We start from the raw sequence: 111,665 nt of genomic DNA on the forward strand, positions 1-111,665 counted from the left end.
ATATTTGTGTATAAATATGCATATTCATAAATTTTCAGTTCTCTTGGTTATATGCTCAGGAATAATATTGCTGGAGCATATCATAAATCTGCTTTAGCTTAAGAAAATGCCAAACTGTTTTTCATAGCAGCTACATATCAGCAATATATGAGGATTTCAGTTTCTCTGATCCTCTCTGACACTTGTTACTGTTCATCTTTTTTATTACAGCCATCTTAGTACATATGAAGTAGTATCTCATTGTGGTTTGATCACATTCCCCTAATGATTAGTGATTTTGAGAATCTTTTCATGTGCTATTGATATTTGTATATCTTCTTTGGAGAAGCATCTATTCAAGTCTTTTGCCCAATTTTTAATTGGGTTATTTGTCTTTTTTTTTTTTGGAGGGGGGGGTTGTAAGAATCCTTCCTGTATCCTGGATATAAGTCCCTTGTCAGGTATACAGTTTGGAGATATTTTCTTCAATTTTTGTGTTATCTTTTTAGTTTCTTTTTTTTTTTTCAAGAGGGTATTAAATCTTTTATTGATTACACATGATAATGGATGATACACAAGCTTCATTCCCATCTATAACTTTATCTGGTACCATAATTCAATTTAGATATATTGCATAGGATGTACCAATAATCATTAATAACCAAAAAAATTTAAAAACTCCATGACTTTGCATGGTGACCCTTTTAATGGTGAACTCTAGGTCACAACACAGTAACTGTCAGTTCAACTACACCAAGGTTCTGAAGACAACAGCTTCTCCACCAAGCAGGTTGTAAATAAATTTCAAATGGAACCTGGCATCACCCTGAAGGAATTCTAACTTCACACTGTTGGGGTAGTTTACCAAAATGGCTTCAGGAAGACTAACTTTACACAGCACATTAAAAAAATAAAAAGACATTTATTCAGCGTCATGATCAGACTATTACATTTAGCAATCAACAGCATGGGTACAAAAAAAAAATCTACATTAAAACCCTTTGTTGGAATGCTTTACACTTTCCACAGAACAGAAACTAAAATAACCTGTTATACAATTAGTCACAAGTACAGTCCTTGAGTTTTTTGCCCATACACATGAGTATTGTCTAAAACATGTCTTCTCTGTAGCAGCTAGGCCCTGCCACCACTGTGCTTGGCTGAGTTCACAAATCTGTTGTAACCTGTAGCTTCCCCGTCACTTCTCTGGCTCTCCTCTCCTGCTAAGCTTTGTTTCCTGGCAGTAATTAAAACCTTCTCCCACTGCCATAACTACTGATGCTGCTGGAGCCACCATAGCCACCTTGGTTTCGTGGTTTGGCAAAGTATTGGCCTCCACCACCACAGGGGCCAGAACTTCTGCCTCCAAAGTTTCCTCCTTTCATGGGTCCAAAATTTGAAGATTGACTGTTGTAATTGCCAAAATCATTGTAGCTTCCGCCACCTCCAAAATTGCTTCCGTCATTACGAAATCCATTATATCCATCCCCACTGCCACCATATCCGCCACCACCATGGCTGACACCAAAGCCACCTCGACCACTGAAGTTTCCTCCACGACCAAAGTTGTCATTCCCACCAAAAACCCTCCACCACCGCCACCAAAGTTTCCAGAACCGCTTCGACCTCTCTGGCTGGATGAAGCACTAGCCATCTCTTGCTTAGACAGGGCTTTTCTCACTTCACAGTTGTGGCCATTCACAGTGTGGTATTTCTGAATGACAATCTTGTCTACGGAGTCATGGTCATCAAAGGTTACAAAAGCAAAGCCTCTCTTTTTGCCACTGCCTCGGTCAGTCATGATTTCAATTACTTTAATTTTCCCATACTGTTCAAAATAATCTCTCAGGTGATGTTCTTCAGTGTCTTCTTTAATGCCACCAACAAAAATCTTTTTCACAGTTAAGTGGGCACCAGGTCTTTGAGAATCTTCTCTTGAGACGGCCCTCTTTGGTTCCGCAACTCTTCCGTCCACCTTGTGTGGCCTTGCATTCATGGCCGCATCCACCTCCTCCACCGTGGCGTATGTGACAAACCCGAAGCCTCTGGAGCGCTTGGTGTTTGGATCCCTCATTACCACACAGTCTGTGAGCGTTCCCCATTGCTCAAAATGGCTCCTCAGACTCTCATCGGTTGTTTCAAAGCTCAATCCTCCGATGAAGAGCTTCCGCAGCTGTCCGGGCTCTTTGGGAGACTCTGATTTAGACATGACGGCAGTGGAGGCGGGGAAGACTTCAACGATGCTTTCTCGGCGGCGTCCATGGGCAGAAAGGAGTAACCCCACGAACGTATCTGCCTCTTTTTAGTTTCTTGATAGCATTCTTCGAAGCACAAAAGTTTTAAATTTTGATGAAGTTTAATTTATCTAATTTTTTCTGTTGCTTATGCTTTTAGTGTCATTTTTAAGAAACTATTGCTTAATCCATGGTTATGAAAATTTGCTCCTAATTTTCTTCTAAGACTTTTATGGTTTTAGCTCTTAAATTTATGTCTTTGATACATTTTCAGTTAACTTTTATATATGATGTGAGGAAAAGGTACAACTTCATTCTTTTACATGTGGATATCCAGTTCTCTCAGTATCATTTGTTGAAGAGATGATTCTTTCCCTGTTGAATACTCTTGACACCCTTATTGAAAATGTGTGGGTTTCTTTCAGAACGCTTTATTCTTTTTTTTTTTTTTCCAGGACTCTCAATTCTATTTGACTGGTCTACATGTCTATCCATATGCTGGGACCACACTGTTTTGATGACTGTAGCTTTGTGGTAAGTTTTGAAATCAGGAAATGTGGATCCTCCAACTTTGTTTTGTTTTTTTTTTTTTCCAAGAGAAAAGAGGAGGACTCTGTACACTGCAGGATCAATGATTGATTTTACTGGGAATATTCTTGCCACCCAGTTAAATCTTTTGAACTCCAGTGCAATAATTCCCTCTGATTCATCCTAGACAAAGAACATCCCTTCTCTGCTTGAAAGCCTCTAATGATGGGGAACTTACCTCCTAGGAAAGAGGACAGTAGCAGGCTTGGGTGTGAACTTGAAAGGTTCCAAGTAATCATTTGACTATACCTCAAAATATAGTCATATGCTTCTTCTTTACCTAAGACAGAACCAGCTCAAACCATTTTAAATGAGAGACTTATTAGAAAGCTATTAAGTTTGTAAAAGAATTGAAGGGAGATCCACAGGGATTAGGACAGCTCAGAAATCCTGCCAATTGGATGTGAGAGACCAGTCCGTGCTGGCACCCACATCACCTTTCCTGCTTCCCTGGCATCCCCTCATGGCAGAGGATATGGCCACCACCAGCTTGGGGATAACTTCCTTGCCACTGCAATTAGAAAAATCCTAGGGAAGGTCTCTGATTGGCCTGTCCTGGGTCATGTGCAATCTCTGGAACAGTCACTGTGGTCAGGGAACTTCTCTCAGTGAACCTGCCTAGGTTACAGAGCTCTCCCCATTGCCAGGATCAAGAGACTATGAAGGAATAGAAAAGGAGCTGCTCCCAGAGGCAAAATCAATTATTAGCAGGAAGATGGCAAGAGGTGTGCTGAACTAATACCTACATTACCTCACTGCCGGTCTCTTTTAGGGGTTATGCATTAAAGATTCATGTTTAAGTTTAGATACATTATTGAGGGAAATTTGAGGGGCTCCACCACCTCCATGGGGCTTCCCAGGTGCTGCAGTGGTAAAGAATCTGCCTGCCAGTGCGGGAGACAGAGAAGACACGAGTTCATTGCCTGGGTTGGGAAAGTCCCCTGGAGTAGGAAATGGCAGCCCACTCCAGTATTCTTGCCTGGAAAATTCTATGGACAGAGGAGCCTTGTGGGCTGCAGTCCAGGAGATCACAAAGAGTTGGACATGACTGAGCAGCTGAGTGCATACATCACCTCCATTGAAACGTTATCACAGGTTAATTTATCAAGGTACTGAACCATAACACAGAGAAGTCTTAAAGGACAGAACAGGTACTAGTCTGCTAGGGCTGCCGTAACAGAGTATCACAGACTGGGTAGCTTAAACAGATATTTACTTTATCACAGTTCTGGAGGCTGGAAGTCCAAGATGCAGGTGTGGGCAGGGCTGGTTTGTTCTGAGGCTTCCCTCCTTGATTCCTGACGGCTGGCTTCTCACTGTTCCCTACCATGGTTTTTACTCCGTGTGTGTACGTATCCCTGGTGTCTCTCTGACTGTCCTAATCTCCACTGTTTATAAGACACCAGTCGGATTGAATTAGGGCCCACTGTAATTAGGGCTTTTAACCTAATTGCCTCTTTAAAGACACTCTCTCCAAACATAGTCATATTCTGAAGTACTGAAGGTTAGGGCTTCAATACAGGAATTTGGGGAAATTCAATCTATAAGAGGAAGTTAGAAGGTATTTGGCAGGCTATGGATCATTCAGGGTTGTGTGCATGTGTGTATATGTATCTTCTGCTGCCCCCTTCTCCTTTGGCCTTCAATTTTTCCTGGCACCAAAGTCTTTTCCAATTAGTCAGCTCCTCCAATACTGCCAAAGTATTGGAACTTCAGCATCAGTCCTTCCAATAAATATTCAGAGTTGATTTCCTTTAGGATTGACTCGTTTGATCTCCTTGCAGGCCAAGGGACTCTCAAGAGTCTTCTCCAGCACCACAATGTGAAAGCATCAGTTCTTTGGTGGTCAGCCTTCTTGATGGTCCAACTCTCACATCTGTACATGACTACTGGAAAAACCATAGCTGTGATTAGATGGACCTTTGTCAGCAAAGTGATGTCTCTGCTTTTTAATATGTTCTCTAGGTTTGTCATAGCTTTTCTTCCAAGGAGCAAGTGTCTTTCAATTTCATGGCTGCAGTCACTGTCCACAGTGATTTTGGAGCCCAAGAAAATAAAATCTGTCACTGCTTCCATTTTTCCCACTTCTGTCTGCTGTTGGACAGATGCCATGATCTTAGTTTTTTGAACGTTGAATTTCAAGTCAGCTTTTTCATTCTCCTCTTTCACGCTCATCAAGAGGTTCTTTAGTTCCTCTTCACTTTCTGTCATTAGAGTGGTATATCATCTTCATATCTGAGGTTGTTGATATTTCTCCCAACAATCTTGATTCCAGCTTGTGATTCACCCAGCCCATTTCACATGATGTACTCTGCATATAAGTTAAATAAGCAGGGTGACAGTATACAGCCTTGTCATACTCCTTTCCCAATTTTGAACCAGTCAGTTGTTCCATGTCCAGCTCTAACTGCTGCTTCTTGACACACATACAGGTTTCTCAGGAGACAGGTAAGGTGGTCTAATACTCCCAGAGGTAGCAGAGGATGAGATAGTTAGATAGCGTCACTGACTCAGTGGACATGAATTTAAGCAAACCACAAGAGATAGTGTAGAACAGAGGAGCCTGGTGTGCTGCAGTCCATGGAGTCACAAAGAGTCAGACATGATTCAGTGACTGAACAACCTGTCTGTGTATACATAAAATTATGTATATAGTTATATAAACCTCATGGTAAAATCTATAATAGATTTATAGAACCAAAAATAGATTTATAAAAGCAATTTATTATAAATGAATATATTATAGATTTATAAAAACCAAAAATCTATAATAGATACAAACACAAAAAGAGAAAGAAATCCAAACATAACACTAAAGGTAGTCATCAGATCACAAGGGAAGAGAACAAAAGAAGAGAGAAACAAAAAAGAACTACAAAACAACCCAATACAGGTTTTAAAATGACAATAAATATGTTCCTAGCAATAGTTACTTTATGTAAATGGACTACATGTTCCAATCAAAAGACATAGAGTGGGTGAATGGAAACAAAAAAAGACTCATAAATATGTTGCCTGTAATAGACTCACTTCAGATCTAAAAGACACACAGACTGAAAGGGGATGGCAAAAGATATTCATTATTTACAATAACCATGATAAGGATGCAACCACAGTGCCCATCAATAGATGAATGCATGAAGAAGATGTGATAGCCCCACACTCAGCCATAAAGAAGAATGACGCCTTGCCATTTGTGACAGTATGGACGGACCTAGAGGCTGTTATGCTAAAGTGAGTCAAATCAAGCAGAAAAAGACAAACACTGTATGATTTCACTTTTACATGGAACCTAAACAACAAAACAAATGCAAACATAACTAAGCAGAAACTAAGAGTCATAGATAACCGAGAACAAGCAGGTGGTTGCCGGGGGGAGGGAGATAGGAGGAGGAGAGAAATAGGTGAGGGAGATTTAAGAGGTACAGACTTCCAGTTACAAAATAAATGAGTCATGGAATATAGTCAGTCGTTACACAATATCTTTGTATGGCGACAGAAGGTAAATAGGCTTATCTTGATGCTCATTTCGAAAGGTACAGAAATACCAAATCGCTGTGTTGTGCTAACAGAGAGTTGTAGGTCAACTGTGCTTCACAAACAGACAAACAAAGCCGCAGACAAAGAGATCAGATTTTTGGTTACCAGAGGCACAGTGTGTTTGGGGTAGGGGAAGAATCGGAAGAAGGTAGTAAAAACCTGCTAACTTGCAGTTAAAAGATAAATAAGTACTAGGGATGTTAATGTACAACACGGTAACTATAATGAACACTGCTGTGTGTTATATGTAAAACTGTTGAGAGTAAATGCTGAGTCTCATCACAAGGGCAAAAAGTTTTTTTCTATTTCTTTAATTTTGTATCTGTATGAGATGACAGATGTTCACTAAACTTAATTGTGATAATCATTTCAGTCAGACCATTGTCCTGTATACCTTCGACTTATATAGTGTTGTATGTCCGTTACATCTCAATAAAACTAAAGGTAGTCAAAAACAGAACCAAATGTTTACCATGCTAAGCCACTGAGATTTCAGTTCATGTTCTACAGGTGTAACTGATACAGTAGCTAAAACAGTGGGAGCAGAATTGTCAGGACTGGCTTCCCTTGAAGGGGAGCTGGGTTTTCATCTGGACATGTCTTCCTCACTATGGAGTCCAATGAAATAATTTGTATTATCAGAAAAGCACTTTGTTTTGCTCAAAATCAGATGTGGTTGAACCACCAAGCTTCTGTTTCTGTGATTTCTTTGAGGGCCTTGCACTGTTAGTTCAAATCTACTTTGTCAAAGTCCCTTTTCTCTTTCTGATACTGATCGAGACCTGAGTTGGTGAATTATTCACTGTTCAGCCAGGGAAACATAACTTTTGAAATATTGCAAAACACCTTAGAGTCTGTGGAGAGATCGAGTTGACACGGTGTATCCCAAAGCTTGGAGAGGGGGGCGGTTCTGGAGGAAATCCAGATCCCAGACCTTCAAGCTCCCCCCACATCTTGGATTTCAGTTTCCCCATCCCTAAACTGGGCCAGATTCTGATGCTCCTGAGGGCTGGTGGGAAGAAAAGTGCCTTGTCGGGTGCTTCAGAATCTCTTGGAGATTCCCTCCCTGTGCCTGCTCGCTTCCCAGGAATCTGATTTGTACACCTTCATCCCATGCCATGGGTTCAGAACCTGAGCCTGTCACTGGCTGAAGTGAATGATCATCTGACAGAGGGGAAATCCCTTCCTGATCAGAATTGCTGGGATTTCAAGGGCTATGTTTAGAACTCTGGGGCTTTCCAACCAGATCACTGTGGATAATACACAGGACTTCCTTGAGCTGGCATGCTTAGCTGGGCCTAACCTGGAGTGTTGAGGTCTGTTCAGTAGATTTGATGATCTCTTTGGTCTTATCTTGATTCATGGACCTGACACTCCAGGTTCCTATGCAATATTGCTCTTTACAGCATTGGACCTTGCTCTATCACCAGTCACATCCACAACTGGGTATTCTTTTTGCTTTGGCTCCATCCCTTCATTCTTTCTGGAGTTATTTCTCCACTGATCTCCAGCAGCATATTGGGCACCTACTGACCTGGGGAATTCCTCTTTCAGTATCCTAGCATTTTGCCTTTTCATACTGTTCATGGGGTTCCCAAGGCAAGAATACTGAAGTGGTTTGCCGTTCCCTTCTCCAGTGGACCACATGAATCAAGGCAAATTGGAAGTGGTCAAACAAGAGATGGCAAGAGTGAACGTCGACATTCTAGGAATCAGCGAACTAAAATGGACTGGAATGGGTGAATTTAACCATTATATCTACTACTGCGGACAGGAATCCCTCAGAAGAAATAGAGTAGCCATCGTGGTCAACAAGAGTTTGAAATGCAGTACTTGGATGCAATCTCAAAAACGACAGAATGATCTCTATTCGTTTCCAAGGCAAACCATTCAATATCACAGTAATCCAAGTCTATGCCCCAACCAGTAACGCTGAAGAAGCTGAAGTTGAACGGTTCTATGAAGACCTACAAGACCTTTTAGAACTAACACCCAAAAAAGATGTACTTTTCATTATAGAGACTGGAATGCAAAAGTAGGAAGTCAAGAAACACCTGAAGTAACAGGCAAATTTGGCCTTGGAATACGGAATGAAGCAGGGCAAAGACTAATAGAGTTTTTCCAAGAAAATGCACTGGTCAGAGCAAACACCCTCTTCCAACAACACAAGAGAAGACTCTACACATGGACATCACCAGAAGATCAACACCAAAATCAGCCAAAGATGGAGAAGCTCTATACAGTCAACAAAAACAAGACCAGGAGCTGACTGTGGCTCACATCATGAACTCCTTATTGCCAAATTCAGACTTAAATTGAAGAAAGTAGGGAAAACCACTAGACCATTCAGGTATGACCTAAATCAAATCCCTTATGATTATACAGTGGAAGTGAGAAATAGATTTAAGGGACTAGATCTGATAGATAGAGTGCCTGATGAACTATGGAATGAGGTTCGTGACATTGTACAGGAGACAGGAATCAAGATCATCCTCATGGAAAAGAAATGCAAAAAAGCAAAATGGCTGTCTGGGGAGGCCTTACAAATAGTTGTGAAAAGAAGAGAAGCAAAAAGCAAAGGAGAAAAGGAAAGTTATAAGCATCTGAATGCAGAGTTCCAAAGAATAGCAAGAAGAGACAAGAAAGCCTTCCTCAGCGATCAATGCAAAGAAATAGAGGAAAACAACAGAATGGGAAAGACTAGAGATCTCTTCAAGAAAATTAGAGATACCAAGGGAACATTTCATGCAAAGATGGGCTCGATAAAGGGCAGAAATGGTATGGACCTAACAGAAGAAGATATTAAGAAGAGGTGGCAAGAATACACAGAAGAACTGTGTATTTTGTACAGAAAAACTGTACAAAAAAGATCTTCATGACCCAGATAATCACGATGGTGTGATCACTGACCGAGAGCCAGACATCCTGGAATGTGAAGTCAAGTGGGCCTTAGAAAGCATCACTAAGAACAAAGCTAGTGAAGGTGATGGAATTCCAGTTGAGCTATTCCAAATCCTGAAAGATGATGCTGTGAAAGTGCTGTACTCAATATACCAGCAAATTTGGAAAACTCAGCAGTGGCCACAGGACTGGAAAAGGTCCATTTTCATTCCAATCCCAAAGAAAGGCAATGCCAAAGAATGCTCAAACTACTGCACAATTGCACTCATCTCACATGCTAGTAAAGTAATGCTCAAAATTCTCCAAGCCAGGCTTCAGCAATACATGAACCGTGAACTTCCAGTTGTTCAAGCTGGTTTTAGAAAAGGCAGAGGAACCAGAGACCAAATTGCCCACATCTGCTGGATCATCAAAAAAGCAAGAGAGTTCCAGAAAAACATCTATTTCTGCTTTATTGACTATGCCAAAGCCTTTGACTGTGTGGATCACAATAAACTCTGGAAAATTCTGAAAGAGATGGGAATACCAGACCACCTGACCTGCCTCTTGAGAAATATGTATGCAGGTCAGGAAGCAACAGTTAGAACTGGACATGGAACAACAGACTGGTTCCAAATAGGAAAAGGAGTACATCAAGGCTGTATATTGTCACCCTGCTAATTTAACTTCTATGCAGAGTACATCATGAGAAATGCTGGGCTGGAAGAAGCACAAGCTGGAATCAAGATTGCAGGGAGAAATATCAATAACTTCAGATATGCAGATGACACCACCCTTATGGCAGAAAGTGAAGAGGAACTAAAAAGCCTCTTGATGAAGGTGAAAGAGGAGAGTGAAAAAGTTGGCTTAAAGCTCAACATTCAGAAAACGAAGATCATGGCATCTGGTCCCATCACTTCATGGGAAATAGATGGGGAAACAGTGGAAACAGTGTCAGACTTTATTTTTCTGGGCTCCAAAATCACTGCAGATGCTGACTGCAGCCATGAAATTAGAAGACACTTACTCCTTGGAAGAAAAGTTATAACCAACCTAGATAGCATATTGAAAAGCAGAGACATTACTTTGCCAACAAAGGTCCGTCTAGTCCAGGCTATGGTTTTTCCTGTGGTCATATATGGATGTGAGAGTTGGACTGTGAAGAAAGCTGAGCGCCGAAGAATTGATGCTTTTGAACTGTGGTGTTGGAGAAGACTCTTGAGAGTCCCTTGGACTGCAAGGAGATCCAACCAGTCCATTCTGAAGGAGATCAGCCCTGGGATTTCTTTGGAAGGAATGATGCTAAAGCTGAAACTCCAGTACTTTGGCCACCTGATGCGAAGAGTTGACTCATTGGAAAAGACTCTGATGCTGGGAGGGATTGTGGGCAGGAGGAGAAGGGGACGACAGAGGATGAGATGGCTGGATGGCATCACTGACTCGATGAACGTGAGTCTGAGTGAACTCCGGGGGTTGGTGATGGACAAGGAGGCCTGGCGTGCTCTGATTCATGGGGTCGCAAAGAGTTGGACACGATGGAGCGACTGAATTGAACTTGGTCTTATCTTACGGCTCCGCCATGGGCAGAGGAGGGAGATAGAAAAGGATAGCTCTGTGCCGTGTTGATCATCTCCTGGTTTCCTGTCTGCATAATTCATATCCATTAGGATCGCATTTGGTTGCACATAACAGAGACTAACAACACTGTCTATCTCAGACATGACTTTCATGGGTGGGAACCGCAGGTCAGATAGAAGGGGACAGGTAGTCTATGGGGGAAAGTTGATGCAGGGGGTGATGACTTGCTTCTACTTTCACAAGCGTTTCATACCTCTAGCAGCTCAGTTTTATAAACTGACTCTCACTTGACTCTGTTTGCCTTCATGTCGCTTATCACCATCTGACATCATATGCTGTGTTTACCACTTGCCTGTCTGTCTTGGCTGCCACTGTACTCCTTGGTCTCTAAACTAATGCCTAGTGTGTCGTTATTGTTGTTCAGTGCTAAGTTGTGTCCGACTCTCTGCGTCCCTGTGGACTGCAGCACACCAGGCTCCTCTGTCCTCTACTACCTCCTGGAGTTTGCTCCAATTCATGTCCGTTGAGTCGGTAATGCCATCCAACCATCTCATCCTCTGCCGCTCCCTTCTTCTTTTGCCTTTAATCTTTCCCAGCATCAAGGTTTTTTCTAATAAGTCAGCTCTACGTATCAAGGTGTCAAAGTATTGGAGCTTCAGCAACAGTCCTTCCAATGAAGATTCATGGTTGATTTCCTTTAGGATTGACCAGTTTGATCTCCTTGCAGCCAAGGGACTCTCAAGAGCCTTCTCCAACCCCACAATTAGAAAGCATCAGTTTTTCAGCGCTCAGCCTTCTTTATGATCCAATTCTTTCTGGTCCATCGTACACGGCTACTGGAAAAGCCAGAGCTTTGACTATATGCACTTTTGTCAGCAAAGTGATGTCTTTGCTTTTTAATAGCTGTCTAGGTTTCTCATAGCTTTCCTTCCATGGAGCAAGTGTAAGTGACCATCTGCCATGATTTTGAAGCCCAAGAAAATAAAATTTGTTACTGCTTCCACTTTTTCCCTTCCTATTTACTATGAAGTGATGGGACCAGATGCCATGATCTTAGTTTTTTAAATGTTGAGTTGTAAGCCAGCTTTTTCACTCTCCTCTTTCACCCTTATCAAGAGATTCTTTAGCTCCTCTTCACTTTATGCCATTAGAGTGGTATCGTCTTCATATCTGAGGTTGTTAATATTTCTCCTGGCAATTTGATTCCAGCTTGTGATTTATCTAGTCTGGCATTTCACCTGATGTCCTCTGCATATACATTAAATAAGCAGGGTGACAGTATACAGCCTCATAATACTCCTTTTCCAGTTTTGAACCAGTCAGTTGTTCCATGTCCAGTTTTAACTCTTGCTTCTTGACCCACATACCAGTTTCTCAGGAGACAGGTAAGGTGTCTGGTACTTCCATCTCTTTAAGAATTTTCCACAGCTTGTTGTGATCCACACAGACAAAGCCTTAAGCATAGTTAATGAAGCAGAAGTACATGTTTTTCTGGAACTCCCTTGCTTTCTCCATGATCCAGTGAATGTTGGCAATTTGATCTCTGGTTCCTCTGCTTCTTTGAAACCCAGCTTGTACATCTGGAATTTCTTGGTTCAAGTACTGCTAAAGCCTAGCTTGAAGGATTTTGACTATAAACTTCTAGCATGTGAAATGAGCACAATTGTACGGTAGTTTAAACATTCTTTGACATTGCCCTTCTTTGAGATTGGAATGAAAACTGACCTCTTTCAGTCCTGTGGCCACTGCTGAGTTTTCCAAATTTGCTGACATATTGAGTGCAGAATTTTAACATCAACAAATCTTTACAAATCTTTTAGGATTTTACAACAAATTTAGAAAATTTACTTTACAAATCTTACAAGAAATTTTAGCAAATCTTTTAGGATTTTAAATAGCTTAGCTGGAATTCTGTCACCTCCACTAGCTTTGTTCATAGAAATTCTTCCAAAAGCCCACTTGACTTCACATTCCAGGATGTCCACCTCTGGGTGAGTGACCACATCATCATGGTTATCCAGGTCATTAACTTTTTTGTATACTTCTGTATATTCTCGCCACCTCTTCTTAATCTCTTCTGCCTCTGTTAGGTCCACACCATTTCTGTCCTTTCTCATGCCCATCCTTGCTTGAAATAGTCCCTTGATATCTCCAATTTTCTTGAAGAAATCTTTGGTGTTTCTCATTCTGTTGTTTTCCTCTATTTCTTTGCATTTCTCAGTTAAGAGGGCCTTCTTATCTCTCCTCACTACTCTCAGGAATTCTGTATTCAGTTGGGTATATCTTTCCCTTTCTCCTTTGCCTTTCATTCTTCTTCTTTTCTCAGCTATTCTCCTCAGACAACCACTTTGCTTCCTTGCATTTCTTTTTCTTTTGGATGATTTTGGTCACTGCCTCCTGTACAATGTTTTAAACCTCCGTCCATAGTTCTTCAGGCCCTCTGTCTATCAGATCTGCTCCCTTAAATCTATTTATCACTTCCATTGTATAATCATAAGGGATTTGATTTAGGTCATACCTGAATGGCCTAGGGGTTTTCCCTACTTTCTTCAATTTAAGCCTGAATTCTGCCATGAAGAGCTCATGATGTAAGCCATGATCAGCTCCAGGTCTTGTTTTTGCTGACTGTATAGAGTGTTTCCGTCTTTGGCTGCAAAGAATATAATCAATCTGATTTTGGTATTGACCATCTGGTGATGTTCACTTGTAGAGTTGTCTCTTGGGTTGTTGGAAAAGGGTGTTTTCTGTGACCAGCATGTTCTCTTGACAAAACTGTTAGCCTTTGCCCTGCTTCCTTTTGTACTCCAAGGCCAAATTTGCCTGTTATTTTAGGTATCCCATGACTTCCTACTTTTGCATTCTAATCCCCTACGATGAAAGGGACATCTTTTTTTTTTTTTTTGGTGTTAGTTCTAGAAGATGTTGTGGGTCTTCATAGAACCAATCAGCTTCAGCTTCTTCAGCATCAGTGATTGGGGCATAGACTTGGGTTACTGTGATGTTGAATGGTTTGGCCTTGGAAATGAACCAGGATCATTCCATCATTTTTGAGCTTGCACCCAAGTACTGCATTTCAGACTCTTGTTGACTCTGAGGGCTACTCCATGTCTTCTAAGGGATTCTTGCCCACAGTGGTAGATATAATGGTTGGCTGAATCAAGTTCGCCCACTCTTATCCATGGTGGCTCAGAGGTTAAAGCATCTGCCCGCAATGCGGGAGACCTGGGTTCGATCTCTGGATTGGGAAGATCCTCTGGAGAAGGAAATGGCAACCCACTCCAGTATTCTTGCCTGGAGAATCCCATGGACAGAGGAGCCTGGTGGGCTACAGTCCACGGGGTTGCATAGCGTTGGACACGACTGAGCGACTTCACTTCACTTAGTTCACTGATTCCTATGATGTCGATATGCAATCTTGCCATCTCCTGCTTGATCATGTCCAATTTACCTTGATTCATGGACCTAACATTCCAGGGTCCTACGCAATATTGTTCTTTACAGCATCGGATTTTGCTTTCACCACCAGACACATCCACAACTGGGTGTCGTTCCTGCTTTGTCCTGACTGCTTCATTCTTTCTGGAGCTGTTAGTAATTGCCCTCCGCTCTTCCCCAGCAGTATACTGGACACTTTCCGACCTTGGGGGGCTCATCTCCCCTGGGCGTGTCATATCTTTTTGCCTTTTCATGCTGTTCATGGGGTTCCAGCGGCAAGAATACTGGAGTGGTTTGCCACTCCCTTCTCCAGTGGACCACGTTTTGTCAGAACTCTTCACTGTGACCCATCTGTCTTGGGTGGACCTGCACTGCATCGCTCAGAGCTTCACTGAGTTATGAAGCCCCTTCACCGGTAAAAGGCTATGATCCATGAAGGGGTAGTATATATCATGGGTGCTTAGTAAACAGTTGTTAAGTAAATAAATGATTTCATTTGAAGGTCTCAACAAAATGCGGCCAGTAGAGCAGACAATGCTGTTACTTATTCTACAGATATGGAAACTTAGGCTCAGATGCTTGACTTCACTAAAGTCACCAGGGAACTGAGGGAGCTCAGTCCTTTCGATTCCTAATCAGCGGCTGAGGGTGTGGATAGAAGGTAGGGAGGCTTGTGCCCCAGAGAGGACTCATCTGGGCCTCTGCTCAGCAAGTTGGTGACCTACTCAGAGATAAGGTGATAAGAAAAGGAGTTAAGTTATTCCCAAGAAAGAGCCTGGGAAGCTAGGAATTGCAAAAACCATTGCCGGGCTGGTTGGGAAAGGAGAAGTGAAATCCTTGAACAGGTAGCTTTTTGGTGCCTGCAGTTCCACCCTCCCTCCTGCTACTAACTCTGCCCCGAGAGGTAGTGAGCGCCTCATCACTGGAAGTGTTCAAGCAGGGGCTGGATGTCTCCTTACAGAGCATGCCTGAGTTGGAGAGTTACATACATCTTGGTAGGAGAAGGCAGGCCTTCTGTCTCAGAACAGACACTCTGCAGATTAGTGACCCAAACACCAACACAAGAGGCTTTGCGCCACCTGGTGGACAAGGGTTTAAACTGCAGGCCCTTCCAGGGAGAGAAGCCTGCAGCCTGAGTGTCCCTGGAATCCTAAACAGTGAAGCGAGTTTCCAACCATTTCAGAACCACAGTGAGAGCTCGGAAAGGTTAGCACTGGGCCAGGCACTGGCATGTATCAGAGAGGTCACTGTTACAGGGAGGACTTATTAACAGGACTCAGGAGTTCTGAGCACATGCCTGGATTTGAAGGGACCACCTCTTTCCCAAACTTTATTCCAGATTCCTGGGATGACAAACTGGGAAGCTACTTGGGGAAAGCGGGAGTGGGGGCGGCGGCATGGAGATGGGGTGTTGGGGAGGTGAGGAGGAGGCTTATTTGTTCATTCTGCCCATCTTTGTGTTTGGGAGTGACCCTGAATTATCTCTGCCTAGAAGTAAAATTCCCCAATTCAGTTCTGCATGAGCCTCCACGAAACCACCCATAAAACCCCATCCCCCTCATAAAAAACAAACAAAACAATCCCTCTATAGTTTTGCTCCATGGGTATCAGATTCTGACAGATTTTGTCTACCAAGGTGCATATCTATTATCTTACTGTATCATTTATTATCAGTCAAAGGCCTCTGCTGTAGGTGGGAGGAGCTATGATGAGCTTCGTGCCTTGCCTTACCACAGAGAGTTCATTTAAGGTGAGCAAAAGTGAAACATCTGAGAGCGCAGTGGGTCGGTGCAGCCCCATCTGAGGTGAGGCTCATCCTGCTCATCCCCTCCTAAAAACCTGAAACAGGCCCCAGCTCCGGCCCCGGGCTCTGCTCTGGGTGGTGAACCACAGAGAACGAGCCCCCATCTTGGGCCGGCTGCTCTTCTCACCATTTCTCCTTCTGGTTTCACTCATTCCTGAGGAAAGAGCACAGGTTTAATCAGCAGGTCACCCCAAGCCTGGATCTGGCTGTCAGAGGCCAGACAGGATCCTGTGATGGGGTGCAGGGGAGCCCCCAGCACAGGACCTGGGACTGCACCTCTCAGGAAAGTCTGTATTCTCAGAGCATCACTTACCGCATGAAATAGGTTATGTGCAGGTTTTGCTCTTGGGAGTTTCCCCCTGCGTTCCTCATTGGTCAGACCCAGAACCAGTGAGAAAGAGACCACCCTCTCCCTAAGGCCTCTGTCCTCACCTTCTCAGGGTCTCAGGCCCAGTCCTGATCTGCTTCCCTGAGTGAGCCAGGCTGACCCCAGCACGAGCTTCAGGGACCCCTTTGCCAGGGATGGGCCTCTGCAGCCTGCCCTGCACCCCACATTGTCCCTGACCCCTCAGACCAGAAGGCCCCCCTCCCCACTGCACCTCCAGACCTCACCCTTCTCTCCCCACTTGCCACCCCCAAATGTAAGCTTTTCTTTGGAGCTGTGTTTGCTGGGATAACTTTTATTGAAATGGTGATGATGTTAAAAATCAGAAGAGACATGCCTTTCTGTTTTAGCAACACTCCCCAAGGCTTGGGCATTTTGTTGTTGTTAAGAAGTGTCCAGTGAGTCAACTTTTATTTAGATGATGATAATATTGGGGGTCATTGCGGGGAGCAAGCTCCGCCCGTGGCAAAGGTCATGAGGAAGGAGGCTTGGATACGCAAAGGCAGGATCAAGCCTCAGGAGTCTCCCTGGAAATTCTCGAGCATCTACCCCCAAAACCAGAGTCTGCCTACTTTCTGCTTTGTGCTTTCACCTACACCTCTGACTTTACAGGGGGCTGTCCCCCACTACCTCTCTCTGAAAAAAGAGTTAGCCTACAGCTCCAGTTAATAATTCCTGGGTGTGACAGTGTTTAACCTACAAACTCCTTTGGAAATCCTCTAGCCAGCCTGAATAGGTTTTTCCGGCCACATGTGGTTGTTCAGAGCCTCCCAACTGTGAGAGGCAGGAGATGTTCTAAACTGTCTAAACACAGATTCCTTTGAGTAGTTAAAAGATTGATTAGAAATTGTATTGGTGAAGGGTTTTTCACTTATTGGGCCAATGTTTGCTACTAAGTCTCCATACTCCTTACCTACTGTGTCCTTGGCAGTGTATTGATTGATATAATGGGTGTATAGAAATGTAAGTAGTAGCCTCAGTGTTTGTAACCTTGGACCCTTGAGTTAATTCTTTTCTTGATTGAGCCCACCTCACCTTTGCCCTGTAGGAATGCAGCTTTGTCCAATGCTTTGGAGGCTGGTGCCTGACTTTGGAATAATCACCTTTAGAGAAAGATAAGTTTCTTATAATGTTAACAGGCCTCCTGGCCAGAAGATGATGTAATTCACCTGAACTTTTGCATATGATAAGTTTGAAAGCCTGGCTTCGATTAGGACCAGGAACTGCTGTCCTTGCATGACTCCACCCCTTCCCCCATTATCCTCTATGCACAACTTAAGGTATAAAAACTACTTTGGAAAATAAAGTGCAGGCCTTGTTCACTGAAACTTCCTCCCCATGTCGCACTCTCTCTCCCAAATTCTGGCTGAGTCTCCATCTGGAGCGTGGAACCCGCCATGCTTGCTAATTATGCCTGGGCTTCTAAGATCCGACTGGGGAGGCCTCAGTGTCTCCTCTCCTTTGGGAGAACGGAAGGACGCCTGCGGCCTACGTAAGTGGTGCAAACTTCTTGTCTTGAAGTTTTATTGGTCTCCCGCGTAAACCAAGCTACTCAGCCTCTTTTCTCCACTGAATTTTCCTACTGAGCTATCCTCATCCTATTACTCTTTATATCTTTGATAAAATATTTAAATAAATAGGTCGCCGACGCCGTCCCCGCTTCGAATACCCTGGATCAGCCGGGGCTGGTCCCCGGCAGGTCATAAAAAAATGTAAGAAATTAAAGGATAGTGACGACTTGGTGGCCAGAGGTTTCTCTTCTCCACTTGCCACAGACAATGCCGTAGCATTCAGGCGTCTTCTCCAGCATGGGCATGAGTTTTTACATAAATGGAGCCTTTCTCAGAGCTACTTCTGGCAGAAATTTTATAACCACCATCTCTCTCTGCAAGTGGCCACTCGTGAGAATAACAATGGCTTTGTTATACAGACCACATCTTTAACACAGAATTGAGTTTTAAGGGGGTTTTTATCTAGGCCTCAGCAATGGAATCATCCTGCCTGGAGAGCACAGAAGACTTAGTGAATTACAATATTCTGCCCTTAGCTCTGCTGCCTGATGATGCTGTTGATCACCAGCAGCAGGGCTTTCTGACTTGAACATCAACCTCAAGTTCCATTTTGGACACAGAGATGAGTGGGCGTGGGGGGAGAGGGAGATTGGAGATGACAGAGTTGGCCTCAAGCAGATGAGTAACTAAATTAGTAACTGGTTGTGTTCGTTTTTGGTTTTTTGGCCAGGCCTTACGGCTTGCCGGAGAAGGCGATGGCACCCCACTCCAGTACTCTTGCCTGGAAAATCCCATGGGCAGAGGAGCCTGGTAGGCTGCAGTCCATGGGGTCGCTAAGAGTCGGACACCACTGAGCGACTTCACTTTCACTTTTCACTTTCATGCACTGGAGAAGGAAATGGCAACCCACTCCAGTGTTATTGCCTGGAGAACCCCAGGGACGGGAAGCCTGTTGGGCTGCCGTCTATGGGGTCGCACAGAGTCGGACACGACTGAAGCGACTTAGCAGCAGCAGCAGCATGGCCTGCAGGATCTTAGTTCCCTGACTAGGGATTGAACCCAGGCCCACAGCAGTCAAAGCACTGAGTCCCAACCACTGGATGTCAGAGAATTCCCTAGTAACTTTTTTTTTTTAATTGGAGGAAAATTGCTTTACAATGTGTGGTCTAGTAACTAGTTTTTAAAGGTATAATGAATTTCTTCTCTAACTCCGTTTATTATCGGCAGGTGGGTAAAGTGCTGCTTTTCCTCCCATCAGGCTGTGTGTGTCTCTCAGAGCTGATTGTAATTCCTGTAAGATGCATTCAGTTTAAGTCCACTCATTTGCCTGTCTTTCCTTCCAGGTAGCTATAGAGTCTCCTGCGTTGAACGGGGACCCCAGGAACAGCTGTTCTCCACACTACATCCACCACTAGCAGCCCATCGAGTACCTGAAGGCCTTGGTGGCTGCGGGGGAGATTTGCCAGGACTCTGCCAGGTATAAGACTCCCCATCTCTGTGGGTTCCCATGGCCCCTGGATGACCCTGGGTGGAAGAAGGGAAATTGAGTCATGCTAAGGCTAAGGAGGGGGCAGAATGAAGCCTACGTGTTATCATCTCTGCATCGAGAGGAACTGAGTTCATGCCAAGCTCACACTGAGCACCAAAAACAATCCTTGCTCAGTTTGCTTCTCCTCCTTGACTGGCAGGACCACTGGATCGTGGTTTTGGTTTCCCTTCTGTGAAGTTTCAGTTTGTGCCTTGCAATGCAAAGTCTGGTTCCGTGGACCAGCAGCATAACCCAGGAACTTAGAACGTCAAGCCCCACTTGAGAATCTGAATCGGCATCAGCCTTGTAACATGATCCCCAGGAAGTCTGGTGATTCGTGTGTGCTCTGGAGTGTGAGAAGCACCAGTTCAGCGGGCACTATTAACCCTTCTGTCGTGGGTGCTGTTCAGTGGCAGAGGAAAGCCGTGAAGGGAGGTGAAGTGCCCTGTCACACAGCCAGAGGCAGGATTTGAACCCAGATGCAGCTCCTTCCACACCGTTAGCTCATAATTGTGGGGTTCACTGGCTTCAAAGTGAAAGTGAAAGTCACTCAGTCATGTCCAATTCTTTGGGACCCCATAGACTGTATAGTCCAGGAGTTCTCCAGGCCAGAATACTGGAGTGGGCAGCCTTTCCCTTCTCCAGGGGCTCTTCCCAACCCAGGGATCGAGCCCAGGTCTCCTGCACTGCAGGCAGATTCTTTACCAGCTGAGCCACAAGGGAAGCCCTTGGTAACTTGAGCTATTGATAACTTTAGCGAGGGTCTGTCTGACCATGTGCACATGTATGTGTCCACGCCAGTGTGTGTGTGTTGGTATGTGTGTATATAGCAAGCACAATTTTGAGATCAGATGAGATCAGATTGGTGTTATATATTTATTTTAACTAGGTGACATCTACGGAGAAGGCAATGGCACCCCACTCCAGTACTCTTGCCTGGAAAATCCCATGGACGGAGGAGCCTGGTAGGCTGCAGTCCATGGGGTCGATAGAGTCGGACACGACTGAGCGACTTCACTTTCACTTTTCACTTTCATGCATTGGAGAAGGAAATGGCAACCCACTCCAGTGTTCTTGCCTAGAGAATCCCAGGGATGGGGGAGCCTGGTGGGCTGCCGTCTATGGGGTCGCACAGAGTCGGACACGACTGAAGCGACTTAGCAGCAGCAGGTGACAACTATTGGCCTTTACCATGAAGACCTTTACCCTGTAAGAAATAATTTATATAAATTCCATTAAACTGAATTTATTCTGCCTTTCCAGTATTTCCACATTGAGGTGACACTGCTCACATGTTTGATTGATCCAGGAGGCTCTTTGAAGTAGAACCAGTATAAATATAAACATGGGTAGATCTCAGTTGACTGCCTGGTGTGATGGTAAAACAGGGCTAGTTAGTAATGAGTAGCAACTAACTGACTTGTTAAACTAGGAAAACAAAGTGACTCCAGTTTCAGAGAGATTTCATGGGATAGCTGATTTCTGTTCGTCCTCATAATTGGTGATAACTATATTAAAAATCTGGCACCATAGGGAGTGACACAGCCTACTGACCAGCAAATGCAGAGAAACCGAAAGACAGGCAATAGGAAAGTTTCCATCAGCGTCCTTCCTATTGGCAAGTCTGGATTCAGCTTGGTCATCGCCAGTAACTCAAGTGGGTGTGAGGCCAGTTGAGGGCAAATGAACAGGCCCAGTCAAATCAGACAGCTCCCAACACTAGGCCCCTGCCCTGCTGACATTCCCCCTCTTCGTGTTTGGAATAGAGGGCAATAATAGCCTGTTTTCTCTTTTAGCCGTGCCAAGGGGCTTATGAGATCTTAGTTCCCTGACCCGGGACTGAACCCACACCCCTGGCAGTGAAAGCAGTGTCCTAACCACTGGACTGCCAGGGAATTCCCGATGATAGCATTTAAATTTTATCTTGTTGAAGTGACACTTGTGTTATTGTCTGTGAGGACAACTTGAATCTCAGCTCTGATTCCCTCAGGTGCCAATTCAGGGAGGATTCTTAGAGAGGCTCATGTCACATGGCGATTTCTACCAAGGAGGGAAAAGATGGACAGATTGCGTCCCCACTGTCAGAAACTCCTCCAGATGTCCCCAAGGCACCAACACAGCGATCCTCTCCCGGGGTCTCTGTTCCTCTGGCCCGTGTGCTTCTCTTTGTGCCGTTTCTAGGGTGTGGTTTCTATAACGTCGCAATGTGGTTTCAAGTCAATGCGTGAGTTTCCTCCAGCTGCTGTTCTCCTTTCCCAAGATCCTCTTGGCTGTTTAGGGTCCTTTATGGTTCCGTGCAAATGTCAGGATTGTTTACGCAGCTTCTGTCAAAAAATCCCTTGGAATTTTGATGGGAATTGTATTGAATGTGCATACTGTTTTGGGTAGAAAGGACATTTTAGCATTACTAATTCTTCCCGTTCATGAGCTCAGAATATCTTTCCATTTATTTGCGTCTTCAAATTTCTTCATCGATGTCTTAAGGTTTTCAATGTGCCCCTCTTTCACGTCTTGGGTTAAATTTCTTCCTAGGTAGTTGGTTCTTTTGATGTTTTTGTAAACGGGATTGTTTTCTGGATTTCTGTCTCGGATAGCTCATCGTTAGTGTGTAGAAACACTGCAAGTGATTTCTGTATACTGATGTTGTCTCCTGCAGCTACACTGAGCTCATATATTGGTCCTAACAGACGTTTTTGGTGATTTGATGCGGAAAGCTGGAATTAGAAATCCCACTGTTTCTGCCACATCCCGGTCATCCACAACACCCAAGACACAGTGACTACTAATATAATCTTCCCACAGCGCCCTTTTAAAATATGTGAAATCATATAAAGGTGAATTGCATTGTCATTTTGGGTGAGCAGGATCTGGGCGGGCCTTGGCCTCTATAGCAAAGCTTGTTGTTTTCTGTCCTTTTATTGACACGAGTGTTTTGAAAAGTAACTTATTTACCAGTAATTTCAAATGTACAGGAACTCTTCAGTGGTGGTACAAAGTACTGACTCTCGCCGCTGCTCACAAAACACGCCAATGTGCCTTGCCCAGAATGATGACAGTCTTCCAGGGAACGAGCACGAGACCTTCACATAAGGAAATCATTGTGGTTTCCACATTGTCATCCAATCCGCAGGCCCACTCCAACTTTCACCAGCTGCCCTGGCTCTCGGGAAATGCCTCTCTTCATTCTGATCCTGTTTGTTCTTCTGGAACCATGAGGATACTTTTCCTCATTATCGCAACCTTGATGGATTATTAGTAAGATCTGGGTGGCCTTTTCTGTATTGTAACATGTATTAGTACTTCATTTTTTATTGTGATTAAATGTACTAACATTTACCATTTAAACCACTTTATGTACACACTTCCCTGGCATTAACCACATTCACACTGTTGTACAAATTTCCTCACCATCCATGTTCAGATCTTTTGCATTTTCACCAATGAAACTCTGTAGCCATTAGATACGAATTCCCCTCAGCCCCTGGCAACTGCATTCTACTTTCTGTCTTTGAATTTGACTTCTCTGGATACCTTGTTTAAGTGGAATCATATCATTTTTCATATATGTTGTAGCTTGTGTCTGAATTTCCTTTGTTTTTAAGGCTGAATTTTCAGTGCTTTTTGTGTATACCACATTTATTGATTGATGGACACTTGGATCACTTCCATCTTTTGCTATTGTAATTAATATTGCTATGAAGATGGATGTACCATATCATTTCCTACTTTCAATCTTTTAGGTATATACCCTCATGTGGAGTTAGTTGATGGATCATATGTTAATTCTATGTTGAAGTTTTTGAGGAACTGCCGTACTATTTTCGACTGAGGTGGTGTCATTTCCCTTGATTCTTTTTCTGGCAGAATAATATGGCTCAGCCATCGTATCGCTTATCCATTTACCCATTGGTGGACATTAGTGTTGTTGATCTCTCTTGGCTATTGCGAACACTGCGGCTTTCAATAGATGTGTACATCTGTTTTCAATTCTTTGGGTTCTGTATCCAGGGGTGGAGTTGTTGGGCCATATGGCAGTTGCATATTCATAGGGTAAACACAGGTTGCCTCATTTTCCAATTTCCACAATAAGGTTTAAAAGTTCCAGTGTCTCTGCATTGTTGCCAACATATGTTATTTTTAATTTTCTTGATTATACTCACTTAAACGTGGGTGAAGGAGTTATTGCATTGTGATTATAAGTTGCATTTCCATCATATCTTTTCATCTGCTTGTTGACCATTTGCATGTCTTGTGTGGAGAAGAGTCTATTTAAGTCCTTTGTCCATTTTTAAAACTGGGCTGTCTTCGCTGATGAGTTGTAAAAGTCCTTGATACACACTGGATAAAGACTCATCAGATATATAATGTGGAATTATTTTCCTCCATTCTGTGAGCTGTCATTCCAGTTTCTAAATTGCATTTTTTGATGCAAAAAAGGTTTTTGATTTTGAGGAAAGCTGTTTTCCTTTGGTTGCTGGTGTTTTGCTGTCAGATTGAAGAAACCATTGCTAAATCCAAGATTCTGAAGATTTATCCCCATGTCTTATTGGAGATTTTACACAGTTTTCCTTCAGCATCCATGAGGGATTGGTTCCAGGACACCCTGCAGATACCAAAATCTATAGATGCTCAAATCTCTTATATAAAATAATCGAGTTTTGCAAATAACCTAGGCACATCTTCCTGTATACTTTGAATCATTCCTAGATTATGTTTAAGAACTAATGCAATATAAATGTTATACAAATGTTGTAAAACAAGTAAATGCTATGAAATAGTTGCTGGCATGTGATAAATTTAACTTTTTCTTTTTGAAACTTTTTTGATTTTTTTTTAAAAATATTTTTTGATCTGGCATTAGTTGACTCCATTGACGTGGAACCCGTGGATACAAGGGACTAAGTGAAATTTTACTTTTTACGTTTAAGGCTTCTGTGTGTTTTGAGATACTTTTTGTGTGTGGTATGAAGTAAGAGTCCAGTTTCATTCCTCTGCTTGTGGATAGCCAATCACTTGGGACCATTTGTGGAAAATACCATTTCCCCCATTTTTTTTCTTTTTCTTTTTTTTTGGCTGTGTGGCATGCAGGATCTTAGTTCCCTGACCAGGGGTCAGACTCATGCCCCTACAGTGGAAGTGCAGAGTTTTTACCACTGGACAGCCAGGGAAGTCCCCCACTTCCCCCCATCTTTATTGCTGTTGACTGTAGTCTGACATCCATTCATCGAAGACAAATGGGTTTATTGCTGGGACCTCTATCCCATTCCGTTCATCTATATGTGTATCTTCATGCCAGTATCACAGTGTCTTGTTCAGTATTTCTGTGTGCTAACATCAGATGTTGGTAAGTGTGAACCTCCAACATGGATTTTCTTTTTAAAAAATGGTTTAGCTCTCTTTAGGTTCTCTTGAAATCCCGTATTTCAGGTGTCGTATTCTGCTCTCCTTCACATGGAGGAACCCCAATTTGCTTATGCATTATCTCCTGAAGACATCCTGATTGCTGTAAGGTTCAGACATGAGAAGAGGTTCTGTGCGTAATAGCATCCTTGTTTTTGTTTGGATACAGCTTTTCCAAGCAGTTGTACGATTACTGGATGCATGAAAGGTGGCTCTCAAGGTGTGAGACCTGTTTGGCTTTGGAAGATACTGCCAGCCCGTGTCTCAGGAGGCCGGATGCAAGTCCCATCCGCAGTGAAGGAGGGCTGCTGCTGTTCCTCCTCCTCCGGTTAGCGGTGTTGCCATTTTGGGAGGAGGTTAGCAGCCCTAGGAGGGGTGGGCTGTCTTGTTGTTTTTAAGATTGTTGTGTCTTTTTGTGCTGTGCTGGGTCTTCATGGCTACGTGGGCTTTTCTCTATTTGCAGCAAGCAGGGGTGTCTATGGGGTCGCACAGAGTCAGACATGACTGAAGCGACTTAGCAGCAGCAGCAGGGGCTACTCTCTAGCTGTGGTGTGTGGGCTTCTCATTGCAGCGGCTCCTCTCGTTGTGGGGCACAGACTTAGTTGCTCTACAGCCTGTGCGATCGTCCCAGACCAGGGCTTGAACCCATATCCCCAGCATTGGCAGGCAGATTCTTTACCACTGAGCCACCAGGGAAGCCCCTGTCTTCTTGTTTTAATTTGTCATTCTCTAACGGTATATACAATGCTGATCATATTTTGTCCACTTATTTATTGTCTGTATATCTTCTTTGGCCAGGTGTCTGTTCAAATCTTTACTCATTTGTAATGAAGGTGTTTGCTTTATAGTTGTACCAATTCTTTATCAGATATGCATTTTGCAAATTTTTTTTTCTCCCAATTTATGACTTGTCTTTCGGTTTTCTGAATGTTTCATAAAGTTTTAAATTTTTAAAGTCTGTATTCAAAACTTTATTTCTTTTGTGAATAGGCTGTTGAGGTTTTGTGTTAAAATTCACCAAGCCCAAGTTTATGTAGATTTTCTTCTGTGTTTTCATCTAACAGTTTTTATCCTTTTGCTTTTTAAATGTGTTTGTGAACAATTTCTAGTGAGTTTTGGTGTAAATTGTAAAGTTTGTGTCTACAGTCTTTTGATTGCATGTGGTTTCCAATTAATTATTCTATAGCTATTTTTTGGAGAAGTCATGGGTTATTTGGCTCCATTTCAGTTTGATTTTCCAAATGTAATGGCTTCTGCAGGCTTGCCAACTGGGAGCACAGACTCCACTTAACTGGGAGGTCGCAGCCTGCGTTTCCCGATCAGCCAGCAGCAGCCCTGCCTCTCTGACCCTTGAGATGCATTTGTGTTTCCTTCCAACCTGTCACAGCCCCGGGTCTGGGCGTCTGCCCTTCCTGTCCCCTCCACAGCCCGTTGCCTCTCAGCAATGTTGAAGGTGACCTGAAGGTCTAGAAATCTCCCCACCCTCTGTGTCTGAGAAATGGCTTCCTGTGAAGAACCTTCCCCACAACGATTCTGCTGGAACTCAGGATATCCCCTTCCTTTTTTGCTTTTTGCACACCCCACCCTCACCCCACACAGAATGTGGGGTCTTAGTTCCCCGCCCAGGGACTGAACCCAAGTGAGAGTGAGTCCAACCATTGGACTGCCAGGATCCACCCTTTCCTGACTAGGCCACACAGTCCCAGACCCGCCCTGGGCTTATCAGCCCAGAGCTGACCCGCTTCCCAGGATCAGTCAGAAAAGGCCTGACCCCATGTGTTCCCCACCCCCCCAGCGGGAACTGCAGCCACTGCCCTCCCCCTCGGCAGAAGGCCCCTCAGGGCATCTCCTGAGTTGGCCTCTGATCCTCAGTCAGGCCACCTTTCATGCCAGCCCTAGCCCGGGCCTTTGTACTTGTGTTTACATGTCTCCATGGAGAAATCTCCTTTGCTCCAGCTATCCAAATGTTTGCAGACCTTGTCTGTCTTCTTCCAGCATTTCAGCCTCAGAGTTACCTGTCACCACTCACAGTCCCTGCAGAGGCCAGAGATTTCTCCTGGAAGGAAAGACTCAAGAGAAATCACAGGGATAAAGGCAGAGTGCAGCCAAGCCTTGCCTGTGCTGATGCCCAAGAGGGTGAAGAGGGTGAATGATTTCTGGTGAGAATTTTAAAGTCCCCCAAGTAATAGATCATCTGCGAGCATACTGTGTCTTCCTGCTCATTCTAAATGCATGTCATTCCAGAACTTTAATGGGGGAATTTCTTTATCTCCTAAATATGCCAAGTGGGGCTTATGTTTAAAAAACAGTATCGCGGTACCTCCGAGGGTTTCCATACACAGAAAGGATGCCGTTTGTTCAGACACTGGCCGAGAGCTTGCCAACAGAAGCCTTGGCCACGACCCTCCTCCCACAGGTGAACCTCATCAGGTGCCCAACCCCGTCGCAGAATCCTAGATTGGTCAAGGGCCTAGCAGGCAGCTGGCTAGAGATGCAGACAAGAGAAAACCGCCCAACAGCCAGGGGCCACCCTGGAGCGTGGCCTCAGAAGCCTGGTCCAGCCAACAGCAACTCCATGCCAGGAGCCATACACCACGCCTGGAGCTCTGCTAGGTGGGAATGTGCCAGCAAACCGTGAGTTAGAAGGAGAGGTGATGGCGGGCGCAGCGAGAGAAGCTTTGCAGTGAAAACAGTTTCTGTTCCCACCCCTGCCACCGGCTTGGTGTTTGGTCTCCAACAGGCCCCTCCCTCGTTGGCCTGGGCTTTCTCACCGGTGCAGAAGTGAATTGGATGCCAGCTTATTGAGTTTTCTCTGAGTTTGAGGTGCCTCTTCCAGCCCCATGGGCACCTCCCTCCCACTTAGGCACCTAGTCGTTTGGGGTCCTCAGCTGATGCTGGTTAGATTTCTGTCGTTCCTTCCCTAAGGGAAAGGTGGGAAGGAGGGTGTGGTTTGTTGCAGAGATGGATCTCCCTGCACCTGAGAAGGCAGGACACGCCGGTCCCCTTCAGCTCCTCTGATAGCCCTCCACTGCCATCAGCAGGTGAGAGTGTGGCTTCTTCCCAATCACGGGGCAAAATGCAGAATTTCTCGCAAAGAAATTTGACTTTAATGAGAGGGTAGATCATAGGAGATAATAATTAGACAGTATACACATGCCAGGTTAATTTTAAATCAAAGCTTTTAGGTCAAGTTATCTTAGTTACTCCATTAACTGTTTTCAGCTAGCGGTTTCAAAAATTGTATTATCAAAATACCTGGCAGTGTAATTGCTTTCTGCATCCTGTTCTCATTGTGACCTCAGAGTCAGTGCCTGGGCTGGTGTGAGTGTGTGTGTGTGTGTGTGTCAGAGAGAGGATATGAATATGAGAGTGTGTGCACACACACTGGGGGGAAGGGGCTTCCTCCTGTTTTTTCCTACAGTAGTACCTTATGTTTATTTATTATGTATAATAATTCATATCTCCTAATCCCAAACTCCTAATTTATCCCTCCCTCCTTTCCCCTTGGCTCACCTTAAGTTTGTTCTCTATGTCTATGAGTTTGTTTCTTTTTATTTAAATAAGTTTGTTGTGTCATATTTTAGATTCTATATGTAAGTCATACCATATGACGTTTGTCTTTCTCTGATTTACTTCACTTAGTATGATAAACTCTAGGTCCACCCATTGGTGCAAATGGCGTTCTTTTGTTCTTTTTTCATGGCCGAGTAATATTCCATATTAGTTATATACCATATCTTCTTTATCCATTCATCTGTCAACGGATATTTAGGTTACTTTCATGTCCTGGCCATTGTAACTAGTGCTGGTATGAACACTGGGGTACACGTATCTTTTCGAATGAGAGTTTTCCCTGGATATATGCCCAGGAGTATCACTGCCGGATCCCATGGCAACTCTATTTTTAGTTTTGGGGGCATCTCCATTCTCTTCTCCATAGTGACTGACTGATTTAAAGCCAGCTTATGTGATTTCAGGGGATGCTGATTGATTTAAAGCTGACTCACTGACTTAAAGTAGTGGGGTGGGCTAGGGAGGGGCAAGTGACCTGGGAGGCTTTGAGAGAGAAATACCCCCCACTGCAGGTCACTTCTTTGTGCTTGGAGGGAGAGGAGGAAGCAATGAGGCAGCAGTTCGCCCAGGGCTGAGGAGGGAGGGAGGGGGAAGGGCTGAGAGCGGGCCTTAGAGCAGATGGCCACTGGAGGGCGCCAGAGCACCGGCAGAGCCCACCCGCAGCTCTCGGGCTGGCCCTCCAGGCTGGGAAAGAAGCTGGAGCCCGGGCTGGTGGAATCCCAGGGACGTGCCCAGAGAGGAGGGGTTGGGTACCCGGAGCTTCTACCCCGGCCCAAACTGCCTCGCCTCACAGAGGGCCCAGAGGTCTACCGTCAGCACCCGACGCGGACACTTCCAGCTTGGTCGGCTGGCGCAGTGGTTGGACAGCCTGAGAGGAAGTCTGCGGTGTGACTGCCCTTTGTTTCCCTAGAGGCGGGGCTCGGCCCAGAAATGCTGGGCTTGACTCCTGGGCTTGCAGTTTCTAAGCTATAGGCCTGCATGCGTGTTGACATCTGGAAAACGCGGCTGTGGTCGTGAACATGGAGCAGGCAAAAGCGGTAGTATTCTGGTGGGCGTCTGGTGGGCGCTGTGCCCTTTCTCTCAAGAGTTCTCCCCAGACTTTCTTCTTCCCTTCCCATCTGAGCCTCTTCCTCTTCCCTCTTCCCTTCCCCCGCCCCTTTCTAGGTTGATCTGACCTAAAGCCAGGTCATGTGACTTAAGGGTGTATGACTGATTTAAAGCCAGATCATATGACTTAAAAGGTATGACTTCGTTTCTTCCGATTTTTAAAAGAAATTGGGCGATTTTCATGGGCCCCTAAGAGTATGGAGGCCCTCGCACTGTGCCTGCGATGCTTCTCTCCAGAGCTCTTCATCACTTCCTGCCCCCAGCTGCGTGAGAGTGGAAGGTGCTCAGGGCTCATCAGGTCCAGCCTGACGGGTAAGAAAACCGAAGCAGAGGAGAGAAACGACTGTCTGAGGCCACCCCTTGACAATGACAAGGACTAAGCCAACCTCTGACCACCCGGTCCCAAAACAACACAAAAGAGAGAACTAGTTTTCGTGTTTGGGAAAAAAGAGATATGCATCATGCATTCCTTCATTTATTCCAGCTCCAGCCACGTGCCAGGCACCATGCTGCTGCTTGGGAGAGGGCACAGAGTGAAGCTGGCAGGAGGGACCCCAGGAACCAATGACTGTCTCGTGACAGTCCCGACCAGCGACACAGACGAAAAGTGCGCTGTGCTACAAACAGAAGGCGGAGCAACAAAACCCAGCATGGGAGGAAGAAGAGGCGTCCGTTCTTTATTTGGAGACCTAAGAAAGAAGAAGAAATGTCTGAATTGACCCAAAAATTTTTTAAGGGGAAAAAAAAGGCATAGAAGTGAGAGTTGGCCTTTGTGGACAAAACCACATAATCAGGATCTGATGGTACTAACCAAAGATTGACAAGTATCCCTGGAAAAGAAGAGGGAGCCCTATGTGTGTGTGTAACATTAATTTAGTGGGAAAGGTTAGCCAATTTGAGGTAAGATAAAACCACAACTGGCTCTCTATCTGGAAAAATCTGTATTTGGACCCTCACCTCCCACCCGTCACAAAAATCAGTTCCAGATGGATTAAGGCCTAATGAACTGAACAATAAATAGCAACCCTAACAGAAGTGGAAATAGAAAACCATATGCACTGAACAAGGGTAGCAGAGACTCAGCCGGGACAGGAAACTCAGAGACTGTAATAAAAAGTGAAGCACATATTTGGCTGCATTAATTTTTATGTGTCAAAAGATACCATAAACAAAATGAAAAGAGGATGGATTTGGGGGAATTCCAAAATTCCCTGTTGCAATGCAGATGGCAGATGAAATGCCTGCAGGCTTCCCTGGGTGGCTCAGTGGTAAAGAGTCTGCCTGCCAACCCAGGGAGACACGGGTTTGATCCCCAATTCCTGGGAAGATCCCGCATGCCGCGGGGCAACTAGGCCCATGTGCCACAGCTACTGAGCTTGTGCTCTGGAGCGGGGGGCCCGCAGCTACTGAGCACACGTGCCACGACCACTGGAACCTGTGCTCCCTAGAGCCCGGACTCTGCAGCAAGAGAAGCCACTGCAATGAGAAGCCCATGTGCCGCAACTTGAGAGAAGGCCCAGCACGGACAGATAAATTATTTTTAAAAATAAAATGCCTGTGACAGGTCAAGAGCATCTCTAAATTGATTTTTTTTTAAGACGAAGAACCTTCCCAGCAGTCCTCAGCGCAGCCGGGTTTATCAGCCTCGGCACTGTAGACACTTCGGGTCTGACAGCCCCTTGCTGTGGGCGCTTTATAAGATACATAGCAGCATCCCCAGTGCCTACCCACTAGATGCCAGCCTCACCCCTCCCCAACTCACGAGTTGTGATAACCAAAAATGTCTGCAGACATTGCCACATGTCCCTGGGGAGGGAGAGAAAAACTACTCAGTTGAGAAGCTCTGCAGTAGAGCAGATCCACTAATAAACATGTGGCAGGATGCCTCAGTAGCCAGGGACAGGCAGAGAGCAGAGTGAGATGTCATTTTAATGATAACACCTATACCTAGCATGAATGCAAGGAAAAGGCTGTGTGGAGAATAGCAGGAGGACTTTAGAGTCTCCAAGGGAGATCTCTGATAATGCAGAAGGGAGACACAAAAAGTTACCTGCTGGGGCTTCCCTGATGGTCCAGTGGTTAAGAATCTGCCTTGCAGTGCAAGGGACACAGGTTTGATCCCTGGTCTGGGAAGACCCCACATGCCATGGAGCCACTAAGCCCATGCTCCACAACTACTAAGCCAATGCTCTTGAGCCCAAGAGCAGCAACTACTGAGCCCACGAGCCCTGGAGCGCATGCTTTGCCACAAGAGAAGCCATTGCAACAGGAAGTGTGTGCACTGCAACCAAGAGCAGCCCCCGCTCACCACAACCAGAGAAAGCCTGTGTGTGGCAATGAAGACCCACCACAGCCAAAAAATAAAATAATTAATTTTTCAAAAGCTGTATGGTGTACAGCTCAGAGGCTGTGTGCCGGTGTCATGCAGGTGTTGGGGCAGGCCTGCACAGGCAGCCAGGACTTCCAGGAACTCTAGGGACCAACTGCCAATTGCATTTTGAATGTGCTTCTCTATTCTGTGATATTTGAGACCTACAGCCCACAAATTCAAAACTACGATACCTGAGTCAGAGGGGTCTGTTTTCCTGTGTTTGGCTGGAGGGTGGGAAAGAATTCCACTCCTTTCTGGCTGTTCTGCCTCCATGAAAACAGGAAAACTATGCTGAGAGGGAAACCCCTGAATTTTTCAGACATTATCAACCACAGATGGGGTCCTCCCAGGTCCAGACAGATGGGCAGGAATTTCCCTTGCGGTCTCTGAAGGACCTAAGGTCACACACAACCCCCAGTAGCACCTGAAACTTTGAAGCCTGTCATCTTCCTGGAATGTAATTTGTTTTTTATTTCATTTCCACATGCTGACTCCTACCCTCACTTTTCATTCTCTTGCAGTCAGCACCTCCAGTCCAGTGATAAGTAAAAGGGACTTTTTTCAGTCTACAAATAATAAGTGCTGGAGAGGGCGTGGAGAAAAGGGAACCATCCTACACTGTTGGTGAGAATGTAAATTGGCAAAGCCACTGTGGAAAACAGTATGGAGGTTCCTCAAAAAACTTCAAAAAACTAAAAATAGAATTGCCATATGATCCAGCAATCCCACTCTTGGGCACATACCCAGACAAAACTCTAATTCAAAAAGATGTGTGCACCGCTATGTTCACAGGAGCATTATTTACAACAGCCAAGACACGGAAGCAACAGGTATGTATATATATAAACTGAATGTTAAATGTTCCTCAGCCATTAAAAAGTATGAAATAATACCATTTGCAGCAACATGGATGAACCTAGAGATTATCATACTAAGTGCAGTGAGAAAGACAAATACCATATGATATCACGTACGTGTGGAATGTAAAATATGACACGAATGAGCCTACCTACAAAACAGAAACAGAGACACAGAGAACAGACTTGTGCTTGCCGAGAGGGAGGGGATTTTGAGGAGGGAAGGATTAGGAGGTTGAGATTAGCAATAGATGCAAACTATTATATATAGATGGATAAACAACAAAGTCCTGCTCTACAGCACTGATAACTGTATTCAATATCCTGCGATAAGCTATAATGGAAAAGAATATCAAAGAATATATATATGTATAACTGAGTCACTTTGTATACAGCAGACATTAAACACGACATTGTAAATCAAGAACAAAAAGAATTTTAAAGGGACTTTTCTGTTCCTCACGTGTTCAAAGAATATTAGGTGAAAAGGTTTTTCCTACAGGACTTGTGGCCCAGGTTCTAAGCACGAGGTCAGCCAGCAGAATCTGCATCAAGCCCTGAGGTGGGGAAGGGGCGGAGGGCGGGCGGCCCTGTGCACTGCCGCGTGGTTCAGCCATCAGGCTCTCACCTGCACTGCATGCGGTGAGGGAGCCGCCGGTTGTCCCTCATGAAGCTCCAGGGGCTGCGGCTGCTGGGCCCTAGCCAGCACTCCTAGGCCCTCCTTCCCCAAACCCCAAACTTGACCTCCAAACTGGAAAGCCTGATGGGATGGAATCTCAAATAGAGCCAGGTGGTGTGTGCTGGGGTTCGCTGAGCGGGTGCACGGGGCGCTCTGGTAATTGGTATCCTCCTGGGAAATGAAAGAGCGGGATCCGGCTTCCACTCCCCCCAATGTCGGCTTCGGGGAGGCAGGGGGCTGGCCCTTGTGGGAGCAGAGTCCCAGAGTGCCCGAGAGCTCACTGGCTGGGAGACACAGGTCTTGCTCGCACCTCTTTCGCAGATGGGCAGCACTCCTTGTGGGGGCAGAGGTTGTATTCTGCGAGACCTGCAGAGCCAAGGGAATCCCTGGTCCTGGTCTCGCAGCAGCAACACACCAACTTCATGTTCATCTCTGCAGATGCGGGGCGGGGGGTGCTGGGGGGGGGGGCCCTCCCGTGCTGTCCATCCAGACCAGGCGCTTCTCCCCTTAAGGGTGAGTGGCCTTTACACCTCCGACCCCACCACGGCCTCCCCTTTGGCCCTAATGCCACCGTTAGAGAGGCTGTGATGCTCTTCTGACCTAGACCCAGGTACTTAGTGGATCTCAGCTGCCACCTTTTCACAGCCCCTGGCTGCTCCAGGTGTGGTGCCCACCTGCCCATCACCCGTGTGTACCTGCTTCAGCTCCCTCTCCCTTGAGGGGAAGCCGAGGGAGATTGTAACCACTAGAGCAAACCAATGCACGTGGAAGAAAAGGAGGCAAGAAGCCTTAATAACCTGCCCAAAAGCCAAAGGTGGGACTTCCGTGGCAGTCCAGCGGTTAAGATTCCACACTTCCAATGCAAGGGGTGCAGGTTTGATCCTTGTTTGAGGAACTAAGATCCCACATGCCTTGAAGCCAAATACATAAATTTTTAAAAAAAGAAAATACTTAAAAAAAAAAAAAAGCCAAGGTGTAGACGCTATTGGCTTAGCGTTGATAAATCATAAGCACCTAGAAACCAGTAAGAACAAGACCAGAGACCCAATAGAAGAATGAGCAAAGGACATGTGTAGACCATCCACATTTAAACAAAATGCCAAATAGCTTCTGAACATAGAAGATGCCCAGATTCTCCCATTGTAAAAGATGTACAAATTAACATTATTCTGAGATAATCATTTTTAACCTGCTAATTTGGAAAAAAATTTAAAAGTTTCATAACAATCTGCTGGAGAGGCTGAGGGGAACAGAGAACTGAGGACATGTAAGGTGGTGCAGCCCCGCGGAAGGCAGGATGGCAGGATCAGCAAAGCTGCAAATGTATAGCCTTCACCTAGCAATCCCAGCTGGAAGTGTATTCAATAGATACTTAGTCGTGTCGGACTCTTTTGCCACCCCACGGACTGTAGCCTGCCAGGCTCCTCTGTCCATGGGATTTCCCAGGCAAGCACACTGGAGTGGGTTGCCATTTCCTTCTCCAATGCATGAAACTGAAAAGTGAAAGCTAAGTCACTCAGTCGTGTCTGACCTTCAGCGACCCCGTGGACTGCAGCCTTCCAGGCTCCTCCGTCCATGGGATTTTCCAGGCAAGAGTACTGGAGTGGGGTGCCATTGCCTTCTCTGTATACAAAAGGTACATGGTTATTTATTTCAGCACGGCTTACAGTACCGAGTGATTAGAAACAACTCAGGCATCCATAAAGAGAGGGCTGATGAAATAAATGATGCTGCATCCATTTAACAGAATCCTGTGCGTCATCCGACAGGCTCTCAGTGGACCGTGGCCAGCTCTCCTAGAGTCAGTACAGCAGAGTGGGTAAGTCCCTGGACTCTGAGGATAACCGCTGGCTTGGAAACCCAACTATGTCACTTACTGGCTATGTGCCCTTGAGCAATTTAGTTACCTTCTGTACTGCCTCTCTCTGCAAAATACTGCCTTTGTTTCCTTAATAGTAAAAATATAGTGTGTCCCTTACATATGAACTTTCAAAGATGCGAATGTGCATCTTATTCCAGCAAGGAACTAGAACTTGTGCCATCAGCGTCAGGTGTGAGTGAAAGTGCAGTTTGCTGTCCATCTCTTATGGCTGACGATCCTTCAGCTCTACCATCTACCATGTTCCCTCCTTCCTCCAGTCAGTAACTCTTGTTGCCTAGTCCCTCGATGACAGGCCCTGTATGCTAGCTGTTGTACTGTACTACTGGACTTTTTAAAAAATATATTTATTTATTTGGCTGTGTTGGGTCTTAGTTGAAGCACACAGGATCTTTAATTGAAGTATATGAGATCTTTTTAATTGGCGGCATATGGGATCTAGCTGTTCCTCCATCAGGGAAGTCCCCATACTTTTCAAAGTACTGTTTTGTAAGATTTTAAATGTTTTATTTTTGTATTTGTTTTCATGCATTATTTGTGTGAAAAATGTTATAAACCTATTACAGTACTATATAACCAATCATATGGCCGAAAGCAAAAAAGAACTTAAGAGCCTCTTGATGAAAGTGAACGAGTTGGCTTAAAACTCAACATTCAAAAAACTAAGATCATGGCATCCAGTCCCATCACTTCATGGCAAATAGATGGGGAAACAGTGGAAACAGTTAGAGACTTTATTTGGGGGGGCTTCAAAATCACTGGAGATGGTGACTGCAGCCATGAAATTAAAAGATGCTTGCTCCTTGGAAGAAAAGCTATGACGAACCTAGACAGTGTATTAAAAAGCAGAGACATTACTTTGCTGACGAAGGTCCCTCTAGTCAAAGCTATAATTTTTCCAGTAGTCATGTATGGATATGAGAGTTGGACTATAAAGAAAGCTAAGTGCCAAAGAATTGATGCTTTTGAACTGTGGTGTTGGAGAAGACTCTTGAGAGTCCCTTGGGCTACAAGGAGATCCAACTGGTAGTTCTAAAGGAAAAGTGAAAGTCGCTCAGTTGTGTCCAACTCTTTGCGACCCCATGGACTATACAGTCCAAGGAATTCTCCAGGCCAGAATACTGGAATGGGTAGCCTTTCCCTTCTCCAGGGGATTTTCCCAACCCAGGGATCAACCCCAGGTCTCCTGCATTGCAGGTGAATTCTTTAGGAGCTGAACCACAAGGGAAGCAGCCCTGAATATTCATTAGAACTGATGCTGAAGCGGAAGCTCCAATGCTTTGGCTACCTGATACAAAGGGCTGACTCACTGGAAAAGACCCTGACTCAGGCAACGATTGAAAGCAGCAGGAGAAGGGGACGGCAGAGGATGAGATGGTTGGATGGCATCGCCGACTCGATGGACATGGGTTTGAGCAAGCTTGGGGAATTGGTGATGGACAGGGAAGCCTGGAGTGCTGCAGTCCATGGGGTCACAAAGAATCCCACACAACTGAGTGACTGAACTGAACTGATGGCCAGTCATGTTAGTTGAGTACCTAGGCTAACTTTGTTGGACTACGAACAAATTGGACCTAGGAACACACTCTCCAAATGGAACTCATTTTGGATGTAGGGGACTTACCATAGAGCTAATAATAATAATACCTATCCTCTAATGTTATTATGAACAGTAAATAAGTTAACATTTGTAAGACCAGGAGTACCTGACCACCATGCTATCAAGGTACAGAATAGTGTCTGTTAATTATGTGAAGTCGCTCAGTCATGTCCAACTCTTTGCAACCCCACGGACTGTAGTCTGCCAGGCTCCTCCATCCATGGGATTTCCCAGGCAAGAATACTGGAGTGGGTTGCCATTTCCTTCTCCAGGGAATCTTCTTGACCCAGGGATGAAACCCAGGTCTCCCACATTTCAGGCAGACTCTTTACCATCTAAGCCACCAGAGAATTACATGCTACCTTTTGTGTGTGAATATATATTGTTGTTGTTCAGTCGTTCAGTCGTGTCCAACTCTTTGAAACCCCATGGACTGCAGCACACCAGCCTTTCCTGTCCACTATCTCCCGGAGTTTGGTCAAACTCATGTCCATTGAGTCAATGATGCCATCCAACCACCTCATCCTCTGTCATCCCCTTCTCATGCCCTCAATCTTTCCCAAATTAGGGTCTTTTCCAATGAGTCATCTCTTCTCATCAGGTGGCTAAAGTATTAGAGCTTCAGCATCAGACTTTCCAATGAATATTCAGGGTTGATTTCCTCTAGGATTGACTGATTTGATCTCCTTGCTGTCCAAGGGACTCTAAAGAGTCTTTTCCAACACCACAGTTCGAAAAGCATCAGTTCTTCAGTGCTCAGCCTACTTTATGGTCCAACTCTCACATCTGTACATGACTACTGGAAAAAACCAAAGCTTTGACTGTACGGACCTAGGTTTGTTATAGCTTTTCTTCCAGGCAGGTATTTGTACAAAGAAACTCTGGAAGGGTATGTAACAAACTTATAACTAGAATTCAGGAAAGTAAATAAGAGCAAGTGTTTTCATTGTAAATGTTCTTATATGGTTTTGATTTTTTAAACATATAAGTGAATAAATACATACTCAAAAGAGTTAAAAAATAAAGAAGATATTTTAGGGAAGCCAAAACATAGGTGATGATAGGCATTGCCTGAAACACTTAAAAAGATGGGAACATTTCCCTTTGGAAGGACAAAGACGACACTGTGTATGATCAAACTACAAAATTATGAACTCGTATGAGCAGGAACAAGGGGAATCCCTCTTTCACAAAAGAAATATGCACAGGTGTTTCATGCTCAATAAAATAACCATATTTATTTCATTTTTAATTACTAACTTTCTAAAATAACACTTTTCCTACAAAGAACTCAAAACAGAACTTGCAGTTTATAACAACAAACTTGCTTAACACTCGCCATGCTTCTCAGAGGGCGGAGGGAGGGAATATGAGGTAGACAGAGCGGTAAAAAGAAGCAGGGGTCGCTGCAGATCTGGACACAGGCAACAAGAGTGAGGAAGCACCCATTTCTGTGACCTCTGGTTTGGGAATGAGGTTCAGTGGCACTCATGGGAGGTTCCCTTCCAAGGCTTCCTTATAAGGAGCACTGGGGCTATCCACAGTGCTGGTGTTTCCTAAGCAGTGAGGCCTCCTGGGCTTCTAAGTTCCTTGGGCTCCACCATGAGACCGTCACAGACGTCTCATCGCTGGCTGACCAATAAACAGACAAATGGCCAGTGGGTCCGCAGTTCTTCAACAAACCAGACAAAAGCAACCGCGATGGGTAACAAGGAGAGGAGGAGTAGAAGGGTCTTCTTTGCATCTGCCCCGGTGGGATTCATGTTTTCTCAGAGGGTAGAAGGAAAGCAGAGCCTGCCGCTTACGTTCCTTCTACATCAAATGGTTGTTCCAGAGAAAGCGCAGCAGCATGTGAACTCCTCCAAAGAAAACGAAGACGTAGTGAGCCAGGATAGCTCTGCCTTCTTGCTGAAAGTTCTGTTTAAAAAGAGAGCAAGAAAGGGAGGGTGAGTTTTCTAAAAAGGCGATAAAATAATCCAAAGTTAGAAATTCAGTATTAGTATTAATTCAGTCAGTGCTACAGACTCGCTTCTCGGGCTGCTCCGTGAAGTGTCTGAGTGGGAGAATATCTTGGTCTGTTCGTGATGTCCGTGCCATCCACACAACCTGGGGAAGTTTTCCTCTGGACATTTTTTCCATCTTCACCATCAGCAAATTGGGCACTCTTTTCCAGGTTGATTAACCTGTTCCTCTGGCTTCCCACGGAGAAGGCAATGGCACCCCACTCCAGTACTCTTGCCTGGAAAATCCCATGGATGGAGGAGCCTGGTAGGCTGCAGTCCATGGGGTCGCTAAGAGTCGGACACAACTGAGCGACTTCACTTTGACTTTTCACTTTCATGCATTGGAGAAGGAAATGGCAACCCACTCCAGTGTTCTTGCCTGGAGAATCCCAGGGACGGGGAAGCCTGGTGGGCTGCCATCTATGGGGTCACACAGAGTCGGACACGACTAAAGTGACTTAGCTTAGCTTAGCTGGCTTCCCAGAGCACTTTCTTAGTTCTCCCAAAGAACCAAGGGAGTCTGCTTTGGGGTTGAAGAATGGACTTTAGATAGTGAAGAGGGGGTGAGTGTGAGCACGGTTGGAAGCAAAGACCTCAGCAGGTTTCTGGTGCGTGCTCAGTCGCTTCAGTTGTGTCTGACTCTTGCAGCCCCGTGGACTGTAGCCCACTGGCTCCTCTGTCTGTGGGATTTTCCTGACAAGAATACTGGAGTGGGTTGCCATATCCCCTCCTCCAGGGGATCTTCCTGACCTAGGGATCAAACCTGCATCTCCTGCATTTCCTACGTTGCAGGCAGATTCTTTACTGCTGAGCCACCAGGGAAGCCCATAAGTAAATACCACTGTAACTGGAAACCATGAAAGAACTTGTTTTTCCCTTTTATAATTGATATCAATTTAAAAATTTGAGCGACTTTGACAGTGGTCCAGTGGTTCAGTGATTAAGACTCTGTGCTTCCACTGCAGGGGGCGCAGGTTCAATCCCTACTCAGGGAACTAAGATCCCACATGCCACGTGGCATGGCCAAAAAATTTTAAAAATTTTAATTAAAAAAAGAAAAATTGAATTTCTTTCCAGCAAAGCAGATAAGAAAATGTATAGAGCACTGAGTCAGATGCGCATATATTTAAATTCCAGTTTTGCCACTTAATTGCTGAGTAACCTTGGATAGGTTATCTAATCTTGCTGAACCCCAAATGCTTCTCCTGAAATACCGATTCCACTAATTCATAGAGTTATTTGGAAAATTAAATGAAACAAATAAGAGTATCTCAGAGTGCCTGAAAGAAAATGTTTAGTAAATGTTCATTTCCCACCTGTCCTTCTAACAATCTTAAGAAATTTCTTATACATTACTGTCAGGGTCCCAGAGAAAACAGATAACACTCAAATTAGGATAATACAGGGTCGGATGAAGACACTTTACAAAAGTGGGGGGAGGAGGCATAAGGGTGGTGTAACAGCAGAGGCATTGCCACTCCTCGGCCTGTAGGGACAGGGAGGGGGCAGCTTCTAGGACCCAGGATAGAGTCTATGGAGAAAAATTTCAAAGGCACTTTAAGATCCTAAAAGCATAGAAAGACTGTTTTAATACATACTTTATAGCTAGGAAAATTACATGCCCCAGATTAGAAAAAAACAGGTCCTTGAAACAAAACCCCTCAAAACTAGATGGCAAAATAGGTTGAGAATCAAGGCCTATTTGAAAACACCAAACACTTGCTTAAGTGAAAATAATAAGAAGTCAAGCTATGTGATAGCTTGAGGACAATCAATTCAGCAGATAAAAATGCACCTTGGTGAGCTCCTTGCCAGGGAGTTCCAAGAGCAAGAATCAAAGTTTCTTTAAATACATCAAAAGCAGGAAGGCATCTGGAGAATCAATGAGACCACTTGATTAAACAAAGTACAAAATGTGAATAAATGATTGCATATGAAAGAAATATACCATGCCAGATTCAAAATTTTGTTGAAGTTACTTGAGTTAAGCCTGGAAGCAGCAGAGTAAAGCCTTTTAGCATTTTAGAGTCAAACTGAAGAGGAATTTTTAAAATTATTTAAAAAATATTCTATGCTCTATTTGAAGTGCTCTAAAAGACAATTTTGCAATACAAGAAAGACTACTTTAAAAGTGTAGGTCAAAGACAGCTTTGTAAAACATTGCAAGAAAAGCTAGGGCAGGTATAAGTATAGACATAGATCAATGGAATAGAATTGAGAGTTCAGAAATAAACCCCCAATTTATAGTCAGTTGATTTTGGACAAGGGTGCCAAGGCAATTCAGTAGGAAAAGAGTACTCTGTTCAACAGATGTGCTATGACAACTTAATACCCATATGTAAAAGAATGAAGATGAACTTATAACTCATACCATATATAAAAATTAGCTCCAAATGAGTCAAAGACCTAAATTTAAGAGCTAAAAGTCTAAAGCTCTTGAAAGAAAACATAGGCATAAATCTTCATGATGATTTCTTAGATATGACCCAAAAGCACTAGCAACAAAAGAAAAATAGCTAAGCTGAAATTCAGCAAATTTAAAACTTTTGCACTTCAAAGAACACTGTCAAGATGAAAGACAACCTTCAGAATGGGAGAAAATATTTGCAAATAACATATCTGATAAGGGACTTATATTCAGCATATATAGAGAACTGTGCTGCTGCGCTGTGCTAAGTCGCTTCAGTCACGACTGAAGCCTCTGTGACCCTATGGGCCATAGGACTCCAGGCCCCTCTGTCCATGGGATTCTCAGCAAGAACACTGGAGTGGGTTGCCATGACCTCCTCCAGGGCATCTTCCTGACCCAGAGATCAAACCCACGTCTCTGACGTCTCCTGCATTGGCAAGTGGGTTCTTTACCATTAGCGCCACTTGGTAGGCCCATATAAAGAGCTCCTGCAACTCAGTAATTAAAAGACAACCGAATTTTAAAATGAAGAACCTGAATAGACATTTCTCCAGAGATTTATACAAATAACCAATAAGCACCTGAAAAGATGCACAACATTAACTATCAGATCAGATCAGATCACTCAGTCGTGTCCGACTCTTTTCGACCCCATGAATCGCAGCACGCCAGGCCTCCCTGTCCATCACCAACTCCCGGAGTTCACTGAGACTCACGTCCATCGAGTCAATGATGCCATCCAGCCATCTCATCCTCTGTTGTCCCCTTCTCCTCCTGCCCCCAATCCCTCCCACCATCAGAGTCTTTTCCAATGAGTCAACTCTTCACATGAGATGGCCAAAGTACTGGAGTTTCAGCTTCAGCATCATTCCTTCCAAAGAAATCCCAGGGCTGATCTCCTTCACAATGGACTGGTTGGATCTCCTTGCAGTCCAAGGGACTCTCAAGAGTCTTCTCCAACACCACAGTTCAAAAGCAGCAATTCTTCAGCGCTTAGCCTTCTTCACAGTCCAACTCTCACATCCATACATGACCACAGGAAAAACCATAGCCTTGACTAGATGGACCTTTGTTGGCAAAGTAATGTCTCTGCTTTTGAATATGCTATCTAGGTTGGTCATAACTTTCCTTCCAAGGAGTAAGCGTCTTTTAATTTCATGGCTGCAATCACCATCTGTAGTGATTTGGGAGCCCAGAAAAATAAAGTCTGACACTGTTTCCACTGTTTCCCCATCTATTTCCCATGAAGTGGTGGGACGGGATGCCATGATCTTCGTTTTCTGAATGTTGAGCTTTAAGCCAACTTTTTCACTCTCCACTTTCACTTTCATCAAGAGGCTTTTGAGTTCCTCTTCACTTTCTGCCATGGGAATACCAGACCACCTGATCTGCCTCTTGAGAAATTTGTACGCAGGTCAGGAAGCAACAGTTAGTACTGGACATGGAACAACAGACTGGTTCCAAATAGGAAAAGGAGTTCATCAAGGCTGTATATTGTCACCCTGTTTATTTAACTTCTATGCAGAGTACATCATGAGAAACGCTGGACTGGAAGAAACACAAACTGGAATCAAGATTGCAGGGAGAAATATCAGTAACCTCAGATATGCGGATGACATTAAGTTTCAGGGAAGTGCAAATCAAACTCACAATATGACTCTTCTTCACACCTGCTGGGCTGGCTATAATCAAAGAGATAGTTAACTCATTTTTGACAAGAATGTGGAAAAACAGGATCCCTCATACCTTGCTGGTGGGTCACAATGTAAAATAGTACAGCCACTTTGGAAAACAGTCTGGAAGTTTCTCAAAAAGTTAAAGTTGTCATATGACTCAGCAATTCCACTCCTGTGCATGTTCTCAAAAAAACTGAAAACACTCATCTACACAAAGACTCCCACACAGATGTCCGTAGCATCATTATTTATAACAGTCAAAAAGTGGAAACAACCCCAACGTTCATCAGCTGATGAATAAACAAAGTGATATATATACATACAATGGAATATTATTCATCAATAAAATGAAGCATTGATTCATGCTACAACATGGATGAACCTTGAAAAAAACATTGTGTTAAGTGAGAAGGGGACGACAGAGGATGAGATGGTTGGATGGCATCACTGCCTCAATGGATGTGAGTTTGAGCAAGCTCCGGGAGTTGTGGCCTGGCCTGCTGCAGTTCATGGTCGAAAAGAGTCGGACATGACTGAGCGACTGAACTGAACTGACGTGAAAGAAGTCAGACATAAAGACCACATACTATATTAGTCCCCTTATATGAAATTTCAGAATAGGCAAATCCAGAGAAACAGAACGTAGATTGGTGGGGCTGGAAGGAAAATGGGAGGAGATAAGAAGGGACTACTATTGGGTTTGGAGTGTCTTACTGGGGTGATGAAACTGTTCTAAAATTGATTGTGATGATGGCTGTACAACTCTGTGAATAAACATAAAGCCACTTATACTGTTTAAATGGATGAATTGTATGATGTGAATTTTCTCAATAAAGTTTTTTTTTAAAGAAAAGTTAATTTATTAAGTTGCAGAGGTAAATTTAAGACATAAGTAAATTACAGCTTAAAAGGTAAGGGGAAAAAATCATTACCAAAAAAAAAAAAAAAAAGGTAAGGGAAAGGAAGAAAAGGAAAATGGAAGTGGAGGTGACATAGAGAAGTGACTCCCTGATTGGGTTGAGATAAATGTAGAAAATAGGTGGTTGTGATTTTTCCTACTCTGCTCTCTCCAGAGAAAACATTAGAAGGAAGCAGGAGTATTCAGAGTGCTAGCTGATAAAGAAGCAGGAAAGTTGAACTAAGGACTTGCCTGTAATTCATAAAGCACAGTCATCAGTGAAAACTGCAGAGGGAACTGAAGCATTGGAGGAAGAGCACTCTGTAATACATGATACGCGGCCAAGAAGTGTTCAACCCAAATAAGGCCAAAAACAAAATAAGTTGTTGGCTTTGATAACATGTACTGATCATTTTCCATCAAATTATCTCACTCAGTGTTCAGAACAGTCTACTGGCTTCATTCTAAATATAAATCAGAACATGGCACTTTTCTACTCTCCCTCTGAAGAAGTTTCTCTTATAAACACTTAGGGTAAAACCCAAAAACCTTTTACCACCACTCCTAAGACAGAGGCCAGCCCCTGGACCTCAACACCCACCCCGCTCAGCCATTCTGGCCTCCTTGCTGTTCCTTACGCCTGCTTCTATGCCAGGGGCTTGGCACTCCCAGTTCCCTCTGTCTGGAACACTCTCTCCCCAGGTATTCCCCTGGCTCACTTCCAGTCTCTGCTCAAACATCACCTCCTCAGAGAAGCCTTTCCTGACGGCCCATGCAGGGTCATCTCCATCACTCAGTACCCACAGTAGTCTAGTCATGACTTCAGTTTGTCCCGCTCCTATGAGCCCTATGAGAGTAGGCTCATCTTCTGCCCTGCTCTCTGCCTGGAACTGAGTCTGGCATATGGGAAGCACTCAATAAATACTTGTTTGAGTGAACTTGGTCTGTCAATACCTGGGACTGGCACATAGTAGGTACTCAATAAATATTTGCATAATCGGTCTATCAGTATTTTATGTGATTGTTTCCTTCTCACTTTTAGTAACGTTATTGTTGGGACCTTCTGTTCTTGTTTTGTCTCCAGGAATGTCTTATTTGAGGGGATGGCTGAGTACTGCCACATTTGAACCAGAGCATAGAAAGGGGCCTGGCACTCCCTGAGGTCAGCATGATGGCAGCAGCAGGGATAAACAAGAAATCGCTGCAGGTACTTGTCCTGTGATGAATTTAAGGGCAAGAAGTTGGGCTCTAAGGGTCAGCCACCTGTCCTAGCACAGAGCCCCACATGGTTATTCTCCTTCTGCTGCCAGTTACAGGTTGTTCTGGAGGAAAACTAAGTTGGCTGTGGATTTCATCGTGCCTAAGATTTGGGCTTCCCTGGTGACCCAGCTGGTAAAGAATCTTCCTGCAGTGCAGGAGACTGGGGTTTGATCCCTGGGTCAGGGAGATCCCCTCGAGAAGGGAACAGCTACCCACTCCAGTATTCTTACCTAGAGAATTCCATGGACGGAGGAACCTGGCTAACTACAGTCCATGGGATCACAAAGAGTCGGACATGACTGAGCGACTAACACGTTCACAGAATTTAAAAGAGTAATCTTTATGTTTTCCCTTATTACTTCTTATAATAATCAGGAGAAACAAAGAAACCAGGGAGAGCTGGGCTTAGAGCAGAACCTGGGTTGGTTCAAGGAGGATAACCACAATCTAAGTCAAAGGTTCTCCTCCACGATGGAGCATTACATTCACTTGGACTCATCTCTCAAGGTAGGGCCCAGCATCTATACTTCCTAAAACTCCACAGGTGATTCTCACATGCATCCTAGTTTGAGAGTGTGAAGCAAAGTTTCTCACATTTATAACTCAGATCCCCAAGGGTGTGTGCAAAATGGTAAATTCTGATGCCAGAGCTGTGGGCTGGGGTTCAAGATTTTGCACATCTGGTCAGCTGCCAAATAATGCGGATGCCGCTGGTCCGTGGACCAGTTTTTCGTGAGGCAAATGTGAGATCAAATACTGGCATTGGCTCAGGTTCTCAATTTTCAGATCTAATGCTTGGTAATCTGGACATTATTAACCCATGTGTTCTGCTAATTCCTGGGCATTCCAGCTACTTGGCAGCCATTGTTCTGTTTGCTCTTTCCAGCTAGGCCTTTGCTGGGGAAATTTAAGTCTCACCTCTTGCACCATTCTCTGCTCAATGCTGTCCCCAATGTTTCTCAGCCGCACGGCCAACTTGTGACGTATTTCCTCCTGGTGATGGTTCTGGCCAATACTATCCTCCTTGGGCTGAGAAGGTGGATTGTGATCTACATTGATAGAAAAGAGTTCAAAGAGATAATTGCATTAACTATCACTCACCACTAGTCACTTAAAACTGGCTTAGACAACGAGAGGAATGAAATCCCATCATCATAGTGATTATTGAAAGCAAAGCCTTGCACTGGAATAAATAGCTCTGTCCAGTAGAAATATAATTCAAGCTATATATAAATTTTAATTTTTCTAGTGGTAAAATCAAGTAAAAAATAATTTTAGTAATGTATTTTACTTAAGACAGTATATCCAAAGTTCAGTTCAGGTCAGTCGCTCAGTCATGTCCGACTCTTTGCAATCCCATGAACTGCAACACACCAGGCCTCCCCCTCCATCACCAACTCCCGGAGTCCACCCAAACCCATGTCCATTGAGTCAGTGATGCCATCCAACCATCTCATCCTCTGTCGTCCCCTTCTCCTCCTGCCCTCAATCTTTCCCAGCATCAGGGTCTCTTCAAATGAGTCAGCTCTTCGCATGAGGTGGCCAAAGTATTGGAGTTGCAGCTTCAACATCAGTCCTTCCAATGAACACCCAGGACTGATCTCCTTTAGGATGGACTGGTTGGATCTCCTTGCAGTCCAAGGGACTCTCAAGAGTCTTCTCCAACACCACAGTTCAAAAGCATCAATTCTTCAGTGCTCAGCTTTCTTTATAGTCCAACTCTCACATCCAAAGTATCATAACATATAATCAATATAAAATTATTAGTGGTATGTTTTGTACTTTTTTATTTAAGCTTTCAAACTCCAGTGTTTATTTTATACTTACAACACATCTCAATCCAGATATTAACTAATTTCATTGGAAAACCTTGTATTTTATTTCATGAAGTGTTGATTTGTATTTAGATTTCATGAAGTTTACAATTAAAATTTATATATCCAAGTTGTTCCACACATACCTAAAACTTTTCCAACAACTAAATCAAGTATCAGTTTTTAAAACTTAATTAAAATTAAATAAAACTTAAAATTCAGTTCCTCGATTGCACTGGCCACATTTCAAGTGCTCTATTATATTCCAATACTGAATTTTTAATATCCAAAAGGAAAAATTATCTCACTTTATGCTGAAAATTGTGTGGATATATACATATCCACATAGAATTCTAAAAATAAAACTGTCATCTAAATGACCTAGTGGGGAATTTGGAAAAATCTCATTGTTAATCTTTTCAAAAGAATAACTCCTTCATAAAGTAGATAACAAGCCTCAATGTATTGTGACTTTAAAAAAATGTTGTATCAACATACAAAAGTTTCTTTCCGTTGCACTTAGGAAAACTTTTAAACGAATAGGACTTTAAGGTTTTGTAAGTGCTTTTCCACTGCCAGCTATAATGTGAATATTTTATTGTCTCAGACGGTGATCATCTTTTTATAATCTTGATTTTATTTGATAAAAAAGAGATATCTAAGGCCTTCTGATTTAAGACTGAGCACAAGCATTGACCTTTCCGTTTCTCCTAGTCCCTCCCAAGACCTCACCAAAATGAAAGTATAAAAAAGAGTAAAACTGCCACAGTGAAAAGAATGGGAAGCAGAGTCAACAGCAGATGAGAGATCTATACATGTTTGTAGAAGGCAGAAAGAAGAGAAGACAAGATATAGACAAGTGAGCCAGAAAGAGAAAGTGCCAAGAACCCATGATAGGAAGCCCCTTCACTCACCAGGACCCGGAAGCTGGGAAAGGGGAACATGCCGTTGACTAGAATTCTGAGGAGGATCTACTGTCCCACTTGGTACCCTTGGCAACCCCAGCCCACTGGACCCATCAGATTTCAGGTGAAAAATCCAGACCAGTCTTCCCTAACACGAGAACAAATCTTGTGGAGAGAGCTAAAACTTCTTTATGAATGTTGGTGCCTCAGGTCAAAGGTCTCCTTGTTCTGGCATTTGAGGGATCTGGGGCCAAAACGTCAGCTCCCCTAACTCACCGCCCTAAAACTCTCCCAGTTCAGACCCCCTATTTGAGTCCCCATTCAGTGAGGAGCCCTGGGAAGCAGTGAGGCATCGTGCTAAGATTCCGAAGCCAAATCATTTGGGTTCAAATGTAAAATTTATAGATAAAACTGTGTAACCTGGGAAAGTTATTTAATTTCTCTATGCCTTCATTTCTTCAATTGTAAAATGGGAATGGTAATATATTATTTTATCAATTCTAAGATTTTATAATGCCTCCAAAAGAGAATGTGTTTTATAGTCTATGGCATGTCATATTCCAACAGATTGTTTATTTTCTTAGTAGGAAACAAAATTATAGTACATTTTACAATTGATGGAATATTAAACTTAATGAGCAGAGAAGGAAATGGCAACCCACTCCAGCATTCCTGCCTGGAGAATTCCATGGACAGAGGAGCCTGGTGGGATACGGTCCATAGGGTCGCAGAGTCAGATAGGACTGAGCACACAGCACAAACTTAATAAGATACTATAGTAACTACCTTGTAGAGGGGTTGTTGAAATGATTAAGTGAATTAATACATTTAACCTGTGCAGGACCACACCTGGAACATGGATAAATGCTATATGAGTGAGTGAAAGTTGCTCAGTCATGTCCAATACAGACCCCATGAACTGTAGCCTGAGAGGCTCCTCTGTCCATGGAATTCTCCAGGCCAGAATACTGGAGTGGGTAACCTTTCCCTTCTCCAGGGGGATCTTCCCAACCCAGAGATTGAACCCAGGTCTCCCACATTACAGGCGGATTCTTTACCAGCTGAGCCACCTGGGAAGCCCAAGAATACTGGAGTAGGTAGCTTATCCCTTCTCCAGCGGATCTTCCCAACCAAGGAATAGAACAGGGGTCTCTGGCATTGCAGGCAGATTCTTTACCAGCTGAGCTATCAGAGAAGCCCAAATACTATGTAAGTGTTAGCTACTGCCACCAACTGGGAAAACAGTCCTCACATAACAGCAGAAAAAACCCACACGAGTTAACCGGTCAGTATTTTTTTTTTAATAACAGAAGATCACCAGGCAACTGAGAAGAACAATCATTGAAAGAGAAATACCAGATAAACAAACAAAATAGTGATCCTGAAGAAAACAGGTGTAATTCAGGAAACAGAAGAGAATGTTTGCAAGTTCTAATGTATATCTTTAGAGTGATTTAAGAAAATATTACATTTAGCGACTTCCCTGGCAATCCAGTGATTAGGATTCACCTTCCCCAGGGGTTGTGGGTTTGATCCCTGGTCAGGGAACTAGGATCCCACAGGCCTGTGGCCAAAAAAACAAAACATAAAAACAGAAGCAATATTGTAACAAATTCAATAAAGACTTAAAAAAAAAATGGTCCACATCAACAAAAATCTTTATTAAAAAAAAGAAAGAAAATATTACATTTAGGAAACAAAAGAAAATGCTGTGAAAAAAGATTAAACCTACAACAAAATCTTTCAGTTTTTAAAAATATGACTGCTAAAATTAAAAATACAATTGACCGTCTGAGAAAAGAAAATCTCTCAGAAAAAAAAATCAGAATTTTTAAATAGGCGAGATAAGATAGGTGATATACAGAACCAATCTGGAAAGACCAGCACCGGATTAGTAAGAGTCACAGAAACAGAGGAGGAAAATTGTTAAACAGCATATGACAGCTTCCCAGTACAAACTTCAGATTAGAACATCTCACCAAGAAAAAAGCCCCACCAAATTCTCAGGACAACAAAAGGGGAAATAAAATCCTCCCCTCTGGACCATACTGACATTTCAAAAGATGGCATTTTGGCTAAAGATGCTAAAGATCTCCAAAGAGAAACATGGGTTAGTTTGATGACTGACTTCCCATCAGTAATGGATTCTAGAATATAGTAGAATTAATACCCTCAAGAATTTTTTTTTTTTTTTTGGTCATGCCACGTGCTTTGCAAGATCTTAGTTCCCCAACCAGAGAGGTTAAACCCTGGCCCTTGGCAGTGAAAGCATCAAGTCCTAACCACAACCACCAGGGAATTCCCACCCTCGAGGATTTTATTAAAAATTCTTTTCAACCTAGAAGTTTCTGCCTACCTAATTCTCGATAATTTGTGAGAGGTGAATAAAGACATTTGCAGACATGCAAGGACTCAGGAAGTTGTTCTCCCATAAACAATTTCTTAGGAAGCCTCTTGAGGAGGTTTTCCAGTGAAACAGAGTATGACTAAATCAAGGGGAAAAAAAAAAATCAGCAAAAGGTGGATCCAACGCTGGGAAGGGAAGTCCCAGGATGACAGGCCCAGATAGTGATGAGATTGGAACAAGAGAACAACTCTAGAAGGGAAGTCCCCAAGGAAAGGGAGATTTGATTGAAAACATAGCATGATTGAAAATTTGGGAAACTTGAAGATATCATAATTACAAATCGTGTGAGCAGCGGAGGAGAGGCAGTGAGAAAGTCCAGAAAACAAAGGTAATACAGAAAGTTTATGGTATAAATAAGAAGCCAATTAAGATGTGGCTTAAGTTTAAAGCTTTCCTTTAAAGCTTTAAGCTTTCCTGATAGCTCAGTTGGCAAAGAATCTGCCTGCAATGCTGCTGCTGCTGCTAAGTCACTTCAGTCGTGTCCGATTCTGTGTGACCCCATAGATGGCAGCCCACCAGACTCCCCTGTCTCTGGGATTCTCCAGGCAAGAACACTGGAGTGGGTTGCCATTTCCTTCTCCAATGCATGAAAGTGAAAAGTGAAAGGGAAGTCGCTCAGTCATGTCCGACTCTCAGCGACCCCATGGACTGCAGCCTACTAGGCTCCTCCATCCATGGGATTTGCCAGGCCAGAGTACTGGAGTGGGGTGCCATCGCAATGCAGGAGACCCCAGTTCGATTCCTGGGTCAGGAAGATCCGCTGGAAGGAATAGGGTCGAAAAGAGTTGGATTCGACTGAGCAACTTTCACTTTCATGACCCATTACTTGCAGATCTGGATTATGTAAACTGTCAACAATCCATCATTTAATGTACAGCATAATGTCTCAAAAACATATGTAACTGTGCTTTGACCTTTAATGGACAGAACAGTTCTCAGAGTTTTCTGAGAGGCTATTCCGGGGTTATAATCTTCAATTTGGCTCAAAATAAAATTTCCATTTCTTTCTTAGGCCAACTGATCAACTTTTTTTGATGGCACTCAGCCTGATTTAAGCAATCACAGCTTTAATCCACTATTTCATTACTTGGAGATGTTTATTCTCAGGGAAAATCACTTCAGTACCTACGAACTTGATTGGTGGTAGTGACCGCTCCTGAATCCCAGAGCCTTAAGAGAATGTGAAGGGTATTTGCATAACCTTTTACCTTTGTAACATAACATGTGGAGAGGAGAAAGGGCAACTGAGTGGGGAGACCTTCAAAATGAGTATCATCAACTTCAAAATGGGTTTAGGGCCAGCCCTACCTGTGCCAATCAAAAGCATGATGATTTGCAACTATCATTTTAACTGACTGTCACCTGGGAAGTACAAAATCCAGTATCTGCAGTATGAAGACGGAATACAAGTTGGGTAAGTTCCAGTAATGGACATTGGGAGACATGGAGCTATAAGAATGCTAATAAATGGAGAAGGAAATGGCAATCCACTCCAGCACTCTTGCCTGAAAAATCCCATGGACGGAGGACCCTGATAGGCTACGGTCCATGGGGTCGCAGAGTTGGACACGACTGAGCGACTTAAAAAAAAAGAAAAAGAAAAGGATGCTAATAAGCCTTGGGTATTTCAGCTGGGTAGACAAAGGGGCAGAGAAGGAAGGACCTAGAGATAGGACACAACAGAAGATTGTGCTCAAAGCAAGAAGTGTGTTTTGTATTCTGGAACTCAGCATAACAACTATTTGTATTTCGTGCATGTCTGAACAATTACTGGTGAAACACTTGCAGCATGGCAAATGCGTGTGTGCTCAGTCATGTCCAACTCTTTTGACCCCATGGACTGTAACCTGCTAGGCTCCTCTGTCCATGGGATTTTCCAGGTGTGGATACTGGAGTGGGTTGCCATTTCTTCCTCCAGGGGATCTTCCTGACCCAGGGATCAAACCCACGTCTCTTGAGTCTCCTGCATTGGCAGGTGTGTTCTTTACCACTAGCGCCATCTGGGAAGCCCGAAATAACAGAGATGATACTGCATATTAGATGTGTATCAGCATTCTTACCTATTGGATACACATTGTCTATATCAGTAATTATGGGTTACCGTTACTCCCTAAGAACTTAGAATTAAAAGAAAAAAGTATTTTCTGAGAACTTTGAGGCAAGATCAGTGTATGTTTAGTGGAAATGGGTGAGATGAGCAGTCATCGGAAGGGGAGAGGCTACTAGCTCTCCCTTGCCCAAGCCATTCCCTCTGCCTGCAACTTGCACCCTCCTTAACCCGCTCAGGTCTCAGTCCAGGGTTACATCTCCAGGGAAGCCTTCTCTAACCTCCCTCCTAGGTCGAAGCCCCATTATAGCATCTGGACCTCTTAGCACCCTATCACATTACATTTAACATTGGTACATGTGATTGACTGCTGTCTGCCTTCTTTACCTGACCATCAGTGCCAGGAAGGAAGGGGCTGTTGCTGTTTTTGTTCACCATTGTCAGCTGAGTATGTAATACAGTGCCTAAAATAGTATTTTTTTTTAATGAATAAAAAAAGTCAATGTGTCCATCTAGAGGAGGAAAGAGACAGATGGTGAGCCTTAGGAGCACCAAAAAAAAAAAAAAAAGCAAAAATGAGCATCCAAGGGACTTTCCTGGTGGTCCAGTGGTTAAGAATATGTCTGCCAGTGCAGGGGTCGAGGGTTGATCCCTACTCTGGGAACGAAGATCTGACATGCCATGGAGCAACTAAACCCATGCACCACAACTACTGAGCCCTTGTGCCCTGGAGCCCATGCTTGGCAACAAGAAGCAGGCACTGCAACCAGAAACCCATGCACCACAACTAGAGAGTTAAAAAAAAATATATATATATATATATAATGAACACCCAAGTGGTGCAGGAAGGGGGACCCTGGAGGGCCCCCCTTTCTGTAATACAAGCAATCTTAGAAGCAGAAAGAAGCTGAAAACTGGACCCTCTTCTGACTTCTACAATTAATATATCCCATTTACACCTACCTATGTATCTATGAGTGTCTCTGTGTTAGTTGCTCAGTTGTGTCCGACTCTTTGTAACCCAATGGACTTTAGATCGCCAGGTTCTTCTGTCCATGGTATTCTCCAGGCAAGAATACTGAAGTGGGTTGCCATTCCCTTCTCTGGAGAATCTTCCTGACCCAGGGGTTGAACCTGGGTCTCTTTCATTGCTGACAGATTCTTTTTCGGCTACACCCCACACCTTGTGAGATCTCAGTTCTCCGACCAGGGATTGAACCCAGGCTTCTTGCATTGGAAAGTGCAGAGTCCTGTACAGAAGTGCAGAGTCCAGATGCCAGGAAATTTTTGTGTGTGTGTGTATATATATGTCTGCCCTTTCCTATCAATAGAGAAGGAAATGGCAACCCACTCCAGTATTCTTGCCTGGAAAATCCCATGGACAGGGGAGCCCGGCCAGCTGTAGTCCACAGGTCACAAAGAGTTGGACATGACTGAGCACACACACTTTTCCTAGCAATACTTTTTACATTTTTAGAGGTGGACAGGGCTTCTTTCCACTTTTAATCATTTTTGTTTTCCCAAGAGTGTCTAATTTATCTTAAACGACATATCAGGACGGTTGCTCTGGACTTCTCCAAATCCTACCCACCTCCTCAACTTTTCTAAGTGTCTTTTAGTTCTACATGGGCTTCCTAGGTGGTGCTAGTGATAAAGAATCCTGACAATGCAGGAGACCCAAGAGATTCAGGTTCAATCCCTAGGCTGGGAAGATCCCCTAGAGGAGGAAATGGCAACCTACCTATTCCAGTATTATTGCCTGGGAAAACCCCATGGACAGAGGAGCATGGTGGGCTATAGTCGGGGTTGCAAAGAGTTGGACACAACTGAGCACAGGTGTATGTGTGCGCACACACACACACACACATTCTCCATACAAATACTATGGGTTCCCCCCGACCCCAGCACCAAACAGATATGTTCATATGGCTAGTGTTCAGTTCAACTGCTCAGTCGTGTCTAGCTCTTTGCGACCCCATGGACTGCAGCATGGCCAGGCTTCCCTGTCCATCACCAACTCCTGGAGCTTGCCCAAACTCATGTCCATCTAGTTGATGTTGCCATCCAACCATCGCATCCTCTCTCGTCCCCTTCTCCTCCTGCCTGCAATCTTTCCCAGCATCAGGGTCTTTTCCAAGGAGTCAGTTCTTTGCATCAGGTGGCCAAAGTATTGGAGTTGCAGCATCAGTCCTTCCAATGACTCTTCAGGGCTGATTTCCTTTAGGATTGACTGGTTTGATCTCCTTGCAATCCAAGGGACTCTCAAGAGTCTTCCCCAACACCACAGTTCAAAAGCATTAAATCTTCGGTGCTCAGCTTTCTTTATAGTCCAACTCTCACATCCATACTGTAGCTTTGACTAGACAGACCTTTGTCAGAAAAATAATGTCTCTGCTTTTTGATATGCTGTCTAGGTTGGTCATAGCTTTTCTTCCAAGGAGCAAGCGTCTTTTACTTTCATAGCTGCAGTCACCATCTGCAGTGATTTTGGAGCCCCCCCAAATAAAGTTTCTCACTGTTTCCATTGTTTCCCCATCTATTTGCCAGGAAGTAATGGGACCAGATGCGATGATCTTAGTTTTCTGAATGTTGAGTTTTAAGCCAGCCTTTTCACTCTCCTCTTTCACTTTCATCAAGAGAATAGCCCCAAAGTAACAGAGATAAGTTTGGGCTTCAACCAGTTATTTTCCAGCCAACAATGGCTTGTGATTTTCATTTTCAGTCTGTGTTGCAACCTGGGACAAAAGCACTAAGAGGAGAAAGGGATCTTCTCAATCAGCTTCTTCATTAACAGTTCGCTGTATCTAATTTATCTAACCTATCTAATCTATCTCTGTCATCCGTCCATCCATCCAATCAAGTTCCCAGCAGGAGAGCTTCCCTCCACGCGACCAACCACACCTGGATGACTGCGCGTTCAGGGTTCTCCTCAGACGCGCTGCCCAGACCCGGTCGGAGGCCGGAAAAACCCTTGGGGCGGGGCTGGCAGTAGAGGTCACGTGATCGGCTGTAACCAATGGGAAGTGCACATGGCGCGCTGTGCCCAGAGGCGGTCTCTGGCGCAGGGGGTGGCGCTCGTTGTTCGCTACTACTACTAAGTCACGTCAGTCGTGTCCGACTCTGTGCGACCCCATAGACGGCAGCCCATCAGGCTCCCCCGTCCCTGGGATTCTCCAGGCAAGAACACTGGAGTGGGTTGCCATTTCCTTCTCCAATGCGTGAAAGTGAAGTCGCTCAGTCGTGTCCGACTCTTAGCGACCCCATGGACTGCAGCCTACCAGGCTCCTCCGTCCATGGGATTTTCCAGGCGAACTTGTTCGCTACCTGCTTCAAATCCGATTGCGAGGGAGGGAGAACAGGTATCCGGGGTACACCACCAGGCCCCTCCAGTGACCCTGGCTTTAGCGTTCTCGACGTCATAAATAACTCAGTGTCCCTCACACTGCCCCCTTCAGTCTGCGCATCCCCATTCCTTCAGCGATAAAAGGGGAGAAACACGATGCTTCTTGCTGAGCCTGTGAGGGAAGGAAATGGGAGTGGGGGTGGGGCGCGGCTTCTGGCCGCTACCGCCTCTGACTGAGCGGTAACCCGCGGCCGTGGCATGCACTATTGGCGCACCAGACAAAAATTGCCAGACACAAAGATTTTACACATGCAGTAAAATGAGAACTCTATGCAAAAAAAAAAAAAAAAATGCAGATTAGGCTGTTGGCTGTCACTGTTAGTAGCATTAGTAATTCTTCACCCTTCTGCTTTTTTTGAGGTGAAACTAATTAGGAAAGCTTTTGGGGTAAATGTGGCAACCGCCCACAGTGCACCTCAGTTTCATAAGGATCGGTGAGGATTAAGTAATATCAGTTCAGTTCAGTCGCTCAGTCGTGTCCGACTCTTTGCGACCCCATAGTGAGTGTGAAAACACTGGAAAAGATTTGCAGTAAAATACAAGTTCTAGAATAGTGCACAGCTTTGTAAATATACTAAAAGCTTCTGAATTGTGTGCTTTAGAAGTGTGAACTTTATGGTACGAGTTACATCTCAACTTAGAAAAATGAAATGTATGTTCTATAAGGTAATAATAGGTGACACAGTCTCAGGTTTGGAGATACCATTGTTGACACCTGTCCAGATGAAAATTCAAAATTTTGGTCAACTGAGTTCTTTTTAGAAAATGAATACCATATTTGATATGGCGGCCAGAGTCTCATTGCTGCTGCTAAGTCGCTTCAGTCATGTCCGACTCTGTGCGACCCCAGAGATGACAGCCCACCAGGCTCCCCCGTCCCTGGGATTCTCCAGGCAAGAACACTGGAGTGGGTTGCCATTTCCCTCTCCAATGCGTGAAAGTGAAGTCGCTCAGTCGGGTCGGACTCCTAGCGACCCCATGGACTGCAGCCTACCAGGCTCCTCGGTCCATGGGATTTTCCAGGCAAGAGTACTGGAGTGGGGTGCCATTGCCTTCTCCAAGAGTCTCATTAGGATGCTTGAAATGTCTGCTTTCTTAGTGGCACGTAATTCTTTTAAAGTGGAAAATAGTTTGAGATTAATTTAAATCCTTTCAGGTGTCTAGCATGTTTTTAATCTAAAAGTCTAAAACCGCATGCATTTAACTCTAACATTCTTTAATGCTTTTCCAAACACAGCACTTTAATTTTCCAACATTTTGGGACATTTAGGAATCATACATTTTTTAAAAACAAAATTTCAAGTTTATCTTTCCCTCATGTTCTTTCCTATATTGACAATATCAAGAAGGAACCTACACTGAATTTTCCCTACCTTAACAATGCAGATATTTTCAGGTCAAGTTTAAAGGTATATTTTTATTAAAAGATGAATTTGATTTATTTTAGTGAATTTGGGATCATCTTAATTAGTTGTCACATCAGTGATTCAGAGCTCATAGAAACTAGGAGATTTATACCATGAAGCAAAGTCAGTTTTAGATTTTTACTATGTAAGAACTTCGATGAATAGGTTTACACTACTTCTTTTTTTTTTTTACACTACTTCTTAATGTTTAAATACTCCAGTGCCCAATTTTATATCTTCAGTACCAGTAAAAATACAAGCTAAATAGAATATTTAACTTAGCTTAATACAAATAATATCTTACCTGGTTTCCTTGACATGGCTGAAACTGGCTGGGAGCTGACAAGTTGGGTCATGTAAGCACTCTGAAAACTGTATTTCACCCACAGTGATTTGCAACAATTTGTTACATTGGGAGAGGGATTCAGAAGTTCTTTAGGTTCATAAACAATGGCATCGTGTTTTTTCTTCTTCATGTTTTTTTCCTGTTAAAAATATTTTCAGAGGATTTCTCCCATTTCTCAGTATATATTTGGTATGATAAATGAATACTGATATTTTAACACAAACAGCCTTTATACCATATATTAAAAGATTTTGCATTTGGGTGGAAGATGGAACAGGGTGATCTGTAAGTTCTTTTTTTAACTGAAGTAAACATCTATGTTGTTTACTCTTTAGATCTGATACATCACCCTGTATCCTCATCTCCCAGCAGTTTCTCATCATAATAGTTACATTCCATCCAGGGAACAGTGTTAAATTAGTACACATAGAAGAGAGACAAATTATTAATAGTATAGCCAAAAGAAAAATAGATTTAAAAAACCTAGACAGGTGGGGAAGACTGGAGATGGAATATATTCTTCGACCTACTGCAGGGTGTGTGTGTGTGGATGTGGGTGTGTGTATTTCCTCCCCAGAATGGCTCCTGTATTCCCTCTTTAATACTCCATATACACACAGTCCATCTCTGCAGATGCCAATGAAGGCTATTCTGTGCACACTGCTCCCTTTTCTTCCAATATTAAAGCACCAGTCGGAGAAGGCAATGGCACCCCACTCCAGTACTCTTGCCTGGAGAATCCTAGGGACGGGGGAGCCTGGTGGGCTGCCATCTATGGGGTTGCACAGAGTCGGACACGACTGAAGCGACTTAGCAGCAGCAGCAGCAGTAAAGCACCAATCGAGTAAGTTGAAGAATTGATGATTTTCATTGTCTATCAGTATACTTACTTATCTTATTTTAAAGGTTGGCCACAGAATTTGACTTGCTATTTTACCTTCTAAATCTAAGCAGTTAATAAAAAATCAAAGAATGACTGAGAGGTCAAACCATAAAAAACAACTGAAAGTTAGCAGAGGAGGCCTTCTGAAGCATTGCATCAGTACTGTCCAATAAAAATATGTGAGACACATATGTAACATTAAGTTTTCTAGTAGATACATTAAAAACTGAAAGGGAATAGGTAAAATGAATTTTAATGATATGTTTTATTTAACCAAACGTATCCCTAAATAAATTTCAGTGTTATCATTTCCACAGGTAGTCAATATAAAACTTATTAATGAAATATTTTATATTCTCATTAGTGTAAGTCTTCAAAACCTGGTATATATTTTACAGCGCATCTCAGTCCAAATTAGCCACAAATGTAGTTCAAATGTAGCCACTTTGGGTGCTCAGTAGCTACATTTGGCCAGTGGCTACTGTATTGGATAATAAATATGATAAAGCTGTATTGCAGCTTTAGAGGAAGAAGCAAGAACTGAAAAGAAATGGCTTTGAGAGAACGACAGTAAGCAGCAATCTCAGCTAGAAAAACTAAGTTGGGGGATATCATCAGGTAAAATTCTCATTTTTTTAAATTAGAGGATAATTGCTTTACAATGTTGTGTTGGTTTCTGCCATACAACAATGCCATCAGGTAAAATTCTAATCTCATCATTATTCAAATGTATGACATTTTCCAGTGTAGGATGCTATTATAAATTTTGATTATTGTAATTTGGGCCAGATTTGGGGGGTGTGGGAGCTGTGGGATGAAGTGTAGTGTGTGCCTGGTCATTTTTGATGCCTTAGGCTGCCTGACATTTTAACTGTTCTCATCAGGCAATCTTCTAACCTTTATTTGATTTCTCAAGTTAACTTTCCATTGGGAAAAGGACATCCTCTCCAGCTAATGCCTCAGAGCTAGATCAGACCTGGGTACAATTATTAAATTACTAAATGAGCAAAATTGACAATCAAGATACAGTTTTGGGGTGAGAGTCTTGTCTGAAAGAGCCAGCTGACAGCATTACCCACCAGCTCATTGTGAAACTGTCATTTTGTACTGGTTGTTCACATGACATTGCTAGATAATTGAGAATAAAGTATCTAATTATGGCCTGTTTAAGTAAATAATTGAGCATATTAGACTTCATTTTCCCCAAATAGGTTTTTATTATAATTATTCCCAAGTAATTCTGCAGGATGTTATGAGATATTTATTGAAACATGATCAGTGCTAATTATACAGCCATCTTTTGGTATCCATGGAGGATTGATTCTAGGATCCCCTTTGGATATTACATCCACAGATATTCAAGTACCTTATATAACATGGCATAGTATTTGCATATAACCTATGCACATCCTCCCATATACTTTAAACTATCTCTGAAATGAAGTGTTAGTTGCTCAGTCGTGTCTGACTCTTTGCAACACCATGGAGTGTAGCCCGCCAGGCTCCTCTGTCCCTGGAATTCTTCAGGCAAGAATACAGGAGTGGGTTGCTATGCCCCCATCTCTAGACTACTTATAATACCTAACACAATGTAAATGCCATGTAAATAATTGTAAATATAATGTAAATACTATGTAAATAATTGCTGGCCCACAACAAATTCCAAGTTTTTTTCTTTTTGAAACTTTCTGGAATTTTCTTTTCTGAATATTTTCTATCTAGTGGTGGTGGTGGTTTAGTTGCTAAGTCGTGTCCGACTCTTGTGACCCCATGGACTGTAGTCTGCCAGGCTCCTCTGTCCATGGGATTCTCCAGGCAAGCATACTGGAGTGGGTTGCCATTTCCTTCTCCAGGAAATCTTCCTGACCCAAGAATTGAACCCAGGTCTCCTGCATTACAGCAGATTCTTTACAACTGAGCTCCAAGGATGCAGAACTGGTGACTACAGAGCACCAGCTATATTTTTCATCTAAAATTTATTTTTAAATATATTTAAGAAAAACACTAAACTCTTGTTAGTAACAACTATACTAACATGGTTGTTAGTATAATTGTCTTTACAAAATGCTGTGACTACCTGAAACCTTGAAGAAATCCAAGGATTCTCAAAAGCATAGTCATGGGAGGTATATGGAAGTCTAAGTAATTGTTGAGCTGATATATGTTGTCTATTTAATAATCATTGGTTTATATTAGGTATCTTATTTCGAGGCATAGTAATGATATTTTTTCATTTAAATTATTTATCTATTTTGGAGGTTGTTCTAATTTAATGTTTTAAATGTATGTGAGTCAGGTTTTTATCATTTCCTGCAGCAACTAATTCATCTGTGGGTTCATATTTTGTTGTCTCTGTGTGGTAGGCCTCGAAGATGTCCACATCTTAATTCCCAGAACCAGTGAACATTTTCCTTTCTACAGCAAAATGGACTTTATAGATGTGGTTAAAGCTATTGAAAAGCAGAAATTATTCTGGGTTATGTGAACCTGAACTAATCATATGGGTCTTTTGTAAGGAGGCAAGAAAGTCAGAGAAGGAGATGTAACAGTGGACGCAGAGGTCAGAGTGATATGCGAAGGAATGCAGGCAGCCTCTAGAAGCTGAAAAAGGTGGGGAAACTGATTCCCTCCTAGAGCCTCCAGAAGGAATGCAGCCTTGCCAACCCATTTTAGATTTTCTACCTCCAAAACCATGAAATAATAAATTTGTGTTGTTTTAGGCCATCCAATCTGTGATCATTTGAAACAGTAGGAATAGAAAACCTATACAGTGTGCTGACTTGCGGGCATATTTCATTACTGCCAGTACACGATTTGTCTGTGTTAGTCACTCAGTTGTGTCTGACTCTTTTCAATCCCATGGAATGTATTCTTCAGGCAAAACATGTATTTTTACCTGAAGAATTCCATGGACAGAGGAGCCTGGCCTTGGCCTCGCCCTCTCCAGGCTCCTCTGTCCGTGGAATTCTTCAGGCAAAAATACTGGAGTGGGTCACCATTCACTTCTCCAGAGACTCTTCCCAACCCAAGGATCGAACCCAGGTATCCCACACTGCAGGCAGATTCTTTACCATCTGACCCACCAGGGAAGCCCACATGATAATTTAAAAAGTGTTCATTGTACAATAAACCCAAGAGTCCATATTATGGTGTTTTCATATTAATAGCTAGACAATTATAATAATGAGGATTGTTGAATTAAAAATAACTACTTATTGGTAGCAGCAACTGTAAATTAAGCTACAAATCTTTATAATGAGCAATATATGTTATCAACGGTAAGAAAAACATACTGATCCCCTACTGAATGCTAAGCATTACACTAGACATTAGCAGTCAACAAGATAGAAATGTTCCCTTCCCTTGTGGAGGTTAGCAGAGGAGTTAGGCATGTACATTAATTACAGTCATGGCAGGTGTTATGTAAATCTACTATAGGGAGTGTACTTAACCTAGTCTGGATGGCTGGGCAGGATTCATCTATGAATGATGTTTACCTGGGACCTAAAAGATGACTTGGAATTGGCCAGGAGAGAAGATGAGGGAGAGAAAAAGAATATCTCAGAGAGCTGGAATACCAAATGTAAAAGCCCAGCAGCGGTAAAGAATTCAAGGCATTTGAAGAACTAAAAATAAGTGAAGAGTTTTCAATTCAAGGTAGTGAGACCTTCCCCATACCACTTCTCTCAAAAATAAAAAGGAGAGAAAAAAAAAAACCCACAAATTTCATCTTTATTTAGACTTGATAATCACTCTAACCTACGGCACATGAAAATGGAAAACTGATGGAGGGCGGCAAAGGACTTAGAAGACCCAAGGAAGGTCAAATCTCAGTGGTGAAGAAGGAGAAACCACGGAGAAACAAGGCATGTCACCAGGAGGAACCCTGAAAAGACTCCAGAATTGGAAGCAGGTAAAACACAGAAGGAAGTTAGAGGAGTGGAGATGAAAAGACTGCAGCACTGGAAAGAGAGATTTGTTTGAAAATATGTTTAAAAAGTGATCAGATCCCCAGGTCCTGACTCCACCTGATATAATCAGACTACTGCTTTTACCATCATGTGAAACAAGAAATGTCACCTCTGGAACAAGTAAACCAAAGGAGTTCTAATATGGCAACACCAGGCATAGATTAGAGTGCGAGTGAGACATCTTAATGAAAAGAGAGGAGCTGAGTCTGAATTTGAATATGAGATACCAGATCTCTTCTTATTCTCATAAAGAACATCACAGCCACGTTCTTATCTCTAGCAGAAAATAAAGGGTGCGTCTCAGGAAAAAATAACCATGCCAGAAAAAAGAACCACAGATACTGACAATTAAGGGACCCAGAGGAACAGCCTACAGTGAATCCCTTCAACTGACAAGACTCAAACACACACTTGTGGCCCCTGATCAGCTTTGGGGCCTTTTCTCTTAAAATATAAGTGGACAACAATCCCTCCAGCGGGGACAACTGTAGCCCGCCAGGCTTCTCTGTCCATGGAATTCTCCATGGCAAGAATACTGGAGTGGGTTGCCATTCCTTCTCCAGAGGAACTTCCCAACCCAGGGATCGAACCCTAGTCTCCTGTATCCACAGATTCTTTACCTTTTGAGCTACAGGGAAGTCTGTAAATACTGGATTTATATTGAAGGTTAACTTCAACATAAGATAATTTAAAATCTCCAATACGTAAGAATCAGGGGAGAAAAGAATTGCAAGAAACAGAGACAAATCGAGGAGCATAAAAATACTTCCAAAAAAAATCATAGTATATCATCAGAAAAGCATTACATCCATGAAACAAGAACAGGATGCTAGAAGAAGAAATAATCTAACAGCAGCTGGAAATTACAAATACCTTAAATAATTAAAATTCAGTAAAAAATTATGTACTGAAAGAGACAAAGAAATCCTCAAAGTAGAATGGCCTTGGAAATTGTTACAAGTCTGAAAGAGTCATGAGAACATTCTGCAAGCTAACTGGCTGATCTCTTTTTAAAAAGTGGTATTATGGGAGATAAAATGGTGGGCAGATGGGGAGCATCGCCCTAGATTAGAAGATGCTAAAGAAGGAAAACAACTAGATGCTGTGTGTGAACTTTGGATCCTGGTTTTAAAAAGGAAAAAAAAAAAACCCTGCTATAAAAACTATTCTGATACAGTCAAATGCATTCTTTGTGGAGGTCAAAGTAATTAGAGAAGCAAGAGATGAGGAAGGGGCTTAGGTGTTCATTGGAAGGTAGTTTTGCTTATTAATTGCTAGTTAAGGGTGTGAAAAGCCAGGCTTCTTTGTTATGGGACTTACTTTGGCCTTTAATATGCCAAATAAAATTTGGGGTCTGAAAATGGAAATTATACTACATTACACTAACTTATCTGACTCTAGGATAGAATCATCTTAACATCTCCTGAGATGTTCATGTTTAGCAGCACATTTTTGTGTGTGCAGCTTCCTCCAGAATAGAGACACTGTCACAATCGTCATTTAGCATATGGTGTTTAGGGGCTCAATGAATGGTTATTGGATTGAAATGAATTATGAATTAGAGGCTTTTTAAAGCATTTGTCAGAGCCTAACAATTACACAGGCTTTTATTTTGTACTGGAAAAAGCATGGATGTTCCATGTGAGTGATTTATTTAGGGACTTTGGGAAGGTAGCCTTGTAACTTGAACTTCCTGGGACTTTGCTGAGTAGTGTCATAATTATTTCAAAGCCAGAATAATAAAGTATTATCTGAATATGAAAAAAAAAAAAAAAAGTGTTCTAGAGAATTCCCTGGTGGTCCAGTGGTTAGGACTCTGCACTTCCACTGTAGAGGGCACAAGTTTGATCCCTGGTCAGAGAACTAAGATCCTGCAAGCTGCATGATGCAGCCAAACAACAGCAACAACAAAAACAAAAAGGCTTGTGGAGGAGAGCTGACTGTATAACTTGTATAAATTTAAATTTGCTGTACTTAGAGAGTTATACCTTTTATATGATATAAAATTAAATGTATGTAATTATTGGTCTTGTTTCTTTACCCTGCATCCTACATCTCTGCCATGACTTCATGAGACAGAGGCAGGACTGACAGTGGGTTAGTTCCTAGGCCTGAAGAGGCCTGGTGTGTTTCTGCTTGTCCTTTTGCACCTTTGCCATCCCCACGGAAGAGTTTTCCCTGGGGAACTGCTGCCCTTCAGACTAAACATCAGAAAGAATGCAACACAAAAGGCAGCAAAATGTCAACAGGCTAGAATTAGACTCTCTTTTTACCCTGCCTTTCTCCCAGAGGAAAAAAATTAGAGCTTTATCATCCAAATCTTCTGAAGAAGCATAAATTACATTCATTCTCGGTGGGGGCGGGGTGGGGGGGAGTACTAAAGAAATGAAATAATGAACTCTGTGCAATAGAGTAATTCATATTTGTTTCTCCCAAGAAATGACTATATCAGAGTGCCTTGCACACAGTGAATGGGCAATAAATATTTGTAGAATGAAAAAAGGAACTCAACTCAGCTCTCCTGGCTTCTGCTGCAATTCTTTGTTCTTAGTCTTTCCTTCCCTTCTGAGACGAGCTTCCTTCCTCTCCACTCCCAGCCCCTCTGCCTCTCTGATTCCTCCTTCTCCTTCCCTACCTCTTTGTCATTCTCTCTTTTCCTTCTCCCCAACTCTTTTTCTTCCTATATTTCTCTCCTCTTCTTTCTTCTTTCTCTTTTTCCTTTTTAGTTTGATATTGCCTCCACCTTTCCTTCTTTCTGCTCCCCTTCTATTCCCTTGGGATTTCTCCCTCTTAGCTAAACATACTAAATAGTTATCTGTTTGTTTTTCATTGTAAAGTTTCTCAGAGAGCAAAGGGACCAGGACGCATGCTTTGGTAAACAAATTTTGTCCTTTTTTCATTTACTGAATGTTTGGGGAAAAGGAGAAAGTGTGATCTGAGCAAAGTAAAAGAACCTCAAGGTTTTATGTGGTGGCTCAGTGGGTGGCTGGAATCTATTCTGTGAGCCTAAATGTCACTGGTTCAAATCCTAGCTGAAGAATGTGTATTTGGGGACTTGCCTTTTTGTTTTCTTTTCAAAATGCAGTTTATTTAAAACCCATATAAGGTTAAAAAAAAAAACTTCCCAGCATCTTCAGTATTGAGCTCAAGAATGAGACTTGTTTGTTGGTAAACAGGGGCAGTGGTCAGAGCTGGTGGGTGGGATTGGAAGGTCTGAGTCTGTAAACTGGTAAAAAGGGTAATGAGAGATAAACATATCAGTGGTTTACACACAACCGCTGCTGAAGCCTGGGCTAACGTGTATCTACATTTTTTGACTCTCCAGTCTGACTCCCCACAGAACTTCTGTTTAAGAGGATTGTTTGATTCTTGACTCTCAAGCTGAGCATTCTATTCTCTGTACTTTTAAAAAGTCATAGAATTCTGAGATGAAATTATCTTCCCATGTAGGATAGGAAAGGGAGGGAATTCTTGCCCTCAACAAAATCTCAATGGGAAGTGTTAATAGATTACTCCCCTGACCTTTATTGGAATTTAACCATTAAGCATCAAGAAATTGTTCTAGTCTCCTTATGTTTTCTCATTTTACCCCTTTAACCCTCAAAATACACTCCTACCTACTTGTCCATTATCTTTAAAAATGGACAGTATCTAAATAAAATTCCCAAATTGTAATTCAACATGGAATATCTTTCAAAAGTTTTCTAAAAAGCATTTATTTTTCTTTTTAAAGTAATTTAACCTTAAAGGTCAGTTTTCATTCCAATCCCAAAGAAAGACAATGCCAAAGAATGCTCAAACTACCCCACAATTGCACTCATCTCACACGTTAGTAAAGTAATGCTCAAAATTCTCCAAGCCAGGCTTCAGCAATATGTGAACCGTGAACTTCCTGATGTTCAAGCTGGTTTTAGAAAAGGCAGAGGAACCAGAGATCAAATTGCCAACATCCGCTGGATCATGGAAAAAGCAAGAGAGTTCCAGAAAAACATCTATTTCTGCTTTATTGACTATGCCAAAGCCTTTGACTGTGTGGATCACAATAAACTGTGGAAAATTCTGAAAGAGATGGGAATACCAGACCACTTGACCTGCCTCTTGAGTCTGAGTGAACTCCGGGGGTTGGTGATGGACAGGGAGGCCTGGCCTGCTGCGATTCATGGGGTCGCAAAGAGTCGGACACGACTGAGTGACTGAACTGAACTGAACTGAACTGAACCTTAATATTTTCCCAGGAAACCAAGTGGATACATTTGCAAATGGCTCATTGTGAAGAAAATATTATTTCTGCTCTTGGGTAGGACTAGCCTCTAGTTCCAAAGCTTTTCTCTTAAAAAATTTTTTTATTATAAAATAAAACACAGAAACCAAAGACAAGACAAAGAAAATGTTCACCTTAATCAGTAATTCTAAGGCAAACACTATTTCAAATCCTGAAAGATGATGCTGTGAAAGTGCTATACTCAATATGCCAGCAAATTTGGAAAACTCAGAAGTGGCCACAGGACTGGAAAAGGTCAGTTTTCATTCCATTCCCAAAGAAAGGCAGTGCCAAAGAATGCTCAAACTACCACACAATTGCACTCATCTCACACGCTAGTAAAGTAATACTTAAAATTCTCCAAGCCAGGCTTCAGCAATATGTGAACCATGAACTTCCTGATGTTCAAGCTGGTTTTAGAAAAGGCAGAGGAACCAGAGATCAAATTGCCAACATCCGCTGGATCATGGAAAAAGCAAGAGAGTTCCAGAAAAACATCTATTTCTGCTTTATTGACTATGCCAAAGCCTTTGACTGTGTGGATCACAAGAAACTGTGGAAAATTCTGAAAGAGATGGGAATACCAGACCACTTGACCTGCCTCTTGAGAAACCTGTATGCAGGTCAGGAAGCAACAGTTAGAACTGGACATGGAACAACAGACTGGTTCCAAATAGGAAAAGGAGTACATCAAGGCTGTATATTGTCACTCTGCTTATTTAATTTATATGCAGAGTACATCATGAGAAACTCTGGGCTGGAGGAAGCACAGGCTGGAATCAAGATTGTGGGGAGAAATATCAATAACCTCAGATATGCAGATGACACCACCCTTATGGCAGAAAGTGAAGAAGAAATAAAGAGCCTCTTGACAAAAGTGAAAGAGGAGATTGAAAAAGTTGGCTTAAAGCTCAACATTCAGAAAACAAAGATCATGGCATCTGGTCCCATCACTTCATGGCAAATAGATGGGGAAACAGTGGAAACAGTGGCTGACTTTATTTTTCTGGGCTCCAAAATCACTGCAGATGGTGATTGCAGCCATGAAATCAAAAGACGCTTACTTCTTGGAAGGAAAGTTATGACCAACCTAGACAGCGTATTGAAAAGCAGAGACATTACTTTGTCAACAAAGGTCCATCTCATCAAGGCTATGGTTTTTCCAGTGGTCATGTATGGATGTGAGAGTTGGACTATAAAGAAAGCTGAGCACTGAAGAATTGATGCTTTTGAACTGTGGTGTTGGAGAAGACTCTTGAGAGTCCCTTGGACTGCAAGGAGATCCAACCAGTCCATCCTAAAGCAAATTAGTCCTGAATATTCATTGGAAGGACTGATGCTGAAGCTGAAATTGCAATACTTTGGCCACCTGATGCGAAGAGCTGACTCATTTGAAAAGACCCGGAGGCTGGGAAAGATTGAGGGCAGGAGGAGAAGAGGACAACAGAGGATGAGATGGTTGGATGGCATCACTGACTCAATGGACATAGGTTTGGATGAACTCCGGGAGTTGGTGATGGACAGGGAGGCCTGGCATGCTGTGGTTCTTGGGGTCGCAAAGAGTCAGACACGACTGAGCGACTGAACTGGAACTGGAAGGCAAATACTTTTGTAATCACCATTGAGTTAAGAAACAGAACTTCAATACCTATTAGGAGTCCCTTCTGTCTATTGCTTCCCAATCACAACCGTTTCACCACCAACAAACAAGTAACCATTACAGTAACCACTTTCACTTCCTTTTTAAAAATGGTTTGACCACACAAGTGTTCTCCCCTAGACAGTATAGGTTTTCCCCTACACACATACATGCACGTTTGAAAAAATTGAACTTTTAAGTCTTTTTTTTTTTTTAACTTTACAAGTTTTCTCTTGAAGAAATGAGGCCTTTTGACCTGTAGTCCTCTGTGGTCAGGACTTCACAGATTGTGTGATTCACGGTGCAGTTCAACATGTCCCTCTGTTCTCTGTTTCCTTTAAATTGGCAACTATATCTCAAGTCTAGACCCACTTTAGGTTCCATCCGTCTAGCAGCATTTTAGGTGGTGGGGTGGTCTTCCCTTGGGAGGCATGTAATATCGAATTCTCTCTTTTTATAATCTTAGGACCTATTGATGCATAATACCTGTATCTATTAATTCACAGGGGACAGCAAAATTAGGATACTCTATCATTTCTTTTTTTACTTCATAGTGGAATATTCTGATGTGGATTCACTTCCCTTTATCTTCTATTTGGTTACCAAAATAACCAAACTTAACTTTTTAAAGTTCCCTTAGAGGAAAGACCCTGTGGTTATCATCTTTGTAATTCTCTTGGGGTCCTACACCTTTGGACTATGGTTGTATGTTTATTGATTTTGCAGATGAAACATAGTCCTATAAATGAGACTAAATGGCATACTGAAGTTGTATGTAAAGCATATGTACATTAATAACGATTTAGTAGCAAATTCTAGTCACTAGGAACTTAAAATTCTTGCTTCTCTGGTTGATTATGTACTTAAGGTCCAGTCTGTTTCCTGCTGGTCATAAGCCTTTGTGACTTTCATGAAGAGATTGCTACTGAAGGTGAACAGATGAAAGTGAAGTACAAAAGATTCTTGTGAATCTACTTTGGGTCAATATGCAGAGTTCTGGCCCCTGCTAAAAAGTCAGAAATAGTCATTTGCATCTATATTTGAGCCCAATTTTGGACTCCCAAACATAAGTGATTATTCTTTGATAAAGTTTCATTTGATATGTCTGCAGGTCTAGAGATTATACAACCTAAAGCATTTAAAGAAATTGTTTTTGCAAATGTAATTCTTTTGAGTGAGTTAAAAAATCTTGGCATTTGGGGGTTTGTTTTTATATTTACTACATACAATGTAGTATGTAGAAAGGATAATTAGTTTCTTATATGATTGATAATAGCTATTACTTTAAAATATTTTCATTCTAAGATTGAGTCAACCGTAATTTACTTGGTTTTAACAGTTGAAGGCATTTAGGGTGCTGTCTAGAAGTGCTCAGGAGTTCACCTGGAAGCAGGTGGAGCTGCCACTCACTCAAGGAATGTCAAGCAAGAACTTTGGGGTCAGCTGGTCTGAGTTTTCAGCCCACCAGAACAACTGAGTAGTTAAATGACCTTAGATACTTTACTTGTTTATGTCTTGTTCTTCTTGTTTGTGAATTTGAGTAGTAAAATCTATCTCCCAGGTGTCAACCAAAAAATTACGCAGGAGGCTACAAATAAGAAAAGTTTACTTAGAACTCTAACTGGGGACACATAGATTTGGGTAACCCTGAAGGAGGGTTCCTGGTAAGAAAAAGAATCAGATCACATCAGATCAGATCAGTCGCTCAGTCATGTCCGACTCTTCGACCCCATGAATCGCAGCACACCAGGCCTCCCTGTCCATCACCAACTCCCGGAGTTCACTGAGATTCACATCCATCGAGTCAGCGATGCCATCCAGCCATCTCACCCTCTGTCATCCCCTTCTCCTCCTGCCCCCAATCCCTCCCAGCGTCAGAGGCTTATAAACACAAAAAGCCATGAGGTTGTTAAAAGTTGTCTGGCAAAAAATGGTGATTAACTCCAATGCAAGTCAGAAAAATACTTGTCTTTAAGGAATCATGAGTTTTTTAGGGTGAGAGTCCAATAGGTAGATAGACTGTCAGCAGTCTCTGGCAAATGTTCTGGATTACTTCATCAGATCAAAAGGTCAGATTCCATCCAGACTGAGCATGCATAAGTCACATTTCCTCAGTGGCCTCCTGGCTCCATTTTAGAGAGCTGTCTTAGCAATACCAGCTTCATTTTTTCTTTCACACAAGGCTTTTGAGAAGTTGTCATGAGAAATACTGTGGAAAGTGCTTTGTAATATTTACTGGTAGTACATGTTATATTTTGGAGAAGGCAAAGGCAACTCACTCCAGTAACCTTGCCTGGAAAATCCCATGGACGGAGGAGCCTGGTAGGCTGCAGTCCATGGGGTCGTGAAGAGTCGGACATGACTGAGCAACTTCACTTTCACTTTTCACTTTCCTGCATTGGAGAAGGAAATGGCAACCCACTCCAGTGTTCTTGCCTGGAGAATCCCAGGGACGGAGAAGCCTGGTGGGCTGCCGTCTATGGGGTTGCACAGAGTCAGCCACTGACTGAAGGGACTTAGCAGCAGCAGCAGCAGATGTTATATTTAAGGAACTTAAATAACACAATCAAATGAACTATATTGCCTTTTGAACTGGCCATTGTGACAATCGAAAATTTCTGGTCTGCCAATTTGACGTTAAAAACGTTTCAACTCCAGATACAAACACATCTGAGAGATTCAGGTTTCGGAGATTCATTAAATTAGAAATAAATTGATAAAAATCAGCTTTCTATGACCATACAGTTTTCATAATCCATCTCCTTAATGTCTACCCCCAAAATATCAGATCTCATACGCTATTCATTATATGAAATTTGTTTTTGTTGTTTACTCGCTCAGTTGTGTCCGACTCTTCGTGACCCCATGGACGCTCATTAACAGTTTATGAAATTAGAAGCAAAAATAGAATAATTTACTCTTAACTCCTAATTAAAAGACACAATAGTTAGCCTAATTCTCCAATGTTGGGTCCAGAGTTTTGTAATATATTACAAATTTGCTGAAAGAAAACTTTCCATAAAGTGAGAATTTGTTTCAGGAACTGCCTTACGTGAACATCAGAAAAGTTTTTTCTTTCTTTTCACTCAAAGGACAAGAGAAGTGAAATATTTCCTGCCGTATCAGTAAACAAGGATGTCACAGTTATCAGCAATTGCAGCCCTCCAGTGTAAGCCAGTGAGCTTTGAGGACCCTCAGGAAGGAGAAGAATACCTGCTATCTAGCCGCCATCAGACAATGGCCACTTCCCACAATGAGCCCTGAGGAAAGGAAGCTCAAGACGTGTAGACCTTGGATACTGGCTCCAGATGCTGAGGTGCGTATGAAAGGAATGATTTCAGTGAGCCCAGACTCTTGCATCTTTCCATACAGAGAAAAGCGCTAAATTCCTTAACTTGGAATATTTGGTTTTCTTTAACAATAATCATTTGATGTTCAGACTGCCTGCCCTTTGTTGCAAAATGGTATAACCTGGCTCCTCTCCCTCACCTCCTCGCTCAGCAGTAACCCTAACATCTCAGGGTTACTTGAGATGCTTGCTGTCTCCTGGGTTTGAAGTCCTAAAACTTCCCACCAAATAAAACATAACTCTCAACTTTTAGGTTGTGAATTTTTTTTTTAAGTCAACAGACATAACACTGTACTATATAGAAATGGAAATAAAGGCTTTAGTTTGAACAGTTCTCTATGTTAACTCTGGTTGTAAAGCTTGGATCCTGTAACACTTTCAGATTGGTTTATATTTATCTTTACTATTGAACACTGTGAGAGAGACAATGCTGTGTTTACCAAATCTTTTTTTCTTGTTCCTTTTCCCCAGCACACAGGAAGTTGTACCTCCCAGCCTTCTGGGAGTCAGTCAGGTTTGGCCATGTGACTAGCTCAGGCCAATGAAAGGTCAGCAGAAATGAAAGGTCCATAACCGGAGGAGGCAAAGAAAAGCCTTTGCAGAATCCTCCAGTGTAGCTCTTCTGCCGTCTCTGATGTGGAACCTCACATTGGGTTGGCAGAGCCAGAGACAGAAGCAGCTGGAAATGCTGAGTCACCACGTGGAGGTGAGCTGCCCTGGAGAGTCACCTGACCTACAGGTGACTAGTGCAGTACTATATATAACCTAGCCCATCCTGATTCAAACACAGGTGTTGTTCAGTTGCTAAGTCGTGCCCAACTCTTTGCGACCCCATGCCAGGGGACTGCAGCATGCCAGGCTCTTCTGTCCTTCACTATCTCCCGGAGTTCGCTCAAATTCATGTCCACCGAGTTGGTGATACTATCTAACCACCTCATTCTCTGCCACCCTCTTCTCCTTTTGCCTTCAATCACTCCCAGCATCAAGGTCTTTTCCAATGAGTTGGCTCTTCGCATCAGGTGGCCAAAGTATTGGAGCTTCAGCTTCAGCATCAGTCCTTCCAGTGAATTTTCAGGGTTGATTTCCTTTAGGATTGACTGGTTTGGTCTCCTTGTTGTCCAAGCGATTCTCAAGCAACACCACAATTCAAAAGCATCAGTTCTATGGTGCTCAGCCTTCTTTATGGTCCAACTCTCACATCTGTATATGACTACTGGAAAAACCATAGCTTTGACTAGATGGACCTTTGTCAGCAAAGTATAGTCTCTGCTTTTTAACATGCTGTCTAGGTTTGTCTAGCTTTCCTTCTAAGGAGCAAACATCTTTTAATTTCACGGCTACACTCACCCTCCGCAGTGATTTTGAAGCCCAAGAAAATAAAATCTGTCACTGCTTCTACGTTTCCCCCTTCTATTTGCCATGAAGTGATGGAACTGGATGCCATGATCTTAGTTTTTTGAATGTCAAACACAACGCTGGATGCTTTACCGTCATTATAAGTGAAGTGAAAGAACAGAATTCAGTAATGATCCTCTCTACACTCTAAGATAAAATTATAATGAACAAACTATAGCTTCAATTTTTTAAAGTTGTTGCCCTTAATGAGGCAGTTTTGCTATATAAGTATCCAGCTACCACTGCAAGCTACTAGAATAAGATATTTTCTCTTATTCCTTCCATTGCAACTCTAATCCTAACCAGCAGCCCTAAAACTAGTTCTTAGACTCTTAAGTAACAAAAAAGTGCACTCAAAATTTAAGAAATTGTACTATTATTAACTTAATTGGTTTCTGACAATTTTAAAATAATACTTTGCATAATCAGTATAACTTTTATTAACTTTTAAAAGTGTAGAGCATGGGAACCCACTACAGTATTCTTGCCTGCAGAATCCCATGGTCAGAGGAGCCTGGCGGGCTACAGCCCATGGCGTCACAGAGTCGGACATGACTTAAGCGACTCAGCACACAGCATGCACTCAGTAGAAGGCACGACAGAAAGGACTGGCTATTTCTGTCCTTTTATATGCTTTATAGGTCATGGAGTATACATAGATTTTTTTGAGTGTTGAAGTATTTTACTCATAACACAATTTTCCAATAATTTGCTTTAGGGTGAATAAAAATTTGTTGAAAATTCAGCTTTGTTTGCCATCATTAAACTCAAGATTTGGGAAAAACGTGGAGCTTTTCACCCTCCTTTCGGTCAGAATGCATATCCAGTATAGGGATTTCCAAGCAAAACGTGTTTAAAGAACTCCATTATTCTTATAAACTTCTCCTTCCAGATATTATGTAAAGATCCGGGCTTCACAATTTTCTCAAAGTGTTGGCTATCCTGGGTTCGATCCCCGGGTTGGGAAGGTCCCCTGGGGAAGGGACCGGCTGCCCACTCCAGTATTCAGGTCCGGAGAATCCCAGGGACAGTATAGTCCGAGGGGTCACAAAGAGTCGGACACGACCGCGCGACTTTCACAGTCACTCACGCATTGGCTGTCCCGGGGCTGCGCGCGCTTATTTCGCCATTCAGATGTAACTACTAACTTTTCCGTTTCAGACTTTCAATAATTGAAACAGGGCATCCGCAGCTCAGAAATTGACCTCTCGCGGCTGTGCAAGATGGGGAGCGCCCTCCCCGGCGCCGTGGGGCAGCGCCCTCCGTGGCGCCGTGGGGCGTGTCGGGAAGGAAAGGGGACACTCCGTGGCCTGCGGCCCAGAGGGCGGGCCTGAGCCCGGCCTTCCCGGCGTGCCCCGCGCGGCGAGGGGGACTCTTAACGTGAAGCGCCGGGTGACTCAGCCGCGTGGCCGCGCGGGCTGGGGCAGGGAGGTTCGGGGCGCGCGCCGCTGCGGCACGGCCGGTCCCCGCGGCGGCTGCTGGCGGCGCCGTGAGCGCGCGCGCCTCCCAGGCGGATTCGGGCCCCGGGCTCCGGAGCGCGGCGGGAGCGTCAGGTAAGTGGTCCGACGCGAAGAGCCGGCAGGGTGAGTGCGGCGGCGGGCCTGGCCCCGGGAAATGCCTTTGTGTCGGGGGGTAAGGGGACCCGCTCCTCAGGACGACGCTCGGGCGGCAGCCCTCCGGGTCGTACCCCCATCGAAAGGCCGCGGCGGTGCTATCATCTCGAGGAAAAACGTTGGCAAACGGGTTCCAGGCGCCGGTTTTCGTGCTGAGGGTAAAACCTGGTAATCCGGGGAAGAAGAGGGGATCGCTTTGCGTGGACATAGGTCTACACATTCGGGGGACAGCTGAAGTATAACTTGACTTTCCTGCAGGCCTTTGGTGTTTTTATCCTAAAGGAGGAGAAATAGTGAGAGCTCGGGAGTGTTTATAGATAAAACACTTGCCTGCGTGTTTTTGTTTTTGTTTTCTGGCAATTCATTGAATTCACTAAAAATTAGGTAGTTGGGTCGGACTTCTCGCTCTTTGCACCCCTTCTTCAAAATCTTCCTTCTCTGCCACCCACAAATTACCAGCTTTCATCGGTGTTGAAGAGCTGGGGGAGACTGAACTGGTAATTTTCTTTTAAATAAAACCTTACTTTTTATAGCGTTGAGTGTCTTCAGTTCTGCACTATTCAAAAAATCTCTTCTCTTTTGGAGTTTGTGATTCTTTCTGAAAATTCCAAGATTGATCCGATTTATTTTTAAAGGAGAAACCAGTGAATAAACTAGCGAGATAACAGGCGGCAAGGAACTGTTAAACCCGGTTATGAAAATGCATTTTTCAGGCCCTTTATTTGTCCCCCTCTTAGCTGTTAAACAACTAGGAGCAGCTGTTACCTGAGAAATTAAGAGTTTTTAATGGTCCCCAAACAGTGCTGTTATCATAGCTGAATTTGATTAATCCAGTCAAAAGAACTTCATCCTCAACTTATTCTCACCCTCCCTGCACATCTGGGACAGTTCTTAAACATGAATTTGCGCCTTGAAAATGTAAATACCCCCCCCCAAAATGTAAATACCCGTCTCCCAATTTTTTGTATATATTAAAATTGTTTATATAATTTTAAAGATTACTTTCCACTTGCAGTTATTACAAAATATTGGCTATATTCCCTGTGTTGTACAATAACATCCTTGAACCTGTCTTATACCTGGTAGTTCTCACTTCCCACTCCCCACCCCTTTGTTACCCCGCTGCCACCCTGTGATCACTAGTTTTTCCTCTATATCTGTGAATTGGCTTCTTTTTTGTTACATATTGGTTGTATTTTTTTTTACATTCCACGTATCAGTGATACCATACAGCATTTATCTTTCTCTGTCAGACTTTTCACTTAGCATACTGCCGTCCGAGTCCATCCATGTTGTTGCAGATGGGCAAATTTTGTTTTTCATTTTTAGTTGAGTATTAGTCCATGGCATATATTTATTACCTCTTTATCCATACATCTGTTGATTGACATTTAGGTTCCTTCCGTATCTTAGCAATTGTAAATAATGCTGCTATGAACATTAGGGTACGTGTATCTTTTCCAATTAGTGCTTTTGTTTTTTTTCAGATGTATCACCAGGAGTGGAATTGCTGGGTCACATAGATCTCGTTTTAGTTTTTGAAAAACTTCCGTACTGTTTTCCATAGTGAGTGCACAAATTTACATTCTGACCAATAGTGTAAGATGATTCTCTTTTCTCCACATCCTTGCCAACATTTGTGTTCTTTTTGATGCCAGCCTTTCTGAGAAGTGTGCGGTGATAACTCATGTGGTTTTTATTTGTACTACTCTCAGAAATTTGATTCTGGAAATCAGTGATGGGTCCTGAGTCTGCATGTTAAGCAAGCACCCCCTTTCTGGGTCTGTTATTGGTGATCCAGGGACCACACTTAGAGAAACAGCAAAATAGACTGGCCTGAGAATTTTTAGAACTGGCCAACTTCCTTATCCTTTTGTTGATTTTTATTCTCCTTTGTCCCCTAGCCAATCATAAGCCAAGAAGGTCTGAGTCTTTAGAAGGAAACTAAAGAGTGCTTTCTTGGACTCTGCCATCAGGGTGAGTGAGTGAAAGTCACTCAGTCGTCTGACTCTTTGAGACCCCATGGACTATACAGTCCATGAAATTCTCCAGGCCAGAATACTGGAGTGGGAAGCTGTTCCTTCTCCAGGGGATCTTTCCAACCCAGGGATCACACCCAGTTCTCCCGAATTTCAGGCAGTTTTTTTTTTTTTTACCATTTGAGCTACCAGGATATTGGGGTAGGAAATACATATTCTAATGCCTTAGAGATTACTGTGTACTAAGTTGCTTCAGTCATGTCCAACTCTTTGTGACCCGACGGGCTGTAACCCGCCAGGCTCCTCTTGTTCATGGGATTCTCCAGGCAAGAATACTGGAATGGGTTGCTTTGCCCTCCAGGGTATCTTCCCAACCCAGGGATCGAACCTGCCTCTCTGACGTGTCTTGCATTGGCAGGTAGGTTCTTTACCACTAGCCCCACATTGGAAGCCTGCCTTGGAGATAGTCTGTGCCTGTTAATCTGTCCTTTTATCTTTCAGGGGCCTGCTTCCAGTATCATCAGCTCATTAGAAATGCCATTAGGCTAAATCTCCCCCCTCCCAACTAATTTCAGTCTTCTTCCCTTTAGAACCAGGACAGCTAATGCTGTGTAATTCTCATCTGGCCTTGAACTCAGATTTCCTGTTATGTAGCAGTACCAGTAGCATTTACAAGGGCTTTCAGTTTATCTGAACATTAATTCAGTCATCAGATACCCCAGTAATGCCTATTTTGTAGTAGGCCATTTTAGCAACAACATTACAAAGATGTCACAGGGTTGCATTGCTCCCTTGAGGCAAATATGAAGGCTGGATAACCTCTGCTGCCGAAAGCTTTTTCTGTTTCTTAGTCCTTCAAATATTGATAGATGTGTAGGGATGAGCTTAGAGTTAGGCTATGTGTTTTCTGACTTTTTTTTTTTGTCTTTGGTTTCTTCTTAGTGTCTCACTTTTGTTCCTAACCTATTTCTGTTGATTCACAAAATACTGTTGTCTTTCCTTCTATAACCTGGGCTTCTTGATTATGGTGTCTTCCTCAGGGATGGGGGAGGCTGTTGGGCTGCCATCTATGGGTCGCACAGAGTCGGACACGACTGAAGCGACTTAGCAGCAGCAGCAGCTGCCCCTGAATCTGTACATGCCTACTCCTCCTTGGCTAACTGGAGTAAAAAGTGTAGGGAAATTGTTGGAATGCTGAATGATTTCTAGTTGGAAGACCCAGAGTCATGGAACTGTGAGGCTTAGAGATATAAGGGAACCTATTACAAATTTATACGGTGCAGTCCTCTTGCTTTTTTTCCCCCCGCCTCTTGCCTTTTAAGATGAGGAATCTAAGAGATGAGATGGCAGAGTGAGGACCCCTGGCTCCTAGCCCAGTGTTCTTCCCACTAAATCATCTCAAGAAAAATGCTTCAAAAATGGAAACGGTTTAGAGAAATTCAGTTATAAGTAGATGAAGAAAACTGAGACTTTCACATGAATACAAAAGCAATATTTGGAAAAATGGAGATGGAAGGAGAGTGTGTTCTAACCACATAAACCAGGAAGAGTAGGAATACTAAAATAAGGAATTCTGAACCTTGAAATAATGAGCAAATAGTTCTCTTGTAATCCCAAGAAATGTTATGAAGTTGGTATTTTTTTTAATTCAGTAAAGGTTAAGTACATTGAATTTTTATTAAATGTTGGATGTTTGAGCAAAGTCCAGAATTTTTTGAACTTGCCATGTAACTATACTGTTGTCCTTACCCAAATTATTAGGTATCTCTGTTGGAGACAGAAAGTAAGACTGATCTAACTGCTAATCTGATTCCATATACCTCTTATGAGAAATGAGATTATTGGAATAGTATATGCATTTCTGGAATAGTAGGAAAGAAAGAAGTACAGATGAAAGAAGAGAACCCCATGCTATTTTTCTTAGAGTCCCCACAGTAGATGTTTTTGGATTGTTCTTGTATATTCAGGAAGGTAGAATTAGAAATAGTAAGGATTTGGAACTTTCCTGGCGGTCCAGTGGTTAAGACTCTTCACTTCCCCAGCAGGGAGTGAGGGTTTCATCCTTGGTGGGGAAACTTAAGGTTCAGCTTGCACCAGGGTGTGGCCGAAAAAAGAAATAATAAGGACTTATTAATTAGTAGACATTATTATGTACCAGACTGATTAGTAGACATTGTTTTGTACCAGACTCTTCACTCAATGTGTCTACATTTCTCATTTAATTTCCTCCATTTTATAGCCAACGAATCTAAGACATAAAGAGCTTAAGTTTGCCCAAAGTCATACACCTGTCAGTGGCTGAGCCAGCGTTCAAGCTTAGACCGACTCCATCAATTAATACTTATGCTCAGTAGTGCCCTCCTTATTCTTCACTGGGCAGTGGTTAAGAATGTGGGCTTTGGAGCCAGTTTTTCCTGGGTTTAAATCCTAGCTCTTTCATTTACTAGCTTGGACATTCATCAGTTTCTTTCTCTGAAATAGAGGTTGTAATAGTAGCTACATCAGAGGGTTATTGGGATTGAGTTAATTCATGTAAAATGCTTTGATCTACACCTGACTATTGTGAGTTCTCAGGAGATGCTGATTGTTAATTGGTTTTTTAAAAATAATTTACGATACTGTTGATATTTTCTTTAGATTTAGATTGTCCTTTCAAGTGTTGAAATGTTAAGGCTTTTATAGTGTAGATATAAATTAAACTTTCTTTCTTACTGTAACATGGGGGAGGCAGGGCTTACTAAAATTTTGGAAAGCACTGGGGTGTAGTACAAAGATCTGTGACATGGTTTGGTTAAGGTTACTAGAGAAAGTTCACCTTTCTTAGAATAAAACAACTAATGATCTATACTTCTATAGGAGGGCCACAGTATATACCTTAAAACCATGTAAGATTCCTTCAGTGTATTGGCCTTAAAACTCTTTTGGTGGGAAAGGATAAAATTTTAATTTTTGCAGTTATATCTATGTATTTGTTTGCTGGGACTGCCATAACAAAGTACCACAAACTGTGTGGTTTAAACAGCAGAGTTTCCGGAGGCTGGAAGCCCAAGTTCAAGGTGTTGCTGGGGTTGGTTTCTTCTTAGGACTTGCTCCTTTGCCTGTGGGTGGCTGCTTTCTCCGTGTCTTCACATGGTCGGTCTTCCCTCTGTGCCTCTCTTGTCCTCATCTCTGCTTAAAAGGACACCAGTTGTATTGGATTAGGGCCCACTAATGACTTCATTTAATCTTGAAAAGTGAGTGTTAAGTCACTCAGTCATGTCCACTCTTTTAAAGAGCCACCACCTCTTTAAAGGCCACATTCTGAGGATTTAGGGTAACAGACTTCAACATATGAATTTTGAAGGAAACACAATTTAATTTAGCTCATAGCAGTCTGTTTAGGGAATTAAATGCCAGGTAATCTGTCCCTGGTGGCTCAGTCAGTAAAGAATCTGCCTGCAGTGCAGGAGACCTGGGTTTGATCCCTGGGTGGGGGAGATCCCCTGGAGAAGCGAATGGCAACGCACTCCAGTATTCTTGCCTGGAGAATTCCGTGGAGAATTCCAGAGGAAGCTGGTGGGCTGCAGTCTATGGGGTCACAAAGAGTTGGATACGGCTGAGCAACTAACACAGTCTGAACGTTCTCCACCTTGGGACTTGAGGATCATGCTTTATCCTGTGCCTGCCCACATGTCCTGCCTTCCACCTGTTCCTTAGAGCTTGCTGTTGAGTCCCCTAAGAAGTGCATCATGCCTCCACCTTAAGTCCTTGTGTTGGATTTAAAGCTATCAAGATTATTCTGTCATCCTATTGAGTAATCTGCTTGAGAAACTATTTCATGTATTTAACCTAAATTCCTAATTTGTCTGGTATTCCTAATATTTCTTCTTGAATCTAGATGGAAAAAATGTCAAGATCTCTTAAGTAGTGATATGTCATTTTCCTCTTAAACTTTAAAAAATTTAAAGTATTCTAAGATTTTTTAAAAACTTCCATCATTTTCTCAAAGAGTTCCCTGTTTTTAGAGGTACATTTTCCTTTTATTTTTCTCATTTTAAAAGTAGTTAACACATTCATTTTAGAGACTTTGGCATAGTCGATAAAACAGTTTTTTAGAAATCACATATGATAAGCCTGTAGTTAAGGTAGAATATTAATATTTTTAATCTTTTTCTATGACTAGATTGTTTCAACTTGCCTTTTTAAAATCTAGTGTATCAGTACTATTTCATGCTATTTTAGTTATTATAAAACATTTTTAGTCTTTTCATGTGATGAATTATATTAATTTTTAGAATGTTAAGCCAACCTTTGTATTATCCTTTTTTATGTATCTGGGTTTGTTTTTTTTTTTAATAATTGGTATAGGATTTTTGTGCTTATGAGAAAAAGTCATCCATAATGCTTTTTGGTAATGTCCTAGTGAAGTTTTGAGTCAGTGTTATATGCAGGCCTCAGAAAATGAATTGGGATGTATGCCCTGTTTTCCTGTTCTCTGGAAGAGTTTATATTGATAAGATCGATACAATTTCTTCCTTTAAAGATGTGGAAGAATTTGCTAGTCAAGCCACTTGGTCCTGGAATTTTCTCTAAAGGATGGTTTTAATTGTGGATTATGGTTCTGTGTACTATTTATATACCATCAAAATAATATATATCATCTATTTGTATATAAATACAGGCACATATATATTAAGTTATTTGTTGAAGGGTGTTAGTGTATACCATGTGGAGATTGGACTAGGACAAATTTTTTCTTCCTCAGAGAACCTCAGTTCTGCTCTTAAAGCCTTGGAATTGGTTGGATCAGGCTCAGCACATTATCTAGGATAATCTTCCTTATTTAACCTAAAATGATTAAATACTTTAATCACATCTACCAAAAAACTTTATAGTAACACCTAGATTAGCATTTGATTGAATAACTGGGACTGTAGCTCCTGGGCTGACATCTAAAACTGACCATCACAGCTCCTCCACAGTCTTGGCTCTCTTGCTAGTTGTCTGATGCCTTCAAACAGATGTGGGTTTTTTTTGTTTTTGTTTTCTTTTTTGGTTTCACCCATCCCATTCTGATGGATGCATTATTCTAGGGGATAGGACTTACCAATGCATGGAAGTCATGGTGGGAGCAGGGAGGAAGGCAGACTTCAACTTGGCACAAAGGAAAAAAAAATCCCCCCCCCAAGCATTAGTGGCCAACAATAGGATGAGCTAATAATAAGCAAGAGATTCTTTATTTTGGAATATTTTTAGTTAGACCGGGCTGAACTAATAGTGTTTTTGTAGTCCTAGATGGAAGGTGATTTGGACCCCAGATCTTTTTGAGATTTATGATTGTGGGGGTAAAATTGGGAGCCCATCATCATCAGGTGACCAGCATTTAAAAAAAAACAAAACACCTATCATTTTCTGTCACCATTATTTTATAAAAGAAAAGACATTTAATATAAAAAAAATGAAGTAAAACTTAGTTTAGGTACCAAGAAAGCATTAAACTAACATCTGCCACAATTCTTTAGTTCACATTTTAATATTTTTTAAATCAGGCTGTGTCTTAAAATCATGTATGTAATATGATAGCACTTTCTTGAAACACTGTTCTTAGATTGATGTCTTAGTCAATGTCAGTTGTCTTAGAATTGGGATAATAATTATGTTTGTATGCATGCATTACATTATCTCCATTGCCCTCATTTTTGCCATGTCAGTGAAAACTTTTGACACTGATTAATACTGGTCCTTGAATCATCTTCTGACACAGTGACTGTAGATTGTCTCCAGAATTTTCAACATTTGTTCTATTGCTACAGTACTGCTTCATAGATCTGTCCCCTAAGACCTTCAGATCTTGCCATACAAGAACTCAGCCTTTCTTATCAAATGGCCTACTATATTGAATAATACATTTAAAATTTAAAAAATTGTACACCCTTGTACTGTTTAAGACATTATTGCTAATAGTATAGATCTTGGAAATTTCCTGGAAATTTGCCATTAAGTAATCTTAACTTCAGTGTCTCTTCCTGTTATATACCTTGGATTGTTCCTAGCTTAAAGTTGTCATTAGAATGAGCATAACTAGTTGAATCCATTAAAAGATAGAAGCACCCTGTGTGGAAATTACAGAATTTGATCTACTCTGTTTTTAGGTAATAAAGTTGAGAGTTATAGCAGAATTAAGAAAGGTCTTAAATTGAACTCGGAACTCAAGATTGTAAAATCATCTGCTATCTGGAGTTAATTGATTTAGAGGTTGTTTCAAAGCAACTATTTAAACAGAAAAGGTGCTAGGGGTGTTCATTACTGGCACGGAAAGGTCATATGTCTTGGCTCCAGATCTTTGGCTTGAGATCATATCTCCAAACTTGGGAAACTTAACATAGACTTCATGAAGTAAATCAGAAGTAAATCTCCAATAGGCAGAGATAGCACAGCTTAAGGGTACCATGCATTTGACTTTGAAGCCAGAAGCCTATGTTTGAAGCCTGGCTGTACTATTTATTAGCTGTGCGACTGTGAGAACTTTTCTTAACTTCTTTATTACTCAGTTTCCTCATCTGTAAATGAGGATAATAATAGCAGCTACTTCATAAAGGTTTTTTGTTGTTTTTGTTAGTATTAAGTTAAATAACATTTATAAAGTACTTAGAATAACATGTAGCAAATGATATATGTTAAAATCAACAAAGGTTAGTCCATCTAGACTTAAGATGGACTGTTTGTGGTAACTTGGCATATTGAATCTCAACTGATTAATTAGTGATTCTAATGTAGAATGTGTTCTTGAGTAATTGGGTTTAGATTTGGTCATTTAAGGATGTAAGAAAACTTTGCATCTTGAAAGGGGTTGCAGTATTTAAAAACTTCTTCAGATAAATTAATGAATCTAAGTTTAAGGATTTACTGAAGGTTTTTTGAGTACTTTAAGACTGGCTTGATAGGCAGTTGAAGTACTAAAACGCAAAAAGAGCATGTTAAAAAATTATGCTGCTAAGTCGCTTCAGTCGTGTCCGATTCTGTGCGACCCCATAGACGGCAGCCCAACAGGCTCCCCCATCCCTGGGATTCTCCAGGCAATAACACTGGAGTGGGTTGCCATTTCCTTCTCCAATGCATGAAAGTGGAAAGTGAAAGTGAAGTCGCTCAGTCGTGTGTGACTCGTAGCGACCCCATGGACTGCAGCCCACCAGGCTCCTCCATCCATGGGATTTTCCGGGAAACAGTACTGGAGTGGGGTGCCATTGCCTTCTCCCTAAAAGATTATAAGTATCATTAAAAATGAAATATCAAACTTAGGATACTGGGGATTCAACTATATTTGTCTCTTTTTTGTCTTATTAGTGAGTAAAAAAGTTATTCTCTAAATCCTTTTGTTTAATAGTTCTTTTAATTAGGTGATTTGATAAAGTTGTAAAGGAAATTGTTTAAAGGCCTTTAGACAATTACTAATTGAATGTAAGGTCTTTAAGTCTTAAATTCAGGTAACTGTAATACAGTCTTCTGGCACAAAAGCTGTTTTTGGACCTAAGTTTATTGGCAGAAAGGCTATCAGAGCAGTAAGTTAGGAGCGTCAAGTAAAGGAGACAGGGAAGTGTATCCAAGCAGTTACAATCTCACCACTGCCGTCCTTGTGCTTTTATCTGCCAGCCTGGCCTCTGCCAGCAGCTCATACTCGGAAATGAAGGCCGGCGGGCACGCTGCCTTTCTCCCCTGCATCTCCCAGCTGCTACCCTTCTTTCTGTCACCCCACTGAGATCCTGTCTCGCCTAGACAGTTCCAGTAACCTCTTACTCTCCTTGTCCATCTGTGGTTATATTTATTTTAAAGCAACATGTTGAATATGAAACTTCTCTATATAAAAACTTCACCTACAAGACAAAGTCCTTAACTCTATTTTACTTTATAATTCAAGGCCTCTGTAAACTAGCTGCAACTTATTTTTCAACCTGTGTTCTCCTAGGGCTGTTCTGTACAGCCATCTAAGTCGTGTGTTGTGTAGCTCCTTAAATGGTGGTGTGCGTGGGGTTCCCTGAAGTTGTATGGTATGATGGTTACTCTGTTTTCTGCCACCCTTTTGTATTAATCCTTCACTCTGACCTGGCTGGTCTACCCCTCCACTCCTTTCTTATAATAATAAAGCACGTTTTCACTCTTACTTTTCTACCTGTTATACATCATTAACCCTGTTTTATGCCCTTTCTTTTCTTTAATAGGTAGAACCAAAGTTCTACATCTAAGAACCAAAGTTCTCCACATCTAAGAGTGGAGTATTAAACAGCCATTAAAAGAATGAGAAAGATTTCCAGTCACTCCTGCGGGGTGAATTTTGAGATACGGTGTTAAGAAAAATAGCAAAGTACAGAACTGGATATGGTATTCCATCTTTTGCATGAGTAACAGAAGAATTAAGAATTTATATGTATATACACATATTATCTATAAAGAGAAACATGAAGGATAAACAAATTAATAAAACTAGTTATGTGCAGGGAATAGATAGGAAAATACTGGAGGGGAAGGGAGAGATATCTCTGAGCATTCCTTTTTTGAAACACTAACTTTTGAACCATATAAATGTTTTACATAATCAAAAAATAATGAAAAATAAGCTATAATTGAGTGATTAAAAAACAAAAATGAACCTAAATTACAGGACATACAGAATAAAATAATATAACTAAAAATAAAATAAACATAGCATGCTGACGATACATCCCTAGTGAAATGTAATTCAAGGACAAAAAGAATTAGCCCCCAAAAGACAATTAAACTTAGTGGGTTTAAATGTTAGTAACATTAATGTTATAGTTTTAAAACTGAATTATGAACCAAGATTTTCATTGTGAGAGAAAAGATATAGTACTAATATAAAATAAGTAAAGAAAAACCATAATGTCAAATTTGAGGTGAAAATATCAGTATAAACTCTGTTTGTGTTTTAAAAAATCTCCAGGTTTGCTTCTAAACCATTTCAGTAGACTGTGACACCCCAATAGATAAGACACCTGGTGTTCACATCTTGATTTATAAATGCTTTTGTCCATTAAAAAGAAGAAAGTCTTCTGGAGAATTGGCTGACTGTAAGTCAGGGTCAGAGATGGTGAAAGGTGAGCTTAGAAAACTTATATAGGAAGTAGCCTCAAAAAACCAATAGCTGCTGCTGCTGCTAAGTCGCTTCAGTCGTGTCCAACTCTCTGCGACCCCATAGACAGCAGCCCACCAGGCTCCCCCGTCCCTGGGATTCTCCAGACAAGAACGCTGGAGTGGGTTGCCATTGCCTTCTCCAATGCATGAAAGCGAAAAGTGAGAGTGAAGTTGCTCAGTCTTGTCTGACGCTTAGCGACCCCATGGACTGCAGCCTACCAGGCTCCTCCGTCCATGGGATTTTCCAGGCAAGAGTACTGGAGTGGGGTGCCATCGCCTTCTCCAAAAACCAATAGAATTGTGTTTAAATGACAGATGAAGGCTTGAAGGGAATCCCACTAGCCATACCTGGGACAATTTGAACCAATAACTGGAGAAGTTAAAAAAAAAGATGGTAATGGATCATTTTAATGCATTATATTAAAACAGATCTTTGAGTTCATAATTAAATTTTAAAAGGAAGATACAGGGAGAGTGAAGTAGTAGTTCTACTTCACAGAAGAATGCTAGACAGTAAATGTAGGAAGAATGATAAAATTAGAAAGTCATCATTTTGTAGTCCCAAACGTAAATGTATTAATAATTGGTTTGGGCAAGAATCATCAATAGATGCTGAAACCCCTGGGTGAAAAGTTACTGGGAGATAGGATATCAGATCTCTTTACAACAGAAAGAGCTGTTGCCACCACTTCATCCACATAATCAGACATTCCCTGTAGTGGGGCAGCCTGGCATTACGTGACTCTGATGTGATGGCAGTTTGAAGGGTACAACTGTATGCTTGTTTAAAAAAAATTTAACTTGTATCACATCACATGGAAACAATGAGATGGATGTTAGAACTGACCTACACTTTTTAATTTAAAATAATTTTTATTGAAGTATAATAGATTTATAATATTTTATTAGCACAGCAAAGTGATTCAGTTATATATTTTTTCAGATTATTTTCCACTGTAATTATTATCAGCTACTGAATGTAGTTATGTGTTAGATGGTGAATCCTTGTTGTGTATCTATTTTATATGTAGTAGTTTGTATTTGTTAATCCTGTTCTCCTAATTTGTCACCCCTCCTCTTTCTGCTTCGATAACCAAAGTTTGTTTTCCATGTCTGGCAGTCTGTCTGTTTTGTATATAGATTCATTTGTATTATTTTTCAGATTTCACATGTAAGTGGTATCATAATTGTCTTTCTCTGACTTAGTATGAAATTCTTTAGGTCTATCCTCCATGTTGCTGCAGATGGCAATATTTCATTCTTTTTTATGGCTGAGGAGTATTCCTGTGTGTGTGTGTGTGTGTATGCGCGTGCATACACGCGCACACGCATCTGTATCTATATATCACATTTTCTTAAGCCAGTCATCTGTTGATGGTCCCTTGGGTTGTTTTCACATCTTTGCTGTTGTACATAGTGCTGCTGTGAACACTGGGGTACGTGTATGTTTTTGAACTAGTGTTTTTGTCTTTTCTGGATATGTGCTCAGGAGTGGGATTGCTAGATCATATGATGCCTCTATTTTTAGTTTAAGGAAACTCCATACTGTTTTTTGTAGTTGGCTGCGCTAATTTATATTCCCACCAACAGTGTAGGAGGGTTCCTTCTCTGACCTAGACTTTTTTTAAAAAGTCAATTTCATGTAAAACAGCTGTCCCCCAAATTGCGGTGGTAGGGACAGAGGATGCAGAATATGAAAGATTCAGAACAGCCAAATGTAAGGGATGAGCCTTGATTGACTTATGGATCCCAAAAAAGATGATGCAAGAAAATACTAGGCCAGTTGAGTAAATTTGCTTATTGGTTATATGTTAGATTATGCAGATGTTCCTTTTCTTAGACATGAGAGCAGTGCTGCTGCGTGTTTTTAAGAGAATGCTCTCATGCTTAGAATGTGCTTGCTGAAGCAACTTGGGTGAAGTGTTGTAATGTTAACTTTTAAGTGATTCAGAAAAACTTGTGTGGTGGGGGAGCAGGTGATCATTGGTAAATCTGAAGGATATATAAGATTTTACTGGTTATAATAACTTTTTCAATTTTCTGTAGATTTGAAAAGTTTCAAAAAAATAATGTTGAGGAGAAAATCTTTGCTTCCGAGCCCAGCTCAGATCTTATCTCATATGAAGACTTCCTTTCCCAACCACACTGTCTAGAGGTGATTTTCGCTCCAACTTCGGTGTTTATTTTATAATCCCCGAACCTGAGTGCCACATAAGAGCTGCCTAAGAAGCTGACTGTTTAATTTTTAATCACAAATTCCAGACTCATTGTAAGAATAGGCCCGAGAATCTGGAACCGCTGGTTTGAACCACCTGTTCTGTTTTATTACCTAAAGTTGCTTGTCTTTTTCATATAGCCCCACCTCCTCAGTGGGAGCTTGGGGCCAACCCTTGAGAGCATTGCTCAGTCCTTTGTGTTGCTCCGTGCTGGCACACAGTGTGCCTTCCACACAGTAGGGGTTTGGTAAATAAGTGCTGGCTATAATATATATGTTGGGACTAATTTGTTGATAGTCTGAAGAGACTACCAGAAACTTCTCCATGGTTTTGAGAGATTAAAAAAAAAAGAAACCTAGCTGATAAAAGCACTTTGTCAGTACAAAAGGTCCATTAGAAAGATGTGTAGTTTTTAGTTCTAAAACTACAGGTTTGGTTTATAGAAATAACATGTTTGTTACCAGCAAATGTTTGGAATTAAGAGTTAACAGTGGTATCATAGTTGAGTTTTATTGCCTCTGCAAATGGATATATAAGGACTCTAGTACTTGATCTCTATGAAAACACAGATACCCAGAGATACAGTTTTCTCCCTTCTACACTTATTGATGTGATTGACACGTGGCACTGTGTATGTCTAAGATGTACAACATAATTTGACTTACTTACATAATGATATGACAGTAGGTTTAGGGAACATAAATCTCATATAGAAACATGACAAATAGAAAAAAAGATTCCTTTTTCCCTTGTGATAAGAACTCTTAGGATTTACTCCCTTAGCAACCTTCATAGGTGAGGTAAAGAAAGCAGTGTTAATTATCTGTATCATGTTGTACATCTCCAGCACTTATTTATCTTATAACTTGAAATGTGTACCTTTTTTTTTTAATGCTAAGATGATTTTTTTTAATCGGATAATTGAGAGGTTTTGGTATTGAAATTGAGATAATGAATGAAAGTTGAGGTTAGGTGTTAATGCAGGAAAGAAGAAACAATTAGAGATTTAAAAAATAAGGTCTTTGAAGATTTTTATAGGCTTGAAGCTGGTTTTGAGTATATAAAAAGTAATAATAGCTAACTTTTTTTTTTTTTTTTTAGTGTTTACACATGCCATAGATTGCTTTGTCAATTCCCTTAATTTGAGACTTAATGAGGAAATGGTATGGGAAATGGGAGAACATTTCATAGCATTAGTTCTTTGAAAAGAAAAAAAAAAAAGAGTTAGGGGAAGGGAATTGATCTTTACCAGGGATTAATTATATAGTTGCTTAGACCCACAGGAAGAGTATATAAAAAAGGCAGGTGTATGAACCTTGACCAGTATTCAAGAAAAGCAAAATCTTGCACAGAAAAGTATTCTAGTATAGCTGCAATGGTAACCTAACTTGTAAATAATGTATTTATGTGTATTAAAATAGCTGAAATAAACATTTTTACTTTGAATTAAAAACTTGACTAAACACTCTTATAAATAGTAAAAATGCTCTAGTATTAATACATCTAATTATCCACACATTTAAAAAATATTTCATTGGAATGAATTATGGCAGTAATATTTTTGGGTAAAGCAAATTTTTACTTCCATATAGTAAGAGAGCAAACAAAGCTACATTCTGAGTAATAAACTGGTATGCGTGCAGCTGCCATCTCCATTAAATTTAATGCTTTATGAAACTTAATAATTCTAAACTAGCAATCACTGCAGAAAAAAAGTGAGTGGTTAAGATATAATTTTAAAGATTAAAAGAAAAAATTTCCCTGTTGACAACTTAAAAACCATTCTAGAAGTTCTAGATAAATGACAGAAAAATGATGTCAAGATTGTTCAATTGGACAATTGTATTGACAAGATTAATCAGTGGAACAGAGTTTAAAAACCAGACCAAGCATAAATTATGTTAGTGTTTGATTAAAGTGCCATCTCAAATCAGTGTGGGGAAAAAACGGACTCTTGAGAATATATTAAGGCAGTTAGTTGGTTAGCCATTTGGATTTTGTTAGATCTGTGCTAACTGGGCTTCCCTGCTGGCTCAGCCTGCCAGTGGTGGGAGACAACAGTTCGATCCCTGGGTCGAGGAGATCCCCTGGAGAAGGAAATGGCAACCCACTCCAGTATTCTTGCTTGGGAAATCCCATGGACAGAGGAGCCTGGTGGGCTACAGTCCATGGGGTCACAAAGAGTTGGACAGGACTTAGCAACTAAACAATAACAAATTCCTGAGGGAAAAGTGGAAAGACACAAAAGGTCAGGTTCAAAGGGCAAGTTAGGCAACTGAGGCAAAAAATAATTCAGAGAATTCTAAAAGTAGTAGTTGTTTAACCTCTGTCCTGTCCAACTCTTGCGACTCCATGGGCTATAGACTGCCAGGCTCCTCCTCTGTCCATGGGATTTCCCAGGCAAGAATACTAGAATGGGTTGCTATTTTCTTCCCTTGGGGATCTTCCCAACCTGGGGATCAAGCCCACATCTCCTGTGTTGCAGGTGAATTCTTTCTCCTGAGCCCCTGGGGAAGCCCTAAAGGCAGTACCATGTGTCATTTTGCTAAAATCAGAAAGAAATGTAGCTGAAATCAGTAGAACCATACAATAGAACATAGAAATATAGAATACATTGAATATAGAAAGTATATTCAAAAGTGGAGGATGACGCGCTTCAAGAGCCCAATAAATGGTAACTAAGCAGTTGTATAAGGGAGATTCATATAACAGATGTGTCTCTTGCTTTTGTATAGCACTTCATGCTTTTTTTCCCATACATCTTAATTGAGAAAGGACTATCTAGCTTTGTAGTGGCTGATATCATCCTATTTTTATGGATGAAAACACTGATGCTTAAAGAACGTTTTCTTGGTGGTGAGGCTTAATTTTATCAATAGTAACAACGCCAAAGCCAGAAACTGCTTTGCCTCAGTCTAGTGGGTGGTCTTCGGAGAAGGCAATGGCCCCCACTCCAGTACTTTTGCCTGGAAAATCCCATGGACGGAGGAGCCTGCTAGGCTGCAGTCCATGGGGTCGCGAAGAGTCGGACACGACTGAGCGACTTCACTTTCACGTTCATGCATTGGAGAAGGAAATGGCAACCCACTCCAGTATTCTTGCCTGGAGAATCCCAGGGACAGCAGAGCCTGGTGGGCTGCCGTCTCTGGGGTTGCACGGAGTCAGACACGACTGAAGCGACTTAGCAGCAGCAGTGGGTGGTCTTGTCATTTATGCTTCTAGGGAGATGAGAGCAAGCCATGGAAACATCCAGTGATTCTCGTCAAGCCCGACAAACTTGACGTGAATATCACTGCTATTACCCAATGTTTACCCAGCATGGGATTTTTTTTCCCTGCCTACTGAAATCTTTTAAGGCTCTTAAAGGTGAAATTTTCCAAGTGTTGATGAAAATGAATGACTTTTTGCTTTGTGACAACCTAGAGGGGTGGGATGGGGTGGGAGGTGGGAGGGAAGAAAGTTCAAGAGGGAGGGGGATATATGTGTACCTCTGGCTGATTTATGTTGATGTATGGCAGAAGCCAGCACAATATTGTAAAGCAATTATCTTCCAATTAAAAATTTTAAAAAGAGTGAATGACTTTTCAATGACCACACTATGAGCTGTCATATTTCACACTATCTCACTAGCAAAGATGAGGAAGGTTGATAGGCTGTTAGCCAGAGTTCTGGAGAATGGATGTTCTGTGCTGCCAGAAGGAGTATAAATTGGTATGTTTATAAAGGACAGTCTGGCAGTATACATCAAAACTTATTTACGTTTTTCTATAGTGATTGTATCTTTAGGTGTTTATTCCAAGGATATAATGGAATATGTGCCCAAAGATACATGTGCATGTATTTTACCACAGCTTTGATTTTTGAAGTATTTATATCTTTCTATATTGACTTTTTTTATTGAGCATAGATTGCTTTTATAAGCAGTAAAACACTGATGCTATTTTATATATGGAAAAATACAATTATTCTATCACAGGATTCTTGGATTATGACTATAACTCCTCATATCATTAGCAGTCTGAAAGCATTATGCTTTTGAGATCTGTCCATGTGAAGTTTGGCCCCATAGGCATTCCAAGTACATTTTCTTCCTTTTCTTTTTTTTTTAATTAAGTCTTTATTGAATTTGTTACAATATTGCTTATGTTGTTTATGTCCTGGTTTCTTGGCCATAGGGCATATGGGATCTTAGCTCCCAGACCAGGGATCGAACCTGCACCCTCTGCATTGGAAGGTGAAGTGTTAACCACTGGACCAGCAGGGGAAGTCCCCCAACTACATTTTCAAAATCTGAATAGTTCAGTTGCAAGATCTGAACTCAGTTACACAAATCATGTTTCCATAATCTTGTTTTCTTCATAAATGATTAGAGGGAATTGTAAGTAAAAAGAAGAAAATACATAGACTCATTATGGATTAATACTTGAGAGGGACTATGTTCTAGGGAGAAACCAGCATGTCATTTTTTTTAGGTGCAAAGACTATATGGAGCAAATTCCACTATCAAAGATTATACACAAATTTTCCAAGGTGGGGAGATTATAAGAAAGGTTTTGCCGTTCCGGGTCAGCTAGAGCAACTCTTTAACAAAATAGGGGCCTTCACAGGAGGCCTATGAAATAGATAAATAATACAGAATAGATAAATAATAGATAATAGATATATGTATTTGTGTAGCTCTTCAGAGTGTTTAAAACATGGTTTCACATTCTGTGTGGAAGTGATGCTTGAGCTGGCTTGCTGGATGTTTGTTTTGTTTCACAGCTCTACAGTCAGAGTTCCATTATTTATGTGTCTGTAATTCCTAGTTCTTTTCTGAAGCAGTCTCTTCAGTTACTGTTAGGTGTACCAGGGGTGTGCATGATCCTTTGGTTCTTGTCGTTGTATACTGCTATGACTTAGGTCTGTGTTGGCCACAGACAGTTTTGTAGCAATGGAGAACTATATTCAAGTGCTTTGCTTATTTCTTTCTTTCTTTCCTTTTTTTCTTAGATCTGTTCTGAGGACCAAGATGCATTTGGGGGATGGTTACAGAAATGAGCCATGGTAGGCAATAAAAATATACATTCAAAGTTGAATGAAACATCCATCCTGGAAGGGGAGCAGACCCTTACCATAATGTTGAAACTCATTGCTTTGTTATTTGTTGAAGAATTCAGTGTCTGTCAGTTTGCTTCTTAGGTTTCATAGATCAAGAGGGTTTTCTTCTATCATTCTAGGATTATAGAAGAATTACTTTATAGGGGACTTTGAGAAATGATGGTGGTTTCTTAAAGTGTATGCCACTAAGCATTAATCCTGAGATGGTTTCTTGGGGAAAAAAAATGTTTTGAGGCCAAATTCTTTTGGAGAAACTGCAAATTGGGTCCTGTCTTGGAATTTCATGGTACACTTTGATCCTATTTATTGAAACATTGTAATAGAAACAACTTCATTCATAGATAGGAAAGCAGAATCATAGAATATTACACAGCAGTTAAAAATGAGTGAACTAGATAGATGTGTCTTCTAACATGGGTGGTTTTAGAATGTTAATTTCAAAAAAAGCATATTACAGAGTGAGAATGTATAGTTTGTATGTTTTTTTACAAATGATATGCTTTTATAGTATACCTGTATAACGCTTGAATTCTTTTGCTGCTGCTGCTAAGTCACTTCAGTCGTGTCCGACTCTGTGTGACCCCATAGATGGCAGCCCACCAGGCTCCACCGTCCCTGGGATTCTCCAGGCAAGAACACTGGAGTGGGTTGCCATTTCCTTCTCCAGTGCATGAAAGTGAAAAGTGAAAGTGAAGTCGCTTAGTCGTGTCTGACTCTTTGCGATCCCATGGACTGCAGCCTACCAGGCTCCTGAGAGGGAGAATTTTCATGTTTTATTTATAATAAAAATTAACTAAATACAAATAAAATGCTTGTCAAATGCTCAGCAGGTTACTTTCTTTTTCTTCATTGGAGATACCTGCTCCTGCTAATTTTCAAGCATGTCTTTCTGTTTATTAATTCATTGTTGTAAGTTAAACTGAATTTTGAGCCCTGGTATTATTCATAGACTAGGAAGAAAATGTTTTCATTATAGTCTATTATAATGAAACTTTTTCACACATTGTAAGGAATAAATGAAGTAACTTATATAATGGTCTCGTCTGTGCGGATTCTCAAGAAATCTGTTTATTCAAAGTTGTTTTGTTCCAAGAGATATTTTGGAGAGCAACAAAAAGAAGTTTGAACTTGGTTCTGGAGCAGCTAGTGAAGAGTTAAGCAGCGCAAGTACACAGAGTGGAACGTGGTTCAAACCCAGTTAAGCTGACAGAAGCAGACCGCCTTTTGGTCCTTCCCGTGTTAGTAATGCTTTGTCCAGTTTCATGGATCTTCTTTATCTTATTCTCTAGACTTGATTTTCATTTTGACATCTTCTGAGTCAAACTTGAAGGCAGTGGTGATTCTATTTGACTTTACCAGTTGCTAGGGATCAATTTTAAGGGGCCACATGTTTTGTGTAAATACATAAATACGTTTTTCTTTAAGAAAGGGTAATCTGGAAAAAGCTGTAGCCATATGTCAGGTTTTCCAACAGAATGTTCACTTTATCTCCTCAGTGTGCCTTACGTTGTAAGAGCTATTATCTGAGAATTTAAGATTTCATCAACTGTGAAAGTGTCTCTTTAAAATTATTTGCTTTCAGGCATCTGTACTGGCTCCTTTCTTAAAAAGGGCTCATTATTATATTGATATTTCGTGCAAGTTAAAACAGGACTAAATGATCAATCGTTATGCTCAAAAATGTACTAATATAGATTATGAAGTTATTCAAAATCGAATGCACAGTTTAAAGTGTTTATTGGCACCTCTACGTGCTTGCATGTCAGGAAATTCAGAGTTATTATTAAAACATGTTCCTGATCTTAGTGATGAAACTTCTTCCTAAAGCATAACTTCCTCCTGTATTGTTTTCATGCAACCCTTAGGCATAAACATTGCTAGTAATATGCCTCTTCTATCAGAACACCTAGTGGAACCTAGTAGAGTATAACTGTGAACGTGCTAAGTAGGATGACTTTCAGGGATGTTTGCAGCAGCTGGGCAGCCCCAGAGGGTGGAAAGGCTGCGGGGCAGGGTGGTCACCCAGAAGAGAGGTGCGAGGCGGCCATCCTGCCCAAGCAGCGGCTGCGCAGCACACGGCATCCCTCGGGAGGTGGTGTTCACCACGGCTGTGCGCTGCTGGAGAGAGTTAGGCTTATAACCAGTGACATCTTGCTGTAATTTTGAGATAGGGGTCAAGCGAAAGGTACAGAAAGTGAAAGAGAGAACTTATAAAGGAGAACTTGAGCATCATACGTAAATTTATTATTTAAAAAAATTATTTTTAGTGCCCATGACTTCCGGTTTCAACTGTCACACTCGCACTGTAGTTGTGATTCTCATTTCCTAGTGCTCAACTGTTGCGGGAATGTATCTCTCAAGTTTTTGAGACATATGGGCTGGTTTTCTTTAATTGACAATTTGAACTCTCTGTCCCTTATGTGAATTTGTGGTATAAACACCACCAAGTTATTTTACCACCAGTTAATATGCAGAATTGAATGTGAATATGGGCGAAGTCAGTGGATTTGATGTCTGTTTATAAATAAAGTTTGAAATTATTCCCTAGTAACGAGTTTATCAGTGTTCTTTGTGATTTGGTAAATACAACTCAAGTCAGCCCAATTCCTCTCAGTATAAAATCACAGAAATGTTTACGATGTCATTTCTTTTCAAAACAAGAATAAGAACTCTCTGAGAGTTCTCTAGTTAGTTCTAAATCGTGCATATTGCTGTCTTCCAGGATTTCCCTGTGATCAAGCAGACAGTTCAGGACACACAGTCCAAGGATGAGTGTTCGCCGCGGCACTGAGAGCGACAGGCTACTGCAGCAGGAGGCCAGCTGCCTGATGGATGAAGCTTCGGCTGCAGCTCAAGAAAAAGAAGCAAACAGTCCAGCTTCTTCTGGTCTTCAAAATCTTACTTATCCTCTAGGTCCCAGGAATGATGGTATGATGATTAGCTCTTGCTTTAGTCTGGAGGGCTTTCTGACACCTGAGCACCTATTATCCCAGAAGGCATAAATGTTCTTACTCTAAATAATATATCCAGTTAATTGGCTTAGCTTACATATCACAATTATATAAAGCTATTACCAAAAAATCTCCACTTTAAAAAAAATTTTATTTTTTTGGCTGTGCCATGTGGCACATGGAATCTTAGTTTCCTAACCAGGGATGGAACCTGTGACCCCTGGATTGGAAGCACGGAGTCGTAACCCCTGGACAGCTAGAGAAGTCCTTTTTTAAATTAGAGTATTAGATCAGATCAGTCGCTCAGTTGTGTCCGACTCTTGGCGACCCCATGAATCGCAGCACGCCAGGCCTCCCTGTCCATCACCAACTCCCGGAGTTCACTCAGACTCATGTCCATCGAGTCAGTGATGCCATCCAGACATCTCATCCTCTGTCGTCCCCTTCTCCTCCTGCCCCCAATCCCTCCCAGCATCAGAGTCTTTTCCAATGAGTCAACTCTTCACATCAGGTGGCCAAAGTACTGGAGTTTCAGCTTTAGCATCACTCCTTCCAAAGAAATCCCAGGGCTGATCTCCTTCAGAATGGACTGGTTGGATCTCCTTGCAGTCCAAGGGACTCTCAAGAGTCTTCTCTAACACCACAGTTCAAAAGCATCAATTCTTCGGCGCTCAGCCTTCTTCACAGTCCAATTCTCACAGTATAGTTGCTTTAAAATCTCCATTTACTTAATCAGTTTAGTACATCTAACTTGGTGATAATAGTATAAGAAAAATAGTCTTGGGTTTGGAGATTCACATTCTAGCTGTAACCATGAATGAGCGCTTTACTCTTTCTGAGCCCTGCTTGCTTAATCTAGACAGCAAGGATGTTAATATTCTCCTTACCTCACAAGGCTGGAAGATACTGAGTTAATGGATGTCAAGGCTCTTGATAAATTCTTAGGTTCTTTTTAACTTTTAATAAAAACAGTAGCAACAAAAATAATAGCAGTTACCATTTATTGAGCACTCATTGTGCTAAAAGTTTATTTTTTTTAAATCAAGGGTGGCAGACTGATCAACTCTGAACCACTACCTGTTTTTATAAATAAAAACTTGAAACACAGCCATCATGCCCATTCATTTACATACTGTCTATGGCTACTTTCCTGCACTGTGGCAGAGACTGTGACCCACAAAGCCAAACATAATTACTTTTTAGCTCTTCACAGAAAGTTTGCTGATCCCTGCTTAGATTAATCTTTTTACAGATGGGGAAGCTGAGGCTTCAAAGGTTATTAGTAACTTGCTCAGGTTCACACTGCTAAGAGGTGGGGGACTGGGATTTAAACCTGTGTCTTTCTGGCCAGCCTTTGCTGACAGAAAAGCAGAGTGTACCTGCCACCCTAGAGTGCCCATTACAGAGAATTTATGCAGCGAATCTAGCAGAATTTATCCTGCTCACCCATTTAAGTAGGATGGAACCTGAGGCATCCTTCAGGAATCAGCCCAATTTAATTGCCTCTTTGCTGGGGGAAAATTCAAGTATTCTGCAGAACTGAGGTAATAAATTAGGTACCTAGTTTCATTTTTAAAAACAGCACTTACAGTGTTGAAAGCCTGGCTTGGTGATTAAAGTTTTTCTTGCTACAAGCTTGCCCAAGGATTTGTAGAAACTTAGCTCTTGGTATCCAAACAGAGAGCCACATTGAAAATTTACCAGAGGCTATAGGATGTGAACCCTAAACAGGTTTTTGGTCTAAATTTTGGTTTCCTTTCTTCTAGAAGCAAATGTAGAGAAGGAAATGGCAACCCACTCCAGTATTCTTACCTAGAGAATCCCGTGGACAGCGGAGCCTGGTGTCCATAGGGTCGCACAGAGTCAGACACGACTGAAGCGACTTAGCGTGCATGCATGCATTGGAGAAGGAAATGGCAACCCACTCCAGTGTTCTTGCCTGGAGAATCCCAGGGATGGTGGAGCCTAGTGGGCTGCCGTCTATGGGGTCGCACAGAGTCGGACATGACTGAAGTGACTTAGCAGCAGCAGCAGCAGCAGCAGAAGCAAATGGGGAAAAATCAAGTATACTCTAGCTAACAGTTTATTTGATTATCTTAAGTGCCTGAAATAAAACTAATTTCTCAGAGGGTCATGGGCAGTAATCCCGTTCATGAATTATTGTAAACGAATTTAAAAGACGTGAAGAGTGGGAGAGACATGAAGGGTGGGAGTGAGACATTAAATTGTACCTATTTCATTTCTTTCTAAAAAAGTGTGAAGAAAATTTAGGAAAATGTTAACCAAATCCAGGTGATGTATACATACTGTATTAACTCTAGGCTTTGATATATTTGAAATTTTTCATTAAAAAAAACACATTCTTTTGCATTAACATAAAATATACTAGGAGAGGTCCCTAATTAAAAGAATCTTCTGGGACTTCCCAAGCCATCCACACCCCCACTGCAGGGGATGCGGGTTTGATACCTGGTCAGGAAACTAAGATCCCAGTGCTGCATGGTGTGGCAAAAAAAATTTTAAAAACAATCTTCTGGTAATCCTTTTGAAAATATTTTTTCCGTATCATCTTCTGTATACAGCCAGATTTCAGATATCTGGTTTTCAGCCTATTTACATGAGGTGGTATTATACATTTTTAAGTGCTGTTTTAACTGTTATTTCAGTTGATAGTCAAACCAATCCTGTGAGGTAGGTGGAGTGAACGTTATTTTCACTTTACAGATAATGAATCAGGTTTAGAAAAGTCAGATTCTTTAAGGAAATGGCTCTTTGGTGATACTAAAACAAAAATTTTGATTCTATGAATGAATTCTAATCCAAGACCATTTGCATTGGAACTTTTCCGTTGAGAGCAAGACCTGTCTGTTCAGAAAATGGTGTTGGTAATGTTAGGATTCCCCTGTGCGTAATGAAAATGCATTTTTCAATGAATTTCTAGGAAAAGTGGGGCAATTAAGAGACTATCACTATCCTTTTTGGAAAATAAAATTTAGAAATGTTTTTTAAGAATGTGGAAAACAAATAGTGTTGACTAATGAAGTTATCAAGTTTCTTAAATAAAATGCAGGAAATATGGTCAGTATTTAGAGATAGAAGTGAAAATGAAAATAAAGTGCCTGTGAAACAAGACTAGGGGAGGTTTGAAAATATGGCAGAGAGTTGCTTGTTTTCCATAGAAATTCTTCTCCAGTGTTCAATCATTTTATTTTTTGGCCATGCCCCATGGCTTGCGAGACTTCCTTCCCTGAACGGGGATCAAACTTGGGCCCCCAGCAGTGGAAGCAGTGAGTCCTAACCACTGGACCTCCAGGAAATTCCCTGATAGTTATATTTTTAGAGTGCGGGCATTACTGCCTTCATTGCCCTCTCCCAGCACACAAAAACATACACAACGCAGAAGGAAAAGCTCCTGGGCATCCAGTATGGGTCTCTAGTTTGTTTTTTCTTTATGTGCTCTGGACAAGAGTTTTTGCCTTTGGATACCTAAAGCTTGGGCATTTTCTTGTTTAATGTTTTTTGTTCTTGTTTTTTTAAAAGGACAAGGTTTATTTTTCTCCCGAGGCTTTTTGCTGTCAAGTTATTTTGGTTTGTTTGTATCGTATGATCTTTTAGACCTTCCACTTGACTCTGCCTCTCAGCCAGCAAATCTTCCGTTCCCTCACATGATGTCACTTCCTGAAGATGTCAAAGGCTCTTGCTTCCCGAGTGGGAATAAACGGAGTCATGAACCTTTCATTGCTCCAGAGCGATTTGGAAACAGCGCTGTGGGCTTTGGCTGTAACGTTCACTCTCAGGCGCCAGAGAAAGTGACACTTCTTGTGGACGGTACACGTTTTGTTGTCAACCCACAGATTTTCACTGCTCATCCGGATACCATGTTGGGCAGGTAATTGATGATAATTTCCTTCCAAATTAACTCTCTTCTCTATGAATAGAAATACCTGCTGTTTGCCTTGCATTAGATGTGAGAATGAAAACATTGAATTGCTTACTTTTCTACCTTGATACTTTTGTGAAACAGCATAAAAACCTTACATGTGTTGGTGATTTTGGAGGGTAGGTACTTTTGAGCCCCCACAAAGGGGAGTGCAAAAGGTCCAGGTGGCATCAATTTCTAAGACCTCCATCACTAATCAAGCTTTCTGAAACTAGATCTTTGTAGCTGGCTGTTTTGTATGATGATGGCTCTCTCTGTTCTTCATGTTCCATTCTCTCTGCTGCTTCATTCAGAATATAGTCTTATTCTCCCCTCAGCATCTCCTGCCTCCAGCTTTTTATGACTCGAGTTTAGGAAAAGGAAAGCATCTGTTGAGGAGGATTACCATCCCAGAAGTATTCTTAGAGCCTGGGCTGGGAGTGAGGAGCTCTCCTTCTAGCCAGCTGTACACACCTTAATGTGTAGAGCAGACTGGGATAAGAGTAAAATAATTTGAGTGTATACACACACAAACATTTGGCTTTTCATCTAATACTTAAGAGTGGATCTTATCTAAAGATTTAACCTCTCTCCAGACTTTGAACTGATTTTAGCTGAATTAGAAAACAGAATGGACCACACCATTTGCTGAATTTTAGGCTAAGTGAAATCTAAGCTATTCAAATATGTGTCTACTTACATATATACAAATGATGAACTGGCTGATGAACCAGCCAGTTTTAACTGAAGCCAAACCTATTTATTTCTTAAACATATGACTTAAGATTAAGCTAGAACATTAAAACATTTTCTAAATTGGTCCTGTTTTAGACTTGACTTCATGTCTCCAGTCTTGGTATCTTCACCACCACTTTTCCCCAGGTCCCCCAAAGAAGGTGCTTCTTAGGATAGGCTATCTGTCTGAAGTAAGCTGTCTCTGAAAGTAGTGCTCAAGAAAAGAAAGGCAAGCGTTTTCTGGGTAATAGATCCCTTTATCTAGGTGGTTCATCAGTGAGTCAGCCGAGGTCATGAATTCTGAGAGTTTCTTGGGTTTGTTCTGTCCTGTGGCTACATAAAGTATTCATATCCCTGGCCACTGAGCATACAGATGTGGGCCACTAGTCACAGAGGACAAGCTGAGAAACAGAATGATTAGTGCAGATCCACGCCACTCCTGGATGAATGGCTCTGAGGTGGGGTTATGTTTATGGCCTGTTGTTCACTATTTTGATTCATTGCTAGTAAGCTACACTTCACCCAAAACATTCCAGAAAAAAGTCAGCATTCTTTGAAGACTACTTTTATCAGATGGATTTTTTATGTACAGTGCAGATTTGGAGAGCATGTGACTTTTTTTCAGACCTTGGAAAGCAGCCGGTTCAGGGTGGAGCATAACAGTTTTGAACAGCTGGACAGCAGGGCTTCCCAACAGGTTAAGAAAGGAAAAGGCAGTGAGTCCCCGTCGGGCTGACTGACGATACCGCCTGCCCTGTCCTTCATGCTGGCTTCTCCTTCCACAGCTCCTGCACAGACATGCAGCAGGGGTAGTAGGAGTCATGGGGCCAGTTTTTCTGGAAGGGATCTGAGAGAGGGAGGAGGGATGGGGGATGGAAATGGATGAGTATAAAAACAAGGTTTCCTCCCTGTGCTTTCATGACCTCTGAAGTCAGCCCAGAGCAGGCCTGCCTCTCTGAAATATGTCAAACTGTTGATGATCTAGTTCTTCCTCTCTTTTTTGGCTTGACCTGAAATTCCCATCATTAGTTACTCCCTGAATTGAAGAAGGGCATTTTTTCCAGAGCTCGGCTGTAAAATGTACCAGGAAAGGGAAAGCACTAACATCTGCACGAACTAGTTCAGATTTGTCTATCAGATGTTGAAAAGCAAAACTCAGAAACATCGAGGATGGCGTGCTGGATGGGTACATGCTGATGGGTGAGGGGGAGGAACAGGAAGGCTCAGGGGGAGACACTGTCACCCAGGATGCCGGTGCTCCAGAGACTTTGCAAGTGCCGCTGTGCGCCACAGAAGCTCACTGCCGGTGACCTGGGGAGGCTGCTTTGTTCCTTGTTGCACTCAAACACTGGAAGCAATTGCTGCCGCCTTTTTCTGTCTGAAGGGAGTTTCCTAAGACTTAAGTGTGTCTTATAGGGGTTGAGTCCTGGTGCTCTGTTTAAAATTATATTGTAAGAGGGGAATGGAGTCTTCCAGGATAAGGTAAAGAAGGGAGAGAAGTTTCATCTGTGGAGAATCCTGCTGGAGAGGGTAACACTGTTGCCTGGGTATGTTTCAGGATGTTTGGACCAGGAAGAGAGTACAACTTCACGCGTCCCAACGAGAAGGGCGAGTATGAGATTGCAGAAGGGATCAGTGCAACTGTGTTCCGAACGGTGCTGGTGCGTAGTGCCCTCATGTTCCATCCTCTTCCGTAGTCAGAAGCCTTCAGAGTTCCTCAGACTGCTCTGACTTCAGGGTTTGTCATTTCTAGTTATTGCCTTTCCTGCTTTATTTTCTCTTCCTGTAATTCTTAAGTCCTTCTTGCTTGTGTGAGCTCAGTCAGGTATCAGGTTGTGATTAAACATGTCAAGATGGCCAGGAGTCACTTTGCTGTCTAATGAATCACCAACTTGGTGATAGTTCTAGTAACCCAGCACTTTACCTGAACCAGGAATGAATGAGTCAAGGTTGAAGAGGGACGTTTTCATCTTGTTCTTTGACTACATTTCCTCTTTGCAATCTCTTTATAGGATTATTACAAAACTGGTATCATCAATTGTCCTGATGGCATCTCTATACCAGACCTTAGAGATACATGTGATTATCTCTGCATTAACTTTGACTTCAACACTATCCGATGTCAAGATCTGAGTGAGTACAGGAGAAGCTGCCAAATTGCATTTGAGCAGCTAAACTTTGAATTTGCTTAGAATTAACATTTTTATTACTAAACAGAAAGCATTTTCAGTGTGGGTTGAAGATCATCTGCAGAGAAGAGACATGGTACTAACCATTCCCTCTTTTGCTTCAAAACTCTGTGAGGAAGTAGAGTAAACACAGGAACGTGAGCGGGCTCTAAGGCTGGCTTGACCCCATGAGTCACCAGGCTAACTGCTTCCTCTCTTGGGATCTCAACTCTTTAACAGATAAGGATACTGATCCTCAGATACGACGTAAGGTTCAGTAATAGTCACAGGACATAAATTGGCTGGGTACTTCTTACAGTTTATCATTAACTTAGTGTTTGTTAAGTGCTTTATAGATGTGAAAGTGAAGTCGCTCAGTCGTGTCCGACTCTTTGCGACCCCATGGACTGTAGCCCACCAGGCTCTTCCCTCCATGGGATTCTCCAGGCAAGAGTACTGGAGTGGGGTGCCATTGCCTTCTCCAGGGGATCTTCCCGACCCAAGGTTCGAACCCAGGTCTCCCGCATTCCAGGCAGACGCTTTAACCTCTGAGCCACCAGGGAAGCCCTTATAGAAACTTGCATTAATTTTCACAATTAACCCTTGAAAGATGGGTGATAATCTCACTTAACAAATGAAAAGATGGAGAAATTGGCTTGTTCAAAGCTCTAAACTTTAAAGCTGGGATAACTGACTTCTGAATACAGACTCCATGCTCTTATTACCTAAGCTTTGTGAAATGATTTTAAAATTCTTTACAGTTCATGATACATTTTCTTTCATGTTCCATGACGTTCTCTGGATGTGTGGTTTCTCCACTGAGTCTAGTACCCACTTAGAGAAAGTCCCTTGGTGTCTCCAAACCTTAGATTATTCCTCTCCTGTGGTACTCTAAATTGCAGTCCAGAGCATCTTCAGAAGAGGTGCTATAAAGAGTCATCCCCAAATAATGGTTAACCATTAACATAAATTAATGTTTATGTTCTGATATTGCATGTTGAAAAAACCTCAACTGATCAGAATGCTCGGGGTTTATTAAACAGGAGATTGGTAGAATGTGTAAAGCATGTAACAAATTCAGCTTAATTATCACCTCAGAGCAGGAAACATTCTCTGCCCTGAAGTGAGCCACGTTTCTGGACCTTACCAATGATGACAGCCGTTTACCTCATCCTTTCACTCCGGTAGCGCCTGCGTTTGAGCAGAGGGTGTTCTCTTGCATTTGTCTCCCAGGTGCTTTACTGCATGAACTGTCCAACGACGGCGCTCACAAGCAGTTTGATCACTACCTCGAAGAGCTGATCCTGCCCATCATGGTGGGCTGTGCCAAGAAAGGGGAGAGAGAGTGCCACATTGTCGTGCTGACGGATGAGGATTCTGTGGACTGGGACGAAGACCACCCCCCACCCATGGGAGAGGAGTATTCTCAAAGTAGGAGCCCCCGGCATGATGTAGATGTTTTCAGCAAGAAACGTGCTGCCCAGTCGTAGCTAGACCTTAGAACCAGTGGGCTGTCGCTGGTGAGCTGGTGAGCAGCACACTCACCTGGATGATCAGTCTGGTGATGCAGGTCTTTCATGCTGGGGCCCACCGTGAGCGTGCCTGCTTCCCACGCCTGCCCCTGGCATCCCTGCTAGGTCAGCACCAGCCACACATTAAGAGGTGCTTTCATTCCTTTCTCCATCTGTTTCATTTTTAAACCCTTTTGAATTGGTAGTAATTCAAAATTCAGAAAATACAAAAGGATATACATCGAAAAGTTTTCTTCCCACACCTGTCTCATCTACCTAGTTTTCCTCTTCAGTTTCTTTTATATTCTTCCAGATTTATTCAGTGCACATACATAAGCAATTATGTACATGTTTTTTTCCCCAAATGATACCATATTGTAGAGGCTGTTCTATATCATGTCTTAACATTAAAAGCTTCCTTCATCTTTTTAATATCTGTATAGTATTCCATTGCATGACTGCCATAATTGATTTAACCAGCCCTTTTGGTTACCATTTAAGCTATGAATTATGGCTGATGCTCCAGTGAATTATCTTTTTAAAGAAAGTCTTTTCACACACGTATATCTCTGTAGAATAATATCCCTAGAAATGGAATTTCTGTGTCAAAACCTTTGTGCTTTTATGATTCTAATAAAATTTGCCAAATTATCTTCTCTAAAGGTTGAGCCAGTTTATAACTCACAAAACAGTATATGATGAGTTTATTTCCCATTTTTCACCAAGACACAGTTTTACTGAAATTTTATATTTGCCACTCTGGTAGGTGAAAAACGGCATCTTGCTGGAGTTTTAATTTGCATTTCTTATTCCATGAATGAGACTGAACATTTTTTAAAAGCCGTTTTAATTTCCTTTTCTGTTAACTGTAGTCATGCCTTTGCCCATTACAAAGTTGGATCGTTAGTCTTTTACTTAGTGGTTTGCAAAAGCTCTCTTTGTGACTACTCTCCATAGATATCAAGGAAATTAGCCCTTTGTAATAAGAGTGGCAGGTATTTTTCTCAGTTCCTTGTCTTCTTAGCTTTGTTTGGTTTTGGGTAAGCAGAGATGTTTTAGTTTTTCCTTTATGACGTCTAGGTTTTATGTCATATCCAGAAAGCCTTCCCTACTCTGAGACTATGAAAATTTCTTAACATGGTTTCTTATGGTTGATGTATTATTTAACATTTACTCTGTGATCCATATCAATTTTTTGGCGTCAGGGCTCAGGTCATTCATTAGTCTGAATCTGTTAGCTCATCTCCTTTCTCTTACAAAGGTATTCACTCCATGAGTAACCCCAGACTTATTTTTTCTTTTCCAGTTCTTTATAGCTCTAAGCTCTACAGATTTTTCAAATACATTGAGAATCGGGATGTTGCTAAAACAGTGTTAAAGGAACGGGGCCTGAAAAACATTCGCATTGGGATTGAAGGTAAAGAACAACCCATCAGTATCCAGCTCGCATGGCCTGTGGGTATAGTTGGAGCTGTGGCCATATCTTATGTCCTTAAAACCTGGTTGCTGAGGGCCTAGAGAATAGAGACCCACATGGAAGCTACATTCCTACCCAAGTTTGAAATTCCAGTTTTTGTTTTGCCCGTATGTTTTCTTTTCATTTCCAGTTGAAAATGCTTTAAAGCAGCTGTAGGAATAAGTTCCAGTTAACTGCCTCAGGATACAGAGCAGTCAGGGCGAAGGACACTGGAGGGAAATGCAGGGCTCGTGGGCTCGCCACATGGGAGGGCCATCTGTTTAGTCAGCTGTCCTGGTGAGGACCTTTCTGGGATCTGGAAGGGTCCTTCTGACAACTACCTTGGAGACTCGTTTTATTCCCTGCATATCTCTGAGGAATGTCTGGGTGTATTGACAGAACTGCTTTAAATGATTTGAGCAGGGGCTCCCAACCTGTGATCTCCATGGAAGCGTACTGGAGACTGACTGTCGGGAGAGTGCGGAAGCCATCCTGGTCTCCCCTCCACAGGCCTTTTGACACCTGCGTTTTGCTGCTGTAGCTGTCTCGGTGTTGCCCACAGAACCTGTTACTGTGTCTGACTTAGGTTGGAACTTAAACTTGGAAGAGATTTTTGAGATCATCTATTAAACCTCTTTCTATTATGTCCTCCTTTATCTCTTTGATAACCATAGGGACAGAGGGAGAGGGGTCACTCCATTTCGCAGAGTAGCCCATCAGACTGTCCTACCATGAGAACATTCTTCCACAGTTGGTAGATGACCTCCTCCCTCTTCCGTCTTCGTTCCAGTTCTAGTCTGCGAAGGTGAATAAGATTTCTCCCATTTCCGTGTGACAGCCTTTTAGATACTGTAGGCAGCATCCCAGTTTTTCCTTTAGGCTTAAACATTTCACATTTCCTTACCTATTCATACAGGATGCCCTATAGGCAACAGAATTAGAGGGCCACAATAGGATTTGTGTCCTGTAGTGCTGAAGCCAGTAAAAGACAGACCTGTGAAATTAGTAAGAGGCTTCTCTCCCTTCCATTAGAAGGAATACACTTTTTTGTTATTTCCCTTTCAGGGACAAGACCTACTAACCTGGGCAGGAGGGCAGCAGGCCGTGGGCAGCGGGGGCTGGAGAACATGGTCTCCTCCCTGTGGTTTCACATAGTCTTGGCGATTTGGGAGGAAACTGATGCGGTTATAAAGAAGGAAGTATGGGAACCCGAGTGATCAATTTTCTGGGGTTATGATGGCCTTTTTTCCCCGTTTCAGGTTACCCTACCTGTAAAGAAAAAATTAAGAGGAGACCTGGCGGCCGGTCAGAAGTAATCTATAATTATGTGCAGCGCCCCTTTATCCAGATGTCCTGGGAAAAAGAAGAAGGGAAGAGTCGCCATGTGGATTTCCAGTGTGTCAGAAGCAAGTCCCTCACAAATCTAGTCGCTGCTGGAGAAGATGTCTTGGAGGACCAAGAAATATTAATGCACCATCCACCCCAAGTGGATGAACTTGACCGGCTGAATGCCCCACTTTCTCAGATGGCTTCTAATGACTTTCAGGATTAGGGCCGGCTGTGGGTCTGTCCCTCTGCAGGCCTTGTCTCTGTATGGGATGCCCAGCCAGTCCTCCCCTGGTTTGTCTCACTGAGCAGGAGACATGCTTCTCCCCCGTCCTTTCCTCTTCTCCCATAATTAATCTGTATCCTTTTCAGGAAGCCTGTGCTTCCAGCAGGGGATGAAAAAGCACTCGCTGGTAACTAAACTACCAGCTTTGCAGCAGCCCTGGAAACTTGAAAATTTGGGGTCTGGTGCTGTTCACCAGGTCTGCATAACTGTGGAAGCAGAGAAGGAAGTCAGGACTCCTGTTGCCTCATATTCGGCAAAGCAGTTCTCATCCTTCGCACTCTGTTCTTGGTTGTTGTTGATTTTGTTTTATACCAGGCACATTACTTAGCAGCAAAGGGACCAAACTTAAAAGGAGACAATCTGTACCTTCTACAAGCAAACAGTGGTGGGATGCTCATTAGAGGTTAGTGAAGGTACCATCCTGGTGGCATCTGTGCCCAGGCTGCCTCTGGGAAGAAATAGGCTCTTATTCAAAATGTCCAAAAGGAAATTTTAAGAGCTTCAGTTCAGTTTTGTTTTTCATTATTGCAGTGAACAATCTAAAACCTCACGGATTCTTTGACAGGAAGGATAATGCGTAACAGTGTTTATAAAACCTTTTTAGCTGCAAGGTTTTTGAGCCTAAACAGATTATTATTCCTTTGGAATGAAATTCACACCCAAGTTGAAGAAGCTCTCCAGATCAGGCCACTTTGATTCTCCTGGCTCGGAATCTGGCGTGAAGCTGTAGTCTTCACCCTAGGCTAGCATGTTGTCTGGGTGTGTCTGGGAGACCTCAGATAATGGTGTAACAGGCTTTTAAGATGTGAGCAGTAAGTTTCCAAAAGTGCTCAGTTTCTCAGTAGAAAGACCAGTAAGAGCTCGGGAAGAAGGACAGGGGGTGGATCTGAGTGGGGAAGCGTCAGTGGTTAGGCTTTGTCCCAGTGTAGGATTTTTCGTTGTAGGTTCATTTCATACTATGGAATACTTTAGGTATCAGGGTATTTTGATTTTTAAATAACCTATCAGTTGCTCACACACTAGGTAAGAAAACTGTACTAAGATCAACCCCAAAAGAAGAAAGGGCAGAAGGGATCCAGCTTAGTGATTGCATCGCCGTGGGGTCACTCCTGTCTATACTGATGTCCCTGTGGCTGTGAACAGCAGAGCTCACTTCAGAGCTTATAGCTAGATGCGTCTTGAGACTTTCTCCCATTTTGTGGTAGAGGTTGGCCTTCCAGTCACCGAGCCTGAGCATTTAAGAAGGGACACAGTTTCCTTCAAGTTCTTTAAGAAGAGGCCTGGTTTTCTTAAATTCCATATGATACCGTGTCCCATATTTCCATAAGATACTATAGGGAGGCTACTCCGTGCCATTTTATGACTGCCCTAGTCACAGTCCTCCAAAGGGAAAGTCAGGAGTGTGCTGACAGCTACTTTCCAGGCTTGATGAACAAGAGTGTTCTTAAGGCGTGTGTTCTGCACATGTGACCAGGACCAGTGTCCCAAGGCACGTCAATGCTCTGTTATTATTCAGAAAAACTAGTAGCAAGGGGTTAAACTGAGCCAACCCCCAGCTACAGAGTTACTCTGATGAACACTGGCATCCATTTGTATGGCTGATGGCCAGGGTTGCCGTTGAGGGTTAGTGTTATTTTGTAGCCCAGAGGGTAGTTTTAATTCTGTGAAAAGAACGGGCTCATATTTGAGGTCAGGTTTGGCTTTGACCTTACTGGTACTACATTTACACCCATGAGTAGTTGACCAGCCCAGATTGTTTAACGGTGCTTCCTTTACACTTTTCAGTTGACTTCCATGCCATCACAAAGGAAACTGGAGTCAAACTTTTGTGTAGTCTGTAGTAAGTATGTATAATTTCTGTTTTATAGCTTATATATTAACATTTAGGGGTAAACGTGTCTTAGCTAACACAATTAGTCCTTGCTTAGGTACAAAGCTAGGTATGAAAGTATGGCTTGTACTCTGTTCTGTGTAAATAATTTAACTTCCTCAGGCTTTCACAAACTAGGTCTTTTTTCCCCCCAGAATTGGGCTGATGTGATTTTGGACCCAGCGCTCGGGTTTGAGTGTGCTGGAAATGCGTGGAGGTGTCACCAGGCGCTGGGGGCTGGGGGGCGAGCAGGGCCTGCAGGCTCCCTCTGGTGGAGAGGCGTGTCTTCGGCGGCCCCTCCCCTCTGGCCTGGAGTGAAGCATCGCTCTAATTTGGTGGCTCCTCTCAGCCACAGCTGCTGTCCCCAGGGCCAGGACATTCCACAGTTCTCGAAGGGCCAAGAGCTGGGTTACAGTCACTCCCATCAGGAGTCAGCTACTGGCCAGCTGGGCAAGAGGTGTTTCTCATGAAAAAGGTAGCACTCAGGTTTGGTGTTTTTTTCCTAAGTGCCTAAATAAGAAAGCCAGGCTGTTTGTACAGAAACATTTTCATAAGAAAATGGTTTTGCCCAGACTGTCTTATTCAGAGGTATCTGTGTCGGCAAGCAGATAAACCTGAATTGAGGTTTAGGATCTGAGTCTGTGTATGCATCAGGTCATAGATAGCTGATGAGGAAACAGTTGCCATTAAGGAACTGGATGCAGGCATGGAGACAGTGTTAAAATGTATCTGAGATGACTTAATGGTTTCTCCAAAGTGGAGAAAAGGAATTAAAAGAATGACAGAAAAAAAGGGTAAGGACGCTAGAAAGTAGCTTAATTTATTGCACAATATGCAATAGCCAATGCTGTTGTGAACTAAATTCCGTGTGGTAACCTAACATATGCAGGTCTGTGGAAACACTGTGGAATAAGCCCAGGAAGGATGGATAGTGTTCCAGCTGGTCCTCCTCGGAGGAAACACAGCCAGAGTGTGCTGGGAGCCTTAACTGAGTAATAGTCAATAGAAGGTTAAGAGTCAGTCTTGGTGATTCACTCAGTGCCACTTCTTGCCATCATTTTTGAAACTGTTAAACTGGGCATAGTTCAGAAAGCAGACCTGAGGCCTTTGTGGGAGATGGAGCCGTTCGTGCTCTGGCGGGATACCATCTGCAGGAACACATGACATTTCCTCTTTAAGGCAAAAGGCTTGTAGGTTTTGCCTCTTTACTTTGTATTTACCTTTAAAGTTCCACTTGTTCACCTACCAGTGTTTACGAAGTCCTTACATTTGGGATGCTTTTTCTATAATAAAGTGTTACCATTTGTGTCCATGTTGTTTTGTTGTTGCTGGTTTTAGAGTAGGTTTGGAGCCAGGGCAGCACACAGGCTGTCCGGAGGGTCTCTTCCTTCCCACACAGCTGGGAGCTTACCTGGAGTCCATGTGCGCTTTCCCCGCCCTGCGGCTCCTTGTGATTCCCAGGTTCCAGGGCCCTAAGGGTCTGCCTTCTCAAGTGTCTGGTTAACTTGCATTCAAGACCTCTTGAACCCTCAAATCCAACTAAGTAGGACCCTACAAAGCCAAATGTAAAATAAGGTAGGACAGCTCATATGTCTTACGTTCTAGTTTTGGTTTAGAGCAAGTGAGGAAACACGGCAGGAGTGAAAGGCAGGTGAGAAGGTGGGTCCCTGGAAAGGACACCTCGCTCCTCCTCTGCTCTGTCTCGGCCTCTACTCGGGTCCTCCTGGACTCCCTCCGCTCACTTCGCCTGGGAGCTTATTCGTGATACAACTTCAAGGGTGCTAAACAAGCCGGCCTCCCTGGCAGGCCTGCCCTTAACAGCACAGAGGTTAAGAACATGCTGTGAAGACATGGCCTGTTGAGGATGTTCAAGGCCGAACTGCTTAATCATGGGGACACGCTGCCTAGGATGCAATTCCCTCCCTCAGAGGGCTTTTATAATTGCGTGGAGAAGACAGATCCATAAATAGTTGAGGTCACTTGGGAATCCCAAAAGGGTAGAGTAGCCAGTTCCTGTGAGGATTAGAGGAGAGTTCATGAGAGGATTCTATACATGACACATGAACCGAACTGTTAAAGACAAACAGTACTTTTGGATCCATGAATCTAAATGGAAGATATTCCAAACCAGTTCAACTGTATAATCAAAGATGCGAAGGTGAAATAGTTGCCTACTGTCATGAGGGAAGAGGATGGGGGCATGCAGAAATAAGGCCAGAGTAAGAAGGACCCCTGTACCTCAGACAAGGTGTTTGGTCTCACTGCATAAGCTATTGGGAGCCTTAAGGGTTTTATCAATAACCTCAGATAGGCAGATGACACCACCCTTAAGGAAGAAAGTGAAGAGGAACTAAAGAGCCTTCTTTGATGAAAGAGGAGTGAAAAAGCTGGCTTAAAACTCAACATTC

General features: G+C 42.3%; 2 protein-coding genes, 2 long non-coding RNA genes and 1 pseudogene across 10 annotated transcripts; 3 read left to right on the top strand and 2 right to left on the bottom strand.

Moving 5' to 3' along the window:
- Window positions 1-677: 677 nt before the first annotated feature.
- Window positions 678-2,222, bottom strand: LOC133236174 (heterogeneous nuclear ribonucleoprotein A1-like; annotated as a pseudogene).
- A 15,906-nt stretch (window positions 2,223-18,128) lies between these two features.
- On the top strand, window positions 18,129-33,206 carry LOC133236165 (uncharacterized). The gene is made up of 2 exons (XR_009732763.1): window positions 18,129-19,411; window positions 26,858-33,206. It is a non-coding gene; the product is annotated as an uncharacterized LOC133236165 (long non-coding RNA).
- A 4,825-nt stretch (window positions 33,207-38,031) lies between these two features.
- PXT1 (peroxisomal testis enriched protein 1) lies at window positions 38,032-57,663 on the bottom strand. 2 transcript variants are annotated; one of them, XM_061398014.1, is made up of 3 exons: window positions 57,462-57,663; window positions 46,094-46,224; window positions 38,032-38,845 (listed from the first exon to the last, which is right to left on the bottom strand). In XM_061398014.1, the coding sequence occupies exons 1-3, from the start codon at window positions 57,631-57,633 to the stop codon at window positions 38,741-38,743; spliced, it is 408 nt and encodes a 135-aa protein (XP_061253998.1). In that variant the 5' UTR covers window positions 57,634-57,663; the 3' UTR covers window positions 38,032-38,740. The 2 variants fall into 2 exon arrangements, with proteins under 2 accessions (XP_061253998.1, XP_061253997.1); XM_061398013.1 differs by lacking the exon at window positions 57,462-57,663 and adding an exon at window positions 55,627-55,957 and having other exon boundaries at window positions 38,035-38,845.
- LOC133236166 (uncharacterized) lies at window positions 44,797-51,313 on the top strand. The gene is made up of 2 exons (XR_009732765.1): window positions 44,797-45,122; window positions 45,226-51,313. It is a non-coding gene; the product is annotated as an uncharacterized LOC133236166 (long non-coding RNA).
- Window positions 57,664-74,466: 16,803 nt separating the features above from the next.
- Window positions 74,467-110,569, top strand: KCTD20 (potassium channel tetramerization domain containing 20). 6 transcript variants are annotated; one of them, XM_061398019.1, is made up of 9 exons: window positions 74,472-74,554; window positions 92,928-92,981; window positions 95,758-95,963; window positions 99,602-99,875; window positions 102,199-102,301; window positions 102,653-102,773; window positions 104,042-104,239; window positions 105,626-105,736; window positions 107,035-110,569. In XM_061398019.1, exons 3-9 carry the CDS (start codon window positions 95,804-95,806, stop codon window positions 107,325-107,327), a joined length of 1,260 nt encoding a protein of 419 aa, XP_061254003.1. In that variant the 5' UTR covers window positions 74,472-74,554; window positions 92,928-92,981; window positions 95,758-95,803; the 3' UTR covers window positions 107,328-110,569. The 6 variants fall into 6 exon arrangements, with proteins under 6 accessions (XP_061254004.1, XP_061254003.1, XP_061254008.1 ...); XM_061398023.1 differs by lacking the exon at window positions 74,472-74,554 and adding an exon at window positions 74,567-74,584; XM_061398021.1 differs by lacking the exon at window positions 74,472-74,554 and adding an exon at window positions 76,102-80,412.
- The last annotated feature ends 1,096 nt before the right edge of the window (window positions 110,570-111,665 follow it).

The sequence above is a fragment of the Bos javanicus genome, chromosome 23 (assembly GCF_032452875.1).
Source record: "Bos javanicus breed banteng chromosome 23, ARS-OSU_banteng_1.0, whole genome shotgun sequence".
In the NCBI taxonomy this organism is placed as follows: Eukaryota; Metazoa; Chordata; class Mammalia; order Artiodactyla; family Bovidae; genus Bos; species Bos javanicus.

What these genes read in the sequence shown, in the direction of transcription:
- PXT1 (XM_061398014.1), bottom strand. Translation starts at nt 57,633, where the DNA reads ATGAAGAAGAAAAAACACGATGCCATTGTTTATGAACCTAAAGAACTT. An exon ending in AGCCATGTCAAGGAAACCAG is followed by an intron (nt 46,225 to 57,461) that starts GTAAGATATTAT and finishes CTATCAATGTAG; the next exon opens with ATCACAATCCACCTTCTCAG. An exon ending in AGCAGAGAATGGTGCAAGAG is followed by an intron (nt 38,846 to 46,093) that starts GTGAGACTTAAA and finishes CTTTTTAAACAG; the next exon opens with AACTTTCAGCAAGAAGGCAG.
- KCTD20 (XM_061398020.1), top strand. Translation starts at nt 95,804, where the DNA reads ATGAGTGTTCGCCGCGGCACTGAGAGCGACAGGCTACTGCAGCAGGAG. An exon ending in CCGGATACCATGTTGGGCAG is followed by an intron (nt 99,876 to 102,198) that starts GTAATTGATGAT and finishes GGTATGTTTCAG; the next exon opens with GATGTTTGGACCAGGAAGAG. An exon ending in CATTCGCATTGGGATTGAAG is followed by an intron (nt 105,737 to 107,034) that starts GTAAAGAACAAC and finishes TCCCCGTTTCAG; the next exon opens with GTTACCCTACCTGTAAAGAA.